Raw genomic sequence first — 144,179 nt, forward strand, 5'->3', positions numbered from 1 at the left:
TTCAACTGCTATCTGTTGTAGCTGAAAAGTGTGATTCCCGACTAAGAATTACAGAAACAGCGTAGCTCATTGAGCTATGCTGTTTCCGTAACTCCCATAGTAGTGAGTGGCAGTTACGGAAGCAGTGTAGCATGCGAGCTACGCTGTTTCCGTAACTACCATTCAGTTCTATGGGACTTACGGAAACAGCGTAGCTCAGCGAATTCATAGTCGTAATTCATGGTCGGAAATCACACTTTTCAGCTACAACACAGATCTGTAGAACAGGTTTTAGGGAGCCCCCTTCAAGAGATAGGAGCGGGTCCCAGAGGTGGGACACGCATCTATCTGACATTTATGACATATCCTCTGGATATGTCATAAATGTCTCTGATAGGAAAACCCTTTAAAATACAGACTAAGGGCGGATTTACACGAACGTGTAATACGTCCGTGCAACGCGTGTGCTTTTCACGCGCGTCGTACGGACCTATGTTAGTCTATGGGGCCATGCAGACAGTCCGTTATTTTTGCGCAGCATGAGTCCGCTGCGTAAAACTCACGACATGTCCTATATTTGTGCGTTTTTCGCGCATCACGCACCCATTGAACTCAATGGGTGCATGAAAATCACGCGCAGCACACGGAAGCACTTCCGTGTGACGCGCATGATTCGCGTAACAGCAGTCAAAACTATGATTGAAAACAGAAAAGCACCACGTGCTTTTCTGTTTACAAATATACAAACAGAGTGTCATAATGAAGGTGGCTGCGCGAAAATCACGCAGCCGCACATCCTATGTGATGACAACGGAGCTGTTAAGTGCCTTTTGCGCACACAAAACGACGCATTTTTTGCGCGCGCAAAACGCACACGCTCGTGTAAATCCGGCCTCAGGCCCCATGCACACAGCCATAGTTTTCATCCATAATTACAGATCCATAATTACAGATGAAATTGCGGACCCATTCATTTCTATAGGCCACAGACACCTTTCTGTATATTTACGGATGTGTGTCCGGGACATAGAAATGATCCGCAAAATATAGAAGATGTCCTATTCTTGTACGCAATTGCCCACAGAAGGTTATAAGTGCTTCCAAAATTGCGGACGGCTACGGATGTGTATCCATAGCCGCCGGATCCGTATTTGCGGACAGTAAAACCCCTTACGGTCGTGTGCATGAGGCCTGAAGGGTAATGTTGGAAAAAGTTATTTATTTATTTTTTAACCCCTTAACAACATCCAACGTACTGGTACGGTGTTGTCGTTAAATACATAACGCAACACAACGTATAGGTAAGTTGTGTTGCTGGTGCCGGCTCAGAAGCTGAGCCCGCACCATCGCCAGTGGGTGTCAGCTGTATATAACAGCTGACACCCTGCTGCATAGCCAGGACCGGAGCTAGTCGCCGATCCATCCAATTAACCCCTTAGATGCAGCGCGCAAAAGCGAGCGGTTAGGAAGCGCCTGTTCTCTTATGATCACCATGACTATGGTTCTGGCTTCTGTGCGTGTCTGTTTCACCTTGAACCTATCTCTTTTGTCTGTCCTTCTGCCTGTCAGGTGTGCATTAGTATTTAATCCCACCTTCTTCCACCTCTCCCTTGCTTGTGATTCTCCTATCTTCTGGTGTTCTGATCAAGCTCCTGACATTTCCTGCCCTTCTGACTTTACTTTACCCTCTGCTTACCGATTCTGATTATCTGCTCCCGGCTGGTGATGATCTTTGCTTTGCCTGATTACCCCTTGCTCTAGTTTTGGACTTTCAGTTAGCCCCATGGCTGTCTGGTTTCCAGCTCAGGTTTGCCTGCATAGCACCTCTAATCCAACACAGTACTCTGCTAAGACAACCTGGGTTCTAAGCAGCAAAGACCTTCCCACCTTGCGGTGGGCTCTGGCAAACACCATAGAGTAGCCTTAGACTCTGTCTATGAGAGTGGTTACAGATTTGAGGTTGCGGTTTTACGTGCAAATCACTCAAACTTGCATTTCCATAACACGAGCGCTGCATCTATGGGGTTTACTAGCAGATCGGAACCACGCGATGCAATCGCGGCGTTCCGATGACTGCTTTGGCAGACCAAAGGCCTAACAATGGCCTCCTGTCATCCAAGTACGGAAGCCTGTTAGGTGGTCCCACCCGCCGGAGTCTAAAAGGCTTCTGGCCACAAAAACAAGTAGGAGCAGGCTCAGAAGCTGAGCCTGTCACATCAGTCGCGGGTGTCAGCTGTATTTTACAGCAGACACCCTGCTGTAACGGCAGGGAATGGAGCTAGCTCCGATACCTGCCATTAACCCCTTAGATGCTTTGATCAACTGCGATCGTGGCATCTTAGTGGTTTGTAGTCGATCAACATAACCGCAATGTAATCGCAGGGGTGCCGTTCATTGCTATGGCAACCAGATGCCTAACAATGGCCTCTTGGTCTGCCTCGTATGGAAGCCCATTAGGCCATGCTCAGAGGCGGGACCTAATAGGCTTGTTGTCAGTGAATAACTGACAGCTGTAATGCATTGCACTACGTGGGAAGTGCAATATATTATAGTAAAGATCAGAGGTAAAGGCCTTCAATTCCCCTAGTGGGACAAAAAACAAGAAGTGTAAAAATAAAAGTTTCAAGTTAATAAAAACAATAATAAGTCTTTTATTATAGGGAAAAAATGAAAACGTTAAAAAAGTACACATATTTGATATCACCGTGTCCGTAACCACCCAAACTATAAAATTATAATGTTACTTATCCTGCACGTAAAACGCAGCAAAAAAAATAAAATAATAGATAATGCCAGAATCGCTATTTTTGGTCACCACCCCTCCAAAATATAGAATTAAAAAGTGATCAAAAATTTGCATGTACCCCAAAATAGTACAAACAAAAACTACAACTGTCCTGCAAAAAACAAGCCCTTAGACAACTATTTTGACTGAAAACTAAAAAAGCTATGGCTCTCAGAATATAGTGACACAAAAAATAAATAATTTTAAAAAAAAAATGATTTCATTGTGCAAACGCCGCAAAACGTAGAACAACTATATACATATGTTATCGCCATAATCGTATCGACCCGCAGAATAAAATAAACATTTCATTTATAGCCCACAGTGAACGCTGTAAAATAATAAATAAAAAAAATGGAATAAAAAGTGATACAAAAATCAAGTGTACCCCAAAACTGTATCAATGAAAACTACAGATTTTCCTGCAACAAATAAGCCCTCACACAGATCCGGTGGAGAAAAAAACAAAACGTTCTGGCTCTCAGAATATGGCAACGCAAAATGTGCAGAGTGTTCCAAAAGCGGATAAGATTCTGCACCATTTATCAGTGCGACACCGGCCTCACTTCTGCGGATTATTATTTATTTACCGCATTATCATACCCTATTATTATGTCCCGATGTACTCTGCACAGATTATATAATGTGGGGGGCATATATAAACTGAATACCAGTAAAATTCCAAACAGAACAACTGCCAAGCAAAATCTTCACTCAAAAAGCCAAATGGCGCTCCCTCCCTTCTGAGCCCTACAGCAAGCCCAAACAGCAGTTTACGTCCACATATATGGCATTGCCTACCCGGGGAGAAACCGCCCAACACTTTATGAGGTATTTGTCTTCAGTGGCACAAAATCAGCACAATATATTGGGCACTAAAATGGCATCAGTGGAAAATTGCAATTTTCACTTTGCACCATCCTCTGCGCATTAATTTCTAATGAAAAAACACCTGTGGGGTCAAAATGCTCAGTACACCCCTTAAAATGCCCCAAGGCGTGTAGTTTCCAAACTAGGGGTCATTACTTGGGGGTGGTCCAATGCTGTGAAAATCACCAAAATAGGCTTCACATGCGTATGTTGCTCTTCACTTCTGAGCACTGTCATACGTCCAGGCAAATGATAAATGCCTTGAGGGGTGTCGTTTCTAAAATGGGGTCACTTCTTGGAGGCTTCCACTGTACTCTGGTACCTCAGAGTTTTGCAAATGCAACATGGCGCCCAAAAACCAATCCAGCAAAATCTGCATGCCAAATAGCGCTCCTGCCTTTCTGAGCCCTTTGTCCAAACAGCAGTTTATGACCACATGTGCGATATTGCCGTAAACGGGAGAAATAGCTTTCAATTTTTTTTCTTTTTCTCCTTTATTCCTTGTAAAAATTGAAAAGGTACACTTTTTTTGGGAAGTTTCCACTGATTTGGTCCCGCAGGGGTTTTGCAAATGTGACATGGCGCCCAAAAATCTTTCCAGCAAAATCTGCATGCCAAGTAGCACTTCTGCCATTCTGAGCCCTGCCGTGTGTCCAAACAGTGGTTTATGAAGACACATGGGGTATTGCCGTACTCGGGAGAGATTGCTTTACAAATGTTGGGCAGCTTTTTCTGCTCTAACCCTTGTAGAGATTTAAAAATGCAGCATTTTAGTGGAAAAAATGTTGCTATTAATTTTCACGGCCTAATTCCACTAAATTCAGCAAAAAAAAATGCTCACCATGCCCCTCGTTAAATTCCTTGAGGGCTAGAGTTTCCCAAATGGGGTCACTTTTGTGGCGTTTCCACGATTTTGGTCCCTCAGGGGCTTAGCAAATGCGACATGGCACCCGAAAACCATTCCAGAAAAACTTGAGCTCCAAAAGCCAAATGGCACTCCTTCCCTTCTGCGCCCTGCGTGTGTCCAAACAGCAGTTTATTACCACATATGCGGTATTGCCGAAATCGTGAGAAATTGCTTTTCAAATGTCGTGGTGCTTTTTCTCCTTTATGCCTTGTAAAAATTTGACATTTCTATGTTTTATTGGAAAAAAAATTGATTTTTATGGCCTAATTCCACTAAATTCAGCAAAAATCCTGTGGGGTTAAGATGCTCACTATACCCCTTGATAAATTCCTTGAGGGGTGTAATTTGCCAAATGGTGTCTTTTTGGGAGTGTTTCCACTTTTTGGCCCCACAAGACCTCTTCAAACCTGACATGGTGCCTAAAATATATTCTAATAAAAAGAAGGGCCAAAAAATTCACAAGGTGCTCCTTTGCTTCTGAGGACTGTGCTTCAGTGCAATAGCACACTAGGGCTACATGTGGGATATTTCTAAAAACTGCAGAATCCGGGCAATAAATATTGAGTTGCATTTCTCTGGTAAAACCTTCTGTCTTACAGGAAAAAAAGAAAACTAAACAGATTTTCTGCAAAAAAAACATTTAATTTGTAAATTTCACCTCTACTTTGCTTTAATTTCTGTGAAACACCTAAAGGGTTAAGAAGCTTTCTAAATGCTGTTTTGAGTACTTTGATGGGTGCAGTTTTTAAAATGGGGTGATTTATAGGGGTTTCTAATATATAAGGCCCTCAAAGTCACTTCAGAACTGAACTGGTCCATTAAAAAAAGAGTTTTGAAATTTTCTTGAAGATGTGAGAAATTACTGCTAAAGTTCTAAGCCTTGTAACGTCCTGGAAAAATAAAAGAATGTTCAAAAAACGATTCCAACATATGGAATATGTGAACTAGTAAATATTTTGTGTGGTATTACTATCTGTTTTACAAGCAGATACATTTAAATTTATAAAAATGCACATTTTTTCACATTTTCTCAAAATGTTGCTGTTTTTCACAAATAAACACTGAATGTATCAACCAAATTTTATCACAAACTTAAAGTACAATGTGTCAAGAGAAAACAATCTCAGAATCGCTTGAAAAAATAAAAGCATTCCCAAGTTATTAACACATAAATTGACACGTCAGATTTGAAAAAAATGGCCTGGTCCATTAGGCGAAAACAGGCTGTCAAAAAAGACTCTGTCACCACATTATAAGTGCCCTATCTTCTACATAATGTGATCGGCGCTGTAATGTAGATTACAGCAGTGTTTTTTATTTAGAAAAACAATAAATTTTGACGGTTATGACCTATTTTAGCTTTATGCTAATGACTTTCTTAATAGACAACTGGGCGTGTTTTTACTTTTTGACCAAGTGGGTGTTGTGGAGAGAAGTGTATGACGCTGACCAATCAGTGACCAATCAGCACCATACACTTCTCTCCATTCATTTACTCAGCACATAGTGATCTTTCTAGATCATAATGTGCAGTCACATACACACACATTAACGTTACTGAAGTGTCTTGAGAGTTAATATACATCGCTTCTAGCCAGGACGCGATGTCTATTCACAATCCCGACACTTCGGTAACGTTTGTGTGGGACTTACAGCACAGCTAGCGTAATCTCGCGAGATCACGCTGTAAATGACAGTTTACAGCATGATCTCGCGAGATTACGCTTGCTGTGCTGTAAGTCCTACACAAACGTTAGCGAAGTGTCGGGATTGTTAATAGACATCACGTCCTGGTTGGTAGTGATGTCTGAGTATGTGGCTGAGTATGTGGTTGCACATTATGATCTAGAAAGATCACTATGTGCTGAGTAAATGAATGGAGAGAAGTGTATGACGCTGATTGGTCACTGATTGGTCAGCGTCATACGCTTCTCTCCACAACGCCCACTTGGTCAAAAAGTAAAAACACGCCCAGTTGTCTATTAAGAAATTCATTAGCATAAACCTAAAATAGGTCATAACTGTCAAAATAGATTTTCTAAATAAAAAACACTGCTGTAATCTACATTACAGCACCGATCACATTATGTAGAATATAGGGCACTTATAATGTGGTGACAGAGCCTAAGGCGTTAAAAAAGATTCACAAAAATACTACATATAGCCAAAATCAACACAGTAAAATCCTAAACTTGGCAACATTAGAAACAAATCTGCATAGACATTAGACACCCACTTCATCTCATAACCCCTATAGCAGGTGTAGTCATTTCCGATTTCTATTTCCTAAATACAGCCCACGTCAGAGCTTGTACATCTGCTATCAAAGGAAAGCTAAGTCAGCGCATGGAAATAGGGTCAGAGGTCCAAAAATTTTTGACAATTCAGAATTTAGCCTTGGAACAAGATTCTGATTGCCAGAAATGCTGCCAGTATGTAACAACCTAACAGCCCCACAGCCGGGTTTACACAGGGACTTTTTGAGGGGGTATGCCCCTGCTGTATTTAACATCATCACCAAATAAGTAATATTAGTAATTGCCATTCATGAATTCCCGTTTGGACATTACATTAGTAACTTAAAGCAATTTTCCTACCATATTAATTTTAGTTTCATTAACCCGTTTGCGCACATAGGCATACCATTACATCCTAGTTATGGCCTATTGACCACAATAGGGCATAATTGTACACCCACTGGATGGCACGGCACTGGAGCTGTGCCTGTGCCATCAGCAGCGGGTGTTGACTGTACATTACATCCCGCTGCGACGCAGCTCTCCTCTCTACAGCTCTTGCTGTGACACAGTCCGTAGCTGATTGGACAGTGTCACAGCAATGTTACACGCCCCCTTGCCAATTACACGCAATAAAGTTAGCATGTTACTTTTACCGCAAAGCGAACGCCGTAAAAATGAAACCCAAAAAACAACGGCACCATTTTTTTCCAAAGCCTCCCCCCCAAAAAGCTAATAAAAGTTTGTTAATAGATTATATGTACTCTTTACATTATATGTACAATTCTGTAGCATATTTTCTTAGAACTCTGCATTGTGCCATTCCTCTGTTATTCCTCCTGGAAACATATGAAGACGTTGACAACTAGGCGTTACCATTCCCCTGGTCCATAGGCTGTGTCCTATTACAGTCTGACATTGTCAGCACTGACTGGAGTGTGTAGGGACGTCACCCATTTGCAAAGTAACACCCTGTTGACATTTTCATTATACATTTCAAGGAGGAATAACACAGGAATGGCATCAGAGTCAGAATGGACTAACTTGATCCCACCAGGAGAGATGAGACTGAGGGCCCGCCAACTAGCTATAAAGAACAATAACATTTTACCTTTAATTGCATTGTAATCTCCACTGGGCCTGCGTCTGTTATCATATAAGGATCCTCCTACGGTCCTGCAGGCCAGTCTGACCCTACATGGCACAATGCAGTTCTAAGAATAGATGCTCCTGAATTATTATTTTATGGGGAAAGCAAGTATTTAATAAATAGACATGTCAGAAGGGGTGAAAGGTCCTCCTTAAAGGTAGTGTGTCGATAGAAAAAAATTTTTTTTTTTGTTAAACAGTTAGTGTATAAATGATTAAACATTGTTCTAATTTTTTTAATTTTTTCACTAGTCAGGAAATATTATAAATTAGATTCTAATTTATAACATTTCCCAGTGCTGGTCACTAGATGGAGCAATTCCCAAAATTGCAGCATTGGCATGTGGTAAAGCAACCACATTGCTTTATGCTGCAAAATTTGAGAAAACACACTCGCTAGGGTGAGCTCACAGAATCCCCGCTCCCTTATTCTGGCTAGTGCAAGGAGAAAGGAGGGGATTGAACGGTCAAACCTCCTACACTGTGTGTCGCCATTTTTTTAGCTAACACACAGTGTAGTAGGTTTACATACAGTAGTAATCACACACTAAAACACGTACATACACAGAAATAACTTTCCTGCCGCCGCCGCTCCCTCCGTTCCATCCGCTCCGTCTGCTCCCTCCGCTCCAAGTGCTTGCATTAGAACACAAGTCCGGAAGCTGCGACCGGAAGTAGTAATCTTACTGTCCGGCCGCGGCTTCCGGTCCACAAGAAAATGGCGCCGGACGTCGCTCGGCCGAAGACCTTCCATTTGGACCTTCCATGCGCCGTTCTCACACAGACGGCGTACAGCATAGTGAATGGAATGGGTCCCGTTCGCATTCACTATGGGGCTGTATGTGCCGTATTCCACGTCTGTATGTGTCGTTAATCAACACATACAGAGATGAAAAAAAAAATGGCAGCCCCATAGACAAGAAAAAGATAAAAAAAAAGTAAAACACAAACACACAAATAAATAAAACATTTTTTAATAAAACACTAAAAGCAAATTGATATAAAAATTTATTTTTTGCGACACCCTTCCTTTAAGGGTAGCATATGCACGTTACGAAAAATATTCTGCCATTTGTCTAGTCTTAAACTGGCCATGTACTAGAGATTTCAGATGGATGAAAATGCCAATTCAGACCATCTTGTGCTGACGGTCAGCGACAAAAGGAAGATATCTGTGGAAAAGCCATTCTGCTGTCATTTTACCAGATGTTGTCGGGTGTAGTCATTGGCAATACTTGGATAGTCATTCATGCCAAACGATGTGTGTGCACCCCATAATAGAAGCCCAGACCAGGTCACCGTTCAGGGCAGAAGCTCAGCTCAAGTCATACATCAAGTCAGAGATCGATCAGCGATTTATCGTTTTAATTTATGGCATTGTCGTCCAGAGTGACAACCTTCGCTGATCAACCATGAATGAAAAGTCTCTCCAAAAGAGCCATCTCAAATAAAACAAATTGCAATATAGTTACTTTATTAATTGGGTGTTGGTCCATGGCCGCTAGTCCCAACCCATCCTTTTTGTTTACCGGCTGTAAGCGGTAAAGTGATCATGTGATGTCAAGCGATTACAGCAGCCAATCGTGGCCAGCCACTGAGATTTTCTACCCATGCTAGCGTCATGTCATGTGGTGTTGAGTGCCCGCCATGACCACATGACACGACTTCACATGGACATGACGTTACATCAAACAGATGAAAAACAAGCGAGAAGGGGCGGCAGCAGGGATCGGCCATATTGCATATTGTTTTGTTTTTCCATTTTGGGTCGGAAAAAAAGTAATTACATGAACTAGAAAATCCTTTCTCTAAAGCTAGGTACAGCTGCTTAACCCATCGTCGATCATCTGTTGTGGTTATTATTGCCATTCAAATTAATGAATGACTATGTAATAAATGGCCGTGCCGAAGCTACCGAAGCAACATATGGACAGGGGTTGTCCAGCTGGGGCAACCCCTTCAAGCAGCGCATGGCCCAGAGCTCAGTTTTAGTCAGCTATGTATCTGCACATTGAGAGGAATTGGAAGCCAAGGTTTGAGTCACAGTGATTGGTTGCCAGGGAGCATGAACAAGAAGAGAGGAGAAGCCAAGAACGACTACATTCGGGAACAGACTTTGAGCCTGTCAGGTAAACTGGGATATTCATAGGAGCTAATATGGCTGACAGGAACGATCTTCTTGTTTCAGTAACTGAAGGATGGAGAAGATTTGAGCACAAATATTACGCTTACAAGAGGCATGCTGCCGACTCCACATAAGGATTCCTGAGCACTAGCAAGGTTTTTTTTCGTATTCTAAAAATGATTAAAAAGGATAGTGTCCCATTTCTTTCTCATCTGGGTACAAAGTGTCCGTGAACTAGTTTCTATCCCTAGTTGATGAAACCAAGTATAAAATCTAGTTCATATTGGTGTCAATAGACATAGAATACATTTTCTGCAGTTTTATTTGAATTTTACCCCTTTAGGTGCTGCTGAGTCAATGCCGGAAAGATTACTTAATTATAATTTGACAATGCAGGTGTTAATGAAAATAAACTTTAAGGCTACATGCACACGTTGCGTATTTTGCTGCGGAAAATGCACGGCACACACGAAGGAAACTGCAAGAAATTCGCAGGAAAAAACGCACTTGAAGGTGCGTTTTTTAATGCGTTTTTTAAGCTTTCCTGTGTAAATCGCGGCATTTTCATGCTTCGGGTTTTGCTGCGTATTTCTCCAGAACTAGGGAGACAGAATTCGCAAGCGGAATTGCGCGATAAATTGACATGCTGCGGTTCCGAAATTACACACGGAAATGGAATGGTAGAATTAGGGCTCATGCATACGTCAGGGACATGTATGGAACCTGAATGAAGGCACGTGAAATACTTATAGGTTAGTACTGCAGAAACTATAGAAACTATGAGTCACCACATGGCGCCTCATTGTCTTTGTAAAAAATTGGAGGCACGTAGAGGTGCAAACTATGGGATCAATTAAATATCCGTACAACACGTATCCATAATAAGGCCATGCAGAGGGTTAACTTGAAATTCCTTGGCCCATTGCAAAATCTGTAACAGAGCCTATCACCTACCATATGTTTATAATACCAGTGTTTCCTCATGTGGCATAGGGGCCTTTGGGCCCATTCATGGTCCAAGGCCAAGCTGTACCTGCTACCTTTGCACCCCATGTACAGGCTCCATTGACTATGGGGAGTATACGCCTGTCATACAGAATCTGATGGAGCATACTGGGTATTAGCTCTATATAAAAAATAAGATGTGAACATTGCCCCATTGACAAGCATTTGCTCTATATTATGGGACAAAACAATACAAAGTATATGTAAACTATAGAAATTGTCATGTACATGAGGCCTCAGAGGTATCAAGGGAAGGGACTGTGGCGTTTTGTATCTCTACTGGATTGGCACTGGCTCTGATAAGCAAATAGGAATTCAAAGTTAAGGCACAGGTGGTGGTGAGGCCATGAAGGTCATCACAAAGGCTAAGGCCAGGGCTGGTATAGTTTGGTCATATCAGTACACAGCAAGAGATAAACAAAACGGTCGGAAACAAGGTCAGTCAGCACCAGACAAACCAAAAAAGAGCAAAAATTTAACACCTTCCAAGGACCCAAAAGAATACTATTACTCACATACTAGAGGAGGTATTTAAAGACTGGTTTGATGATGCCATTGGAACATTCACGTTCTGGTCCCAACATGTGTTGGAGACTCCAATGATCTTATGGATATGCCATAAATGTTTGTAACTGGAATAATAATAATAAAGGTTCTCAAAATAAATCTTACAGGGCTGCAACTAAAATATTTAATAGTCAAAATGCACATTTTCAAAACCTGTCACTGACAGTTCATAGTTGCCAACTGTCCAGAATTTCAGACAGTCCTGGCAAACTACTGTGCCAGACGTGTCCCGGCAACGGCCATCTTTAATTGTATCTGTGTCCTCATATATGGACAGTGACTTCAGAGGCTCCTCCTGGAGCGGAATCCCCGGCCAGAGAGTTGAAGACTCTTTGGCAAGGGTATTCCGCTCCTAGATGGAGCACTTGACGTTCCTGTCTATATATAGACAGTGACGTCAGGAGCTCCTCCTGGAACTGAATCCCCGGCCAGAGTGTTGCCGATGTTCTGGCTGGGGGTTCCGCTCCTAGGGGAGCCTCTGCTTCACTATCGACACATGGACAGTGACATCAGGGGCTCCTCCAGGAGCGGAATCCCCAGCCAGAGAGTTGCCGATGCTGATGTCACTATCCAGGAGCGGTGTGTGTGGCGCTATCTACAAGGGGGGGTGTGGCGCTATCTACAAGGGGGTGTGTGTGGCGCTATTTACAAGGGGGTTTGTGGAACTATTTACAAGGGGGTTTGTGGAACTATTTACAAGGGGGTGTATGTGGCACTATATACAAGGGTGTGTGTGTGTGGCACTATCTACAAGGGAGTACGTGTGGCACTATCTACAAGGGGGTGTGTGTGTGGCACCATCTACAAGGGGGTGTGTGTGGCACCATCTACAGAGGGCACTGTGGAACTATCTACAGAGGGCACTGTGGCATTATCTACAGGGAGGTGTGGCATTATCTACACAGGGCACTGTGACACTATATACAGAGGGCTCTGTGTCTTCATCTACAGGGGGTGGATGGCACTATTTATAGAGAGCGGTGTGGCATTATCTACAGGTGGGTGGTGTGGCATTATCTACAGGGGGTCCGTGTGGCACTACCTACAGGGGACACTGTGGCAATATCTACAAGGAGCAGTGTGTGGCACTATCTACTGGGGGGCAGTGTGGAGCACCATCTACAAGGGGCACTGATTGTGGGACTATCTACACTGGTTTTTACGCTACCAGTAGTGGTCAGCATATATCACTTAGCCCTAATGATACAATGAGACATCACCTGCCTGTAAACAACTGGACACCCAGAGAGAGATACCGGCCACCATACTAGTTATCAGCCAAACCAGTGCAGACATTTCTGTTAATTTATTTGTATGCAGAAATTCTGGGAAGAAAGCCATGCGCCATTAGCCACACCTACCAGATAAGCTACGCCCTATAAGACACACCCACCAAGTGACACTTAAGTGTCCCTGGAAAATAATTAATCATATTTTGGCAACTATGACAGTTTTGTTAGGGTTATTATGGAGTAGAAAATGGTGAAAATAGCATCTGGCCGTTATTTTGCATGAATCCTCAGTTTGGGAGGTTACGTCTTTCCAAAAATGCCAAATTTATAAAGACTGATGTGTCCTACGTCAAACTGTCAGCCAACGAAAACCATGTCACGCCAGGCGTACATGGTAGAAAGGTTATGTAAAGAGCAGCACTTGCACCAAATTCACATACACCCATGCAATATTTTGTGAGTTTGACACATATAAATTGCACTATTATTTTCAGTAAAAATGTGTCAGCAAAAAGTTTTTGTTTTTTTTTAAACGTGTCCCCTATATTACATATATTTTTTCGCTGGCATTAAACTTTATTGAGCTGTAATAACCTCCAGAAAGCAGTAGGAGGTGCTGATATAATTTACAAATTGGTTTTGCCTGCAGTCTAGTGTGCACTCCATGTTGTTGTAAGCTGATGTTGCTAAAGTGATAAAAAAGGAAGCAGTATGTACATGTTATTCACTGTTTTTGTCTCAGGAAGGAAATAAAATCACTGGCAACCGCCTCTTCTCCTTCATGTCATAGGCAGGAACAGGGACAGCTAAAGCAATATGAGGACCCTACCAAATAAATCTGATCTTCCTGGACCCCTGTAAGGCAAGCACAGTGATTAGTTTGGGTTATTTACCATTGACAGAGCTAATTCCTCTGCAGAAATTGTTTGCTAAAAGTTAGATTAAGTGGGGGATATATATTTTTAACATCTATAGGTTGTGCCAATAATGTCTAAATAGTGGGGTCTGTCCACCAATAGGCGGAACTGGGGTTCAGTATCCCCCATTGTTGCCATGAAAGTCACAAGAGACCACCAGCATTTCTGCTGCTAGGATATGCCACCAATGTCTGACTGATCCTAGTGATATGCTTCCTATGTCTGTGATGAGACAATCCCGTGATATTTCTTGTATTCATCCTGACGGGTACTTTCCAAAGATCTTGTTTTGTTGTTTGGAGCCTTCTTTTATTTCATTTCATTTTATACTGCTCTATTTCTTTTTAATGTTTTTGTGCTATATTCTTACCATACATTACAATCATGCCCCAAAACTTTCTTTGGTTTCTGCAGTTTCACTTTGACAATTCCATATTTTCTTCTGGCCATAATAAGACCGTTTTTGTTGCTATTCTGCACATATGATATTTAGTCTTCTTGCTTCTTTGCAGCTATCATCTTTGGCCTCTAAAGTCGACTGGGTCAACTTTTCGAAAATAGCAGAAGCAGTGATCAGTCTCATTGAGCAAAATATTCATAGGTCTGAGATCAAGTCTCAGGGACCTTATTTTGAAGTAAAATATATCAGAAAGTCTGGGCCCTATTTATACATTCCTGGCAAACCGCTTTATTAATCTGAACATGATTCATAAGTTTGTCATTAAACAGTTTTCCATCCATGATGACTACTCCAGTGACTAAATGGTAGTCCAGGATTTTGCCCAGTACTTTATGGACAAAGTTTGTAGTCCGGCTGCTAAATGACCTTTTCATGGCAAGAGACGGGTGAACGTTAAATACATATGTTGATTCATAGTAACATGTGCCGTGCACCAGGGCAGAAAGAGAAAATTCTAGGTATCAATATAAGTTCACTGCAACATGACCAAAGAAAGTGGACATGACCTTGAAAAAAAAGTGGCATTTTTTTCAGATCTTTTACCTTGAATGAATCAATACCATCAACTTCTCCTCAGAATCACTGCTCCATCAGAACCTAGACAGTTGAGGGCTCAGGAAGGCCTCATTAACACACCTTTTTTTTTCCAGAATTTAAAACGCATGTAAAAGACAACATGAGTTTCAAGCGTTTTTAATGGCGTTATTTTTGGTGGCTTTTATTTATTTACTGTGATTTTGTACAAGTGTTATTCCCGGCGTTTTTTAAGTCCTATAGAGAAGACCATGTAAAAAATGCCCTACCTAGAGCATGCCGTGGTTTAAAAAAAAACTTCACTGACCCCAAAAAGTAGACTTTCTCATATTTTACTATAGACTTTAAAGTAACATCTGGCCACAGTATTCTTGCGGTGCGTGAATGTTGAGTGTGAATCCAGCCTTAATAACCCAACCGATGACTATGGGAAAGTGTAGTAGACTGCTGCCTCGCCATGCCCGTGACTCATCGCCCCCAGCATAGAATACACCTCTGTGGTATTCAACACCAGTGCTGCAAGCGCCTGCACTGTAACACTAACCATGTCATCACCAGTAGGAACTGAGAATGATGGCAACGTGTCTATTGACCTCAGAACCAGAACTGGACTCTGGAGGTGTTGACTTGAAGAGGAACAGTCATTCCTTGCATTAAACAAACATTTTTTGTGCTGAACTTCCCTACACCTCCGATTCTGCTTCTTCTTTCCAGGCCTCAATTCCTAAGTCTTGTCCAGCGCTTCATCATCATCTTCCATGTTGAAACCCATCTTTATAGTAGAGGGCCCCTCTCTTTGTTCTGCAAGTTGGACCATCAACTTTCCACTCCAGATTTGATCTGAATTGTTTGACTCTTCTACTGCCTCGCTCCCTTCTGTACCGCATAACCAGCTCTGCTTGAACACTGTTACGGAATGCTTGCCTCCTCTGACTATCCTCCTGAATTACGCATTACAATACTGCCTACAAGATTCTGCTTGACTACTGTTACCAGACTATGTATATGTTTCACCCCTGGTACTGCACCTTTACATGCCTGGCTCGTTGCATACTTCTGGAATCCCTGACCACACTTCTGTTCCCATTCCCTTGTTATGCCCTGGGTACGCTTAAAGAGACTTATATATTTATCAGTGTATTGCAGTTTTATGGTATTTTTTACCGGCTCTTATTAAGCCCTGCCTTAATAGGAGCACAAAAGATGGCAGACCTGGGGTCCTTCAGTAGACCCCAGACTGCCATGACAATCATCGGCACCATGCGATCACGTTGTGTGGAAGGCGATGGGATGACAGCAGGGGCCGCCGCATCTAACGGCTTAGATGCCGCGGTCGCTATTGAACGCAAGTGGTTGAACGGCCGGCATCCTCCATACTCCCCCTATCGTCTGTGACATAAGTGCGTTAAATGTCAGGAAGGGGTTAAAAGCTATGTCAATTACCCAAACTAGATTTTTTTTTATTGTCCAAATGGATCTAAAAAAGTAGCAAAAAATTCTTAGGATTTTGTGTCTACAGTTCTATTCAGACCTACACTACCGTTCAAAAGTTTGGGGTCACCCAGACAATTTTGTGTTTTCCATGAAAACTCACACTTATATTTATCAAATGAGTTTCAAAATAACTAGAAAATATAGTCAAGACATTGACAAGGTTAGAAATAATGATTTTTATTTGAAATAATAATTTTCTCCTTCAAACTTTGCTTTCGTCAAAGAATGCTCCATTTGCAGCAATTACAGCATTGCAGACCTTTGGCATTCTAGCTGTGAATTTGCTGAGGTAATCGGGAGAAATTTCACCCCATGCTTCCAGAAGCCCCTCCCACAAGTTGGATTGGCTTGATGGGCACTTCTTGCGTACCATACGGTCAAGCTGCTCCCACAACAGCTCTATGGGGTTGAGATCTGGTGACCGCGCTGGCCACTCCATTACAGATAGAATACTAGCTGCCTGCTTCTTCCCTAAATAGTTCTTGCATAATTTGGAGGTGTGCTTTGGGTCATTGTCCTGTTGTAGGATGAAATTGGCTCCAATCAAGCGCTGTCCACAGGGTACGGCATGGCGTTGCAAAATGGAGTGATAGCCTTCCTTATTCAAAATCCCTTTTACCTTGTACAATTCTCCCACTTTACCAGCACCAAAGCAACCCCAGACCATCACATTACCTCCACCATGCTTGACAGATGGCGTCAGGCACTCTTCCAGCATCTTTTCAGTTGTTCTGCGTCTCACAAATGTTCTTCTGTTTGATCCAAACACCTCAAACTTCGATTCATCTGTCCATAACACTTTTTTCCAATCTTCCTCTGTCCAATGTCTGTGTGCTTTTGCCCATATTAATCTTTCCTTTTATTAGCCAGTCTCAGATATGGCTTTTTCTTTGCCACTCTGCCCTGAAAGCCAGCATCCCGGAGTTGCCTCTTCACTGTAGACGTTGACACTGGCGTTTTGCGAGTACTATTTAATGAAGCTGCCAGTTGAGGACCTGTGAGGCGTCTATTTCTCAAACTAGAGACTCTAATGTACTGGTCTTGTTGCTCAGTTGTGCAGCGGGGCCTCCCACTTCTCTTTCTACTCTGGTTAGAGCCTGTGTGTGCTGTCCTCTGAAGGGAGTAGTACACACCGTTGTAGGAAATCTTCAGTTTCTTGGCAATTTCTCGCATGGAATAGCCTTCATTTCTAAGAACAAGAATAGACTGTCGAGTTTCACATGAAAGCTCTCTTTTTCTAGCCATTTGGAGAGTTTAATCGAACCCACAAATGTAATGCTCCAGATTCTCAACTAGCTCTAAGGAAGGTCCGTTTTATAGCTCCTCTAAACAGCAAAACTGTTTACAGCGGTGCTAACATAATTGCACAAGGGTTTTCAAGTGTTTTCTAATCATCCATTAGCCTTCTAACACAGTTAGCAAACACAATGTACCATTAGAACACTGGAGTGATGGTTGTTGGAAATGGGCCTCTATACACCTATGTAGATATTGCATTAAAAACCAGACGTTTGCAGCTAGAATAGTCATTTAGCACATTAACAATGTATAGAGTGTATTTCTGATTAATTTAATGTTATCTTCATTGAAAAAAACTGTGCTTTTCTTTCAAAAATAAGGACATTTCTAAGTAACCCTAAACTTTTGAACGGTAGTGTATGTGTTTCCATGGTAGCAGACAACAAACAAACCCTGTTTAGTTTGATCCTGCAACTCTTTTTTTGGGGAGGGGAGCAGGGGGAAAACACTGTATCACATAGCACTGCATGAGGGCCTGGCATTTTTGGTGCATTTCATGCTGATTATTGCCTTTGTTTTCTGAACACTAGCAGCAGTATAAAAATCCATTATTTTGGGGGTGGGATCTTCTTTTTTTTGCCAAGTTTCTTTATAGTATTTTGATACCACTGGGGAAAGGGAACGATGTGGGTCCATACATTCTATTCTCAAAACAGCAGAAATCCATAGGAATTCTTACAACTTGGCAGGCAGAATAAATGTATATTCAAAGTGCATACATGGGATTATACTGCATCAACACATGTGGAAATTTTTAGGACAAGGCAGCCATGTAATTAGGAGGGAACACTTAATTAAAAGCAGAAATTGCTGAATGAAGTTGTCCTGCTATTGTTTATACAATGTACTTTGACTTTATAAATAGTCTGTTTCCTTGTGCCAAGTATATGGGAAATGTGTATGATAGATATAGATTTTCTTCACTGCTCTAAGGCTGTTTTCACACAGAGTTTTTTGACGCGGAAAACCGGCGCGGTTTCCGCATCAAAAAACTCTGTGTGAACATAGGGCTCATGCACATGGCTATATTATGGCACCAAACAAGCGCCGTTCCGTACAACAGCCATAATACAGCACCCATAGCAGTCTATGGGGCCATGCTATACCTCTGTATGACTTCTACTTGGGAGGTATTTTCCCCTGGAAGAATAGCTCTGCAGGGGCTTCTAACTTTGCTGCGTCTATTGGCAGGATCTTGCCCTCGTCTTAGTAAGTTGTACTAGTGTAGGTAGAACTCTAAAGGTAAAGCAACACATAAAATGCGCCATGGATGTCGGCGCTTTTGCATCGGATCTCATTCTATGCGCTGCATGAAAACCCCACCCACAAGTATTGTACTGTAAAATGTTGTGGTTTTTCGGTGCAGAATCCACAATGGAACAGATGTAGTGTTTTAAAAACCGCATCCACATATAGCAGGAAAAATAAGCACAGGATTAAGGGCATATTGCAGATTTTTAAGTCCACAGCACGTCAATTCTATTGCGGAAATGCCGCAGATTTCCCCCTTTGTAATGCAAAGAGTAATATCTGCTGCAAATTCGGCATGTAGCACATCCACAGCGGAAAATCTTTGCTACTTCTGGTCTTTTTCAAAGAACATGTTTCAAATAGAAAAAGGCTGTAGCTCCTCCTTATATGTCCAATGCAGACCACTGGAACAGAGCAATTCAATACTCTGATTGGTTAAAACACACCACAAATCAAGGAGGAACAAGCTGTATGGACCCTACCTGTGTCCACCACTAAGGGGAGCTCACTGTATATGAATCTATACAGCTCCTATTGAACTGAATCTGTATGCAGTAAGCACCTAAGCTCGCCCTAGTGGTGGCTGCAGGCAACTAGAATTCTATAATTTAATGCTATGGCTGGGCGAAGGGAAGCAGTTGATATAGAGATCCGAAAGAAAAATTAGGCTTCAACCACCATAAATATATAAATTGTGAAATTAATTTTGGACCTAAAAACAAAATGATGTTTCTAGTAGGGGGTACACTTTAAACATACATTTTTTTTATAGTTGTGTGCGATCTCTGGACCAATCATTGCTCTGTGTAATAGGGCAATGTCTTGAAGTCTGCGAGTGGATTGCATTTTCGTAGGCCCTGCATTTAAAGGAACACTGCAGTAAAAACTGATACACTGTGTTAAGGCTAGTGAAGGGCCTGTACCCCTTCTCTCCCCTCTTTCCCCCGGTTCTGTACCCCCGATCTCCCCCAGCCCTGCTCCCCCTTCTCCCAGGTCTGTACCCCTGCTCTCCCCTCTTCCTCCAGGCCTGTACCCCTGCTCTTTTTCCTGACCCTGTACAGCTACTCCCCCCTTTACGACGGCCCTGCTCTCCCCAGATCCTAATCCCCTGCTCTCCCCTCTTTCCCCCAGATCTGTTCCCTTGCACTCCCCTCTCTTTCCCCCAGCTCTGTTCCTTTGCTCCCCCCCCTCTTCTCTTGCCCTGTTTCCTTGCTCTCTCCTTTCTCCCGGCTCTGTTCCCATGCACTCCCCCCCCTGCTCTCTCCGGGCCTTGTTCCCTTGCTCTCCCTCTTCTCTGCCCCTTATTTCCCTGCGCTCCTCTGGACCTGTTCCTTTGCTATTCCCTCTTTCCCACCCCTCTGTTCCCCTGCTCTCCCCTCCTTCCCCTGCTATGTCTTTTTACTTTCCCCCGGCTCAGTTCCCTTGATCTCCCCTCTCTTTCCCCCGGCCCTTTTCCCTTGCTCTCCCCGGCTCTGTTCCCTTGCTCTCCCCTCCCCTGTTCTCTTGCTTCCATCTCTTTCCCCCGGCTCTGCTCCCCACCCATTCCCCGGCCCTCTTCCTTGCTCTCCCCTCTTTCCCCCGGCCCTGTTCCCTTGTTCTCCCCTCTCTTTCCCCCCGGCCCTGTTCCCTTGTTCTCCCCTCTCTTTCCCCCCGGCCCTGTTCCCTTGCTCTCCCCTCTCTTTCCCCCGGCCCTGTTCCCTTGTTCTCCCCTCTCTTTCCCCCCGGCCCTGTTCCCTTGTTCTCCCCTCTCTTTCCCCCTGGCCATGTTCCCTTGCTCTCCCCTCTCTTTCCCCCGGCCTTGTTCCCTTGCTCTCCCATCTCTTTCCCCCGGCCCTGTTCCCTTGCTCTCCCTTCTCTTTCCCCGGCCCTGTTCCCTTGCTCTCTCCTCTCTTTCCCCCGGCCCTGTTCCCTTGCTCTCCCCTTGCCCTGTTCCCTTGTTCTCCCCTCTTTCCCCCGGCCCTGTTCCCTTGCTCTCCCCTCTCTTTCCTCCGGCCCTGTTCCCTTGCTCTCGCCTCTTTCCCCCGGCCCAGTTCCCTTGCTCTCCCCTCTTTCCCCTGGCCCAGTTCCCTTGCTCTCGCCTCTTTCCCCCGGCCCAGTTCCTTTGCTCTCCCCTCTTTCCCCCGGCCCTGTTCCCTTGCTCTCCCCTCTTTCCCCCAGCCCTGTTCCCTTGCTCTCCTCTTTCCCCCGGCCCTGTTCCCTTGCTCTCCCCTCTTTCCCCCGGCCCTGTTCCCTTGCTCTCATCTTTCCCCCGGCCCTGTTCCCTTGCTCTCCCCTCTTTCCCCCGGCCCTGTTCCCTTGCTCTCCTCTTTCCCCCGGCCCTGTTGACTTGCTCTCCCCTCTTTCCCCCGGCCCTGTTCCCTTGCTCTCATCTTTCCCCCGGCCCTGTTCCCTTGCTCTCCCCTCTTTCCCCCGGCCCTGTTCCCTTGCTCTCATCTTTCCCCCGGCCCTGTTCCCTTGCTCTCCCCTCTTTCCCCCGGCCCTGTTCCCTTGCTCTCCCCCGGCCCTGTTCCCTTGCTCTCCCCCGGCCCTGTTCCCTTGCTCTCCCCCGACCCTGTTCTCTTGCTTTCCCCTGGCCCTGTTCTCTTGCTCTCCCCCGGCCCTGTTCTCTTGCTCTCCCCTCTCTTTCCTCCGGCCCTGTTCCCATGCTCTCCTCTCTTTCCCCCAGCCCTGTTCCCTTGCTCTCCCCCGGCTCTGTTCCCTTGCTCTCCCCTCTTTCCCCCGGCCCTGCTCCCTTGCTCTCCCCTGGCCCTGTTCCCTTGCTCTCCCCTCTTTCCCCCAGCCCTGTTCACCCCTCTTTCCCCCGGCCCTGTTCCCTTGCTCTCCCCTCTTTCCCCCGGCCCTGTTCCCTTGCTCTCCCCTCTTTCCCTGCTCCCTTGCTCTCCCCTCTTTCCCCCGGCCCTGTTCCCTTGCTCTCCCCTCTTTCCCCCGGCCCTGTTCCCTTGCTCTCCCCTCTTTCCCTGCTCCCTTGCTCTCCCCTCTTTCCCCCGGCCCTGTTCCCTTGCTCTCCCCTCTTTCCCCCGGCCCTGTTCCCTTGCTCTCCCCTCTTTCCCTGCTCCCTTGCTCTCCCCTCTTTCCCCCGGCCCTGTTCCCTTGCTCTCCCCTCTTTCCCCTGGCCCTGTTCCCTTGCTCTCCCCTCTTTCCCCCGGCCCTGTTCCCTTGTTCTCCCCTCTTTCCCCCGGCCCTGTTCCCTTGCTCTCCCCTTGCCCTGTTCTCCCCTCTTTCCCCCTTGCCCTGTTCTCCCCTCTTTCCCCCGGCCCTGCTCTCCCCTCTTTCCCCCGGCCCTGCTCTCCCCTCTTTCCCCCGGCCCTGCTCTCCCCTCTTTCCCCCGGCCCTGCTCTCCTCCCTCCCCCGTCCGTGTGGCGTCTGCGCTCTTCCCTCCTCCCCGTGTCCTCGCAGCTGCTTGTTGCTGGGGAGGGTGACGTCATCGCTTCCGCCCCACTTCCTCTCCGTCTCCCTCTCTCCTCCTCGTCCCTGCGGCGGGTGAGAGGCGCACACACATATACTGTACACACAGTAGTGACTGCCAGACCCGGAGCCAACATGGAGTAATAGAAGATGGGGCTCGGACGGGGCCACCACCAGCAGCCACACGGGCGGGGCGCAGCAGCCGCCTGCTTATAATAAGCCAGTCCCCGGGAGGTACACGCCGCCGCCGCTCGTACACGGGAGGAGGGAGCAGGACTGAACAAGCCGGGGGATAGCTAGTCATACACCGCCTGGGAAAGATGAGCAGCTCGGAGCCCCCCGAGGCGGGTACAAGACGACGGTGATCGGGACAAGATGAGCGAGGAAGCCCCCCTTGAGGAGTAAGTGACTGACCCCCTCCTTCTCGGGGTCCGCTGCTGGATGCATGGGGTGGGCTGGCAGCAGCAGGCTCCCCTGTCTGCATGGCTGGGTTACAGTGCATTGCTGCAGATGTGGGGCTCCTACGTGCTCATAATGCATGCAGCATGGCACAGTGTGCAGCCCTGAGTGTTCATGCATCGGCCTGCAGAGCTGTTGCCATGCTACAAATGCCAGGTACTTCATTAATAAACTGAATAATAATCATAGCACGGCGTGGGCATCAGATGGCAACCTGTGGCAGCTCCCTTCTCTTCAGGAGTTTCTGTAGAAGTAATGGAAGTGCTGGAGACAAAGATTGTGCCCGTGTAATAAAGGAACGCAGCATGGCACATGTATCAATGTGTAGAATAGTGCGGCGGGCACAGCGCTGCTGCCATTTACCTGCTCATTGTCTCGTTCTACTCAGTGCTACAAAGGTGTCGGCGACAGGTGAGACCTGTCATAGTCACCCCCCCCCCCCCCCCCCCCCCATGTGTAACATGGCAAGCACCATATTCTGCAAATACCCCGTCACGTATATATACGGCACAGACTAATACATAATTGTGGCCAGAACACCTACACTTGTCGAGACGGTTTATATGGCGCTGTGTATTTTGTAATTGTCGCTTTACATACGGCGCAGAGTAGTGTCACACCGTATACAATTCATATCTCCTTTGTGTTCTCCAGTTCAATACCTGTATAAGTGGCTCTTTGCTGCTGCAGATCGTCTTATAAGATTTTCTTGAACCCCAGTGTTCTGTTTTTAATAAGATGGAGGCAGAACTTTGTGTGGTGGCTGGAGATGTCTCCCCTGTCTGTTGGGCATTTGATACTCTTATTGCATATTGAAACAATGTGGTTATATGTTGGCACGCGTTTGTCTCACTATCAGATGTTCTAATATTCTGAAAACAGATCTAATAAAAGTCCACTACTGTGAACCTCCTTATGTAATATGTATGTGGTGTACTTGGCTGCGATGCTCTGCAGAATTCCTTTACACTGTATTGATATGTAGTTCATGTAATATATAATGACTGATCTACCTGGGACTTTGAGATATTGGTGAGCTGACCTGTGGGCTTATGATTGCCACATGTCCCTTGTTAGTAAGATTCAGTAGACCTGTCTGTGTACTGTACTATTTTTGTCTCAATATTCCTCACATATCCTATATACTTCTGTAGAAAATAATTTACTTCCATAATTGTTATAACAGGGCCCTCCATGCACTTGGTGATATTCACTCCCAAAGTGTGAAACTGGGGGTCGCTATGTTTATGTTCATTGTATTTGTATCCATTCCATATAAGCTGATTGCGTCTATGTGGACGGATGTAAGTAAATAATGACTGCCCCCTGTGGCCCCCAAGATTCATCTAACTTTTGGACTTCAGAAAACATTCGCCCTAAAATAAGCGCTACATTTGTTCTTTTGTTGTCGGAAAATAGATTTGAATTATTCTTATTCACAGGAGCGTGTCTGATTTGCGTCCGTAAATAACGGCCCATTTTTCATGCATATGACTTGTCCGTGTGGTTTCTGTGTCATCTGTTTTTCGCATGTTCGTGTTTTTCACGCACCCATAGAATTCAGTGGCTGAGTCTGATCCGCAAAAACAGACCAGAATAGGATATGCGGTGAGTTTCACGCAACGGAGACACACTCCATAAAAACACGGATGTGTGCAAAGCCCCATTGAATTGGTCAGTGCGCTGTCCGTTATTTAAACAGACAGCACAGGGATGTGAAATAAGTTTGTGTGAATGAGGCCTTAGACAGTAAATGGCCACCATTACATTAACCATAAGGATTGTTCAGCTTTCTCACTAAGCAATGTCAAATCCCAAGCTCGCATATCACTGCATGATAATACAGCTCTGACGTTCAGGGTTCTAGAAAAGCTGGGTAACAAGTCCTGGGGAAGCTGTAATGTTGGCCGTATCGGCTTTCCCAGAATCGGGTATAGAATTTTTAAGCACTTGACAGGAGGGGACAACTCGGTGTTCCAGATTATGTTTTTGAGTTTGTGTGAATTTTTTATTTATTTTTTAAAGCACTTTTAGTGTAAATCAGGTGTGGTACAGGCGACTTTACCTCAGGAAGTGAACTTAGACTAAACACAGAGATGCCACCGCCATTCACAAAAAGATGTCTGATTAGACCTGAGCTGCTGGGTATTTTGCACCCTCATGGCCCGTGTACAGAACTCTGCTATTACGTTGTTTCTGACTTCCGCCAATCGTTGGCATCCCTATACTGCATGCCATTGTATTCTGTCCTGCTCGTACAGGACCTTGTGTTTGGGTTACCTGTAGGACTTCCATTCATCGCAGGCATTTGGTTACCGTGTAATTATGAACCATTCATCAGGTTCAATGCATCGAGAGCCCCTGAGGGGAGATATTGTGCGACTTGTCATTAATAAAATGTCCGTCCTTCTCTCTGATTGTTATCGTGTGAAGTTCTTATGGACTTTTGTAATAATAATTATTATTATTCCATGCGCTTAGTCTATAATGAGGGTCATTCAGGGCTGGACAAATCCCTGGAGTCAGGTGGCCTATAAACTTGGCCTCCGGTGCATACATTGTTAGTGTTTGGTCTCTGCAGATGTCTATAATAACGGGTACTATTACATGGCCCGATATGGGCTGTGAAAACGAGCGCCAATCAACGAGACCGTTGATCGGCGCTCGGGAGCAATTATTGCTTATGTATGGAGACGAGAGCTCGTTACTAGCGGTTTTATACTGCATCAAAAAACGCTAGCGATCATAAAATGTAACATACGTATTAGTGGCGGTTTTGATTTAGTGTCTTTTTGTAAACACCAGAACTAGTGCCTGCCGTGTTTGAAGGAAAAGCCGCGCTGAGCACAAGTGCAACAAAAACGCAGTGTATGTAGTAGTTTTATACTTTATTATAGATTTTAATGTAACATCTGGCTGCATAAAAACGCCAGAAAAAAAACTACGCGAAACGTTGTGTGTGAAATCTGCCTTACGGAATTTTGGCTCTGTTAATTGAGGTTTTATTTCAGCAGCGTTTTATCATCCTGGGCTTCAAGACAAGTGCAGACAAAAAGTGAAGGGGTTGCCCATCGCTACCAATCGGATCACTTGAATTTGTTAGTGGTTTTGCTGTTGTCTAAATAGTCCGCACGTCTTATGCGGTTAAACTGCGGTGTGCTTCCAAAGAGTGCACAGACGTTAAAAGTTTGTTAAACACTGCGCCATTTTGCATTAAAAAAAACGCGTCTGCTTGGTTTATTGGTCACATCGCAGTAGCCGGACTGTATCCCAACATCTGCTGTTCGGTTGTAACGTGTGTGACCATCTTGTGGTCTATCGATCGTGATATGTCCATCGTTGACCGTATTGTTTTAAAAAGATTTAACCAGAGAGACAGATTTCTATGAATTGGGGCATAATCAGAATCTCCAATGATAGTGGGTGCAGACATCACCTACTGGAGGGCCCTCTGAACTCTCAATTTAGGGGGGGGTCACGAGGAAGCATGTTCTGTATAGAAAATGCATACTGCTCTTACCTGATCACCTGGCCGTCAGAAGAATGGCACCATGAGTCGTGAATCCAATCCGATGATCTCTAGGCCACAGTTTTACATAAAAAACCTGCTTCTTATAGATAAACAAATTTTAAGGGACTGTCTCATTAGTACAACCCCTGTTCATTTACCGTTTTAGGGCATTTGAGCTTCATAGGGGCAGGGTCTGCTGCCTTGGGCCCACTCTGAGCCAACCCAGAGAGACGCTAACAAGCAGGGTCTCGTAATACATGGATAGTGGGAGTAAGCCGTTACATGGACGGCCATTTATCCAAATTATCTGGCTGCCGTGGCTACCCCGCATCTCAGCTGATCACTATAGCGGCTCCTGGTTTTTATAGGGGTTGTCTGTGATGAGACACAACCCCTTTAAAGCAGTCTAACTCCAAGACCAGTTTTACTATGAAAATAACCCAGTGTTTTGTGTTAAAAGTGGCCATACACAGTAAATGTATGTTGGCCGAACCTGCTGATTTTTCTGTGGGACCGGCCAACCATCCTACAATCTAATGCGTATGGCGGCGTACCGAGAGAAGGATCGGACTGATTAATTTCAACTTCCCAATGTTTGTTCGTAAGGAGCGAAGCCGATGCCGTAGGAGTCTGGCAACAGCGCTCTCTCTTCTCCCTATTGAAAACACACGTATACTCGGCTGAGCAGAGTCTGTGTATGGGGGAATCGGGAGGAATAGCTGTTGACCATAGGATTGTTTCTGCTGACACCTGTCAAGTATATGGGCAGCTTTACTGCTCTGGAGCACTGATTTTGGGGACGGCGTCTGCATGGGATGATGCATCAGATACTGGCATTCATATAGGCTGCTATATAGAAGCAATATGTACAATGATCTTTGTGTAGACGAGGCCGCAGATATCAGCGCTCCGATTGTGTCTGGAATCACAATACAAAAGTAAAATTAGAGAGGAAACACTTAGGCCGGGTCCACACGTGTCATATTTTTCGGCCACGAATCAGGCAACAAAATCCACGTGTAGATTGGATTTCAAATCCGGCTACATAAACGGGTAAAAATCGGCAACAGTATGCAGCACGTTGGCATTTAGGCAGGTTTACTATACTTGAGAAAGTTTGACCACTCATGTTGGAGCTGTAATGGCGGCCGTCTGAGTTGTCTCCCACTTTTTCTAGAAAAGGAAAAAGAAGGCACTAACATCTTGACAGAAGAGGACACCTCAAGGACTTCTCTGGATTATTTTTATTTTAGGTGGAAATGTTAATTTCGTGAAGTATATTGGAGAATGTGATTGAGTGTAGGACGCGGGTATGTGATGTGCTGGTGTCGTGCACAGCTATAGGATTGCCTGGGAGGCCTTAAATGAACATCTGGCAATAAAGTTATTGTAGAAACATCCCCCTCCACTTCCAGCTCTTTATATGGAAATGAAGTATGCTAAACTTTCTAGGAAGTCAAAACTCCAACCTCGTCCTCGGTTAAAGTCACGCTGGCACAGACACAACGACGTAGCCACGACCACCGGAACACCCCATATGTATTCAGAACTTTTTTGGTTACTTTTTACTGAATTCTATTGCTGAGTTACAAAAAATATGTCAAACTGGCTCCTATGGTTCATCATATTCTGTCCAGCCGTAAAAGTTTAATTCTTCATATTTTGTCTTGAGGACCTGTCACTTCCCCTGACCTCTCTATTTTAGTAAATACTTGTATACTCCATGAAATAACAATTCTCAACCATATTTTGTAGCATTGTTGTTCCTTTGTTATTCCTCCTAGACGTTTTTTTTTTTATAAATTGACAACTGGGTGTTACCGTTCCCCTTGTCAATGGGGCGGGTCCCTACACAGGCTGATACTGTCACCACTGATTGGACATTGTCTGTGTGAAGACACCCCCCCCCCCCCCAACTGGTAACACCCAGTTGTCGATTTTTATTTTATAACTTCTAGGAGGAACAACCGAGGAATGGCACAACGCTGGGTTTTAAAAGAAAAATAAATTCTCTAGAAATACAATTATTTACTAAAACAGGCATGTCCGGAGAGGTGACCGGGCACGCATGCATCAGCGATGGCTAATGATAGTCAGAGTTGCAAACCTGATCCGTTAATGACGGATTAGTGATACACAGACCGCGCACGGATGCTGCCGCGTGCAGTCCATTGTTTCACAGACCAAATTAATGAAAAGGCCGAGACCGTTGCGTCAAAAACGGACGGGTAGAACCTGTCCTATTTTTGTCGAACGGCCACACGGTTCCGTTAAAACAACGGACGTGTGCATGGGACCCATTGAAGTGAATGCACCAGGGTGCGATCAGTTGCAAACAATGGATAGCACCATGAGGGAAAAAACTGAAGCGGGCACGAGGCCTAAAAGGAAAAAAGCGGCATGCGTGAAGCTGGTTGTAGTCTGGGGCTACACGGCGACACTGTTTGCGCTGACAAAGATCTCTGTGTGCCCCTGCATGCATTGCACGTTATTAAAGTCAATACGATAGTGTTGCAAATCGCAGTTTGCCGCGGCCCGAAAGTCGCAAGAAATTCAAATCGTCTAGATTCAGTGCGACTGTTGGATTGTGGCAATCTGTTGTTCGCAACACGGTCATATGTGTCGTGGCTGAAGTCGCCGTGTAGCCCTAGCTTCATTAATATGTAACATCTTGGGCTCGTTCACGTTTAGGGGGTGCACATTAGAAGAATTCATCCCCCACGTATGTGGCTATATATGCCTGTGCCACTTCATACATCTGCCCTTGACCCGTTGTAAAAAAGAAAAAGTTTTTTGTTTTTTTGTTGTACATTTCAATGCAGTTTTAAAAAAAAAAAAATGACTATACTGGCCAAGTGTGTGATGCTAGTGTATATATACACGTGTAGAATAATAACCCTATGGATATACATTCATGATGAAGCCGCTCACCCGCCGTACATTGCACCCGCAGCTGTGACACACGTTTGTTTATAAGCAGTGCTGCACGAGACACCCCTCCCCCTGCGGCCGCCATCTTTTCTCTATTGACCCGTCTACATTTGCATGCTGCACTTCTCATTCAAAAAAAAAAAAGTGAAAAACATGGCAGCTGCAAACAACGAGGACGGAGCCCCCTTCTCCACCTGCCTTTGTCACGGTGCACATATCCGATTTGCAGCTGTTTCTCCTGTGCAGTGTGTGGCTGGGTGGGGTCGGATGTCGTGTCCTGGGTGCGGGAGGCCGGGCTCGGGGACGGATCTTGTGTCCTGTATTTGTGAATAGAGCGGAGTCTTCTGATCACGTGACCGCGGCCATTCATAAATCCTGCGGCCTCTTCTCAGGCTCCTGTCACGTCCGCTCCTACACACTGATATGCGCACAATACTGTGTATATTCCCTCCCTGCTAGTATATTATGTCACCTGATACTTCACTGGAAATAAAAAGATTAATGTTTTCGTTTTTGACCGTGATTCGCGCGGACGTGTGAACGCAGCCTGACTAGGCTGGAGCGTGCCGTTTTGGTGCGTCTACATGAGATGTTTTTGTCCATTCATAAAAAATAAAAATAAAGACACGCGGTTTTACCTTGAATTGTTGTGATTTGTGATGCAGTTTTCACCTGTGCGTTTTTTTTTCAGGCTAAGGCTGTGTTCGCACAGTGCAGATTTTGCATGTGTTTTTTGTTTGTTTTTTAGCCAAAACCAGCACTGCATCTAGGAGAGCAGACCTATAAGTCCTTTCTCTATATATTCTTTCTGTTTTAGGTTCCGTTCCTGGTCTTGGCTAAAAAAAAATCACATGCAAAATCTGTACTGTAGGAACCCAGCCTTAGGCTAGGTTCCCACGTATCGTAAACGCTACTGGAATTCCGCAACGGAATTATGTGCGGAAGTTCTGCAGCGTTTACAATAGCAGCAAAGTGGATGAAATTTTGAAAGTCTCATGCCTGCGCTGCGGGAAAAAACCCACAACGTTTTCGCTAAGTAAATTGACCTGCAGTGCAGAATTTAATTCCGCAGAATGTCAATTTATGCTGCGTTTTCTGTTGCGGGTTTTTCCCATTGAATTCAATGAGGTTGCAAAACCTGCAACAGTAAGCCAAGTGTTGCGACTTTTGCGGTGGAATCGCAGCGACTCTGCCGCAAAAATCACAATTCAAACAAACAAAAAATTCGCTTATGCAGAACTCCCTGCTTATTCCTCCAGTATGGCCTAATGGGATGACATTTCCCCCATGTGACTGCTGCAGCCAATCATTAGCTGCAGCGTGGCCAGACCATACGGCAAAGGAAGGACGGGTCACCATGACAACGGCCAGGGTAAGTATGAACGTTTTTTTTTGTTTGTTTTTTATACGCTGCTTACCGCAGCGGAAATTCCGGCTGAAAAGCTGCACCACAATGTGGTGTGGCTTTTCAGATGGAATGTGTTGTGGGTTCTAGGTTGGATGCGCTGCACAGTTTTTTTATGCGGCGTATCCGACCCATGGGAACACGGGCTAAATATGTAAAGTACGGCTAGGGCTACACGCCGAATCTGTCCGCGATACAGGTCGCGTGACCGGAGTTCGCTGTGTCTCCCTGCATCGCAGGTAGTTAAAGAGGCTCTGTCACCACATTATAAGTGTCCCATCTCCTACATAAGGAGATCGGCGCTATAATGTAGGTGACAGTAATGCTTTTTATTTAGAAAAACTATCTCTTTTCACCACGTTAGGAGCGATTTTAGCTTTATGCTAATGAGTTTCTTAATGGACAACTGGGCGTGTTTAGTGTTTTTACTTTAGACTAAGTGGGCGTTGTACAGAGGAGTGTATGACGCTGACCAATCAGTGACCAATCAGCGTCATACACTTCTCTCCATTCATTTAGTCAGTGCATAGTGATCCTGCGTTGTTCGCTATGTGCTGTCTTATACTGACACATTAACGTTACTGAAGTGTTTAGACAGTGAGTAGACATTCCTTCCAGCCAGGACGCGGTGTCTATTCACAATCCCGACACTTCTGTAATGTTTCTGTGGTACTTACAGCAGAGCAAGCGTAATCTCGTGAGATCACTCTGTAAATGACAGGTTACAGCGAGATTACGCTTGCTCTGCTGTAAGTACCACAGAAACTTTACCGAAGTGTCGGGATTGTGAATAGACACCGCGTCCTGGCTGGAAGGAATGTCTAGTCACGGTTTAAACACTTCAGTAACTTAATATGTCAGTATAAGGCTATGTCCACACGGGGTATTTTGCCGAGTTTTTTGACGCGGAAACCGCGTCGCAAAACTCGGCAAAAACGGCCCGAAAATGCCTCCCATTGATTTCAATGGGAGGCGTTGGCGTCTTTTTCCCGCGAGCAGTAAAACTGCCTCGCGGGAAAAAGAAGCGACATGCCCTATCTTCGGGCGCTTCAATGGGAGGCAGAGAAAGCGTATTTCGCGCTGTTTTATGCCCGCGGCGCTCAATGGCCGCGGGCGAAAAACGGCGGGAAAATCTGCCTCAAAGTTCCAAACGGAATTTTGAGGCAGATATTCCTCCCCCAAAATACTCCGTGTGAACATAGCCTAAGACAGCACATAGCGAACAACGCAGGATCCCTATGCGCTGACTAAATGGAGAGAAGTGTATGACGCTGATTGGTCACTGATTGGTCAGCGTCATACACTCCTCTGTACAACGCCCACTTGGTCTAAAGTAAAAACACGCCCAGTTGGGCATTAAGAAACTCATTAGTATAAGTCTAAAAATCGCTCAAAGTGGTAAAAATAGATCGTTTTTCTAAATAAAAAGCATTACTGTCATCTACATGTAGGAGATACGGCACTTATAATGTGGTGACAGAGCCTCTTTAACGTGTGGTAAAAACTGAACCTGTTGGATCTTATGCGACTGTCGTGTCACAGTAGGTCTGGGCGATTTATGACCTAAATCAAAATCACGATTACTGAACGATTTAGGCCACACCCCTTTTTACATGCCACGCCCCATATTTGCATTTATAAAAAATAATCGAAGAACCCGATATACGCAAGATGACGGTTAATTGCGCTGAATTTCGGTTTGGTTTTGTGTTTTTTTTTTTTTCCAATTTCTATTTGCCCAGCCCTATGTCAGTCACAGAAACCTGTGGGTTACAACACGGCCACATTGATTTTTCATTACCTAGCCTAAAAATTGTACAGGCGAAAATTGTAGTAAAACAGTGTGTATGTTTTTTAATGCTACGATTTTTTTTAATGAGTTTGCCGCTATTTTTTGTGTGTTTTGATGCAGCCCAAATGTCTAAAGTGAATGTAGAAAATCACCACTACTTCTTATATGAACATAGCTGAAATTGGCCATGAACGCTATAGCCGACCATCATCCGGTTTTCTGCTTTACTTTTGTACAGTATTTATTTTTCCTCATCCTGTCGAGCTCTCAGCAGAATACAGGCTGTTGCGGTCATAAAACAACCTTTGTCTGCTGATGGGCAGTTGTGCAGAGATTTCCCAGTCTGTATTACCCCACAAGCAGTAGGACTGCATAGAATTATACTAAAACATTTGCAGATTTATGCAGTTTGTTTATCTTGTGTAAAAAGTTCTTCATGTAAATTTACACTTGCCCCCTGAAATGATGTGGGCTGAGGCTCTACGCCATCGCCCTCGAGTCACGGTAAAATTGGGATGACCACCACATGATCTCAGTCCTTTTCCCAATGGACGCGGTCCGTTTTATTTTGCAATGTGGTAAGGTTGCCTGTAATGTATTTATTAATTTTTTCCCCTGCTATTATACTGCAGCTTTCTTTTGTAGTTAAGGTGCCCATATACAACCATTCAAGTGAATAGGGATGGGCTGCGGTACCAGACACCGCCTGTGGACAGGAGTAGCACTGGTTTTTGTTAAAAAAACAAACAAAAGACCGTTTTAATCCAACTCCCTTTAGAAGCCTCCACTTGACTCAAATTGCATCAACTCCCTTTTGCAGTAAATTGCAGCATTGGTTGTACATTCCACCCTGTCCATTGTAATGGGTAAAATCCATTGTAAAAAAACATAATTGTTGCATGCCCAATTTCCACGCATATTTTTTTTTTTGCATCATGGAAATAAGGTTTTATAAAACATTATTCACCTGTCGTGTACTGCACTTTGGTGCAGATCTTTCGCATGTGAATGCGGCCTAAGGCCTCATTCACATCTGCGTCTGGTTTCGTTCATGGGTTCCATTAGACCTTTTCGTCAGGGGAACCCATGAACGGAAAGCCAAACGGAAACCATAGCTTCCGTTTGCATTACCATTGATTTCAATGGTAATGCTTCCATTGCAAATGGTTTCCATTTGTCTCCTTTCTGTAAGGTTTCAGTTTTATTATTTTAGCGGAAACAGCACAGTCGCCTGCTTGTTTCCACTAAAAAACCCTGAAACCTGACGGAACGAAAACAATTAGCAACAGAGGCATTACCATTGAAATCCATGGTAATGCAAACAGAAGCTATAGTTTACGTTCATGGGTTCTCCTGACTGAAAGGTCTAACGGAACCCCGAAGCAGATGTGAACGAGGCTTAAACCGCTGAAGTCAATGGTTTGTCTAATTCACAGCTATCTCAGAGACTCCAAGTTGCAGTTTTGATGCATTAAAAGGGTTGTCCACTACTGGACAACGGATGACCTATCCACCGGATAGGTCATCAGTACATGATCTGTGGGGGTCTGACACCCGGACCCCGCACCGTTAAGCGGCTGCCTCTGAGCACTGGACGTACATGCCGGAAGCAGTTGACTCCGGCCACTGAATAGCGGCCGAACTGCAGCTCTGCTGCTATTCAAATGAATAGGAGCAGAGCTGCAGTTCGGCAGAACGGCCACTATGCTATGTACAGAGCTGATTGCTTCCGGCTCCATACATCGCATAATGGGCCATAACATCTGGTGCCCAGAGGCAGCCAGAGCGACCTAACGGTGCGTGATCCGGGAGTCGGACCCGCACCGATGATGTACTGATGACCTATCCGGGGAATAGGTCATCAGTTGTTCACTAGTGGACAACCCCTTTAAGTGAGAGCTGTGGGCTCCATTGTCTTGTCGTGGACTTTCATTAGTAATTTCTCACTTATTTTTTTTAAGTTGGAAAAGCCTACTTTTATTAGGCTAGGTTCACACATCGCTTCAAAATGATTGTTGTGGAACCGGCCTAGTATTTAATTGATTTTGGTGCGTTCGTTAGCCGCAGGTTTTCATTCCTTGCATTGCAATGAATGAAATTCGCTGTGAAAATCGACAACATCTCTGCAACAGATATAATCTGTTGCGGATTGTAGGCATGCTGCAGATTTTCTGATTCGCAGCATGCCTACAATCCGCAACAGATTATTTTTTTAAGCTGTGAGTGAATGGAGTCCGTTAAACCCCTCTTTACTAACATTGTTGCAGAATTTCGGTGTGGATTCCGTAACCGAAATTCCACAACAATTACGCAATCATACCTCCCAACTTTTGAATTTGGAAAAGAGGGACATTTTTAAACCACGCCCCTAACCACGCCCAATATCCCTCATAAACACATTAAATCACGGACAGATCCTTCTGCAAATAACGCGTGCACATTCTCACTGCGGATCTTTAGACTGTCTGGATATCACAGATATTATGGATCCGGTTATATCGTCTTTATGATACTTTTCCTAACATTTGCTCATCACGGCGGCAGCTGCAGGACAAACCAAAAGGCTGAGAACAATGAAAGTCAAGAGGGAGACCCTGTGGTTGATGACTTTTCAATTGACAGGTAGCAGAGTTACATGATGGGGATTTTTTTTTCCAGTTGTGCAACTGCTACCGGTCAATGGAAAAATCATCCACCAGAGCCCCCCTGTAGATTGCTCCACATACAGCCCCCCTGTACATAGCGCCAGACACAGCCCCCCTGTACATAGCTCCACACACAGCCCCCCTGTACATAGCGCCACACACAGCCCCCCTGTACATAGCGCCAGACACAGCACCCCTGTACATAGCTCCACACACAGCCCCCCCTGTACATAGCGCCACACACGGCTCCCTCCTGTACATAGCGCCACACACGGCTCCCTCCTGTACATAGCGCCACACACGGCTCCCTCCTGTAGATAGTGCCACACACGGCTCCCCCTGTAGATAGCGCCACACACGGCTCCCTCCTGTAGATAGCGCCACACACGGCTCCCTCCTGTAGATAGCGCCACACACGGCTCCCCCTGTAGATAGCGCCACACAACCCCCTTATACTTTGTGCAACAATGCCGCCAGAGCAGAGAGCGGTAGAGGTAGTCTACTGCTGCCACTCTCCGCTCTGCTTTGACGTCACTCACCGTCAGAAAAAGGCAGGAGTCTTGCGGCGGCGTTCTCACTGGTGTCGATGCCGGCCCGGGAGTGGACCAGTCCAATCACCTGACCTGTCATCTGACCGGTCCGGTGACTGGACTGGTCCACTCCCCTGCCGGCATCGATCCCAGTGAAAACCCCGCCGCAGGACTCCTGCCTTCTGATCTCTGCTGCAGTCGTCTGTCTGCAGCGCCCAGTGGGACATTTTGCAGACCGCCCAGGACAACGGGACCCCGGTGAGAAACCGGGATTGTCCCGCCGGATCCGGGACGGTTGGGAGGTATGCGCAATGTGTGGATCCTCCCCAAGTCCTTGTTCACACAGTGCAGATTCCAAGAGCGGAACCTAAACAGAAGAAATATATTAAGGAATCACAGCCGAATGTGCAAATAGCTGAGCCATTCTGTACCTTCGTTTTAGCAACGGTGGGTGTCTCAGCACACGGACCCCCACCAATCCAAAACGTTTTATAAGTCTCTATGACTTTAAAAGTTTGAAAGTGTAGTTACTCTTTAAAGTGCCTCCTCCTGAATCCAATTCTAGTTTTGGGTTAAAAAATGCATGCAAAATCGTAATTACCTAGAATGCCCTGCTTCTTCCTGCAGTCCGGCCTCCTGGGATGATGTTGCATCCCGTGTGATCGCTGCAGCCAATCGCAGGCTGCAGTGTCACATGGCCCGCAACGTCATCGTAGGAGGCCGGAGCGGACGTCAGAGGAGAGAAGGGCTAATTATGAACGGCTTTCTTCCGCAGCGGAGTTTCCGTCCGAAAAGATCGCACCACAATGGTGTGATTTTTCGGATGGAGAGTCCTGCGGATTCCAGGTCGGACACGCTACGTGATTTATTTATATATATATATATATATAGTTTTTTTTTTTACACAGTGTATCCGTCCCGTGGGAACCTGGCCTAATGGTTGTGAAAAAGAAGTTCTAGGCTTCTCCATATGACCAGTGCAGTCCTTTCTACCCTCCCTCCTCCACTGAGCTGTATAAGATTGCTAAAAACTATTGCTGGGCTTCCCCTATTTATAGAGAAATCCTGGTAGCAGCAGCAGCCCCTGTCCCCACCACGCTATTTATACGAACAGTCTAGATGTTTCATAATTACAGGTTGGATATATACAGAAGCTTTGCTTTCTGATGTGTTTGTACAGTTTATTTCCCCTCAGGCCTCTTTTTCACTGTTTTCCACACCTACTATCACCTTCTGACAAGTTTCTTCAAGTTGTAGCACAGAGGAAAAACGGTCTCCCGCGGTTCTGTACAACTCTGTATGACCGTGGAAGCGTGTAATTGTACAATGACGGTCAGGGAAGACTCGATGCTGCGGTGTGATACTCGCTGTGTAAACCTCGGGGCACAGTGATTAAGGCATGGCCGCTATTTGCTGCCAGTAGGCTTAGGCTCTGTTCACATGTCGTGTTGTGCGCACTTTTGTAGTATATGCTGACATATATGTTTAAAAAGCTACAAAAACGTATGCATTTGCAACATACGCTTAAGATTTTTATGGTATAGGTCGTATACGTCTTTGTTTGTTCGTTCTCACTTCTAAAACCGTATACGCTTTTGTGTTGAGCTAAATCATAAAAAATTAGTAAAGTCAAAATATCAAGGAAGAAGTTTGGAGTGGCTGCAGTGTCTTCTGTGACCGTTCTGAGGGGCTTGGCAGGGGGAGGCACGGTTTTGTGTCATAATCTGGGTGAACTCCCACATGGATATAAAAACGTAGTTTTCAGATTGCATACATCATCCATATGTCGCCATTGACTTCAATACAAATAAAAATGTATATGTGTGGCATATGTTTTGGCAGAGTGCTGAAAGGCGTAGTAGACTACACTATTAGGGCGTCCGTCATGTCCATAGAAATCCATGTACACGCTGTGGCGCCCATTTTCACACACTTTTTTTTTCATGTCAAAACGTGCACATTGGGTGTACAGTGAAAATCAGTTGTGAACTGAGCCCTATTTATATTTCATCACCGCAACCAGTCTCACTGTATAATAAGGGTGAGGGGGCTATGCATGGGTTGAGCAGGGTTTTTAAGACTCACATTATCAATACCAATATACATTACAACTCCTATCCGGCATCTCATAATCCTGAACTTGTTTCCAGCACAAAACTGTTATATATTGTAGAAACCGTAGACTGAACAGACCTCATGCACACGACCGTATTGGTTTTGGAGTCCGCAAAACCACGGGTCCGTCGGCCGCAAAAAAAACCTTGTACATCCGTGTGTCATCCGGACTCGTGGATCCACAACAATTCACTAGTACTGCTGAGTCTGAAAACCCAGATTGTATAATGACTTGTCCTAAAGTTTTTGCGCCCGCCCCCCACCGATCTGTATAAATCACAGACGTGTGTATGGGGCCATAGAAAAGAATGGGTCTGCAATTTACCTGCAAAAATGCGGCCACATGGTCATGTGCCTGAGGTCGAACAACTAGAAAAACCCACTGATTGAAAAACTAAGGGGGTATGTTCACACTGCTTATTTTCAGCCGTTTCTCGGGCGGTAAACGCCCTGAAAAGCTGCTGAAATTATTGGGAATGAATGCCTCCAAACATCTGTCCATTGATTTCAATGGGAAAAACGGCGGTTCGTTCCAATGGGGCGTTTTTTTTTATGCAGCCGTTTAGAAAAGAAAAAAAAACGGCCCGTAAAAGAAGTGCATGTCACTTCTTTAGCCGTTTTTCATTGGGTCAATAGAAAAACCGCTCCAAAAACGGCCGTAAAAAACACTTGATGCATAAAAAAAAAACGGCTGAAAATCAGTGGGTGTTTTTTAAACCTTGAAAACTGCTCCATATTTTACGGCCGTTTTTAGTTTGCCGTGTGAACATACCCTAAAGTTTACAACAGCACTTTTCAGTTCTGAATGGTAGTCCGGTATTGATGTATTGACACATGGCATTGGAAACAAAAGCCAATCTTTCTAATGCAATTGCATTATTGAGTAGAGACCTTTCAGAAGTTTTTACCTGTAGGGGGCTGAGCGCTCAAACCTTCATTGTTCGCTTGAATAAAGGGACACAAGCACTTCGAACGCATTCACTTTTCGGCTCCTTTTTCAGTATTTATTAGAATGCTTCGGCTAGCTGGAGACGGCCTAAGAGGCTGCCTGTTGGCCATCTTGCTCTTACAAAATGCTGACCGGAGTGAAAGGAGCACAGTGCTCAGCTAAGGTGTTATGTCCTAGCGGTATCGACACCACCCCTATGACAGGTCAGAAGGCTAATGAAGTGAATGACCCCATAATCTGCCCCCTCTTTATGTCTAGGTTTGGTGAATTTATATAAGAGATCATTTTGCTAAGCCACTGAGTGCTTGAAGATTATTAATAAATCAGTTTGTCCTGCCGGGACTAAGATATTTATATGTGGGTTCTCTAAGAATAAGTATTCTGCTTGGGCTTTGTGACATTGGCTTTAAGGCCCCATGCACATGACCGTGCCCGTAATCACGGGACGTAATTACAGTCCGCATTTGCGGGCCGTGCTCCCATTATAAAGTATGGGAGCACAGTCTGTAAAAAGCAAAAGATAGGACATGTCCTATCTTTTACGGAAGGTTTCTACTGCATGGTCATCTTACTGTAAATATACAGGAAGGTGTACATCATCCAAAGGAATGAATTGGTCTGTAATTACGGACAAAATTATGGTTGTGTGCGTGGGGTCTTACTTTCTGTGGGAGAAGTGAAAACGCAACCCTTCTAAGGGACCATGCACATGGTAAAGATGTGTCTATTAAGGGCTTGTCCACACGTAGCCGAATTGCTGCATATTTCCTGTCTGGAATAGCGGACGGAAAAAACGCAGCGGAGTGGGTAAGATTTAACAAATCTCATCCACGCTGCGTAAAAATTCCGAGCAGAACTTCACCTTTCTGACCACAGCATGTCCATTCCTGCTGCGGAAAGTGGACTGAATTGCTGCGTTTTTCAGAGGAGATATCACCATCTCCCAACATTGAGAAAGACGCTGCAAAATACGCACCATTTTCTGCTGCTAAAAACGCAGTTTCGTTACTTGTGGACAAGCCCTAAGCCTTTACATACATCCATATTCTTAACCTAAAAGCAATATCTTGGTGATGCAGCATACGATAGAACATGACACACACTTTTTATTCCTCACAGATTCTCCATAACTCTGCGAGAAAAAACGTCTATGTAAAATAAACGGTGGGGCCATAGCAGGCCTGTAATACGGCTGTGTATGGGGCCTTACAGTACTAAAACATGGAGCGACTTCAGCATAAATAGTTGTCAGACTGTGTATATGAGGCTCCTATGATATTTGATATTATTCTGAGGAGACCAACGTTGCGTTGTCTGATGAAATAAAGCCCCATACGATCTAAATGCTTGACAGATGTTGGGAAAGTTGTCTTTTTTTTCGCAGCCAGTTCAGGCTCTCACATGGCGTGGATACCAGCGAGCACCATGACTACGTATTTAATTGTCATCAGATGTTAGGCCCAAATGTCCACGGTGAATATGTCTGACGCTTTGTATCCGGCCAGTGGTTCTGGGCACTGTGTTCCTTTGTTATTCTTGTATCTTCAAAGCTGCTAATGGCTAAAATTATGTGAATGGCCACAGGATGGAAAGCTTCATCCTTGATGATATACAATCAGGTCAACGCATGGATGGGAACAGAAAAGGGGCGTAAAGAAGCCGCCTGCGGCATTTTGGGATTGCTTACAGTCCTCACCACACTATACAGTCCTTCTGAAAGCAGTAGACCCTTTATCACCAACCGTAGGTAATCCTTGCTAGACAGATTTTCATCAGTTTCTTCCGGAGTTGTGTTTTTTTTTTGTTTTTGTTTTGTTTTTTAATTACTTTTTAGTAAACAAACAAATGAGTTTCCTCATGGACTTGATTATTTATTTATTTTTTCCTGGGGGATAACAGTGGTCAGCCAGACATTTCAAATGTTGTATTACACGGCGGCAGTCGTCCATGTATTAGGCCTCATGCACTCGACCGTATTTTTTCCCACCCGTAAATACTGGCGTAAATACGGGTCCGGTGTCACACGTATTCCACCCGTTTTGCACCAGTATTTACGAACCCGTGCTCGTAAATATGGGTCCGGTGTCACACGTATTCCACCCGTATTTACGAGCACGTTTTTGGCGGCAAAATAGCACTGCACTAATCGGCAGCCCCTTCTCTCTATCAGTGCAGGATAGAGAGAAGGGACAGCCTTTTCTGTAATAAAAGTTAAAGAAATTCATACTTACCCGGCCGTTGTCTTGGTGACGCGTCCCTCTCTTCACATCCAGCCCGACATCCCTGGATGACGCGGCAGTCCATGATTGACCTGTGATTGGCTGCAGCGATCACATGGCCTGAAACGTCATCCAGGACGTCGGGCCGGATGTCGAGAGGGACGCGTCACCAAGGCAACGGGCGGGAGACCGGACTGGAGGAAGCAGGAAGTTGCCGGTAAGTATGAACGTCTTTTATTTTTATTTTTTACAGGTTTATACTGATCGGTAGTCACTGTCCAGGGTGCTGAAAGAGTTACTGCCGATCAGTTAACTCTTTCAGCTCCCTGGACAGTGACTATTTACTGACGTCGCTTAGCAACGCTGCCGTAATGACGGGTGCACACATGTAGCCACCTGTTATTACGAGAGCTCCATAGACTTCTATGGACTGTCCGTGCCGTTATTACGGCCAGAAATAGGACATGTTCTATCTTTTTTAACGGAACGGGCACCTTCCCGTGAGAAAACGGGAAGGCACCCGTCGCCAATAGAAGTCTATGAGCCCGTTATTACGGGTCGTGATTACGACCCGTAATAACGGGAGTTTTTACGGTCGTGTGCATGAGGCCTTACAGGAATGGCTTCAGTTGTGCAAAACAGGAGCCGCTCTGTCCTAAAAGGAGGACTCCCCTCTATAATGCGCTTCTATACCCTAATGGGGCATAGGGATTGTTGTGATGAGACCACCCATTTGAACGTAGTAATATAAATAGATTTAACAAGATATATATCAATTTTAAATTAATTTAATATTGATGATCAATCCTTTTACGGTTTAAATTGAAAAAGGTGGCCATGCACATACAATAGTTTTTCTCGACCGCACGCACGCACGTACGCTTGGTTCATGTGAGCGTGCATATATTTTCAATGGGGAGAGGGCAATAGGCATCTGCCCTACCCCTCAGGCGGCAACTTATCATCTTCGGGAACATAGGATCCAACATGCCCAATACTTCATTCCGCCGACATCTGCTGTCGGGTGAGGGTCGGGACAGCCCCATCGAAGTTGGTGGGTCCAGCCTAATTTCATCTAATGGATATGGGCAATCAAAGACCAATTCATACGGTTTTTCAACAGAACCACGGGAGTCCTGATGGCGTAATATGGACACTATAAAATGCGGTCTTGTTTCTGCCATGTCAAGCCGGCGTTAATCTGAGATTTGGACTATTCGGTCAACTAACGACGCAGTCATTATAAATAATACAATTTACTTTTTCCTCATAAACAAATGTTTGTTTTTTGTACACTGATGACATCTGTGCAGAATTACATCTACTTAAAGAGGCTCTGTCACCAGATTTTGCAACCCCTATCTGCTATTGCAGCAGATAGGCGCTGCAATGTAGATTACAGTAACGTTTTTATTTTTAAAAAACGAGCATTTTTGGCCAAGTTATGACCATTTTTGTAGTTATGCAAATGAGGCTTGCAAAAGTCCAAGTGGGCGTGTATTATGTGCGTACATCGGGGCGTGTTTACTACTTTTACTAGCTGGGCTTTCTGACGAGAAGTATCATCCACTTCTCTTCAGAACGCCCAGCTTCTGGCAGTGCAGACACACAGCGTGTTCTCGAGAGATCACGCTGTGTCGTCACTCACAGGTCCTGCATTGTGTCAGACGAGCGAGGACACATCGGCACCAGAGGCTACAGTTGATTCTGCAGCAGCATCGGCGTTTGCAGGTAAGTAGCTACATCGACTTACCTGCAAACGCCGATGCTGCTGCAGAATCAACTGTAGCCTCTGGTGCCGATGTGTCCTCGCTCGTCTGACACGATGCAGGACCTGTGAGTGACGACACAGCGTGATCTCTGGAGAACACGCTGTGTGTCTGCACTGCCAGAAGCTGGGCGTTCTGAAGAGAAGTGGATGATACTTCTATACACAACGCCCAGCTAGTAAAAGTAGTAAACACGCCCCGATGTACGCACATAATACACGCCCAGTTGTACTTTTACTTTAAACACACCCACTTGGACTTTTGCAAGCCTCATTTGCATAAATACAAAAATGGTCATAACTTGGCCAAAAATGCTCGTTTTTTAAAAATAAAAACGTTACTGTAATCTACATTGCAGCGCCGATCTGCTGCAATAGCATATATGGGGTTGCAAAATCTGGTGACAGAACCTCTTTAAATACTCTGAAAAATGATGGCATTTTCTTTCATTTCTGCCAGAGGATCTAATCTCGGAGACACCATAATTAAAGTGGTACAAGAAAAACACAGGAAATAAAATCACTTAAAATACCCAGCAATTTTTTTTTTTTTTCCCCTCCCCTCAGGGATTACGTATAATTATCTTGTGATCGATAGATAAGCCTTATTGCTTCCTGACCGACTTTGTTCTGCTGAAATCCAGGATGCTATGTTAAGCATGGGGACAATGGCCAGAGGAATTTGCTCTGGTTGAGTTTAGTTGCTTTGCTAGGTCTGGATTCACACTAGCATTTTTGTTTTTGGAGGGTTTTTGTTTCTATGTAAATTGCAGCTGATCTAAATTAGTACATTGATACATTTTGGGCAACGTATTATTATTATCTATTTATGTTAATCCCGCCATCAATATTCTATAGCTGGGGTTCGAATCTTGGGGCCCATGCCGGTCAACAGAATGACGAGGCCGCGCGGCTCTAGTGTTCAGCATTCTTTTCAAACTCATTCAAGTGAAACCTTTTTAATCTGTGTAAATTTACATTTTTGGTTCTCATTAGGGGTAGACAGACTTTGGGCCAGTTTTGAAATTTTTTAGTAGCAAAACATTAAGAATTCTTCTAAATTTTTATTCCTTTATTCTTTTCCGGGGTGTCCAACCCTAAATGTTTTAGGCTTTGTTCACACAATGTGTACATGTTTTCAGTGGGCAAAAATTCCCCCATGTCTCACATTCAAGTAAATCCAATTTACAGTTGGGAGGGGGGATTGCAGATTTGAAATTTTTTTGGGTTTTCGTATTTCCGTTGAATTGAGAAATTCACCTTTTAAATTTGCATCTAAAAAATACTTCCAGACTTACAATATGGAAATGTCAGGGAACATTCAGATGGACGTGACTGCGCCAGTCTAAAAAAAACAAGCTAGATTAAGGTGCGTCAAATTTATTAAGAGGCACAGGCTTCTTAAAAAAAATTTGTAACCTCTTCCGATTAGGGTTGCACGATTCATCTAAAATTTCGATACCGTGCACCTTCAAACGGTTCAATACCGCTAATTCATGTATTTAGATACAGACCCGCTCTAACAGCAGAGATAAGCAAAATCTCTCATCTCAACTGCTATTTTCCTGAATGCTGCGATCAAAGTTGACCGCAGCATTCAAGGGGAAAATGAGAAGGGGGGATGTTCTTTGGATCGCGTCATAGGGATTCCCTGTGACGTGATCGAGGTACTTACCATATATGGGCAGACAGCCCAGGGTCCAGTGAAGGACCCCCAGGGCTGTCTGAACATATTTTCTGTTAGGGCATACTGAGGTACACTACCGTTCAAAAGTTTAGGGTCACTTAGAAATTTCCTTATTTTTCAAAGAAAAGCGCAGTTTTTTTCAATGAAGATAATATTAAATTAATCAGAAATACACTCTATACATTGTTAATGTGCTAAATGACTATTCTAGTTGCAAACGTCTGGTTTTTAATGCGATATCTACATAGGTGTATAGAGGCCCATTTCCAGCAACCATCACTCCAGTGTTCTAATGGTACATTGTGTTTGCTAACTGTGTTAGAAGGCTAATGGATGATTAGAAAACACTTGAAAACCCTTGTGCAATTATGTTAGCACCGCTGTAAACAGTTTTGCTGTTTAGAGGAGCTATAAAACTGACCTTCCTTTGAGCTAGTTGAGAATCTGTAGCATTACATTTGTGGGTTCGATGAAACTCTCAAAATGGCTAGAAAAAGAGAGCTTTAATGTGAAAGTCGACAGTCTATTCTTGTTCTTAGAAATTAAGGCTATTCCATGCGAGAAATTGGCAAGAAACTGAAGATTTCCTACAACGGTGTGTACTACTCCCTTCAGAGGACAGCACACACAGGCTCTAACCAGAGTAGAAAGAGAAGTGGGAGGCCCCGCTGCACAACTGAGCAGCAAGACAAGTACATTAGAGTCTCTAGTTTGAGAAATAGACGCCTCACAGGTCCTCAACTGTCAGCTTCATTAAATAGTACCCGCAAAACGCCAGTGTCAACGTCTACAGTGAAGAGGCGACTCCGGGATTCTGGCCTTCAGGGCAGAGTGGCAAAGAAAAAGCCATATCTGAGACTGGCTAATAAAAGGAAAAGATTAATATGGGCAAAAGCACACAGACTTTGGACAGAGGAAGATTGGAAAAAAGTGTTCTGGACATACAAATCGAAGTTTGAGGTGTTTGGATCACACAGAAGAACATTTGTGAGACGCAGAACAACTGAAAAGATGCTGGAAGAGTGCCTGACGCCATCTGTCAAGCATGGTGGAGGTAATGTGATGGTCTGGGGTTGCTTTGGTGCTGGTAAAGTGGGAGATTTGTACAAGGTAAAAGGGATTTTGAATAAGGAAGGCTATCACTCCATTTTGCAACGCCATGCCATACTCTGTGGACAGCGCTTGATTGGAGCCAATTTCATCCCACAACAGGACAATGACCCAAAGCACACCTCCAAATTATGCAAGAACTATTTAGGGAAGAAGCAGGCAGCTGGTATTCTATCTGTAATGGAGTGACCAGCGCAGTCACCAGATCTCAACCCCATAGAGCTGTTGTGGGAGCAGCTTGACCGTATGGTACGCAAGAAGTGCCCATCAAGCCAATCCAACTTGTGGGAGGGGCTTCTGAAAGCATGGGGTGAAATTTCTCCCGATTACCTCAGCAAATTAACAGCTAGAATGCCAAAGGTCTGCAATGCTGGAATTGCTGCAAATGGAGCATTCTTTGACGAAAGCAAAGTTTGAAGGAGAAAATTATTATTTCAAATAAAAATCATTATTTCTAACCTTGTCAATGTCTTGACTATATTTTCTAGTCATTTTGCAACTCATTTGATAAATATAAGTGTGAGTCTTCATGGAAAACACAAAATTGTCTGGGTGACCCCAAACTTTTGAACGGTAGTGTATATCCTAACAACTGCCTGTGTGCTATCCGTGTGTGTGTGTGTGTGTGTGTGTGTGTATATATATATATGTGTGTGTGTGTGTGTGTGTGTGTGTGTGTGTGTATGTATATATGCGCCAGTATATTAAAGTTTAAAAAAAAAAAAAAATAATGTTCAATTTAAAAAATGCACACATTTTTTACAATAAACATTAAAATAAGTCCATACATAAAATATACACATTCGATATCGTCGCGACCATAATAAATTAATAGCGTCATTTATGATGTTTACGCTGTTATAAAATAAAAACTGCTTCCTTTCACTTAATAATGTGAGGCACGAGGTATTATGAATTTTGAACCTCTATGTGCCTCGCATTAATAGTAATTAACCTCATCATGTACCTCACACATTAACCCAATGTTGTTCATTATGACTGAGGAACATGATGGGTTCAATTACTATTAATGTGAGGCGCATGGGGGTTCAAAATTCATCACACCACGTGCCTCATATCCGAAAACTGAAGAACTTTTTTTTTATTGTTGGCAAAGTATCGTTTTGGTATAGAGTATCGCAATATTACACGAAGTATCCGTATTGAAGTCCAAATTTTGGTATCGTGTCAACCCTACTTCTCATATCCATGCGATACTGAATGAAATCTACACCAGCCAGGAGCAAGCGTAGATTTCCGTTATAATTTACCCGAGTTCCTGGTGTAAATTATAGTAAATGCGTTGGGTTGTGGATGGCCATGCAATCATTTTGCGAAACTCTGCCTACTTTTTTTTTTTTTTTTAAATGCGGAGTGCGGAACAAACGTAGACCCAAAAGTAGGGCTGGGCAATTAAATGAAAAATCTTAATCGAAATTCAATGCAATAAATCGTTGTCAACTTGCGAATTTTGGTTTTATAAATAATTTTTTCCCATTTTAAACTATATCTGAATCTTCAGGACGCAGATACAGTTAAATCCAATGGTAGAGCAGGGGACCGTAAGGTCTCTGCTCAACCATCCAGCATGTATCGCCGAACGCGAGGAGGTAACTTCATCGCGCCTGTCTGCGCCGTGCAGACCAGAGGGATCTTCTCTACGTGTCGTTGGAACAGGTTAGGTGAGTATGTATGTTATTTTTATTAGGCACTATTGGGGGCAGCTATGGTGGTGTTATACAGCATGGGGCAGCTATGGGGGACTTTATACTGTGTAGTGGCAGCTATAGGGGCATTATAATGTGGGGAGCACTATGGGGGCAATATACTGTGGGGACAGTGTCAGGGGGTATATTATACAACAGGCTCACGGAATGTTAATTCAATGGCGTAGCGTGCCGATAGGGGCGTGGCATGCAAAAAGGGGTGTAGCCTAAATAATCGTTCATTAATTGTAGTCGAGGTCACATGTTCAATTAATTGTGATTTTGAATTCGGTCCTAATCGCCTAGCCCTACCCAAAAGTAGCAATTTTTAGGCTGTTTGTGTCATTTCTACGTTCTTTCCCCCTTTTGAATGAGGCAACCTTAATCTGTCCCAGAATGCATCAGTCACAGGATGTCTTTTATAGTATGTCAGTATTAATTTATCAGGTGAAAAACAAACTCGACACAATTGAGATTGATTGTTGAGACTCATTTTTTTAGAGGAGTTTATTTTCATTTGAAGGACATTTTCTCCAGCCCGACCAGACATGATGTATAGGACCAGTATTATGTGAGGTCTTCTGAGGGCAGATGCAGATCTTCCCAGTATGGCGCAGTTATATGATGAGACTGAATTAGATACTTCATAAGCTTGACATTGCAAGAATTCCCAGCGCTCTCAGACAGAAGCATGTACATTATATGCTCCTAATAATATATATACACACACACACACACACACACACACACACACACACACACACACACACACACACACACACACACACACACTTTTTTGTTTTTTTTAATTTATTTTTTATTTCCACCAATTGCAAGAGTTCAAATAGAAGTTGAGCTCGCAATACGACTGTTCACTGAAGTATAGAAATTTTCCCAAGTTTTGGGGTTTTAATGTAATCTATGAAAGATTTCTTATGTTTCTACCAATTTACGATGTGTTCATGATGGATACCACCGGTGGCCAATGGACCCATTGAATTATAATGGGATCTGTCTGGTTCTGTCGGTTTGGCTGAAAAAAATAGCGTTGCATGCAGAGTTACTTTTGGGCGTCCAGTACTCGGGCACTAATATACGTTCCTGTCACGTAAAATGTATCTTACCCTAAAATTACAATAATTAACCCTGGCCATCAATTTCTCTGTTTTACCCCGACCATAGCTGCTTTTGTTCCTTCACTAAAACTTTCTGTACTAGGAGGATTATCCCCATGTACTGAGGCTGCATCTAAAGTTAGGCTGGATTCTCACATCGCGGATTTGGTTCAGATTTTTGAGCCAAAGCTAGAGGTGTATCCAGGAGGATTCCTGGTGAACGGCTGCGCTGACTCTGGACTTGATATAACACACTGGACCAAAACCAGCAGATGACATGGCCCCCGAACCATCACTAACTGTGGAAACTTCACACTAGACCACAATTTTTTAATCTGAAAACAGGACTTTGGACTACTGAGCAACATTTCGGCATTAAAAATCATTTTTGAAATTTGGCCTATTTAAAAATCTAATTTTCTGAGATGCTAAATTAACGGTTACCATAATATCAACGTTAAAAGGAAAAAATGCTGGAAATAGATCACTCTGTGTAATGAATCTATATAATATGAGTTTCACTGTTTGAATTAAATTACTGAAATTCACTTTTTGATGATATTCTAATTCATTGAGAAGGACTAGTATGTCTTTAAGTGAGGAAATGTAAAGGGCAGTATGATTATTATTGCATATAATATCCAACATGGAGAGCATATGAAGCTCCACTTCCCCAAAACAAAATACTTTCTTTCCAATCAAAAAACGGTAACAGAAGTCGAGGGAAAAATACTTTTTAGCTTGAAAATCCATATATTAACAGTGGAGAAGAATGCTCTACTTGCCTGAGGGTTGTTTTATGCAACTACTGGCACATCTATTCGGTAAAATAGAGTTTACGGGTTTTCCAGGATTTTATATCCATGGCCTATTCTTGGGATAGACCATCAATAAGTGATCGTATGAACGTTTGTTCCCGATCAGTGCCCTGTGTAAATACAGCTGATCGCATCTTTTATGCGAACAAAAAGATGGTCGCTAGTCCGCAGCACATCTCCCTGTGTAATCAGCGTTCGTTTTCTCGGACCTTAGTGGACCGCCTAAAAGACCGTTGCTCCTTAAATTGTTAGGACCATAACATGGATGTTTACATCTTCTTTACTGTTGTACGTACTGTATACCTTCTATATTTGATTGCAGTATTAACCCCTTAACGACCGCCTACCATCTTTTGACAGCAGGCGGTGCAGGTGCTTAGACTACGGCAACGTCTTTTGGCGTCGCTGTAGAAGAGGCTGATGGGCGCTCGTCCTCTAAGCAGGAGCTGGAACTAACCGCTCCTGGTGTTAGAGAAGCCTGCTGAATACAGCTGGGGTCGGAAAACATTCGGACCCCAGCTGCTATTTAACCCTTTGATCGCCGCGAGAACTCCCCTCTTTGATCGCGTCACTGGAAACCCAGTGACGTGATCAGAGCATGTAATCCCTCTTCTAGAAAGGACCGCACGGCTGTCTGTTCAGTTTGCCTGCTGTTAGGGCTCACTATGTGCTGCCCGATCAGCAGCCTGTGTCATAGTGACACAGTGTAATGTATTAGCATACAGGCGTATGCTAATACATTACAAGTAAAAAATAAAGTTATAAGTAGTTATCCCTTAATGTGATTTAAAAAAAAAAAAAAAGTAAACATTTTAAAAAAAAGACTTTATTCTGCATAAAATATATTTGATTGCCCCTACACTAAATAAAAACCAAAAAAACTACACCTATTCGGTATCTAAACGACCGTAATAACCTGAAGAATTAATCTAACATTTAGCGTCAAACGTGAACCAGATAACAAATAAACAAGAAAAACTGCAGAGAATCGCTTTTTCCTATATTCATGCCGTAATTTATTTTTTTTCTACCGCCACGTCAATGAAAAAATAAAGTTATGGCTGCTGAAATGCAGAGGTAAAAACTGAAACGTGTAGCTGGTCATTAGGACCTTTTCAGGCCCGGTCATTAAGGGGTTAAAGCCAATTTACATATAATGATTATATGGGGACCAAAAATTATTAGCCATGTACACTCGCTAATATACATTCCGGTCTTCTTCACGCTGATTGTGAGACTTTCATATATATATTTATTTTCAGTGCCGCTGGGGAACCGAAAGTTTAGTTGTACATCCTCCTTTGATGACCATATGAATCTTCGTCGCGTGACCGGTCCCGCTGCACTCTGTTACCGATTACTGCTTGTACGTAGAGTACCGCTGGGCCGGTCACATGACTAAAAGACATATTGTCCTCAAAGAAAGCTGGGCAAGTCCCGGTCCCCCCGCAGCACTATGAAAATCAAAGAATCCGCGTGATGGGGGGACCGGTAAGGTATACGTATTAGCGAGTGTTCTCACGTACTGCGGGGAGTACACTGCTAATAATTTTTTGTCCCCACATAACCCCTATAAGTAAATTGCTATATACGTTTTACATTACATTAGTTAATAAAATGTATTTTTACTCATGTAGTCTGTTCTGTGATGAACTTTTTGCTTAGATTTAATTTCTAACCCACCCAAAAATGATAAAAATAATCTTCCAGCTCTTCCTGTTTTTATAGCTTGCCGATTTCCTCCACATTACGTATTTTTGTCCGTATTGCTGCTTTTCGAAGACAATAAGGACATGAGAATGTTTCCGGCCAATGTTGTTCTTTAAATATCGCCTCTTGAACCTGAAACATTCCATGGTCCTATGTCGCCCGGATAACACCGCACATCAGAGAATAGCTAGAAATATTACCGCTGTTTTTGTTCTCCTCGATGACGGCTTTGTTGTATTGTGTTGAGGTAAACAAGCTTGTCGCCGGATATGCACCACCGCCATCAAATACTTGACAGAGGAAAGGTGATTTTCTTCTGTAATTATGAGATGTAAGCCTGGATTTTATTCGTTGGATTTGGAAAGTGCTATAGCGTGTCCTTCCAGGACTGTTGAACATAGGCTCCATGTACATGGCATTGCTGAATGCGCAAACTAAGTGTTGGACCTTCAAAATACATATAGGTAGACCATAGACCCCGTTTCAGCAGAACGCTCTGTTCTGCATTAGAGCCTTCAGTCGGTGGTATGCGTCACGACGATTTCTCACCTTGTACCCCCGGCAGAAGGCTGCGACGTATGTTTAGGCATACAGTGATATACGGTACCAATAGGCTTCCATTATAAATAAAACGGATCGCTCGGTAGAAGTTCATTTTGTGTTTTTCTTTAGTTTTTTTACTTTATCCTTCTGCATAGAGAAGTGCTGTCGACCACGCTATTCTATACAGCAAAAATAAACGTATGTTGGCGCAGCTTTTTGGCATACACCAAGTGAATGGGGTCCTATGGAAAAGTTCAGTGTATCTGCTGGGAGCTTTCCTAGCACACATGCTGAAAGTAGTTCACAAACCGTATGTGAACTGAGCCTTACAGAATTGTTAATGGACTAGGCGTCAACCGTTTTGGGCTTCATTGCCATACAGTATTCGTTACCAAAAATAGAATGGAAAAGGCCAATTTTATACTTTTGAGGTGCGAACAGGTTCTGTTCACACAGCGTGTATTTGATGCGTATTTTGGTGAGTTTTATTCGCCGACATGTGCGTTAAAAAATGCTTGATTAAGCGTCCCGTTGACATCGATGGGAAATTACGCCATTAGCACATACACTTTTTTTAAGCGAGCATTTTTAAATTACGTGTAGCGTAAAAAAAAGTCTGGTCAATTCTTGTTGCGCAAAGCGTGCCAAAAGCTTGGCAAATGTTCCTATAGTCAATGGCAGTCCTACGCACCAAAAATCATTGAAAAGGCTGCGCAAAACATATAAAAAAAAACCTCTGTATTTTACACTTTTACGTGTTGGTGATTTGTTGTTTTTTGAACATGTCCTAAAGGTGGCCATACATCTCCAACAGCTGTTAAAAGGAAACCATGCCGCTGTACCAAACCAGTTGTTTGACGGATCGAAATAACACCCGACCGCTCCCACTGACTTACGATGGAGTCCATCAAGCTTCTGTTAAGGTTTCCGTAGTTTTGATGGCAGGAATAGAGCGCTTAATGCAATGCTATTCCTGCTGATAAAAGTAATAGAAACCTTGATGTAAGCCTGCCGGAAAGCCCCCAAAGCAGATGTGAACAGAGGCTGAGGGCCTGTACACGCCTGCGTCATTGTTTCCGCTGTTCTGCACCGGAAGCAATCGTTCCGTTACATGACGGACTCCATCGGCGCCCAACGTAAATACTATTGAGTTCAATGGGTTCCATCAGGTTTCCGTCATAGTGTCCGTGGTTTTACCGGAAACAATAGCGCTATTGTTTTTAGTATTTTCGGCCAGATCTGTGAGGGAGTCCCATAACGGAGCCTCCAATGCAGCTGTGGACAGGCCCTTGGATTGGGTGTCCACAGGGCTTTTTTCTGCCTCCCTTTTTTTTTTTTTTTTCCTGCATTTCTGAACCATAGCATAAAGGCGCAAAAGAAAACTCGCAATTAAGGTATGATTGCCTGACATTGTGTGAAAACACCCCAAAAAAATAACACTTCAGTATGTTCCCACACACAGGATACGCTGGAAAATCTGCAGCAGAATCTCTAGCAAAATGCTGGTAAATCTGTCACAGAAATCCGCACCAAATAGTGCGTTTTTCCTGCTTATATTGCTGCGGAAACGGTTTTACCTGCGGATTTAGTGTTAAACGCTGGTAACAGCAAAGTATATGTGCACCTGCGGATTTCCAGTGGTTTTACAGCGTTTCCACTGTAAAAAAGCGCAACAACATAAATCCGGTGCAGATTTTCTGCTTTCCATTGAAGTTTATTGGCCATACACGCAGCTTCTCCGCACAGAACACACAGCGTAAATTGACATGCTGCGGAATTGAAAAATGTACCGCAGAACACTTTCCGCACAACTTTTGTGCATTTTTTCCTAGAGTGAGCATGAGATTTTCTAATTTTCATTCGCTTAGCTGCTACTGTAAATGCTGCGTATACGCTACGTGGGAACCCAAATGTGGTTTTTGTTTTTTCCGCAAAATAACTTTGCAGTGAAAACAACATAGGCCAACGTTACGCTGCGGCGACTCATAAACATACAAACACCGGTAAAAAAACGCCCTATGAAATTACAGCCTTAGGCCCTATTTATCAGGCCCTATTCACATCACGTTGGGGGCTTCCGTCGGAGGTATACGTCAGGAAAACCCCCGACATATACCTCCAACAAAAGGCCCAAACGTATAACCACTGTATGGCATACAGTGGGATACGTTGCCCATCGACTGTCCCTGGCAAAACTACTGAAGTCACTGTGCATTTATGGACCGTAACTTCAGGAGTTCCCTATTGCTGGATTCGCCGAGCAGAGTATCAACTGATGCTCTGCTCGGGGACTCCAGCACTCCTCCTGACGTCACTGTCCATATATGGACAGTGACTTTAGGATGTTTCAGGGGGCCGGAGTCCCGGGAAAGATACATCTAAGGCCTTATTCACACGAACGTGTTAAACGTCCTATTTTGTCACACGTCACACATCAATTCATAGACTCTAGTCTATGGGGGATGAGTGATATCTCATCCCACAGCGCAGAGCACGGATGCACCTCGGACGTGAAAAATTGCAGTTTTTCACGTCGGAGATGCGCTACGCCCATGTGAATCCAGCCTAATAGCGCTTTGCCCAGGGACCGGGAATCCAACACTGTGGAAGCTCCTGACTTCACTATCGCTATATGGACTGTGATGTCAGGAGCTCCCCGAGATATACGTTTAATGTATACCTGTGGCGGATGCCATACAGTGGCATCCGTCACCCATAGGCGCCCATGTTAAAAAAACGTATACGGTGTGGTATATGTTATTTTTTTCCTGCGGAATCCCTCAGTAGTCTACTATGCTACTCCATCCTTCAAAAAAAACGTACAAGATAAACGTGGGGCCTTAGTGTCAATGCCCAAGATTTGCGTGCGGCAAACCACAGCATAATACAGTACCAGCATAGACCATGAGATTCCAGGGAATCATGTCCACGCTGCAGTATTTTTCGAGGTGTAAACTGACCTGTGGTGCGTATACATGTCACTTTATCCCGCGATTCCGCTTGCAAATTCTATCCCTGTAGTTTTACAGAAATATGCATCAAAACCCGCAGAATGAAAACGCCGCGATTCACACAGCAAAACGTAACAAACGCACCAAGAAACGCATTAAAAAACGCACCTTCAGGTGCGTTTTTTGCTGCGAATTTCTTGCGGTTTTGCTGCGTATTTTCTGCATCAAAATACGCAATGTATGCATGTATCCTTGGGGTACTTTTACACAGGACCATTTTGGCCGTCACAACGAGAGCCGATCAACGAGACAGCTCGTTGATCGGCGCTGATTTGCTCCTTTCACAAAGAGCTATTATCTGTAATGTATGGGGACGAGCGCTCGCTACTACGATCACTTGTCCCCATACATTTAGATCATGTCGGCATTACGTCTCCCTGTTTACACAGGAATATGTGCTGCCGACAACGATAATAATTTCTGCTGCAGAAACCATACGATCACCTGATGTTTGTTCATCGGCTGATTGTTGCCCTGTTCAGTGAGTGTTCTGTGAATGCTCGTTTGCCCAATTATTGGCCTATGTAAAAGGGCCCTTATACTTTTTTGTTTGGAGTTCGTGATATAAAAAAATGACACTTGGGGTATGTTCACACGCAAACTACGTCTGAAATTACGGAGCTGTTTTCAGGCGAAAACAGCTCCTGAATTTCAGACGTTTTTGCAAGTACTCGCGTTTTTCGCGGCATCTTTTACGAACGTAATTGGAGCTGTTTTTCATTGGAGTCAATGAAAAACGCTTCAAAAACGTCCCAAGAAGTGTCCTGCACTTCTTTGACGCGGGTGTAATTTTACGTGCCGTCTTTTGACAGCGACGCGTAAAATTACACCTCGTCCGAACAGAACGTCGTAAGACCCATTGCAAGCAATGGGCAGATGTTTGCCGACGTATTGGAGCCGTCTTTTCAGGCGTAAAACGCCTGAATTACGTCTGAAAATAGGTCGTGTGCACATACCCTGCGCGTGTTACTTACGGCAATACAGAGTTGAAAGATAACTCATGCCGGATTCTTCAATGTCCTTTTTTTATTAAATGGACGCAACAGTTTTCTGTTCCTTCCTTTGTGGTCATTCTTAGGCGAAATTCACACGAACGTGTGCGTTTTGCGCGCGTTGCAGTTCCGTGTGGCATCAGTGTTTGGTGCGTGGCTGCGTGTTTTTTGTGCGTATGGCCTCGTTATGACATGTGGTTTTAATGTTTAGAAACATAAATGAAGGAGGTAGTTTTATTATTTCCTGCATTTCGTCAACAACGGTAGCGCGAATTACGCGCGGCAAACGGAAGTGTACCGTGCGTTATTTTCAAGCACTCATTTACTTCAATGGGTGCGCGATGCGCGAAAAACGCTCAAGTATAGGACATGTCGTGAGTCTTGCGCACACGCTGCGTGAAAAACACAATGTCTGAACGGCCCCATTGACTTATATAGGTCCGTGCGACGTGCGTATCACGGCCGTAAAATACGCTCGTGTAAATAAGGCCTAACATGTAGTGCCATTGACAGGCAGCCCATGGCCAAGTCTATCTGCATAACCTCTTAATGAATTACAGAAGGAGCGCATAGTCCAGGCTGGTGATGAATCATCCACATGGCACGCGTTGTTTCTTGAGGATGTAGAATTGCGCTGAGGAAGGAAGCTATATTCTGAAAGACATGTTTTATGATGGCTGTTACAATACGGCTTAAGTCTTGTTCAAGTCTCCTACGGTGTTTCACTGTGAAAACCCGTATAATTACACTACTTCTCACTAGATACGATTTCTCATGTACTATAACTCTCTGTCTCTGAAGATATTAAGAGTTGTTCATCGGTTACTGTTCAAGTTTATGGAATGTTATGTATATCAAAAATCCCTCCCCCGTCACCAATATTGTTTTTGTTTTGTTTTTTGTTTTTTTTTATGGCTTTTTGGTCTTTTGTATTCACTTTTCAAAACACTATTATCTCCATAATCCCTTTAATCCTCTGGATTTCTTAGTATATCTCTATAGCAAGCTACGTCGTGCATCCTGACATGCAAGAACCTGAACACTGTTCAAGCGATCAGACCACTTCTTGCAGCTTTTGTAGACCTGTATGCTTCCATGAATGTTACCTCTCCTATGCGTTGGAATTTTCATAATACACCTGCAAACATTGGTTGCAAAAGTGAATAGAGTACATGGCTCAGCCTGCAGGGAAAAATGTGATCCGATACCGTTGAGGTATACAGCGTGTTCTGGGTCATAGGGATGCAGCTGTATGTATGCTTACTTAAGATGCATTTACCTTTTATTGAGGGGGGGGGGGGAACCAGTATCCAGACATGAACCTATGAAATGTATGCCCAAACAATACACGGAGACTGAGTTAATTTGAGAAGGCACCAAGATTCACTATGGGAAGAAGACAAGTCGGGGGAGGCAGTGTGATGCTCTGGATAGTGTTCTGCTGGGAAACCTTAGGTCCTGACATTTATGTGGATGTTAAAGTGTAGTTAAACGTTTGACAAACTTCTGACATGTCATAGTTACATGTCAGAAGTTTGGATTGGTGGGGGTCCGAGCACTGAGACCCCCACCAATCGCAAGAGCGAAGCGGCTGAAGTGCTCGTGTGAGCGCTCAGCCGCTTCGTGTCTGTTCGGCTATATAAATATAATGTCACATGTAATACTCGTTCCCGATCATTGCTCTGTTTATGCAGCAAGAAATATTATCGTTGTCGGCAGCCCATCTCCCTGTATAAACAGACGTGCTGCTGACATGATAGACATGTATGGGGAGGAGCGATCGTAGTAACTATCACTCGTCCCCAAACATAGCTCCGTGTGAAAGCAGCAAACCAGCGCCCCCTTCAGGCCGTGTAAGAGGACCCTTACTTTGACACGTACTATCTACCTAAACGTTGTTGCGGACCAAGTACACCCCTTTATGACAACCGTATTCCCTAATGGCAGTGGCGTCTTTCAGCAGGATAATGCCCCTGCCACACTGCAAAAAATTATTCAGGTATTCAGGAATGGTTTGAGGAACGGAGTTCATGATGTTGACTTGGTCTCCAAATTCCTGAGATCTCAATCCGATCAAGTATCTGTGAGATGTGCTGGAGAAATGATTCCGATCCATGGAGACTCCATCTCTCAACTTACAAGACTTAAGGGATCTGCTGCTCACATCTTGGAACCAGGTACAGGAGGCCTTCAGAGGTCTTGTAAGAGTCCATGCATTGATCGTTCGGAGCTGTTTTGGCAGCTCGAGGTGGGCCTACAAAATAGTAGGCAAGTGGTTTTAAGGTTATGGCTGATTAGTGTATATATTATATTATTTCTCCTAAAACCAAGCTAGTTATGTGATTTTTTTTTTTATTTTTTTTTATATTTTTTTTTTCTATCATTATGAAGTTTGTGTGTCCATCTGCCGTCAGCGCACCTGACCTGGATGCGCTGACTATTGCAAATGTTTCGAAACTTTTTTTTTTTTTTTATTCAATCCTTCTCATTATATTGTGAGACATGATAAAAGAGGAGGCGATCATGGCGGTGGTGCTAGTTTTTATCTTGCCGCACACCAGGTGCTTTGACTGCTGTCCTGAGAAGTGTCAGTCTATGGGCTATAGAGCGGGCTAGTACAATAAGCCCGGCACTAGGGTATGCGATCCTTGTGCTTCAATGAACCCCTTCCTGACCTTTCTTTCCCAGCTGTAAACATTGCGCCTACAGATGTCTCTCCTTCTAATGTCTAAACACGTCTGTCCTTTCAGCTCTGACAGGTAGCTTTTTTTTTTATTTGGCTAATCCTTCTAGACAGGTTATTTTAACTCCTGCCCTGCTAGATATCTTCCTATAGAGTGTTCTGCTTCTCTTGCCTAATGTAGAAACTTTCTTGGATCAAATAAGAATATCCTTTATAGTTAAATCACAAATTCAACCACTTCAATCCACTGAATTACTATACCTGTATGATATTTATTTCTAGTTTCTTATATAGCACCAACATATTTTGCTTTACAGAGATTCTCACTCACATCAGTCCCTCTCCTAAATTCCCAGTCCCTGTCCTAAATTCCCTATCTTTCACGTACATACGATATAAAAAGCATAACACTAAGGCCTCATGCACACGACCGTAAAAACTCCCGTTATTACGGGTCGTAATTACGACCCGTAATAACGGGCTCATAGACTTCTATTGGCGACGGGTGCCTTCCCGTTTTCTCACGGGAAGGTGCCCGTGCCGTTGAAAAAGATAGAACATGTCCTATTTCAGGCCGTAATAACGGCACGGACAGTCCATAGAAGTCTATGGAGCTCTCGTAATGACGGGTGGCTACATGTGTGCACCCGTCATTACGGCAGCGTTGCTAAGCGACGTCAGTAAATAGTCACTGTCCAGGGAGCTGAAAGAGTTAACTGATCGGCAGTAACTCTTTCAGCACCCTGGACAGTGACTACCGATCAGTATAAACCTGTAAAAAATAAAAATAAAAGACTTTCATACTTACCGACAACTTCCTGCTTCCTCCAGTCCGGTCTCCCGTCCGTTGCCTTGGTGACGCGTCCCTCTCGACATCCGGCCCGACGTCCTGGATGACGTTTCAGGCCATGTGACCGCTGCAGCCAATCACAGGCTGCAGCGGTCACATGGACTGCCTGCTGCGTCATCCAGGGATGTCGGGCTGGATGTGAAGAGAGGGACGCGTCACCAAGACAACGGCCGGGTAAGTATGAATTTCTTTAACTTTTATTACAGAAAAGGCTGTCCCTTCTCTCTATCCTGCACTGATAGAGAGAAGGGGCTGCCGATTAGTGCAGTTCTATTTTGCCGCCAAAAACGTGCCCGTAAATACGGGTGGAATACGGGTGACACCGGACCCATATTTACGGGCACGGGTTCGTAAATACTGGTGCAAAACGGGTGGAATACGTGTGACACCGGACCCGTATTTACGGGTGGGAAAAAATACGGTCGTGTGCATGAGGCCTAAGGCTACATTCACACGACTTTGTTTTGGGGTTTTTTAACGGCCTCACAGCTCCCATAGAAGTCAATGGATCAGGTTTTAACGGCTGTTTTTTATGAATTCTTGTAACAGCCGGTAAAAACTGATCCTCGCCGAGGATTCCCAGCACACAGCGCTACTCTGAGCGCCAAGCCCGGGGAAGCCCTTGACATTGCTATCCATATATGGACAGTGATGTCGGCCGTTCAATTGTGGAGTCTCTGGCCAGAGCATCGTGAGAACTCTGGCCGGGGACTCCTGTCTCCCTCTGACCCCCCCCCCCCCTGTAAATAGCGGCACCCCCCTCCAGATAGCACCGCTGTAGCTCCTTGAAGGAGTGTGATCTCTGGCCGACGCTCTGACCACGGGATTTCGCTACTGGAGAAGCCCCTGGTGTTACTGTCCATATATGGACAGTGATGTCAGTGGCTACCTCTGGAAACCCCGGCCGACGCTCAGGCCAAGGGATACCGCTACGGGAGAAGCCCCTGGCGTTACTATTCATATATGGACAGTGACGTCAGTGGCTACCTCTGGAATTTCCTGCCAGAGCGGGGAGGGGGTCCTTTCTACAAAAGGCGTCTTGGTGCTTACTACAAAAGGGGTGTTGGTGCTATCTACAAAAGGGGTGTTGGTGCTATCTACATGGGCACTGTGGCACTATATGGGGATGTGACTATCTGCATGGCACGCTGTAGTTCTATCTACATGGGCAATGTGGCACTGAGAGCACTGGCACTTTATATGTCTGCACTGCGGCATATGTGGGCTCTATCTACAGTGGGCACTGTGGCACTATCTACAATGTCATTGCAGCACGATCTACATGGGTACTGCTTTTTTTCAGGGGGTTTGGACAATAAAACCAACAAATTAAATCCATCAGTTTTTTTAACGGCCATAAAAACTGATGACAAACGGCCATTAGAGATGGACAGACGGACTGGAAATGGATGAAAATTTGGCGACACTGATGCAAAATGGCCATGATAAACTGACAGTTGATCAGTTTTTAATGGCCATTTTTTTTTTCACTGTCGTGTGAATGTAGCCTTAGGCTAGATTCACACGACAGTGAAAAAAAATTAAGCAAGAGCTGGAGTGAGGAGAGCGTGTGTTTATGCGCTCGGAGCTATGCACACGCACACTCTCACTCTTCAGCTCTCGGCAGACCAGGACAAGACTGTGATCTCTTGTGCGAGATCACTCAGTTTTGTTCTTGTCTCCCGAGAGCTGAAGAGTGACTGAGTGTGTGCGCACCCACATCTCCGAGCTGCACGCGCACATGCTCTAATCTTCTCCATCTCTTGCTGTGGTACTGTCTGTAGCTGATTGGACAATGTCGCAGCGATGTTACACGCCCCATTGGCAGTTCAGGGGGTTGTTTAAATATTGGGCGCCAAATAGAACAGCACCGATATCTAAATAGCCGAGGAGGGTAGGAGAAAAATGTGAAGTGCCCCAGGGTTTGTGCAGCCCCGCTATTACATGCTGCACTAAGTTGCACATGTATGGGCAGGTGAAAAGTTCACTTTAAGCAAGTTTAGATGCTATAGTATTCTCACGTTTTGACCTGGGTATTATGGCTGCAAGACCTGGACCTCCAACATTTCTACTGAACCGAAATTAAATTTCCAAAGAATTCTATAGTAATCTAAGTTTGGTTCAGCCGCGTTTATAGCCGTATGAAGCAGGCTTTATAGAAACTGCTTTGAAAAACGGCCGTGAAAAGGAAGTGCAGCTCACTTCTTGGGACGTTTTTGGAGAAGTTTTTCATTCTCTATAGAAAACCGCTCGAAAGAACGGCCTCAAAAAAAATGTCAGACATTTTTGGTTAAGCGTGTGAACATACCCTTATTGTTTCCGTGAAATAAACTTTTCGGAACGGAAACCAACTGCAAAGGAAGCATTACCGTTGAAATCAATGGTAATGAAAACGGAAGCTATAGTTTCTGTTCGGCTTTTGGTACATCGGTTCCACCGACCGAAAGGTTGAACAGAAACCAAACGCTGATGTCCTTAGTAAATTTTGTATTTCTGGTTTAGAGGCTGTTCACATCTGTGTTGGAGACTGTTAGGGGCCTCCGTCACAAATTCCGTTGTTTTGGCTGGACACAATGACAGAAACTATGAGAGCCGACTGAACCCATTAAAGTCCATTTCTTTCCGTCGGGCACCAATGGCTTCGGTCATGCAACGGATCCCGAGCTTCGAAATATTTTCGTTCTTCTAATCCTATGATGGAAACCCGAACGATGTGGTCCCGGCCTAAATAGCAATACTGAGGTTTCTTTAAATTTACCATGTCAAAAACGTGTGTCTGTGTATCAAGGGTGTGAAATCATTCTCTTTCTTCATATTGGACCGTACGGTCGTGCCCTTTTGAGTCTAGCCTATTTTGGACTTTACACTTCAATGTTTCATTGTTTATATTATACTCGTGTTTAAGGTTCTTCGTGCGAACTGCGCCGCGACATTATTCTACTCTATTTGAACATGCGGATTCCATTACTGACTCAATGTTTTGGTTTGTAATATTTATTGGATGTTACAATATTGTAATACGTTTTTGCTTTCGTTATTTCTTAAATTAATAAAAATTAATAATACATAAGTACGTCGCGTTGTGCTGTTCGTCTGTTATTCCTCCTGGAAATGTATGAATAAATTGATAGCTGTGTTAATATTCCACTCGTCAAAGGAATGTGTCGCTACACACTTGTTAGCACTTATTGGTCCGTGTCGAAGCGTTGACAAGGGGATTGAAAGCACTCATCAGATTTTTAGATTTCCAGGAGGAATAACACAATGTCGAGTCCATGGAAAAGCTTCTCTGTCATTGTTTCATGGGAATGCAATTATTTAATGCATTTCCCCAATATTTTCTGAAAAGTCCCACTGATGTGAATTTACCCTTATCCGGATCGGTGGCTTGTATATTTTACAGTATTGGCCATTTATGACCTGATTTGATCCCAATCTACCAGACAATGATGTAGAGACCTTCCTAGATCTTCACTGAATCGTACTTGGATAGTTAGTTTATCTTGTGGTATATAGTGCAGCCCCATTATGTGAGAAAAACACAGACCCGCTCTTTGTAGATGTCTGCACGTTTAGCTGGGGAAGTAGTTTTCCTCGGTCAGGCTGGGTGTTCACTATTGAATAGGTTACAGAATGTGGTATAGAGCCGCTTATTGAATCGTGGGCAACCGGAGCATTTTGTATGCTTGTGAAGCAGTCCTCTTCCGTGAGGGGAGGCCTGATCGTCAGCGCGCACATTATAGAGTCTGTTCCTTGCAGCTCCTCACCGCTCTCAGGCAGGGTGACATTTCTAAGCACGCCTTCGGCAACGTTGTTGAGCAGCTGCTTTTACAAAACACTTTTGGTTTCTGTAATCCTTAATTTCCTGTCGTTCTCAATGGGGGAGATCGTCCCCGTTGTGTACAAAGAAAAAGCGATTCATATGTACAGGGTAGAGAAATATGGTGGCCGACACCGCGACGGCTGACTGGGCCATAATAGTATTCATGGTGGCTTCTTTGACTAGACATCCTCTCTCTCTCTTTCAGGTTTTTTATTTGGGTCACGGTTCACTGAGAACCTCAAATACTTTTCTATGTGAATATTATATTCGTGTGCTTTTGATGTGTATTTTTGTGGCAACATCTGCACCAAATGCATGACATCTGAGCGAAACCTGGAGGGGGTCCTATAGAAAGGAGAAGTATAAGGCCTCATCCACGCAGCAGAGCCCTGTGCACGGAGTCTCTACAGCCCCTGAAATGCCTAAAGAAAAGCCTTATACTTTTCCTGGTTAACGCAAAAAATATATACATGCAGCACCGGCATCAAAACCGCACTGTGTAAGCCCAACCTAAGTAGACACATCTGATATTCAGGACTGTGTGAGATATATATCGATACGGAAAGGTGTCCGTGGCCAATAGAACTGAATGGATACGTAATTGCGGACCGTATTATGGTCCACAATTACGGAGAGTTTTTACGGTCATGTACATGGGGCCTAAGGCTTTGAATGGAGTGGCGACGCGCATGCTCCCGTTCTTGTGATCCGTGGGGGTCCCAGCGGTGGATAGGTGATAAATGTCAATCTTGGGTAACATTCTTCAAACATAAGTTTAATATTTTTAAATCGTTTAAATACTTTGGTCAGAGTCATACACTCCTCTGTACAACGCCTACTTGGTCTAAAGTAAAAACACGCCCACTTGGGTATTACGAAACTAATTAGCATAAATCTAAAATCGCTACTAACGTGGTGAAAATAGATCTCTTTTCTAATTAAAAAGCACTGCTGTCATCTACATTATAGCGCTGATCTCCTTATGTAGGAGATAGGGCACTTATAATGTGGTGACAGAGCCTCTTTAACAACTACTGAAAATACGGAGCTGTTTTCAAGAGAGAAAAGCCTCTGATTTTCAGCAGTTTTTAAGCAACTAGCGTTTTTTGCTGTCTTTTTTACGGCCGTTTTTGGAGCTGTGTTTCTATTGTCAATGAAAAACGGCTCAAGAAGTGACATGCACTTCTTTTGACGGCGCCTTTTTATGTGCCGTTATTTGAAAATGAGGCGGAAAATAGCGCCCCATCGGAATAGAACGCCGTATTTCCCATTGAAATCAATGGGCAGATGTTTGTAGGCGTTCTGCTTCTGATTTTTCAGGGCGTCTACGGGCCGAAAAACGTCTGAAAGTAGCCTGTGAGAACATACCCTAATAATCAACAGACAATCAAGATCTGAATTCTTAAGGCTCCATGCACACGACCGTAGTTTTCATCCGTAATTACGGCTTAAATTTCGGACCCAGTCATTTCTATTGGCCACGGACATCTTTCCGCATATTTACAGATGGGTGTTCGTTCCAAAGAAATTATCCATAACATATAGAATGTCCTATTCTTGTCTGTAATTATGGCACGGACTCCCCATCCGTGTCTATGGGCGCTTCCATAATTACGGACGGCTACGGATGTGCATCCGTAGCCGTCTGTAATTTGCAGAAGAGCTGCTATGCGACGCCAGGGGATTTGTCCATTTTATTGTGGTGTTAACAAATGGTATGTAGCCGTAAATTTTCCGATCTGTGTGTTTCTTATTAACATTTTGTTTTTTCCTCTTTTTATTAGTGACAACTACATAGTGCGTGTGAAGGCTGTGGTTATGAGCAGAGATGACTCCAGCGGGGGTTGGTTACCACATGAAGGCGGCGGAATCAGTCGGGTTGGAGTCTCAAAAGTGTACCCAGAGGGCACCGGAAGAAGTGACTTTCTTATTCATGGAGAACGAATAAAAGATAAACTGGTAATGGAAACTTTTTTTTTTGAGTGGTGTCATCCCATTAAGATTTCTTGTATATATGACTGCTGCTTTCACGAAGTATTGTGGTGGGGCTTTTTTTGTGCTTTTTGTTCCTCCTTCCATAGTTTCTTACGGTGTCCAAATCAAACATAGTTATAGATTTTTGGCACAAAGCTGCTCTCTGGCTTCAGTTGTATCCTGTTCGGGGAGCATAGCCGAGCTCTTTCATAACACTATTGTGAATGATAAAAGAAATGAGGTTAAAATAAAACGCTGTATTAGGTAACATCTAGGAGGACATAAGCCGTTTCATTACAACAATCTGCTTTTGAGTTGGCGAAGATTCCAAGATAAAACTAGGGGGCACTTTTCTTCTTCCCTGGTATGGGCATGCGCTGCGTTGTTTCTAAGGTAAACGTAAGTATAGTGCTACACAGCAGACTTTGTTGGAGCACCGATTCCATTCCATACTATTGGTATGAGCTAGATGGACAATTTGCAGGGTGACTATGAGCTTCACAGGTCCATCTAATTCAACTATTATTAATCTTACTGTGTTACACGCTCTCTCTACCACGATAATGTCAACTCCGTAGAACCTAGCCTAATTTACCTGTACTAAATTATACACATACCATCTTGGCTGCGTGCTAAGAAACTGGGAAAACGCCATCTACATTAAAAATGACATTTTAGGCTATGTTCACATAGAGTGAATCTGCTGCGTAGAAATCTATAGCAAATTGACATCATTTTTTTTACTCTGGATATAACCCTTTGTAATGGCAAGAGTGAAAAAAATAAAATATGGGTAGAGCATGCTGCAGCAAGTCCTGACACCGGTGTGGATTTTAGCGAGTGCGACGTGAGTTTATTTTGCACTGTTTGCAGCAGATTTTCCGCAGCAAATCCAGCCCCTGTGAACATGCCTTTGTTGAGTGGTTCCACAATAGATCATCTCGCGAATACAAGGTCTGCTAAGCAAGAACTGCAGCTCTGCCCCTATCTAAGTGAATAGGAGCAGAGCCGCAGCTGAGAAGTACAGCCACTGTGCAGTTGTTGGAGCCATCTCCTTCCCGGGTCCAACTACTGCATACCGTTCAAAACATCCGGCGCCCGGAGGCAGCCGGTGCAGCTGATGTGTGCGGGGTCAGGGTGTCGGACGCGCACCGATCATATACTGATTACCTATCCTGTGGATGGGTCATTCGTTGTCCGGTCGTGGACAACCCCTTTAAAATATGTTAATCCTCTAACAAAACAATTGCTATTGGTCATTTTGTCATGCATATGGGAAGTAGATGCCTTATGAGCAAGATCATACATAGAGGGAGATAAGTAGAACTGTGCTTGGAAGACGCGTCACTTATTGACGCCTATATCAAGTCTGCGTCGGTAGCGCATCATCAAAAAGCAACATGGTTTCCCATTATAAGCTATGGGAAGCGGATTGTGGGGGCATTTTTGTTGAAAATCTGTGTGAAATCGTGTGAACAAGGCCTTACACATCTAAGAATATAACCCGATGGGTCCATTGTATATAATAATGTTATCTATGTATAAATATAGCCTTAGGAATAATTTAAAAAAAAAAAAAATTGCTCCTAAACTTTCTAATATTTTAATGCTTAGCTAAGAACTCTGCTTCACTTCCAGTTGACTCATCCATTAGGGCAGTGAACTGGCAAATTCTTTGGACTCTTTAAATTTCTAGGATTGCTGCATTTCATCCTGCAGGTCCATTACCTTGGTGGAGATATGATCTTCTGTGCAACACCCGTTGTGGGTCAAACCATCTGCTTGTGTTTGCAGTGCTGATCATGTGGCCTTTAGGCCAGGATCACACCCGCAGTTTTGATGCAGATTTTGCTAAACTTTTTGAGCCAAACGCCGAAGTGGACACAAAAGAAAAGAGATGCATCAATATTTTCTTTATACATTTCCATCCTACTTTTTGGATTTACTTCTAGCTTTAGCTAAAGAAATTAGCCAAAAACCGCATCAAAAGTATGTGTGTGGTTTGATCCTGACCTTGAAGGGGTTGTCCCGGGTTAGATAAACATGGCTGCCTAATTTCAAAAAAGCCCTCACCTGTCTACAGGTTGTGAGTGGTATTGCAGCTCAGCCCCATATACTTCAATAGAGCTGAGCTCCAATACCAAACCCAACCAATGAACAGGCGAGGCGCTGATCCTGTTAGAAAGCAGCCATGTTTTTCTATTCCTGTTCCACCTCTTTAAGAGCAATGCCAGGTGGAACTGTTTTTTTGACATTTCAGTTTTTTTTAATGTTTCAAGGAAAACAAAGTTATCGCAAAATCAATACATTCTACACAACCAGTATGTACGCTGATTTTCACATCTGCTTTAATTATAGGAAATTATTAATCTGCCTTAGGTGGCATTCAGATGCCCATAATGGAGACGCATCTTAGCGACTGTATTGCGGCCGCACATACCGGCTCATCTTTGCATCTAATAATCTGAATTAACAGCACCATAGATCATAAAACTCTGCCACATTACAAATGATCCTTAGTGAGATAATAAAGTAATAGTTTGTTAACCTGATTGAATGTTCCTTGCCTTGTTTTTTGTGCATAAATCTCCCTCCATCTCTGCAGACTTTATTTTAAAAAAAATGACCCCTTCTCTCTGCTCTTCACTCTTGGATCGCGCGTCGCATGACGCGGAGGACCACTAGAGCCGTCACAAGAGCAGAAGGGAGGGGTTATGGCGAAGAAGCCGGACACATAATATTCGGCGTGTGATAATTAAAAGTTAATTACCCAGGTGGGACTTGCCGGATGATTGCCAACATAGGTGTACAGAAATCATCATACCTATCTAGTGGGGTTCACGGTGTGGGGTAGGGTGCTAAAAGTGTTGACAGTCTCCCTAAAAGTGTCAATGGATGTTTCCAATGTATGCAGCTGTATTCGATACATTTTTATACGACAATCATAGTAAAAAAAATGCATAGCACGCAGTATCTTTGAGGTACCGGACTGTCTAGAAACAGATTGCTGCAGGCCTGGCGTTCCTATACAGCAGAAAAATAAGATGTATCGACCTAAATCAGCCCGTCGGATGCCAAAAGGACACTCTTCTTGCATCGGTCAGGCACATAGGGGTCTCTAAACATGTTGGGGTATGAGCTGGGAAGATTTTCCAGATGCGTATGTTGAACGTACACACACTGAACGGGTTTCTTTACGTAGCCTTGAAGTGGTTGTTTTTTGTTTTTGTTTTTTTTTTCGTTTTATATCCAGTTAAAATGCAGGAAAATATTAATTCTGTGGCTTCCAGTCCAATGTTGAATTGATGTTCTGGAGATTGAGGCCGCCTAGCCAGGCGTTATTAGAGGTGAACAGTAAACCGCACTGTATAATAAGGAAAAAATGACTCCTCGCTACTAAAATGTTACAGAACAGGTTAAGAAGTGATCACTTTATTGTGCTTTTTTTCTCCTATACATTCATTCTGTCCTCCAGTTTATACAGTTTTAATGTGTTACATAATTTGCTGTACAACGCGTGCACAAACGGCTTTATTAGATCAGTGTGACCAAATCGTGGATACTTCTGGTGTGTGTGTTTTGCAATAGAATAGAAAAAGAACTAGAGTATAATTCTGCCAGCAGGATTATCAGAATATTATACACACCCTAGGTGTGGGCTCCTGTTCAACCCTAAGGGCGAGTGATTTGGGCTTGACACACCCCACCTATAAAATCCTTTATTTAGTAACCTAACCTATAGCTTCAGCAGGTATTTTTCTTGCCTATAGCTATTCCTTGCTGCTGTATGTGTTTGTTTCTCTCTTTCTTTCACTTGCATGCTCGGACATTTACTATATGAATTACAATGCCGCTCTGCAGTGCTAGACATGTGGGGTGGTTCTTGCCAGGGCGCAGTTATCATATTGTGGATGTTCTTCGTAGACTTGCAGGAGTTTCTTCCTTTCATCACCCAGTGGAGAAGAAATCCCCCAAAAATACTTTTTAGTCTGACAATTGACCCATAAATATGATGTCTACGGAAACACATGGGAAAAAAATGGGAAGGAGATGATGCAGCGCATGTGCACAACGAGGTCAAAGTCCTACCCAGACTATCGAATTAAGAATGACTGTGAGAATTCAACTTTGCCCATCTAGATGTAGGATGTCGAGCTTGGCAAAGCAATTTCCAACCGAAACAATAAAATTGCCCATTATGATTTACTTATCTCTTATATGTTTAAAGTGAAGGCTCATACATACGGCCGTGCCCGTAATCACGGTCCGCGAGACTTTCTATGGCCCGGACACCGTTCCGCAAATATACGGGAAAGTGTCCGTGGTCCATAGAAATGAATGGGTTTGTAATTGCGGGTCCGTGTCCACCTTTTAACACCATGTTGTTTTTAGGGGATTTTAACTTTTCTTTTACTTTTGGGTACATAAAAACAGTAACTTATTTTTTTTTTTTTTTTAATTAGTCCCTGCTAGGGGACTTGAACCAGCGATCATTGGATCGCTTGCATGATCTACTGCAATACTAATGTATTGCAGTATATCGCTATACTGACATGCTGGGTTCAAAATTCTGTGGTGATTAACTTATTACTATATCTTTATAGTGGTCAGAGCTCTGTTTTTCGAATACAGAGCTCCAAATCTCTTCCATAGACATCAATTTAACCCCTGACTGCCTGCAGCCACCACTAGCGGTAGTCTAGGAGCTTATGCAGAACATTTCTTGGGTCCCACAAGTGGCGGCTGTAAGTAGCCAGGAGTTAATCATTTAAAGGACTATTCCTAGCTTAGATATTTATGGCATATCCACAGGATATACCATAAATGTCTGAAAGATACGGATCTTACCTCTCAGACCCGCACCTATCTACTGAATGGGGATCCCCTAAGGGTATGTTCACACGGAGTATTTCAGGGGCGTTTACGCCTCGAAAAACACCTGAAAAGACGGAAACAGAACGCCTCCAAACATCTGCCCATTGATTTCAATGGGAAATATGGTGTTCTGTTCCGACGGGGCGTTTTTATACGCCTTGTTTTCAAAAAACGGTGCGTAAAAAGATGCCTGCGAAAAAGTGCATATCACTTCTTGGGATGTTTTTGGAGCCGTTTTTCATTGACTCTATAGAAAAATAGCTCCAAAGGAGGACGTAGAAAACGCAGCGAAAAACGCAAGGGGCTTAAAAAAAAGTCTGAAAATCAGGAGCGGTTTACCCATTGAAAATACGGAGCTGTTTTAGACGTTTTCGATTTTGTGTGCGCACATACCCTAACCCTGTCCCGCCTGGTGAGGCCGGCTATGGCCACCGCATCCGAATGAGGAAGTTGGCAGGATTAGGGAAATGGCTAAACTTGCTGTTCTAGTGTTTTTCGTAATCCCCATTCACAGCGAGCTTGATTGTATCCGTAATCCCAGCCACCTCTTCTTTAGCTCTTAACCTAAGTGTGGCAACCAGCAGCTGCCTCACCAGCCGGGGCGAGGGAGTTGGGTCCCTAAATTCTAGATATAGGTGGGACCCAAAACGATCAAACATTTATGGCATATCCCGTAGATACCGGTGGTTTGGAGCTCTGTGTTAGAAAAACCACTAAAAAGATAAATTCTATGAATTGGCACCCACAGACTTGCTTTGGTTCTTACTAGTGTAAATTCTGTTATCTGTGGTTTTCTCTGAACTTTAAAAATGTTTATTTGGAATGGAGGTCACCTAGATAATACCACACAGCGTGCTTTTATACGAGGCTGGGAGCGGCTTTAGAGGATAAAATGTTCCCATTATGGCAAAATAGTCATTCTTTATTTTGGGGTTTCCATTATGATCAGTTTATGCCATAACTGACAATTAGAAAATGTTCTGATCCAATGGATTCTATACATTCTACCATGTAGTGGCTGTCGATACGACTGGTCATTTTTGTTTGTAAATTGCTATATGGAAGCCTGCCGTACCTTGTTGGTTAACCTTTGCAAATGGAAATGCAATTCCCCAAAATACTATTATTGGTAGAAAAACACAGCCACAGGGACATTAGATATAGTGTCCTGGTAAGGGCAGCCGAATACAGGTGCCATTTATAGTTGCACATTGCAACAGCTCTTCTACTCTCTCCATTCACAGAGTACTGTTGTATAAATGATGCTGTAATCTGCGGGTTGCATTAATTCCTCACCTGTAAATCGCCTGTTTGTAAAAATGGAACTAGTTGCGTTAATGGGTGTTGAGCCATCCTACTTGTTAGTCGTGATATTGATTTCTTTGATAACCATGCTATCCCTAGCACCTATAAAAACAATCCTTACAAGAAAGGGAAAGGACTTATGGGTAATGTCATATAGATGGAAGTTTTTTTGAGGCACCCACATGATCTGCCATAAAATTTTGCTTGCATAATTTACCTAATGAAATTTAAGTAAAATAAAAATCTTGATGTTTGGAAACTCATTATGTCAAAAGTATGAAAAAAATAACTTGTGTTCCAGGCGTAATGGTGAACAATATGATTGGGGGATGCTTAGCATGTATGGTCTCTGAGACCCCTATCCTAATTGCTCTGTCCCCTATTTTCTCTGTCCGATCTCTACAAGACCATTTCAAGATCTTGCTGATTGACAAGTGTTTTCTTCAGCTCACTCCTCTCTAGGTTTTGGTCCCTTTAAAGTATATGGCCATTTTTCTCCATTTCTTAGTACAACCTATAGGGGTCTAAGGCTCTGTACACACAGCCCAATGTAATCTGGTCCTCTAAGATCACATCCGATCTCATCCTTGGCACTAAATATACAGCTACTGTACTTAATATGATCATGTGCACAGGAAGTGTTCCATAAATATTTTTAATTTTGCATTTTATGGGGTCTTCCCCAGTAAATTGTCACTTGTTCATTGTGTCTAGCTTTTGTTACTAGGCAATTTAGGCATAGTTTTAACCTGCTGTTGCCTGTAGACTATTAAATTCTCCACTAGGTTCACCTTACTAAGGCTTATTCTTCAAATTTTTACAATATCCGCAACGTTATCCGTCTAATGGCATCAACACTGTGCATGGACCAAAAGCCGATGATATTAACCTTTTAAGTGAACACTGGCTTTTTATACTTTTGTATAGACTTTTCGAAAGAAAGAAAACTATACTTCCGATTTAAAGAGGTTGTCCAGGATTAGAAAAATGGGACTGCTTTTTTTTTTTCAATTTGAAACTTCACCACTCTTTTTCATTGACTGTCTGGTATTGCAGTTTATCCCCATTAAAATCAATTGGGCTGAGCTGCAAAACCGGACACGAGTTGTGCGGTTTCTGGGGGGAAATAAAACAGACCCATTTTTCTAATCCTTGACAACCCCTCTAGTAAAACTGGCCATAGTTAAAGAGGCTCTGTCACCACATTATAAGTGCTCTATCTCCTACATAAGGAGATAGGCGCTATAATGTAGGTGACAGTAATGCTTTTTATTTGTAAAAAAACGGTCTATTTTCACCACTTTATTAGCGATTTCAATTTATGCTAATGAGTTGCTTAATGCCCAAGTGGGCGTGTTTTTACTTTAGACCAAGTGGGCGTTGTACAGAGGAGTGTATGACGCTGACCAAGCAGTGACCAATCAGCGTCATGCACTTCTCTCCATTCATTTAGTCAGCGCATAGGGATCCTTTTAGATCGCTATGTGCTGTCTTATACTGACACATTAACGATACTGAAGTGTTTAGACAGTGAATAGACATTCCACGGGATGTCGATTCACAATCTCTGCACTCCGTTACTGTTTCTATGGTACTTACAGCAGAGCAAGCGTAATCTCGTGAGATTACGCTGTAGATGACCGGTTACAACGAGATTACGCTTGATCTGCTGTAACTACCACAGAAACCGTAATGCAGTGCAGAGATTGTGCATAGACATCCCGTGGAATGTCTATTCACTGTCTAAACACTTCAGTATTGTTAATGTGTCAGTATAAGACAGCACATAGTGATCTAACAGGATCCCTATGCGCTGTGTAAATGAATGGAGAGGAGTGCATGATGCGGATTGGTCAGCGTCATACACTCCCCTGTACAACGCCCACTTGGTCTAAAGTAAAAACACGCCCACTTGGGCATTAAACAACTCATTAGAATAAATCTAAAAGCGCTAATAAAGTGGTGAAAATAGATCCTTTTTTTAAAAAATAAAAAGCACTGCTGTCACCTACATTACAGCGCCGATCTCCTTATGTAGGAGTTAGGGCATTTATAATGTGGTGACAGAGCCTCTTTAAAGGGAACAGGTTACCAGCATTTCACCTATTGAACGCTGCTCCCCCCCCCCCCCCTCGCTGGCTGCTGCGGTCAAAAGTTCATTGTCGTTATTCCTTCTCCTAAACTCCTCTGACAGTAAATAACGGTCTGCAAACATTTTGTGCCTTTTATAGTAATAATCCGGCAGTCTCGTTCGTTCCTCTTATGCCTGCCCACCACCAAAAACGGGCCCGCCCTGAATGCCGTAATCTCATCTGAGAGCGTCAGTACGCCTGTCGTGTATGGTCTGATACCCTTCCCTGTTCTGTCTGGGCCTCAAATCCAGTTATTGCGCATGCACCGCTACGGTGTCCCGTTGTGCACACGCACCAGAACAGGACATCGATGTGCAAGCGCAGGATATCGTGTGTGCTGGGGGGAGGTGAGGAGCTTTCAATCAAAGTATGGAGGCAGGGTTAACTCGGAAAGGCTTGAGGAATTAATATGACTCTTATGCTCATTCGCATACAACACGGGAACACTAAAGAAGGGAATACTAAAGGTACAGAGACTACTTAGAAGATAATTATAAGTTGCATAAAAATGAGTTTTCACCCACTTCCACCAGGTATTGCTGGTTTAATATGTGAAATGCTGGTGACAAGTTCCCTTTTAAGGTCCAGAATGTTTCTTTGGAGGGGACAGATAAGAGGCTGACTGACACCTCTCGAAATATTTATCTCCGGTAGCTATAGGATCTGACAGATTGACAATCCACTCGTTCTGTGCTTTTTCTGTTGGGTTATTAAGTACGTTTTATTGTCTCTGTCCGTTCTTTCTCATTGATATGCCTCTTTTTAATAATCTGCTAGGTGTTGCTGGAATGCTACTTGAAGAAGGACTTAGTGTATCAGAAGGCAACTCCAACTTTCCACCACTGGTCTGTTGACGACAGGAGGTTTGGTCTCACCTTCCAGAGTCCTGCTGATGCACGAGCCTTTGACAGAGGAGTACGCAAGGCAATTGAAGACCTCACAGAAGGTAATGTAACTTAAGACCTGCATTCCTGCTATTCTATGCCTTGGGGTGTGTAGCTTGCGCGATCCGTCACATTCCACAGTTCCTTTTTCATGCTAGTGATACCAGGAAAACCCTGAAGCTGGATGGATATTGGCAGGCAAAGAAAGGAAGACTTTTTTTTTTTTTTTTTTTACTATTTTTGTTTTCCCCAGGTTGTCCTATGTGTATGCATGACGAAAGGATAAAGTAAACCCAAATCCCTCCACGATGGGGGACGAGCCGTGAATTCCATTGCCAATCTCTTCTGTTGCCAGTGCTTGGTATTAAGACTGTTGTACTGAATACCTCCGTTATGGAAGTTTGCGCACTTATATATTTAGTATTATATGAAGTACCCTGATTTACTTTACCTCAATAGCTCATGCTACAAGCAAGTGCTATCTACAGATAGAGAAGGGTATGTCCATCCTCTGCTGTGTCAACCAATATCTGTTTGGAACAAGGGATGAACACCGTCATAAAACAGTCTTCATCCTGTTGATGGGCTACAGCGAAACTGAGGAATTTGACTTGCCGAAGGCTTACCTGAGTTCGTAGGGATAGGTGATAAATGAGAGATCAGTGGTGCCCAACCACTGAACTCCCACCGATGGTGGAAAGGGAGACTGGGTCCCACATTTAAGCTATCATGTCTGTGCTGGGGAAGAATTGTATCTAGCAACGGTCAGGCATGTACTCTGCAGTTCCATGCAACGTACAGAAACATCCGAATGAGAACGATTGGACCCCATGCTGTGTGGGCTATAAAGGCATTAACTATACTCCTACTTTTTTGTCAAATCCTATATAAACAACGCGACCAAGGTATAATTACATTAATGGCATATCGACATTTTTATTAAATCGTACATACATGATATTAATATATTAAAGACCTATTAATACATAATGAATAAACCAAAACCTTCACAATTAAGGAATAAAAGATATGGTGGGTAACCTGAATATATAGACTGTCATCGCCTCACAGAATAGCGTAAATCAATCAGAGATAAGTACTACAGGGAAGAAGCGAATGTGCAATCTAGTATTCGTAATAAATAGTATATATAAATGAAGTAAAATGTAATATAATACAATAGTGTTAACCCCCTATATAAAAATATATAGGCAACATCCCCAGACTACATTGATGCATACACGATATAACACAGAGATATCCAAGCCAAAGGGAAACCCGACGCGCGTTTCACCAATGCTTCATCAGCATTGGTGAAACGTACGTCGGGTTTGTGGTGGTGTACCCTGGAACTGGTCCTCTTTGGCTTGGATATCTCTTATATCATTATAGTACTTATCTCTTTGATGTACACCATTTTGTGAGGCCATGACAGTCTATTTATCCAGGTTACCCACCATATGTCTTTTTTTTATTCCTTCTTTGTGAAGGTTTTTGGTTTATTCATTATGTATTAATATGTCTAATCTATTAATATGTTGTGTATGTACGATTAAAAAAAAAAAATTGTAATTATACCTTGGTCGCGCTGTTTATATAGGATTTGATTTAGGTACTGCGCTAGGACCTATTTACTATATGGGTTTTTGTTCGGCTTTATCCTACTTTTTGGTCTAATAACTTAATGCAGAATAGTGCAATAAACGCTTTGGCTCCATGACATATTAATGCCATAACTATTGATTTTGCAAATATTACTGGTGCTTCCACTTTGTTTAGCTAAATAAAAGTTCTGCAGTCTTCACCACAGAGCATGCGGACGCACATCCAAATAGTCCGTCTGTAAATTTCGATTTGATTTATTGTTTTGAGCTACATATAAATAAATACTCAAACCTCCATGCCATCCCTGAATTAAGGCCTTAAACATTAACCATTTCAGCACACTTTGTACAGGAAGAAATTGGATTTATTTACTGCCAACCCCTTTAAAAATACTTTTCCCTTTTAAAATCAAAGGTGGTGACGTCACCCAACTTCAGATAACGTGACAAATGTGCCTAGGTATAATGTGATATAGCTCGTCAATCTGCATTACTGCGCAATTTACCAGATTTACATAAAATCTGTGGAAACTAGAAAAATGTTTGTTAATAATATCTAATAATTATAATATATAGTGTGTGTGTGTGTGTGTGTGTGTGTGTGTGTGTATGTATGTATATATATATATATATATATATATATATATATTTATTAGAGTGTGTATACATACATACATACATACATACATACATACATACATACATACATACATACACCAATAACGGAGGATTACCTAGAACTGATACAATTGTATTCACGTCTCATCTGTGAGTTGGACTAGGTCTGTATGGATTTTCACCATCAATGTAAACAAGTGATTCACTGACAGCAAGCGGGGATCTTAAAATGGTGAGGAATGTAGACTCAAAGTATATTAGTTGCATAACTTTTCATAATGCAACTTTTTTTTTATATTTTTTTTTTTTTATGCACATCTAAAAAACCCTTTAATATCTTGGGTTCTTTTTCTACCCCTGTTTACACCAATATTGTTTTTCTTGCTATAGCAACATCTTTCCCATGATGAAGTAGAACTTCACAACTGTTACTGTTCATGGTTACAAGGAGATTGTTTTACTAAATGTCGAAATGCATTCATCAACTTTTGATTTATTTTTTTGGAGTCCGTTAGCTTAGTGGTTTTTGAACTGTTTAGAAATAGACCCATGGACTTGTGAACTTGAATGCCTTTCCTTCCTATTTAACAATCTTGTGCATCAAACCTAGTGTTACATCACAGCGGGACTCTTGATTGTCTTCTTCCCGTTGCATCCATGGGCAGTCTACCATGTGCTGTAGTGTTACGGCTCTAGATCATTAATGGCGCACAATGACGCTCATGTAGCGCATGTTCCAGTCCAATCCGTTTTTTTGTACTTTTCTTTAGTTTACAGTAAAATAATTTAGATGGTTTAATACATTCAGAGCGAGTGTATTATTTATGGGGGTTGTAAGACAACCCTTTGGAACTATTCTTATACAGCAAGGCTTCCAGGATTTCTGACTTCCACTGAAATAAATAAACATCTGATACTTAAAGGGGGTTTCCCATCTTGAACATTTTATAACCTATCCAGAGGATATGCCATAAATGTCCAATAGATGCGGGTCCCACCTCTGGGATCCGCACCGATCTCTAGAACGGGCACCTAATCAGGCCACTTCCTTATTAGGTGGCCGGGAAGCAGCGGGAGCCGAGCAAGGGGGCCCTGTTGTAGAGAGAGAGGTGGGACCCGCATCAATCGGATATTTATGGCATATCCTGTGGATATGTCAAATGTCCAAGATGGGATACCCCCTTAAACTATGAGCAGAAAATTAACATTGACATTGCAGTTCTCCACCCTTTACTGCTAATTGTTAGGACTTCCAGTGGCGTAGCTGCCTATGATCAGCTTGACAGTGGAACCACATTAGGAACCAGTGATCCGATCTGTGTTGTGGATTCAGTCCTAGGAGGAAAAAAAACTGAATTCAAGCTGTGGCGGATCAGTGTCACGACTGACACCAATGGCACGCTACGGACCCCATTTACTAGTAATAAGGATCCGTCGGGTTCCGTTAGTCATTTTTCCGGGGCAAATAGCTCTGCATGCGGCACTATTTTTCTATCAAATGTGATGTCATTTGCAATGGAGGCTCCGAACACAGCCTCTCAACACAGATGTGAACACAGCCTAAACTGGACAACTCCTTTATTTGTCAGCTGAATGTAACCTCACAATCTTCACAACGCTCTATTTGGAGCTCATAAATGTTTTTTCAGTAATTTGTAAGTTGATGCTTTTTAGTGTGGGGTGTAGAGGATGGGATTTATTTTGCTAATGGAATCTTCAGATTAATGGGGTGCTCTTTTATATTTCTCCTTTTTTAGTTACTACTTAGAATTAAAGTTGTTTTTTTTAACCCAGCTGCAACAATGTAAAACTGCAGAGCTCTGTGGGCTTGACAGCTGACATAATGAATGTAGTAAGACTGGGAAATTAGGCAAAATTTTGATAAACTAAGTTCTGTACTAAACTTGAGCACAAGTAGTGAGACTGGGCAAAGTGACTTTCCTTGTGGATGTTTTGTTCTTGTTCACACAGTTTCCTTTTATGTATTTTAGGTTAGTTGTGTATACTAGGCAATATGCCATTGCTTGCCCTGAAGGTATCAAATTGTTGAAAAATACTATTCGTAGTTCTATATCAAGAAAGATTGCCACACCCAGGTCTATTAAGGAAAAGGCTCGTTTCTTCTGTACCTTTTGCATATTAAGGTGTAAGGGAAATACTGTGAAAAGTGGATATGGATATGGTTTAGTGTGTGTGTTTTATCCACATTGAGATTATATATTTAATCTAAAATTAATAATCTATTTTTTTTTTATTTTTTTTTAAGGATCCACCACATCCTCTTCCACAATCCACAACGAGGCTGAACTTGGGGACGATGACGTTTTTGCAGTAAGTAATGTATTGTAAAAATGGTTTTAAATACTGAACGCTAAACCTAAAGGCTATAAAATGCTATGGTTTTCAGTCACACGTGTAAACTGGAGATATGGGATTATGGGAGCAGACATCTTGGTGGACTGCCTGTCCAAAAGCCAATGGAAGAACAGAACAGTCCGCCTCTGCCCAGCCTTGAATGTCTCCGTAGATTGCCACCGAATATATTCACCAAATTATGACGTTTAGTGTCCCTTTTAATTAACATTTTTTATGAATTCAGGCTCAACCAACCCAACTTGATTGATGTATGGTAATGCATTATATTACATTCATAGCCCAGTGAAGTCTCCAGCATTTTAGGATTCTCACAAGTTTTGGACGTGCTATTTAGATCAAACAGGTAGAGGCTTTTACCATCTTGTGTATTCTGATCAAAGAGTAAATATGTCCATTCTTCGTTTTATGGGTTTCTTAATTTATCTAATTCAGTTGATTATATTGTTTCCGCACTTTTCTGCCAATAGGGATACGGCTGTGTCTAGATTTGTCCTTCTGAGAAATAGAAGGGTCTTTTTTTGGATGGTTGATTTATGTTGCTGCTTGGTCAAAAATGTAGTATTCATATTGTGAGAGAACATGTCTGTTTGAGGCCGATGTAGTAAGTATTGCGGGTGGGTGGTGCTCCATACATACTCAAGGCTGCTGATCCGGAGATCATGCACTACTTATTAAACTCTTGGACAGGCTCACTTGACCTACTCTTGGTTTAATGTTTGGTGGTCTTCATGTGGCGGTTACTGTTGTCCCAGTTTTATACCAACGGAGTTCTACGTTTCTTAACTAAATAACCCTGTTACTGTAGCTCAGTGGTGCCACTTTCAACTACTCTCGTGACCCCTTCATAAACATGCACACATTACTCAGCCAAGCATGTATGTTTATTTCTATGGTAAAAGTGGAATAAGCCACTGCCAGATACCACAGTTGCTTATCTCAAGGAACACCTTAAATTGTGAGGTCAGAAATGTATGGTCGTGCTGCTAGATGATGACTTGACCGTCTCGGTTGTAGGCCAGTCTCGCAACCAGACGACTTTCGGCTCTCAATCTTCAATATAACTGCATTGAAAAAGTTACGCAATAATTGCATGATTGCCTAAGTTGCCGTACATTTTACTTTGGCACAGCTTAATGTTGCAGTTGATTTAAATAGTACAAGTTCACTCCTATGGATTTCACAAGTGATGCAACAATGCTCTTTACCTACAAGTCTTTACCTACTTCGGGCTTAATGCAGAACCTGGAAGTTGGGGACTGAATCTGGTTAATAGTTCCATCTGGACAGCCTTCTTTCTAAATGCGTCTGCCCTGGCAACCAGCTGGTTGCCCCCCAAAGAACTGTAGCAACTGTAGTGGAAATGTGGGATAACCCGTCACGTCGGCACTTCTTCAAATGAATTTGCAGGTCATGTAAATATTTGGTTGCAGTGATTCCTTTTTGAGTTGAACTGATCTGTGCAGCGGATCTCTCCGCACTCCGATAGAGGATAGAAAGACGTGGAGCTGTTTCGCAAAGGCCTTACCTTGAAGGACTGATTCAGCTGCCCCTGTGCTGCATCACTTCCATAGTAGGAAGACTGATCTGCAATGCATTTCTTTCATGTACTAGATAATGATTGGCTTTGCAAGGTAAATTCTTAATTTTGATTTGCCCCTTTGACCCTGCGGAGTCATTACTTTGTTAACGGGAGATTGTGTTTAACTGAATCCTCGGGAATTGAGTGGCAGTAGGTTTTGGAGTCAGACTGGAATCCTTTGCACATTTAGTAGCTCAACAAAAGATAAAAATGCTTCTCCCTGTAGTAGATGAATCATTGAAAAGCTGAAGTGAACATGATCTTAATGGTCAGATCAACCAAGGTCAAGGCAATACAAGGGAGGAGTGTACTATCTGTATTGTTGAATCGGTGAGTCATCTGCTTCCTTTTTTTTTTTTTTTTCTACCCTTCTAAATGTAACACCCTCTCTTTCTCAGCAGGCATATCAAGTGCACTTGAAAGAATAGAGCGGGACTACCGCATAGCTAAGCAATAATTCATGAGCTGCTTATATTCGCTGTGCATTGCACGGCAGCCGTCTTCTCGGTTTAGTGCTGCTGAGAGGTGCGTGTTAGAGGGTCTTTTCAGGTTTGTAGCCTTTGCTGACCAGATTCTTTCAACAGTTGGCATTCTCTTCCCATCTGTTCTTTTGTCCCAGTTTTAAAAGACAAACAACAGCAGGCTGGGTTAAAAGGTGACTTCCTCTGCTCCAGAGTTAAGCGATCATTAGCAGCTGCTTCCCAGCTACCTGCCAGATTGATTTATGGCGCACTAGAGGGGAAGGAGCGCTAGGCTTCTATGAACGAAAATGTCTCCACAGTTCCCAACTTATCTGAATTCTGCCACTCCCAGCTCGAGGGCCGGACCTGCAAACTATGTGTCCTAGTCAGCCAGTATATATCTATTTTATAGTGAGGGAGTTTGCGTTTTTATTTTGTCCTGGCACAAGTAGGTGAAAATGTTTTACTATTTTTCTTAACCAATAATTTTTTACTTCCAAACACCCCACCCCTCCACATGTAAATAAAAAAACTGTCACTTTGAGATTTATCTTCCTAAAAGGATGTTTAACATTTTTCACTAGGTTTATGGAAGGCCATTTGCACGCTGATTTTGTTTTCTAGACTGTAGGGGGGACGACGACTTGAATACCCCATAGAGATAGACTGCTTATACGTTTTTTTTCCCGCCAGCTTTAAGGTCCTTTTGCACCGGCCAATATGGGCTGTGAAAATTAGTGCCGATCAACCAGATCGCTCGTGTATCGGCGCTTGTTTGCTCCTTTCGCAAGGAGCAATGATCGTTTATGTATGGGGACGAGGGCTCGTTACTACGATCATTCATCCTCATACTTTCCATCATGTCGTCAGCACATTTTCCTGCTTACACGGAGATGTGCTGCGGACGACGATAATAGTTATTCCTGCCGACGAACGAGAGTTTGCTCGTTCGTCACCTGATCCTTGCCCTGTTTACATGTGATCATCTGAACGCTCGTTTGCCTGATCATTGCCCAGTGTAAAAGGGCCTTTACACCCTACAGTGTTTTAGGCACTGATGGCATTTGCATTGGAGGCTTTGTTCAGAGCCCCCATTGCAAATTCTATCAGATTTAAAGAGGCTCTGTCACCAGATTTTGCAACCCCTATCTGCTATTGCAGCAGATCGGCGCTGCAATGGAGATAAGAGTAACGTGTTTGTTTTTTTTAAAACGAGCCTTTTTGGCCAAGTTATGACCATTTTTGTATTTATGCAAATGAGGCTTGCAAAAGTCCAACTGGGCGTGTATTATGTGTGTTACATCTGGGCGTGTTTACTTCTTTTACTAGCTGGGCGTTCTGACGAGAAGTATCATCCACTTCTCTTCAGAACGCCCAGCTTCTGGCAGTGCAAACACACAGCGTGTCCTCGCAAGATCACGCTGTGACGTCACTCACTTCCTGCCCCAGGTCCTGCATCGTGTCGGCACCAGAGGCTACAGTTGATTCTGCAGCAGCATCAGCGTTTGTAGGTAAGTAGCTACATCGACTTACCTGCAAACGCTGATGCTGCTGCAGAATCAACTGTAGCCTCTGGTGCCGATGTGTCCTCGCTGGTCCGACACGATGCAGGACCTGGGGCAGGAAGTGAGTGACGTCACAGCGTGATCTCTCGAGAACACGCTGTGTCTTTGCACTGCCAGAAGCTGGGCGTTCTGAAGAGAAGTGGATGATACTTCTCATCAGAAAGCCCAGCTAGTAAAAGAAGTAAACACGCCCCGATGTAACGAACACAATACACGCCCAGTTGTACTTTTACTTTAAACACGCCCAGTTGGACTTTAGCAAGCCTCATTTGCATAAATACAAAAATGGTCATAACTTGGCCAAAAATGCTCGTTTTTTTTAAAATAAAAACGTTACTGTAATCTACATTGCAGCGCCTATCTGCTGCAATAGCAGATAGGGGTTACAAAATCTGGTGACAGAGCCTCTTTAATAGGATGTAGATATCGGCATTGCTATTATTATAATGATGATGATATTACTCCTCCTTGTGAACTAGAAACTGGAGACCATTTGGAATCGCAAAAACATCACTGCAAGATATTTGGGAAAAGGATTAAGTAAATGTGAGCACTGCATTTTAAGGGGCTAGCTTTTGTCTAGCATGCTGGCCTCGTGGTTATCACTCTTGCCCTGTAGGATTGGGATTCTGGGTTTAAAGAGGCCCTATCTCCTATATAAGAAGAAGGGCAATATAATGTAGGTGACAGCAGTGCTTTTTATTTAGAAAAACGATCTCTTTTATACCACTTTATGAGCGATTTTTTTAGCTTTATGCTAATGAGTTTCTTAATGCTTAAGTGGGCGGGTTTTTACTTTAGACCAAGTGGGCGTTGTACAGAGGAGTGTATGAGGCTGACCAATCAGATATCAATCAGCGTCATACACTTCTCTCCATTCATTTACACTGCACTAGCGATATAGTTATATCACTATGTGCAGCCACATACACAAACACTAACATTACTGCATAATAAATATACATTACCTCCAGCCAGGACGTGATGTGTATTCAGAATCCTGACACGTCTGTAGCGTCTGTGAGATTTACAGCAAGGCAAACGTAATCTCGCGAGATTACGATGTAACCTGTCATTTCAAACGACATTACGTTTGCCTTGCTGAAATCTCACAGAAAAGATTCAGAAGTGGTCAGGATTCTGAATAGACATCACGTCCAGGCTGGTAGTGATGTATATTCATTATCAGGACACTGCAGTAATGTTATAGTGTGTGTATGTAGCTGCACATAATGATATAGCTATATCGCTAGTGCAGTGTAAATGAATGGAGAGGAGTGCATGACGCTGATTGGTCACTGATTGGTCAGCGTCATAAACTCCTCTGTACAACGCCCACTTGGTCTAAAGTAAAAACACGCCCATTTGGGCATTAAGAAACTCATTAGCATAAATCTAAAAATCACTCATAAAGTGGTTTAAAATAGATAGTTTTTCTAAATAAAAAGCACTGCTGTCACCTACATTATAGCGCCGATCTCCTTATATAGGAGACAGGGCACTTATAATGTGGTGACAGAGCCTCTTTAAGTTTGCTCTTATGGTGCTGGTAGTGTTAGTTCTTCAAGTTCATGCCTCATTGACCAGGTTCTGGCTGTGGAATCTTCACTACCACCACATTCAAAGTCCTTCACATCTCCAGCCTTTCTCCTGGATTTGTGAAATTTCAGCCCTATTGTCTTTCTTTGCTAAAGCTGATTAAGCAACTCTCTGTGCTGTGTCTCCGGAGTCTTTGAAGCACAAGGCTGGATGAATAGGGCAGTGTTCCCTTATGCAAACAGTATAAAAGTAAACTTGCAGTGGGGCAGAGCTGGCCTTTTTGTGTCTCAGACCAGGATTTTGTTCAAGTCACGCACAATATCTTAAGAAATGTCACCCTAAAATTTTATGGAATATTCATATATATATTAACTTTACAGCACCACAGAAGTGTTAGAATTTGCAGAAGATATTGATTTTGCTTGTTTGGGACGTGCACACAGTTTTTCTTTCTTGTTTCTTTGGCCCTTATAAAAAAAAACAATGTGCCAATGATCGGAAACAAGGGTTCATACGAACGTTCATTTGCCCGATCATTGCTCTGGCGATCAGCCAATGAACGTGCATGTCGGCTGATTAGATCTCTTATGCGGCCAAAAAAATGGCCGCTAGTTGGCATCACATCTCCCATGTGTAAACGGGGACATGTGCTAGCGAAATTATGCAAATGTATGGAGGCAAATGATCATAGCAACAATCGTTCGTCCCCTTAAATTACCAATCCTTGCTCTTTGTGCTTTATCGTCAATCGATCTATATCAAGGTCTATTGTAACCTCAGGACTCCTAGAGTTCCAAATAGTGTTCAAGTTTCCAACTGAGGTGTGTCTCGTTTCTAGTAACCCGTCTGTATGATCATTCAGGTCGGTTAGCCCTTAAAATAGTTTCCGCCATTATTTCGTTTACCACCCTCGTGTCTCTCTTAACATGGCATAACCCAGAACGTCCCTTCTTTCTTATGGCTTATATCGCATCGTCTAGTGTATATGAATAATTGTCTAAGTCTAAACACAGGTTATTTGTAGTCTGTGCAGAAGGATTTCCTGAAGGTGCAGGAAATTATACAGGATCAACAGTCATGTGAAGCAGGAAAGGGTGTCCTCCAGTCGTATTTTGCAGCTAGAGCCGGTTAGGTTGGTGGATTCCGGGAAGAGACAATGCAATCTGCTGTCAGGATTATGTTTTCCATAAGACTGTTATTTACTCAGTGCTAAATGCACACGGCTCTTTACGGAGTTAAAATAAAATTGTAATCTAATACAGCAAAGAAAACACAGGTGGGACCGCAAGGCTAGGACATAATAAAGAGCTACTTGTAGCTGCTCCTAAAATGCAACTTTACACCTGTCCAGGAGGGTGCAATGCTTAGCGTTATCCATTCTGTCAATACACCGCTACAGCATCAACTGTAATATGGCTTATTCGCCATAGTAAAGCTGTCGGGTTAGGCTATTTGCTCTCGCACAGGACTAAAAGAAAAAGGCCTACCGTAATCTACCTGGTATTTCATAGCATTCATTCAAAACTTTGCAACCATATTCTTGTTCCAATCTATCTAAAATAATAAAAAAAATATATATGAAAGCTACTTTGGAAACCGTCTTGATTAAAAAAAATACACTAGTTTTGTGTCTACAGCGCCTATGTGTTTCCATGGTTACAGACTACAAAGAAACCCTGAGTACACTGATTCTGCAGTCCTACTTGGTTACCTCTGTTCCCTGCTTATTCTTTTCCCATGACTGCAGGATTAGACTGCACAGGATTTGTTTGTCGTCTGTTACCATGGAAACGCCACATCTGCATAGGAACTGTAGAAATCACAATTTCTACAAAACAATAGTATATTTTTAATAAAGACTATTTGCAACGTTGCTTATTTTTTTCCGTTGTAGATTCATTAGGGCATAACAAACACTTGTTGTGAAAGTGGACTATACTGTTTAAAGGGTTCATTTCACAGTGGGCATGTTGGGCTGGAAGGGGACCCTCATTTCTTTAACGATAATGAGTAACTGTGGACATTTTTATTTTAATGTACTACATTGTGATTTCTTCGCTTGTGTTGTGAAGACATCTGATAAGCAAACAACTTATCAATTTTGATGATCATATTATTTCTTAAAGGGTGCATTAAAATCCTGTTTTGCTCTCACCCAGTGATGTAGCACCATGTGCATGTCATTATAGCAAAGGTTTAGTAGGCAAGATAATATTTGATCAAAGTAAACGTCTATTGAAGTAGTATGTCAGGGATGAAAATACACAAATTAAAACCACCACAGTAATAAAATGTATTAATGGGGGAGTCACATTCACAATCCTGTCCAAGTGACTCTTCAGATGAAATCTACATCATCCACTGCTCCAGCAGGCGACACTTGTTATGTTTTTGTCTTTGGTAACAGAGTTAATATAATCTATATATCTCAAGTCCAGAGTCAACGTAGACGTCTACCAGGAAATTTTCGAGCACTTCATGCTTCCCTCTGCTAACAAGCTTTATGGAGATGCTGATTTGGTTTTCCAGCAGGACTTGGCACCTGCCCACACTGCCAAAAGTACCAATACCTGGTTTAATAACCACAGTATCGCTGCGCTATGTATGTATGTATGTATGTATGTATGTATGTATGTATGTATGTGTTTCTTTTGTCTGATACGACCAATAAAAGAAAATCCTGAAAGATTTATTGGATTTAAAGAGTCTCTGTCACCACATTATCCCTATCTCCTATATAAGGAGATCGGCGCTATAATGTAGTTGACAGCAGTGCTTTTTATTTAGAAAAACGATCTATTTTAAACCACTTTATGAGCGATTTTTAGCATTAATATTACTGAAGTGTCTTGAGAGTGAATAGACATCACCTCCAGCCAGGACGCGATGACTGGTCAGCGTCATACACTTCTCTCCACAACGCCCACTTGGTCAAAAAGTAAACACACGCCCAGTTGTCTCTGAAGAAAGTCATTACCATAAATCTAAAATAGGTCATAACTTTTTCTAAATAAAAACCACTGCTGTAATCTACATTACAGCGCCGATCACATTATGTAGAAGATAGGGCACTTATAATGTGGTGACAGAGCCTCTTTAAGTCAAGATAAAGATGGCTACATCTGTAATTGCTGGACTATAGAAATTTACACCAAGGTTTTCTGGTGCGGGCAATGGGACGAGATCCATAGTTGATCTGTAGTATCCCATGAGTGTCGCTGCCTATGATACTGTACATGTCTCATAGATCTCTATATACAGTATAAATGTTGAGGTACACATTAAATTTGGTGAACACACTGTCCAAGGCATAAGTTCACAACAACTATGAATACAGATGTGTCTGATGCCTTCAGTGAGGAATCTGGACAATCTTCAGTCAAGGTCACAGTTGATTTTTTTCTTTCTTTTGTGTAGACAGATTTGATTGTGTAGTTGTGAAGGTGACACTCTGCGCAGACTGTACATACAATTGCTGTGGCTGCTGGCGCTGTGACAATGGGATGATTGACGACTTCCTGCCAGCAGATTAGCAGAGTTCTTCAGTGCGCAGAGCAGCGGCGGCCGGAGAGGGAGTAGCAGAGCTATAGGAATGCTGGAATCCTTCTTCTATGTACATATTGCATCATTGTTTCAAGCAGCACTATGCACTTTAGCCCACAAAACTAAACTGCACTCCCTAGTTGTGTGAAATGGCTCTCCGACATCTGGACCTTGGAAAACAATCTTCCGAGTGAAGATTTCTCTCAAGACTGAACGTTCCTTTTCTCCATTTAAGCTCCAGCAGCCATTGGTTCTGAACGTGTTTTTCTGTAGAAAAGTTTTATACACCTCTGTAGTTAGTGCAAATAAAAATGTGATTGGGTGATGGATATATTGCAATATAGCGAATACCTACCCACGCCTCTTTGCAGTTGCATCCAGGCCCAAGAGCCGGAGAGGGTCCAAAAAGACCCTTTAGACGTTTGACGTGACCAGTACTATAAATGTGTGACTGGGGGAGGTTGTGTTTTTGTTTTTTGTTTTTTTCCAGATTTCATATTCGAGCCCAACAGAAACACTTCTGCCTTAAGAAAACTGTTGGGTATGATCTTAATAATAACACTGGGCATTTGGGTTCCTAAATTAAGTCCCATGACCAGCAATTCTTATATTAATACTATAAAACACAAAGCAGTCCGAGGAAAGATGCCCATGGCTCGCTGACCGTAGCTGGCGTGTAGCTTTTTAAGTAGAGATGAACGTAGTGCAAGCTATTAAATCCCAGAACACATTGACTTCTATGTTTTTGTTTGTTGTGTTTTTGCATGTTCTACATGTGGCTGATGGTGTTCAGTCTGTGGTTGTGGTTGCAGACGTGCACCGGATTTCTAAATCGCATGGTTGCTAAGAATACTTCTTGTTAAAAGCGAACCTTCAAAAGCACCTTGGGCCTGAGGATATCCTATGTTAAAGATCCAGGGTATAAATCCTCACTCCCTACTTTATCTTGATAATAAATTTGGTTCTAAACTCCCATGGTCAGCAGTGTCTCAACATCAAAATCTGTGTGAATTTGCACATCATAACTGCTGTTCTTAATGCGGTAGGGTCAAATATGATGTAGGCATTGATGTCAATTTTGGTTCACGTGATTGACAAAAATGACATGACCTGGAGACTGTAAGCATTCTAATGGGAAGCAAGAAGGGACTGTTCACACAGGGCCCCCAACGTAGCACTTTTTAGTTTTTAACATAAGAGTTGGCAGATCAAAAAAAAAAAAGGCTTTTATGTAATACAGCCATCAAAATTGTTATGTAACGGTCAGTGTACATAGAGGAGAGGGGACCTCATTAACCCCTTAGTGACCAGCCTATTTTAGGCCCTAATGACAAAGCTATATTTTTATTTATTTTTTCGTTTTTCTATAGTCTCATTCAAAGAGCTATAACTTTTTTATTCTTCCATCGTCATAGCTGTATGAGGACTTGTTCTTTGCGGGATTAGTTGTACTTTGTAATGGCACCATTTTGGGGTAGAGATCATTTTTTTTTATTAACTTACATTAACTTTTTTTATGGGTGAGAATAGAAAAAAACTTTTGGGGGGCAATGGAAAAAAATAGCAATTTCGCCATTGTTTTTTGCATTTATTTTTACGGTATTCACCTTGCGGTTTAAATTACATATTAACTTTGGGTCATTATGGTCGAAGCGATACCATATATGTGTAGTTTTTTATTTTTTTGTACACTTTTTTTTTTTTTTTTTTTGTTTTTTTTTTTTTACAAAATAAAAAATTTCACATTTATTATTTTATTAGGCCTCATGCACACGACAGTGTTCGGTCCGCATGTCTGCCGCATGTCCCAGACCGAACACCGTGCAGGGAGCCGGGCTCCTAGCATCATACTTAACTATGACGCTAGGTGTCACTGCCTGTCCGCGGAACTACTGTCCCGTACTGTAATCATGATTACAGTACGGGACAGTAGTTCCGCGGACAGGCAGTGACCCCTAGGGTAATTGATAAGTATGATGCTAAGAGCCCGGCTCCCTGCACTGTGTTCGGTCCGGTACATGCGGACCGAACACGGTCGTGTGCATGGGGCCTTAGTCCCACTAGGGGACTAATGTGATCTTTAGTTCGCTGCTATAAAGTTTTGGTATACTTAGTATACCAAAGCATTATGGCCTGTCCATGTAAATCTGATGGGCAATCTATTCCGAGGAGCTTCCGGCACGTCCTAATAGGCATATGCCCTGGGCAGACCTGGGGGCCTTTATCAGGCTGCCATGGCACCCCATCGGAGGCCCGCGATTGCATTTGCGGGCCGCCGATGGGTGAGAGGGAGCTCCCTTCCTCTGTAAATTATTTAAATGCCGCGGTCGCTATTGACCGTGGCATTTAACGGGTTAAGCGACCGCGGTCTAAGTAAACTTCTATCGCAGCCGTTGGTGCAGGAGCCTGGCTGTCGTCATACAGCCGAGCCCAGGGTCCAACCTGTGCGGGACACCCAGACTTAAACTGGGCCGCCATGAAAAAGCCTAAGGCCCCTTAGTAACTGCCGTAAAAAGGCGTATTGGTCACTAAGGGGTTAAAAGAAAACCAATTGAGCCCTCGCTCCTGGCACTAAGTCATGCCATCACATTCCATCCTCCTAAAACTGGAGAGATTATGCCTTTCTGGCTGGTATCCCTCTCCGTAAAGAGGTAGTCTTGTGTAAAAAAACAAAAAAAAACTTTTTCATACAGTATATCCTACTAGGAGTCCTCTGTTTAGCAGCCTCGTATCTTGGTCAGAGTGGAGAGTGGTTACAAAGAGCATCTTTCCTGTCCTGCATTACACAGACAACCCATTGATATGAATGTGTACCCTGTAATTCTTAATTTCTTCTGTGGTGGCGCTGCAGGGGTATTGAACACTTACCTCCAGTTTCCTCACAGATCAAAGCTGATCACAGGGGGGACAGTTTTTGTGAAAAGCTTATTGGCAAGGTACCCTTTTAACAAGTACAGATTGTCCAAAGTGGAGAACCTATATAATTATGTGGGAAATTCAGAGAGGTTGAGACCCTGGGCAGGTTCATACCAAACATGGGGGAAATAAAGGGGTAAAGAGCTTCCTGTCTGGGCCCTGTCGTAGTAGGTAGAGGGCCTCTGTGGAACACCCTTGGTTTTAGTTAGCTAAAAGTCCACATGGGAAGTATAATAGATATCTATAGGTTCTGCAGTAAACCTTGCATCACCTGCACAGGCATGACCTGCAGAGTGCCAAATACAGTATGAAGTAAGAGCAGTAAGGGGTATCGTGTTCCAGCGAGAGACCGTTTAGTGGTAAGTAATGCAATTCCCATTGGGCCAGTGAGCTGGCAGTCTGGTTCACATCACCGTGAATATTAAAATATCTTGTGTTCTACTTGGCATTGTTCAGTAAAACTATTTCCTCTGGTTTAAAATTGTAGTACAAGTGTATATTTTAAGCATTTCGGTTGCATCAGCTGTTGCGTTCTATTTTAAGGTCTGCCTCAAGTGAAACTACAGGGTGGTGATCTCAACCATCTATAAGTGACCACTGGTAGACCTTAAACTTAAAATACCACCTCTGCTTGCAGTGTGGGAAATGCCTGTGTCGAGTAGCTTTTAGAAGTCGCCACAGATTTGTTTTTATATCGTTCTGAAGGACATTCAGTCCTTTAGTTGTGTGACGGTACTGGAAACCAATAATTTGCAGCTCGACTCTTTAAAGCCATCCCTTTACGATGAGGGGAAAAATGTTTTGAAACTTTCTTTCCCTTAAAGACTTTAATTACTATAGGATTAAATAGATTTTTATTTATTCGTACAGTGTCATTAAGTATATTTTTACTCTGGGGAAGCCATAGGGAAATAATATACCCCGTATGGGCAGCACGGCGGCTCAATGGTTGGCCTTGCAGAATAACATTTGCATGGATTTTTTATGTCCTTCTCCTGTTTGTGTGGGTCCCCCCCCCCCCCCACACACACCTAAAAAAAAAACTTTTGATAGGTAAACTGGTTTCCTAAGAAATTGGCCCCCAGTATATGACTGTCTGGTTTAGAGAACCCATCTGGTATAGGGACTGATGATATTCCTGATTTACATGTGAACCCAGCCTAAGGCTAGAAGTTAGAAAGTTATCATTGAAACCTCTTCAAAGTGGATCACCTTTACTTTGGGGTACCAATTTGGTTGGTATTAGACCCTGTTTTCTTCAGTATAATTATTGTCTTTGTAGAAGGCGTTTATAGTGAAACTTCTGTATTTGCAGATTGCAAACTGTAGAATAATTTCCACTGAAGGAAAATTGTATAATACAAAGGGGTTGAGAAAAATGTAAGGGTTTACAGAGAGGGAAATAAGATGTGTAAGGACTATATACTTAGGATGTGATACCCTAATTGCGTATTAAACAGGTTTATTTGGGTTGAATCGGAAATCGCACATAAAAATTGCGGGATATTTTAAGCTCCGTTAGCCTGTGAATATCTCCATAATTGCCCAGATCATCCCTTTTTCATGTAAATGAATATAAACACCCTCACCCGGTTTTCGTTCACATTCGCGGGACAGTCCCATGAGAATCTGACTGTAGCTAAGTATGCAACTGGGCACTCGCAAGTCTAGAGGCAAGCAGATCCTACCCTCAACATCGAAAGTTAGTGGATCTGGAAATTCATTGTATGTCCTAGCCTTACATGAGGGTAATTGACTGTTGTAACTGTGACCGTATTCACGTGCAGTATAAGTTTCGGTTCACACACAATTTAGACGGTTTTGCTAGGATTTTATGCTGTAATTGAAACATTATAAAAATGGCATCAAAAGCGGCACGTGCGAACCTTGCCGAATCATACGCATATAATTTGTAATGGAAAATATTTAACCCAAAAATATTTTCAACCTGATCCGACCTATAGGCTCAGAACTGGCATCATTCATGCAGCTTCCAACTCGAAATGTTTCTGTTACCATAATGCGGAACAAACTGAAATTAAGATAAATGGCGTAGACGTTTTCTGAAGTTGTACGCCTCTTCTATATTTGTTCTGATTTAGGAGATCATCCAGTGGGAACTGTGTGTTGGCTCATCCAGGTTATTTTCGATAATAGCATTCCTTGTTTACCGGGACCGCAGCTATCATTATGGGAGGGGGTGGATGCTTCCTGGTCTCTGCTGGTGGCCCGGCCTCAGATGTTATGATAAATGATAGCGTTTCTGGAAATGCAGGCTGTGATTCATAGTGTGCAAGCTGCAAATGTCTACCCAACTTCTGTTCTCTTTGATAAATGCTGGAATGTGACTGCGTTCTCAATGACTGGTATCTTGAAACTCATTATCGCTAATTTTAAAATTGCAGAAATGCCTGCCTGCTTGAAATGGGGGTTAAGTATGTGGGGAATTACTGATCTTAGATGGGCCATTTTGCTGTTCAAAATACGGGTCATATAACGAGAGACTGAAGATTACTTAATCACTGCTTCAAAGCATATGGGACTCCACAGTAAATGTCTTACCCCCTGGTCTATCTATCATAGGCAGTCAGTCCACTCTTTTACATTGACCGATTCTACATTTTCCAGGAATATATTCTCCCAAAGTCACACCTTTTCTTCATTCATGTAAACCGTCCCATTACCGGAAATGTAAACTATACAATAAATACGGTAAGCTTGATGAAGCCATGAAAGATTTTTTTGTAAAAGCAAAAACAAAAATTCCCGTTCCTTTCCACCACTCCTTAAATTCTCAGCTACGTTTGCATGTCTTCATGATCTCCTGCTACGTCACACTTACCATCAGACTTTACAATGTACTTAGAAGTAGGCATGCACTTATCCTGTGTAGTTGGAGGGTTCGCCTTCAGAATCCTTTTACCTGCTAAGCCCAAAGCACCCAAGTTTCACACGAGAGGTTAAGACTTCATGCAACATTTCCACCAAAAGGAGATCCTGGAATAACCTAAATGGTCAGATACCTGATTAGCATGTAACTCTACTCTTATAATGTGGTTATCATTTTTTTTTTTTTTTTATGCTTTTTCGTATTTTCTTATGGTTTGTTACGTTCTTCGATGCCTGCCTTTTTGGAGTACCGCCCATTTTTGAGTAACATGAACTCGAATTCTCTACTACAGTCTATATAAATCTATCTGACTATATTATTAAAGAGACCAGACCATTTCCAGCAATTAATTTGGCTACGAACTCAAAGCTCTATAAAATGTTTCCAGCTCCACAATGTGGACCTTCATTTGATGCATTTTTTTTTTTGCTTTTTGCAGACTGGTACAGATAGCTCCTCGAACTCGTCACAGAAGAGAGAAGCACCAGTGAGAACCATCTCCTCCCCTCTTATGGGCGGAGGTTGTCGTTACAGCACCTTGAGTCACATTGATTTCTACAGCATGGAACACTATCCTCCTGAACAAGTAAGCAGTCTCCTATTGGGATTTCGAAAAAAAATAAATCCATGATCACAAACTCTGTCAGTCTGACCCTTTTGGCTATACAGCTATGAAGACAGTACAGCTTTGCCATAGGCAAATCCACGTGGATTTTCTTTTGAAAAGTAGAGGAAGGAAGCCACAGCTGTCACGCAGATTTCTGCCGCAGATTGGCCACCAGATCCTTTTCATCACAGAATAAGCGGCAATAATAAACATGCTGCAGATTTTAAAATCCACCGTGTGTTTATTAATCCACGCAGATATTTTCATCCGGTATAAAATACCCCATTTACATGCATTGCCAGGCAGTAAGTCAGCGGATTCTGTCTTTATTTAGGCGCGGAATGCATGCATAACGTGTGAACATGGCCTTACTAACATGATTGGTAGTTTAGCAAGAAGAAGCGACTGATCTATGGCTACAGTATCAGACTATAGCGTTTGATTGTAGTCTGTTACCATAGAGACCTTTTTAGGACTGCATAGGTTATATTCTTAATCAAGGCGATTTGCAAAGTTTCTTTTTTTTTTTTTTTTTTTTAATTTTAGGTGCAGTGGATGAATAGAAAAAAAAAATAGGTTTTGAAGGTGGACATAGCCTATAACTGATGAGTGCAAATATGGCAGTCCCACTATGTACTTACAAGGCAGTGACAGCAGGATTATGTTAACAGTTAGCTATACTACAATGATGTTTTTTTATAGTAATTATCGGCATCACTGAGCTTCCTTTAGCCACATTTAACATCCAAGCGTTGCATGTTTTCTCTTGTTACTTTAAATCTCTGCATGGGTCGAGGAGTGTGCTGACCATGGTCTGTCTCTTTCAGTCATTACCTAGGCCACCCCGACATGTCAGCTTTCCAGATGACGATGATGAGATTGTGCGCATCAACCCAAGGGAAAGAAACTGGCTCACCGGTTATGAGGATTACCGCCAGGCACCGGTCCAACGCAAATACTTGGATACCGATAATACAGACTCATACGTTCGGTTTGCCAAAAATGAATCCTCTAAACACGACTACAACTATCCCTACGTAGACCACACAGACTTTGGCACGTGCAAGGACCTTAAGGGGCCCGTTATAAATACACAGCCCAGCCGATGTAAGTCTAGGAGAAAAGAGGGCGAAAGGTCCAGATGTGTATATTGCAGAGACATGTTTAACCATGATGAGAATGGCCGGGGCAAATGTCAGGATGCTCCAGACTCCGTCCGATCCTGCATTCGCCGGGTCAGCTGCATGGGATTTGCAGACTGTGTCCTTTACCACTGCATGTCTGACTCAGAAGGAGACTACACAGATGCTTGCTCATGTGATACCAGTGATGAAAAGTTTTGCCTCCGGTGGATGCTGCTCATCCCTTTGTCAATCATTGCTCCTGGCATGTGCTGTTACCTCCCACTGCGAGCTTGCTATACCTGTGGTGTCCTGTGCGGGTGCTGTGGTGGCAAACACAAAGCAGTGGGGTGACCGGGTGCAAGGCCAGGACATTCTACCAGGTGTTTCTGTTAACTGTTTGCTAGGAAGCGTTTTTGACATAAAACACTCCCAACAATTTGGGTGCCAGGGGCCCAAGCTTCAAAGCCAACTGCACCGAGCCACAAGTATTTCAGTGGAGGTGCCTAGCAAACACGCTTTCAGCTTGGAAAGATATATTACTAAACACGTAGCAAGGCATTTAAGCAGAGTTAAGCTGTGTGAATGGAATGTGGACACGTTGATTCTGTCGAGCCGTTTTGGCAGTTTATTGTCACCTGTAAATAGTCCTGGCACTTCCAGAGATGTGGTGTGCAAAACGCCATATGAGAGAGGGGAGGTTTGTATAGCCCTGGAAGGAAAATGGTTAATGTTAAACTAATGAGTATTTTAATCTGCAGCCGGGTATTCTGTGCTTATAACCTAGGGTAACGAGTACCGTAATGCAGTATTGCTATTTCTTTATTATGCCAAAATCTGTTTATTTATGCATTTGTAGTATTTGATGTCCATTACCATTTCCTTTTCTGTCTTTTTTTTTTTCTCATTTTAGTTTCATATCCCTAATTTATATGGGCTGCATTTGTTGAATCTATACACTCCTAATTTGCACATACCCTTTAATGATAGGGATTTGGGATATTGTTTGTCATTATATATAGAATATGGCATTCATTCCCTATTACTGTTGCAGTAATGAAATACCCCCTCCTTATAATCTTCTTATAATTTTTTACTTTGGAAAGGGAATTGAATATCTTAATACTTTTGTAACGTTATCCATTTTTTTGTTGTTTTTTTTTAAATTGATTTGATTGTCATTGTTTTGTCCATTTTTTCCATTGTGTTGAGTGTTTTTGTTTTTCTCCTACCAAACACTACAATTTCAATACAGTAGTAGAAGTTGTGTCACGGAAAGTTAAAATGGCAGCTGCATTTAAAAAAACAAAAAAAAAGAAGCTATTGTAGATAAAACATGTATTCTGCTGTTTGTATAATAGATTATTATCTAACCTTCCCAAAATACTCGTGAGGTGGACCAGAATTAAGGAATAACTTCTGCTGGTGTAGCCAAATGACTTGTTCTTATATTAAGAGAATGTGTTACTGTTCACAGTTCTATATGTAAAAAATGTACTTATATTGACCGCCTGTAAGACTTTAGACCTTTTTTTTCTTTCCGCTTTTCTACATAGACTTTTCCTTTTTATACCGCTTCCTTTTGCAATTGTTTTGGATGAAAATGACCCTCACCCTAAACACTATGGGGTAAGATTTATAAAAAGTAGCGCAATGAGCAACCGGAGTGTAGCAGCCAATCGTGTCACTGCTTTTTTTTTTTTTATTCATCCTTGAATAAATTAAAGGTGGCGTCTCATTGGTTGCTATGGACATCGGCTTCAGTTTCCTTTTTGTGCCATTTTTATATATCTTACCTTCTGCCATATAATAACACACCCCAAAGAGGTGTAGACGGCACAAGGTGCCTTTTTGTACTAGGCAGTCTATTTTATCGGCGGTTTCTGCTATTTAGTTCACACTTTCTATTCTAGACAAGCTTATTGTAGTTTAAGACACTAACTTCTAAATAATTGCCTTACGATAGTGGTCCAGCATACATTGATACCGCGGATTTGCTTTTGCACTGCTCCTGGGTCTTTGCTGAAAAATTTTATATTAAGGATTTTTCATAGCTTTCAAGGGTTCCCTGTGGCCCTCGGCCACCACATTAGAGCGCTTTTATAATCTGCCTTGGGTTGCGTGGCGGCTAGACTGATGATCGAGGTTTACTAGTGAAAATTCTGTACACCCGTGACCTCACTCTGTCTGCTGTATCACCATAATGTCTTCTCCTAAAATACTCCGGTCTAGATACTGGAGAGTTTATGGACATGGATGAAAGACGTTTTGTGTCCTCATGTTGAATGTTCCCACCAAAGTGTACAGCCTACAAAAATATTAAGTGCTAAGGTGATTTAAATTGTACCTTTTATTGTAACTTTTAATCTTCGGGCATCTGAGGCATGACTGGTAAGAAGTTGACCACTGAACTGCCATTGGCATAGATTAGAGATACAGAAATCTCCAACCTATGAGCCAAGTAGAGCACCGCAGACCACCTCTCTAGTGCTTGATGGCGGTACCAGCTCAGGGACCCCAAACAATAGCATTTTAATGTGTCTTAAGGATAATTAAAAATGGGGGTACACCTTAAAGGCAAACACCAGACTGGAGACCATGTTTTTACAGAGGCCCCCTTTTAACCTGCTCCAATTTGATTGCATTTTTCCTGTGCGTTTGGCCAAAACCTGTTGGTGCGAGATGACCTTATAACCGCAGCCTTCATCTTGATACTCTTAGCAATTTCAGTAAAACAGATTAGGGCTCGATTTATTCTATCGCATCAGGTTCGTTATTGACAGCAGTGTATTCACAAATGACCTTGTCACCCACACCTAAGACTTTAAAATGCAGGTCCTTTTCTAGTCCAAATACAATTTTGGATAAAGCCTCAATTCCTTAAATATAACACTGAATTTTGTATGTAGTCATTATGCAAGACAAGTTACTTCAATTCCACAAGCAAAGTGCCTGATGTGGTATAAAATAAAATGCCGCCATGCTGCTGCAGCTCCGTCAGATGGCCGCATGCTTGTTTCAGCCACTCCACTATCTTATAGGCTAGCAGAATGCCTGCCGTGGCCATTATGATAATAGTCTGCGATTTAGGTCACACCTCGAACTCTTGCCTTGCTGGGAATGGGAAGTCTGAGCAGGCCTGGTATATTTGGCCTACAGAAAAATAGGTAAAGTAAAAGCCATCTCCGCTTTCCATTCTCTGCAGGGTTTTGTTAGGGTCCCAACATACACCATTGCAGCCACGAGAACTTGTATTTTACTACCCACCCGTACAATACCCGAACGGTTAAATATCTGGCATCAATATCTCTTTATACTTGCCTTTGCACATTACAATAATTGAGCGTTCCCAGTGTGCAGTAAATGCAACACAACAATACATTACTATTACTAGAATGGGATTTACACCCATATACAATGTGGCTTGAGCTGAAAGCTAATCATTGGCACCAAATAAAGAATTTCTAGTCGAGATTTGGGAAAACATTAAAGAAGTTATATCCGATTAGATGCGCTTTTTTTTTTGTCCCCAGACACAGTGCTAATCTTATCCGTAGGCCGTGTGTGGTATTGCAGCTCGGGATCGTTCAAGTCATTCAAATGAATGGGGCTGAGCTGCTATTCCGGATACAACCCATAGACAAGTGGCGCGGTTTCTGAAAATCAAGCAAGCGTTTTTGATCTTTTCTTTGCAAGACAGGATAACTAGCCATGAACGCACGCAGATATCATTTTTACATTATGATCTGGGTCTGGTTAGGTGCACAGAATAGCTCACACAGTGCAGTTTTTTAATATGATTTCATTTGCCAAAACTGGCAATGGATGGAAAAAAAAAAAAAAAGAGGAAAGGAACAAGTCTAAACTTTACAATTATTTTTGCTGCAGACACCACTCTGTTTTTGACTAAAGAAAACGCATTCTAAAGCTGTACTGTGTGAATAAGGCCTTTACACTTCACAAATATTCCAACCGCTAACATTGTTGCAGCCAGTAGGCCTGGGACAATGTACTACGTTTGAAGTGTACCGCCGATGTTTCTGGCGATCTCCGATCTCGACAGACGGTTGACTTTGTAGGCGTAGGAGCTGCCGGTGCCGTACCTTTCAATCTGTAAGCTGCCATGAGAACGCCAGCAATATTGGGGGTACCTTTTAAAGCATTCTCATATATAAAGGGACACTAAACCTAGTCTGTCTTATCGTTGTACAGTTAAATACAATCTAAGAATAAGGTAAAGAAAAAGCAGACTATAGTGTCCTTTTAATATATTTAGAAAAATTCCGGCCCCGTGATCACTACTTTTTCACATCTCTCCAGTTCTGAGAACTTTAAGAAATATTTACATACAATCATATGAAAGATATTAGCAGCTCTTTCTCTTCGGCTTGATTCACATCTGCATTGGAGGCTCCATTAGGGGCCTCCATCTCGGATCCGGCAGGATATACCGCAGATAATAGTGCAGCATGGTAAAATCACGGACACCCCGACGAAACCCATTAAAGTCAATGTGTTCCGTCAGCAACCGGCGGTGTCCGTTGTGCAACGGAACTGTTGGTTCTGTTCCCTCGTTCTACTCCTCTGATGGAGCAGAACAGAATTGCACAACGCAGATGTGAACCCAGCCTTAGGTGCACTTTTTTATGGTCTGCTGCTCCTTTTAAATGTGGTGTGAACAAAACAAATGCACTGTGAGATTTCTATGGTGCAGCAAAGTCACTATGTACAAAATAAGACCATCTAGGCGAACCGCGGATCTCCAGCTATTGATGAACTACATTTACCAGCAAGTCTGGCCAGGCTGTTTGGAACCTGTAGTGATGGCCAACTGTGTACAATGTATTTGCCAGTACTACTGTCATGGGGCTGCACTTTTAGGATGAGAACAATGACGCTTGTAGCCTTGGCACATATAGACTAATCTTGTACTGATTTAATACGTCCGTCTGTTTTCTTTGAGGCCTGTATATAATGCAGATAGAGAAAAAAGGTGAAAAAGTAACTTTTTTTATTAAACAAAATTATATTGCAAGATTAGCCAAATAATTTTTGTATCTTGAAAATAAAAATATACCTATAAATAAATATATATATATATATAAATGGCGATCTTGAGACCGCTCTAGCTTACTAGCATAGTACAATCTGAATATTACGAGACAGCTGGGGACTGGCTTCCTAAAGTTGGCATTTCTGTTCCTGCCATAAACTTCTCTTTGCAGTAAATTGCCAGCGGGTGCATGCCTTTCCCCATCCTCTGATTGCATATTGACATTAGTCTTATAGAGATATTTGTTTATGCCAAGTAGATCTGATTTCCATTATGATTTCCCATTAGAAAGGTCCATTTAACCCATGCATTACAAACTGCAGTTCATAGCTTTGTTTATTACACAACCTTTTATTAGGAAATGTTTCTTTTTTTTGTTTTGGCAAATCTGGAATGTGATTGGTGTGCAAACAAATAACCGAAGTTCAAGTAACGTGCGTCTCCAACTGTTGAACTCCATTACACAACATGATGTACGTGTTGCCACCTTGGAGCTTAAAGCGGACCTCTCCGCTCTCCTGACAGGTAGGCATGTTTTAGTAAATATCTGCATTTCCCATAAAATAATAATTCTAAAGTATCTTTTACTCTACAGTATGCTGTTCCTCTGTTATTCCTCCTTGAAGTGAATAAGTAAATCGACTACTGGGAGTTACCAATCCCTTTGTGAATACGATGAGTCTCCTCACACGCTGACATTGTCAGCACTGATTGGACAATGTCGGTGTTTAGGGACATCCTCCTTTCACAATGGGAACACCCATTCGGCAATTTATTCATATACTTCCAGGAGGAATAACAGAGGAATGACATAAAACAGAATTCTTAAAAAAAGATGTTTGAGAATTGTTATTTTATAATGAATGCATGCTTTTACTTAAACAGACGTGTCAGGAGAACGGACACGTCCCCTTAAACACTTTCACTGCCAAAATGATCAGCCTTGCAATTCCATCTGGAGATGCCATTGTCGTACTTGCTTTCTCCTGGTGTATGTAAGGTAATTCCTGCTTATATTTGTCAGTGGAAAAGATCCCTTAAGTTATGCATCTTCTGCTTAATCTACACTTGAGCATTAAATATACTATATGTGAGGAGTTCCTGAACTAAGCAAAGCTTTTCTATACTACCTGGAACTGGGGTTGTATGAGATTAGAATAAAGTGTCAGATTTTTTTTTTTTTCAGAGACAGCGCCACTATTGTCCGTGGACTGGTACTGCAGCTTGGCTCCATTCACTTGACTACCAGATACCACTGATTTACAGAAGTAGGAGGGGAAAAAGGAGATTGAAAAAAATAAAAAATCTCCTACAACCCTTCTAAATGAGGGGGGACAACACTAGGCAGGCTGGTGTTTATACACTTTTTTTTCTCCTCATATTTCAGTATAATTTAGAAGATTTGGTCAGCCTGGTGGTATGTCCTCTTTTCTGTACGCTGTAAGGAAATCTATTGGATCATATGGCAGTGAAGGTTTCACAAGGCTTACCAGAGGGGTAGGCTGCTTTTTGCACTACAGTTATTGTCATATTATGTTCTGCTAGTAGGCCAGCCAGTCACCGGTTGCTTAAAAATACCACTCTTTGTAATACTTGAATAGCAAATCTCTATCCCTCATCATGGAAAGTAATGGATGAGTGAAGATGCTCCTACTTTTCAAGTTACACACCCCAGTGCCTCAGTAAAAGTATTTTGGTTTTTTTAATGCCTTGTTGCAACAGCTATTTGGCCAACTGTTCTGACCATCCAAGTAGATGACAATCATCTAAATTATATTCAAATTTAAGTTTCACCCTAAAAATAATTTTACTGTTTACAGCTATATATAGTGTACACCAGTGGCGGACACACAGCTGAGTGCCCCTGTGCAAGAACCGTATATGGGCCCTTTGATCTCCAATATCTCATCACCGATCATCCCCTAACGTCTCTCTAACAATCCATCAGTAATTGTTAGCCATAAAATTCATCATCTCCGGCATTTTCATGCAAACTAACAGACAGAAGAAGGTGACAGTGGGTCCCTTACCTTCTGGGCCCCTGTGCAGCTGCACCAATGGTATGTCCCCCCCTGGTGTACATGAAAAGCAACCTGATAAATAAATTTTATTAGCTCTCGAACAGTTAGGGTATGTTCACACGCTAGCTGGCTTTTACGGCTGAAATGACAGCCTGTTTTCAGAAGAAGACAGCTGCGTCGTTTCAGCCGTAAATGCTCCTCGTAATATACGAGGCGTCTGTGACGCTCGTAAATCTTGAGCTGCTCTTCATTGAGTTCAATGAAGAACGGCTCAAATTAAGTTGCAAAGAAGTGCCCTGCACTTCTTTGCCGAGGCAGTCCATTTACGCGTCGTCGTTTGACAGCTGTCAAACGACGACGCGTAAATGACAGGTCGTCTGCACAGTACGTCGGCAAACCCATTCAAATGAATGGGCAGATGTTTGCCGATGTATTGTAGCCCTATTTTCAGACGTAAAACGAGGCATAATACGCCTGAAAATAGGTCGTGTGAACCCAGCCTAAGGCTTCATCCACACGTCCGTGTTGTGGTCGGTTTTTTGCTTCAGTATTTGGAAGCCAAAACCAGTAGTGGAACATAAACAGAGAAAACCTATAATGGAAAGATTTGCACCTCTCCCGTGTTTTGGACACATTTCTGATTTTGGCTTCCAAATACTGACCATAATACTGACGTGTGCATGAGGCCTAACACAGCCTTTGTTATATCCAGGAGTTGAATTCATAATGCTGCTGGTTGCTACTAGAATCTGTCAACATGCTGACAGACACGCCCCTAACCACAATGCTTAATGCTGCACTGCACACTGAGAGGTTTGTTTTTTCCTACTGCAGTTTTACAATATACTGCTCCCCGTGCAGACACTGAACAAGCAGGTAATGTTGTGGGATTGGAGCTCAAACTCCTGCAGACTGTGAATGTTGCAGGGAATTAGAATGGGCTGCAATTCAGAATCAGAACAGGGTTAGTAAAGTGAAGTATTTACACAGTTACTTGCCATCATATGTAGATGTAAACTGTAAAACGCCATTCAAGGGTGAACTGTAATACAACATCTAAGACAAATGTATTTTCTTTATTGAACTGCAAAGGTTTCAGACATCGGAGCCCCGGTGCTGTGAAGGAGGATGGAGGTTGTTGTTACTATATTACAATGAGTTGTGTTCTACAACATTTAATGTGGGATTTCATTTGTCATTTGCTTTTTGTTCCGCAGAAAGAACAGTGATTCATAATATCCTTTTAATACATTTCATCTTCTCTCCCACGCTGTTCTGAAGCGTTTGATTTCTTTGTATCTGTGGTAAGGGATTAACCAGTTTTATTCAGTTAGTGTCTTGAACATACATTTTTGGGGGGGGGGGTTATGTTTTAGCTTTTTCTCCTCCAGCTATTGCTTACATTAACAAATGAAAGTGCCTAAAGTATATTCACTATGTATCTGTATATTAAAAATTTAAAACCTGTTGTAGTAATTTTTATATGCCTTTTTTACTTCTGTGTAAAAAAAAAAAAACAACCTGAAAAAAAAAGCAAAAACACAAAAAACTATACATAAAAGTGTAATGATGTACATTTTTAGTTAACATTTTTTTTAATTGTTTCTAATATGTATGATCAACATAGTTACTGCTTGACCATGTAAATATAAATACATAATATGAAAAATGTTTGTCTTAAGTTACTTTTTATTGACAAATCTCAAGTTTGGTGACTATTAAGTTTTATGTACAAATGTATAGTAATTTTAGGTGCCTCTTCCATTGGCAACGTGTATTAAAGTTGCAATAAAGTGTAAGCACTCCCAACTGAAACTACGTTTCTGTGATTTACAATGCATCCATAAAGCCATTACAGCAGGGTATGTATTTGTATGTGTGATAGAGAATTACAAATGCGGATTACCTATTTTGCCATCACCTGCCTTACCACACCCTATGGCATTAGCTTTAAATCTGTCATTACTATATACAGATATAAGGGAGATACTGTGTGTATGAAATTGTTAGAACTCTTTTAGCTCTATAATGTGCTCTCCCAGCCAGGGGTGTAACTAAAGGGGGTGCAGAAGTAGCAGTCTTGCCTCCGCCCAAGTGCCTAAGGCCTCATTCCCACGACAGGGTTTCCCGGCCGTTCATAAATCGGCCGGCACCCGGCTGCATTAGGAATAATAGACCCCTAATGGGGCTATTCACACGACCGATTTTTTGACGGCCTGGAAAACCGGCCGTCAAAAAATAGGACATGCTCTATCTTCGGCCGGGTACCCGGCCGCCCGGCTCCCATAGAAGCCTATGGGGCCGGGTAATACACAGCCATCACCGGGATGTGTCCCGAGTGATGGCCGGGTTTTCCGGCGCTTGCGCTCCATCTCACAGCGCAGAGTGCATGTGAGGAGGAGGAGTTGATGCCATTCTGACGAATGGCTGTGCGCTGTACACTGTGTGGCAGGGCCGGGGTGTACAGCAGGTGGAAGGGAGCGCTGCGCTGGCTCCCTTCCCCTGCTTGTTTTAAAAGCGCCCTGGCCCGGCGAAACCTTCGATGGCGCAGCTGCTGCTGCTACTACTGTAGCGATGCCACTATAGCAGAGCGGGGAGGTATCTCCCCGCTCTATGTGCTAGCCGCACTTTAGCTCCTTGAAGGAGCAGAATCCCCGTGTTTTCGGGGATTCCGCTCCTGGACAGAGCGCTTGATGTCTCTGTCCATATCTGGGCAGTGACATCAGGGGAAACTCCTGAAGCGGAATCCCCGAACACATGGGGATTCCCCTTCAGGAGTTGCCGCTGATGTCACTGTCCAGATCTGCCCGGCACGGATGCAAAACTTTATGCAAACTGGCCGGGCAAAATGGCCGATTTTACCGGCCGGCACTCGGGCTCGGGCGGGACCCGGTCGTGTGAATCCGGCCTAATGGGGCTATTCACAAGACCGATTTTTTTTGATGGCCTGGAAAACCGGCCGTCAAAAAAATAGGACATGCTCTATCTTCGGCCGGGTGCCTGGCTCCCATAGATGTGTCCCGAGTGATGGCCGGGTTTTCCGGCGTTTGCGCTCTATCTCCTCCTCCTCACCACAGTGCAGAGTGCATGTGAGGAGGAGGAGTTGATGCCATTCTGACGAATGGCTGTGCGCTGTACACTGTGTGGCAGGGCCGGGGTGTACAGCAGGTGGAAGGGAGCGCTGCGCTGGCTCCCTTCCCCTGCTTGTTTTAAAAGCGCCCTGGCCCGGCGACACCTTCGATGGCGCCGCTAGCTGCTGCGGCTGCTACTACTGCAGCGACGCTACTATAGCAGAGCAGGGAGGTACAATGGAGGAAATAAGTATTTGATCCCTTGCTGATTTTGTAAGTTTGCCCACTTTCAAAGACATGAACAGTCTAGAATTTTTAGGCTAGGTTAATTTTACCAGTGAGAGGTAGATTATATAAAAAATAAAATCACATTGTCAAAATTATATATATTTATTTGCATTGTGCACAGAGAAATAAGTATTTGATCCCCTACCAACCATTAAGAGTTCAGCCTCCTCCAGACCAGTTATACTCTCCAAATCAACTTGGTGCCTGCATTAAAGACAGCTGTCTTAAATGGTCACCTGGATAAAAGACTCCTGTCCACAGACTCAATTAATCAGTCTGACTCTAACCTCTACAACATGGGCAAGACCAAAGAGCTTTCTAAGGATGTCAGGGACAAGATCATAGACCTGCACAAGGCTGGAATGGGCTACAAAACCATAAGTAAGACGCTGGGTGAGAAGGAGACAACTGTTGGTGCAATAGTAAGAAAATGGAAGACATACAAAATGACTGTCAATCGACATCGATCTGGGGCTCCATGCAAAATCTCACCTCGTGGGGTATCCTTGATCCTGAGGAAGGTGAGAGCTCAGCCGAAAACTACGCGGGGGGAACTTGTTTATGATCTCAAGGCAGCTGGGACCACAGTCACCAAGAAAACCATTGGTAACACATTACGCCGTAATGGATTAAAATCCTGCAGTGCCCGCAAGGTCCCCCTGCTCAAGAAGGCACATGTACAGGCTTGTCTGAAGTCTTCAAATGAACATCTGGATGATTGGGAGAAGGTGCTGTCGTCAGATGAGACTAAAATTGAGCTCTTTGGCATTAACTCAACTCGCCGTGTTTGGAGGAAGAGAAATGCTGCCTATGACCCAAAGAACACTGTCCCCACTGTCAAGCATGGAGGTGGAAACATTATGTTTTGGGGGTGTTTCTCTGCTAAGGGCACAGGACTACTTCACCGCATCAATGGGAGAATGGATGGAGCCATGTACCGTCAAATCCTGAGTGACAACCTCCTTCCCTCCACCAGGACATTAAAAATGGCTCGTGGCTGGGTCTTCCAGCACGACAATGACCCGAAACATACAGCCAAGGCAACAAAGGAGTGGCTCAAAAAGAAGCACATTAAGGTCATGGAGTGGCCTAGCCAGTCTCCAGACCTTAATCCCATCGAAAACTTATGGAGGGAGCTGAAGATCCGAGTTGCCAAGCGACAGCCTTGAAATCTTAATGATTTACAGATGATCTGCAAAGAGGAGTGGCCCAAAATTCCATCTAACATGTGTGCAAACCTCATCATCAACTACAATTAACGTCTGACTGCTGTTCTTGCCAACAAGGGTTTTGCCACCAAGTATTAAGTCTTGTTTGCCAAAGGGATCAAATACTTATTTCTTTGTGCACAATGCAAAAAAATATATAGAATTTTGACTGTGATTTTCTTTTTTTTTTTTTATTTAATCTGTCTCTCACTGGTAAAATTAACCTAGCCTAAAAATTCTAGACTGTTCATGTCTTTGACAGTGGGCAAACTTACAAAATCAGCAAGGGATCAAATACTTATTTCCTTCACTGTATCTCCCCGCTCTGCTATGTGCTAGCCGCACTTTAGCTCCTTGAAGGAGCGGAATCCCTGTGTTTTCGGGGATTCCGCTCCTGGACAGAGCGCTTGATGTCTCTGTCCATATCTGGGCAGTGACATCAGGGGAAACTCCTGAAGCGGAATCCCCGAACACATGGGGATTCCCCTTCAGGAGTTGCCGCTGATGTCACTGTCCAGATCTGCCCGGCCCGGCACGGATGCAAAACTTATGCAAACCGGCCGGGCAGAATGGCCGATTTTACCGGCCGGCACTCGGGCTCGGGTGCGACCCGGTCGTGTGAATCCCGCCTAAGTGGCCCAAAGGCCTCTATGTGACATAAGAAAATAATGGTATTGTAAATGGCACGTGGGGGGGCTGTTACAGATTTTGCATGTGCCCAGGAGCTTGAATTTACGCCTCTGCTCCCAGCACAGGATTTTGCAGCAGTATCTTAGACTATTTCTTTTAGGCCTTATTTACACGAACGCGTTTCACATCCGTGATACGCGTGTGAAAATTACGCGTGTCGCACGGACCTATGTAACTCAATAGGGACGTTCAGACAGTCCAACAGTCAGACAGTCTGATTTTCACGCAGCGTTTGTCTGCGTAAAACTCACGACATGTCCTATACTTGAGTGGTTTTCGCGCATCATGCACCCATTGAAGTCAATGGGTGCGTGAAAATCACTTCCGTGTGCTGTGCATGATTCACCCAACAGTTCAAGAAAAAGAAATGAAGGCAAAAATAAAAGCACCTCCTTCATTTCTGTTTCTAAACATAAAAACAGTGTCATAACGATGCCATATGTGCGAAAATCACGCAGCCACGCACCAAACACTTGACACACGGAACTGCAACGTTCGTGTGAATTTCGCCTTAGTTACACTGCAACAAGTGCCATACAGGAAAATGTATCTAAACAAGTGCTTAAGAAAAAAAAATGCACAAAACAATTTTTTAAATGAAAATTGGTTTTATTTATTAGAAATCACATAAAATAAGCCCTACATATTTGATATTAACATTACCGTAACAACATGCACTCAAAATATACTACTTATACACTTATGGCGTTTAAAAAAAAAAATTGGTATTCACGGCGAAACAAATATGTGCAGTTTGAGAGTCCTTTTTTTATCACATTGTTTTCTTTTTTTGAGGTTATTAGGGGTAAAATGTCCAAATATTTTTCAAATATTTATGATTTTAATATTTATTTATTTTTTAAACTCGTTTTATTGAAGAAACGTGGTACAAATGCAATCTTTCCATACACATAATACAGTATACAATGCAGACATGGATGAGAATCTTTAACATTCCAACTTTACAGATAAGGAGAAGTGCATACATGCAATCAGACATTTAACATCTAGAATCCATCAGTATTACAAAGCAATGATTTTAATTTTTAAGTATAAAGTTGCATTAAAATTCTAATAGCTGATCTGAATGGTACACGATCTGAAAGCAGCATAGCATAGATCGGGATATTTCGTTTTCCATGATTTGATTCCGTATTTTCCAATAAAAAGCTGTTTATAATGTGCCGGGACTCCTATAGGAAAGCTTGCCCACAGTCATTTTATTATCATGACAGGGCAGAATTAGGGTATGTTCACACGGCTTATTTTCAGCCTTTTTTCGGGCTGAAAAATGGCTAAAAATACGGAGGCTGAACGCCTCCAAACATCTACCCATTGATTTCAATGGGAAAAACAGCATTTAGTTCCCACGGGGTGTTTTTCACCTGGCCGTTTGTAAAAACGGAGGGTAAAAAAAGCCCCGTAAAAAAATGCATGTCACTACTTCAGCTGTTTTTGGAGCTGTTTTTCATTGTTTCAATAGAAAAACAGCTCCAAAAACGACCGTAAAAAAACACATCAAAAACACTTGATGCATAAAAAACGGCTGAAATCAGATGCAGTTTTCCCTTGAAAACAACTCAGCATTTTACAGCCGTTTTTTAGTTTGCCGTGTGAACATACCCTCACAATGAAAGGTAAGGGTATGTTCACACGCACTAATTACGGACGTAATTCGGGCGTTTTTGCCCCGAATTACGTCAGAAAATAGCGCCTCAATAGCGTTGACAAACATCTGCCCATTGAAAGCAATGGGCAGACGTTGGTCTGTTCACACGAGGCGTATATTTACGCGCCGCTGTAAAAATGACGGCGCGTAAATAGACGCCCGCGTCAAAGAAGTGTCCTGTCACTTCTTTGGGCGTAATTGGAGCCATTATTCACTGACTCCAATGAATAGCAGCGCCAATTACGTCCGTAATAGACGCGGCGTTCAAGCGCCTGCACATGCCGTTACGGCTGAAATTACGGGGATGTTTTCAGGCGGAAACATCCCCGTAATTTCAGCCGTTACGGACGCTGTCGTGTGAACATACCCTAACACCTATATTGTAAGATTGGAAAACACAGGATCAAACCATTGACAATAGGCCATGGAAACCGCTTACCCCATCCTTGCACAGGGACCACTGCAAATGTTACAGAGCATGCCCACAACACACTCCCATATAAGTCAATGAGTTGTTTTTTTTTTCGTGAAGTGCCTGCTTTAAAGAAAATATCAAACTACTGTTGTAACTTATGGCTGCCATTCAACCATGTCAAATTTAGAAAGCCGAATAAAAAAATATACAATCAAAAAATAAAAATAGTTTTGGAAAAAAAGTTGATGTTTTTAATTAGAAAAAAAACAAGGTGATCTATTCCATTGAAGACACTACAAATCTAGAGTATTTTACAGAGGTTAAATATTTTATGAACTCCAGAGTTATTGGAATAAAACCTGATCAAAGCCTGCACGTGTGAATATAATCTTATGTTAAGGGCTGATTCAGACGTGCGTCGCGTTTTTGCGCACGCAAAACACGCAGCGTTTTGCCTGCGCAAAAGCCACTTGCCTGCTCCGTGAGGTAGCAGCATATGATGCACGGCTGCGTGTGTTTCGCGCAGCCGCCATCATTATGATACGCCATTTGGATGTTTGTAAACATTCATCCTTTTGACAGCTAGTGCGCGAAACAGGCAGTTCGCACGGAAGTGCTTCCGTGCGACCTGAGTGGTTTTCACGCAACCATTGACTTCAATGGGTGCGTGATGCGCGAAATACGTGGAGATATTGACCATGTCGCGCTTTTTGCACAGCGGACAAACGCTGCGCAAAAAGCACGGACTGTCTGTACCGCCCCATAGACTTGTATTGGTCTGTGCGTGGCGCGTGAAAACCACGCGGCGCGCACGGACGCAATACACGTTCGTGTGAATCCACCCTAAGACTGTAAACCATAGCACCGAGTTGAGCGGCTTTCTGTAGTAAAAAACAAAACAAAAAAAAAAACCTTGCTGCTTCCTTACAGAAAGCGCACCAAACCTGTTCATAGGTTGTCTGGTATTGCAGCTAGGCTTCATTGAAATGAATGGCGGTTAGCTGGACTTGCACACACATCCTGTGGGCAGGTGTGGCACGGTTTGGATATGTTCAGCAAGAGTTTTTTGCAGTCAGATTTTGACATGCCTGCACTTTCTTTGCAGCGTTTTTCGTGGTGTCTTTCGTCCCACGGCCGTTAAGCACCCACCGCAGTCATAAAAGGCAGCTAAAAACGCTTTTCTCTGAAATCAATGGGCGGCGATTTTGGCCGTCTTTTGGCGCAGTTTCCGCATCAAAAACGGCGACAAAAAACTGAACTAGCCCTTTTTGTAAAAAGGCACCAGGTTCTTCTAATCCTGTACTACCCCTTTAAGTAATGATGATAGATGTATTCCAAGCTTTCGGTAGGTTCAGCTTTTAGAGCCTATAAGGGTATGTGCACACACACTAATTACGTCCGTAATTGACGGACGTATTTCGGCCGCAAGTCCCGGACCGAACACAGTGCAGGGAGCCGGGCTCCTAGCATCATACTTATGTACGATGCTAGGAGTCTCTGCCTCGCTGCAGGACAACTGTCCCGTATTGTAATCATGTTTTCAGTACGTGACAGTGGTCCTGCAGCGAGGCAGGGACTCCTAGCATCGTACATAAGTATGATGCTAGGAGCCCGGCTCCCTGCACTGTGTTCGGTCCGGGACTTGCGTCAATTACGGACGTAATTAGTGTGTGTGCACATACCCTTAGTGTAACGGCTGCCATAAACCTCCCAACTAACACTGTATAATACAACCGCCACCGCGCTTCAAGTATGTTGTTTACATGGCAGTAAACACTATTCCTGTTGATGTCTTGTACTTGCATGTTCCTATAACCATCATCCTGATCCAAACTTATCTGGCAGCGGCTGGACTGCTTACATAATTAGGCTTTCTATTTCTTTTCGGATGGTCAAGTGTGAGTGCCAGCTGTCTGAACAATCGTATATATAGATTGGGGCTGTTTTTAGGTTTCATTGGACACATGACTAATATGTATTCTTATCAAGTGAAATCTTTGAGACATCTAAGATTAAAAAGACTTTCTAAATTTACATTTGAAAAGCGAACACCAACATGGAATTCAATCGTATCCGCCCTGTGCGCCGCAGGGAATTCCGGGAAAAAAAATGCACTGGTGCAGTTTTTCACCCAGCATGTCCTCTGCGGAAAACTGCAGCATTTAACCAGCCTCCTGGGATGACGTTTCATCCCAGGAGACCGCTGCAGCCTGATTGGCTACAGAGGCGGTCACATATGATGAAGCATCATCTCAGGAGGCCGGCCCTCTCACATCAACCAGGCAGTCCTGTTGGGATGACGTTTCATCCCACGTGACCGCCGCTACAGCCTGTGATTGGCTGCAGCCACATGGGACGCAACATCATCCCAGGAGGCCGGCCTGGAGGAAGAATCACAGACTCCTGGGTAAGTAAGATTTTGTATTTTTTTTCTGAGTTCAATGGGGAAAACCTGCAACAAATAAGCAGCGATTTCGCAAATACAATTGACATGCTGCGGAATAAAATTCTGCACCGCAGGTCAATTTCTAAGCATTTTTTCCGCTCAGTAGTTACGCAGCGTGTGGATGAGTTTTGTTTGATCTCATCCACTTTGCTGCTTCTATATTTGCAGCGCATTTTCCGCAACAAATTCCATTGCGGAAAATCCGCAGTATTTACGCAATGTGTGTACTAACCCTTGCTGCTTAATGTGAAAAGACAGGACAAAGAGAGTCATATCATCTTTTACCCAAATTCACAGCAACGGTTTTGGCAAACACATCCATGCAAACTGTTTTTTTAATTTATTTAATACATTTTTCAATTTCACCCTTAAATGTGTAACCAGTCACAGTGTTAAAATATTTTCTATTTTTGATTATACATTTTAAAGGGAATTTCCTATGTTCACGCGGCTTATTTTCGGCCGTTTAATGGGGCAAAAACGGCCGAAAAATCAGAAGCAGAACGCCTCCAAACATCTGCCCATTGATTTCAATGGGAAAAACGGCATTCTGTTCCGACGGGCCGTTTTTTTACGCGGCTGTATTTAAAAACAGCCGAGTAAGAAAACACCCGCGAAAAAGAAGTGCATGTCACTTCTTGAGCCGTTTTTGGAGCCATTTTCATTGACTCGATAGAAAATCAGCTCCAAAAACGGCAGTAAAAACCGCGAGTTGCTAAAAAAAGGCTGAAAATCAGGCGCGGTTTTCCCTTGAAAACTGCTCCATATTTTCAGACGGTTTTGATTTTGTGTGTGCACATACCCTAAAAGTGAAGCTCCAATATTCCAAATGCCATGAACCAACCTTTCTTTTTTTTTTTTTTTTTTAAGTAAAACTACTTAGATAATGATGGCACTATCCTATTTTGGACAGTAATATGATATCCCCCCACCATTAAAAACATTATGTTCCCCTTTGAAAATGGGAGAGAAGGTCCGATATATGTGTTATGCTGCATATACATAGCAACTTTATCATTCTCTTTAGATGCCAAGTGCCACCATAACAATAGTTGGTATGTTATAGTTCTCACATGATATCATATATATACTCCCTCCACACTCCCACTCTTGTCTTCTCCCCAACAGGCTGTTACCTACGAGTGGCCTTAGAGAAGTGGTTGCAGACAGTCTGAGATCCCTGGGAGGCAAAAACAGAGATATATCAGTTTTGCAAGGTTCGTCAAAGGACCTATTACACCGGCCGATAATCGGCCGGTGCTTCGAGCACCGGTCAATGAGACATCATTGATCGGCGCTCGTTTGCTCTTGCCACAAGGAGCTATGGATGGGGATGAGCGGTCGTTACTCCGATCACTTGTCCCCGTACATTATTATCATGGTGGCAGCGCATATCTCTGTTTACACGGGGAGATCTGCTGCTGACAACGATAATATTTTAATATTTTAAAACGATACGACCAGCAGATGATCGAGCATTTGTTCGTTCATCTGCTGATCGTTCCCCTGTTTACACAGGGCAATTCTCATCAACGCTCGTCTACCCGATAGTCGCCCAGTGTAAAACCCTCTTAAGGCTTGTTGCCACAATTTAAAATAGAATGTTTTAACACCAACAAACTGTGTACAAATATTTAAAGAATAAACTAAGAAAGTAAATGGAAAAATGTGTATTTTTGGTGGAATTCCCTTTTCCTCAACCAAAACTAAACAGGTGACTCCACCAGTGACCTATAATTCCCTCAATTTTTTTTCTTGGATTTCCTATGCAGCTGTTTTATATCTTGACCAGGTGTTGATGAGATTTACACCCCTTATACTACAGTAACAGCTTTCCCATGGCTAACTGGTGTCAAACCGGTTCTTCTGTATACAAATAAAGCTAACCACATACCTTACCCTGACCTATAAGAAGGCCTCATTGAAGATGGACCCATCAGAACAAACTGCAAATCTACATTCATCCAGTTCATCACTTAACGTATCTAAGGAGAAATAATTTCCCTCACTTCCGAAGCTTCTCTTTGTCGATTTTACTCCTTCCTCAACACAAAACCGTCTCCACAAATATAGCTTTAAAGAGGCTCTGTCACCACATTATAAGTGCCGTATCTCCTACATAAGGAGATCGGCGCTATAATGTAGGTGACAGTAATGCTTTTTATTTAATAAAATGATCTATTTTCACCACTTTATTAGCGATTTTAGATTTATGCTAATGAGTTGCTTAATGCCCAATAACAACTTTTTCTTCACAGGTTTTCTTACCGTCAAGGAGTCGGCCTTTGGGCCTCTTTTCTGTCTATTTTTTCTACCTCCCCCTGTCTTTCGCTTGTCTTCTTCCTTGTGTTCCCTGTTCCCCCCCCCCTCTTCCCGCCGTGGACATGGCACGTCACTCCCAGACAGACCTGCGGATAGGTTCGCTGAATGTCAAGGGTCTCTACGGACCTGGGAAGCGATCCATTCTTTTGAACATGTTGAAAGGTAGACACTTGCATGTTGCTTTTCTTCAGGAAACACATTTAAGTGAGCAGAAACCCTTTAAGCTGTCTAACCCGTGGTTCCCTCACGCTTATCATAGTTTCTCGCCTGACCGGAAATCCACAGGGACGAGTATTCTCCTCTCTCAATCTCTTCCGTGGGAGTTCTTGGACTCTCGCCGTGATGATATGGGGCGAATGCTTTTAGTCAAGGGCTGTATAGATTCTCAGATCTATACCTTTGCCTCCTCCTATCTGCCCAATGTGGGACAGGGTACGGACCTGATTGGCTTTCTGGATGTTCTGGAGGAGTTTGAAGAGGGTACCATTGTTCTAGGGGGTGATTTCAATGTTGCATTGTAGCCCACCAACGATGTTTCTACCGGATCGTCGTCTATCCCATTCTCTCAACTGCGCCGTATTAAACGTGCGTTACATGAGCATCATCTCGTGTATACTTGGCGTTTACTACATCCGGCAGAGAAAGACTTCTCCTTTTACTCTCCTGTTCATGACACCTACTCCAGACTTGACTTATTCTTTGTCAAACATGCTTCTCTATATGATACAGATTCCACCAATCCAGCCACGCTATCTAGAGATTTCCGTTCAAATATTAAGACCTACATTGAGGACTCGGGCCTTCCCTCCCTATCGGAGGAGGTCCTTACTACTCTGGAAACTCCAATTACTGTGCAAGAATTAAGCTACGCTCTCAAGAACTCATCCTCTGGCAAGGCCCCTGGACCTGATGGATTTACGCTTCCTTACTACAAAAAATTCCTCGACATCCTGAGCCCGCATTTTATATCTTCCTTGAATTCATTTTTCTCCTCCGCTCCCGTCCCGCCTGATGCGCTTAGGGCCCACATTGCCGTGATTCTTAAGCCAGGGAAAGATCCTTCCCAGTGCGCGAGTTATAGGCCAATTTCTCTTCTTAATGCGGACATCAAATTATTTGCAAACATTTTGGCGGTACGTATGCTATGAGATGTCATACATGCTGATCAGGCGGGTTTCATGCTGGGTAGAGAAGCCCGTGACAACACCACAAACGCGATTAATCTAATCAATTAGGCTAAGCTGTCCCATACACCACTCATGCTCTTGTTCTCTGACGCTGAAAAAGCTTTTGACAGAGTCAATTGGACGTATTTGGAGGAAACTCTTCTCCGACTTGGTCTTGGACCTCAAATGATGGGGTGGATAATGTCCTTATACTCTTGCCCCTCTGCCAGGGTCCGTGTGAATGGAATCCTCTCGGACGAATTCACCATCCACAACGGGAACCGTCAGGGCTGCCCCCCCTGATTTTCATCCTGACACTGGAACCATTTCTTCGCCATGTCCGAGCAAACTCTGATATTAAGGGTTTGGGTGTGGGATCTAGGGTCGACAAGGTTGCAGCATACGCGGATAACTTGTTGTTTTTCTTGTCCAATCCGATCATCTCCCTCCCAAATCTTATGCAGGAGTTTAGACGCTTTTCCATCTTATCTAACTTCAAAATAAACTTTTCCAAATCGGAAGCCATGAATGTCTCCCTTCCCTCCCCGCTCCCCTCTACTACTCACATTGGAACAATCCTTTAGCTTTAAATGGAATTCGGTGGCCCTCAAGTACCTTGGAGTGCGCATCCCGTTGGATCTGAAGGAACTCTTCAATCTGAACTTCCCATCGTTTCTTGCAGACGTCAAAGCGGATTGTGCTAGGTGGTCGGGGGGCACATTCACTTGGATGGGTCGCTGTACTATCTTTAAAATGAACATTCTTCCTGACATCCGTTCGTACTACATAGCATCTCATTTGTCGCACGTTGTTGATTGGTGTAGGCGCGCCCCTTTCAAGTCATGGGTGGGTCCTAAGCAAAGCTTCTCCGTGGTCCCCCTTTCGGTGGTTCCGTGGCTGGATCGTAGCCATCTCAAACCCATTCGTCAACACCACACTATTGGACACACACTGAGGTGTTGTGCCCTTCATACGGTAAGATCAAGTCTACTTCCTCTCTGCTCCCCCATGTTTCCAATCCTGGGGAATCCCTCTTTTACTTCTGGATTGATAGATCCAGTTTTCCGTTCCTGGTTCACGTCGGGTATGTTTAGGGCAGCTCAATTCCTGAAGGACTCGGAGTGGCTCTCCCTTTCTGAGCTGGCACGGATACCTGACCTTCAATCTTTGGGTCATTGGAGAATATTACAACTTCGCCATTTCTGTTCATCACTATCGCCCCCTGCCTTATACCAAGCTCCTAGATCTCCATTTGAAGATATGTGTGTTGGCAAAGATCTAGCACGTCACACGATGTCCACGATCTACTCCGTCCTTCTGAACCCGCCGGACGTACCCCCCCTGACTACATTGCTAAATGGGATTTGGACCTGGGTATTTCCTTTACCGCCAGTCAATGCACCCGTATCCTCACTTTAGCCCATAGAACAACGATTAGCTCGCATTACCAGGAAGCAAGTTTTAAATTGCTCTCTCGTTGGTATAGGACACCGGTTCGCTTGCACCGTATTTTCCCGACAGTGTCCCCCCTTTGTTGGAGGTGCGGATTGGATAATGGTACCCTTCTCCACACCTTTTGGTCCTGTCCACTACTCACAGAGTTCTGGGGAGGGGTTAAGAGGGTGATTTGCGAGGTAACAGATACCGGATTGATATGGATACGGCCTTCTTTCTCCTTCATCACTGCGACATTCCAGCAAATATATACAAACGCTCCTTGCTTCACTTTTTGGTGATGGCCGCTCCACACTGCATTCCATTGAGATGGAAGAGTTCCTCTCCTCCTACTTTGTCCCTCTGGGTTTCTAGGGTTAATGACCTCATGCATATGGAGGATCTGACCTCTTTTTCTGCCTAACGTGGTCTCCATGGATTGTTTCCCAGGACTCTGATTCCTACAAAGACATTCTTCGAGAGATGGACACTGTTCAGTAGCCCGTTGAGGGCTCTCTCTGGAGATTGAGGAATTTCCTCGGTGGGAAGTTCTGTCTTTCCCACTCCCTTCCTTATACTTTTTTTCTCTTTCATTTCTTGCTCTTCTTCCTCTGTGTCTTACATTTTGGGGTGTGTTTACCAGTTAGCATGGATTTGAACAACAATGTCCTATCTATGGATATGTTTACAGTGCACTGTTCAGTGAAATCTGTCTGCATTTCTGTCTATGTTTTTCAATTTCCCTTATGTACAAGCTGTATTCTTAGGCCTCATGCACACGACCGTAGCCGTGTGCACGGCCGTGGTTTTCGGGTCGGCCGGCTGCGGACTGTCAGCCGCGGGCCGCCCGCAAATCGTACGACATGCACATGGCCGCCGTCATTGTTTTCAATGAGCCCGGACCGCAGAAGATGTCCGTAATAGGACATGCCCGTTCTTTCTGCGGTGCGGGTTCCCGGGCCGTGCAAAGACCGCAAAAACTACGGTCGTGTGCATGGCCCATAGAAATGAATGGGGCCGCAATTCTCCCGTGGATTTTCGGGGGAACTGCGGCCGCAAAAACACGTTCATGTGAATGTAGCCTTTGTGTTTGGAAAATGTGGCTGTTGGTCACAAAAATAAAGAATTAAAAAAAACAAAAAAACAAGGCACAATCCCCAAGAAAACACTCCTCATTATCACCTTCTATCCTCTCAGACATGAAACAAGCAAAAATAAAAAAAAACTATATACACATATGACTTCATGCAGCGCTGGTGGCTAGCCGTCATATTTCTCCACAAAATACATGGCGTGGTGCTGGTGGGACATCAGTGATATGCTTCACCAGCATGTTTGTAGTATAGTTGTGACCTCTATGTTCCTCATAAGACCTTAGAGATTCAACATGGTCACCTTGGGGGCTTGACCACCAAGCTGCCCAGCAAGCTCAGCACTTTCATAAGTTAATAATTAAAAAGTCTGAAAGACTCCTGAGTGGATAGCTACTATAGGAAACTCTGGTTTCATGGATGTTTCTCTTTGATAACATGAACACATTTCTGAATATGGAATATATGGGAAACCTGAAGGTGGAGAAGCCATAGTCCTTCTGCTATGCAAAGCACAGATGTACACGATCTCAGACATCTGTGGGCCAAGACATCAGATCAGTTCTGCAGATAATCTATCATTTCAAAAGCCTTTAGGCTATGTTCACACAGAGTTTCTCAAAATTCCTCCTGCAAAAACTGCTCCAGTAGGTTTTTGCACAGTGGTTTGACAAAAACTCGTCAAAACACTCGTCGAGGTTTTTTTTCCTCTTTCTGACTGATTGAAATGGGGGTTTGGAGGCGGAAACCGCCTCAAGATGGGTCATGACGCTTCTTTTTACCGCGACGCATTTTTTTTACTCGCGGTAAAAAAACTCGTCCAACTCCCATTGAAATCAATGGGAGGCATTCTCGGGCGGTTTTTGAGGAGTTTTTTGGCACAGTTTCCACGTCAAAAAACTCGTCAAAAAACTCAGTGTGAACAGGGGTTTTCCAGCCACTAAAAATTGATGGCCTGTCCTCAGGATAGGCCATCAATAGCTGATGGGTCGGGGTCGGAATTTCGGGACCCCCGCCAATTAGCTGTTTTCACTATCCACTTTTTTATCCAGGATTTTGCAATGATTTATGGATCAATACACTCACCCCTCTTGAGTATCCTGTATGGGTTGATTGGATCTCAGTCCCAAGCCATTTGCGTGTAAGGGAAGATCGTCTCTCCTGATTTAGATGGGTGTTCAATAAACATACAATCCCTGGCATATGATTTCTCATTACCTTTCTCCCAGACCTCTAACATTTCACACTAACACCTATACGTTCATTACTTATACTTTGCAATAATTTCTCCTCCTGAAAGGAAAGAGTACACACATTTATACATACATCTTGAAGAGAAAACAAACTTAATATATTAATACCCCTATTGTGCTCCTGGGGTCTCCCCCCCTCCTCCCTAGCCCCTCCCACCCCTTCCCCCAGCGGCCCATCACATAATCCCGCTCCTGCGAGATATTGATAAGTCCTCTTCACATTGCGCTCCTCCGCTCCGTCTACATCACCACCTCTCTTTTTATTATAGATTAATTTGATACATTTTTGGAGTCCATCCAATGTATTACCTCCTTAGGGCTCTGAAAGAACAATGTCTTATCTTCAAAAACGACACATAGCGGGTAAAAGCAAGGAATACTTTATTTCCTTTGTTCTCAGCCTTTTCTTAACCTCCATGAATTTGCTTCTGGCTTTTTGAGTATCTCTTCAGTAATCTGAGAACAACAATATCCTATTTCCATTGCATTCCATTGGGGGGGGGGGGATAATCTGGATTTCCGCAAAATTTGATCATTATCTCTAGAGGAAATTATTTTAATCAGGATTGACCGTAGATTACTGCCTGGTGGGAGAGCTTTCCATGGAACTCTATGAGCTCTTTCCACTCCAAAGATACTTGACGGATCAGCATCTACAAAGGATTTTCTTAACCATTCCGATATAAACTTAACACAATCATCACCTTCCACCTTCTCAGAAAATCCAACCGCCCTGATAGTACACCTCCTCAACCTGTCCTCTAGGTCAACGATCTTACAGTTTAGCGCTTTATTTGAAGTGGTTAATTGACTAACTTCTTTAGTCATGCCACTCATCTGGTCTTCCAGCTCTCCCACCCTTTTTTCCACTTCTGTTGTTCTATCATTAATTTTACTCATATCCCTCCTAAGATGCAAAATATCTTCTCTCACTGCTCCGATTTGAGTTTTCAATTGCTCTATTGATTGACTATTCTTCAATACAGTGCCCAATATTTGCTGTAGAACTGGATTTTCCAGTTCCTCCTTTTCACTTTCTCCAGGGATGGTAACCTCTTCCATACCCCCTTGTTCTTCCTGTCCCCCTATTTCATCAGCAATACGAGGAGACTGTAAGAACATCTCTATTTTCCCCAATCCTGTGACTTTTTCTTTTCCTTGTTTTACTGGGGTTTTCTCCATGAGTTGTTGAGCCCCGGAGGGGGTACCTGCTCCTGACCGCGTATTTTTTACTACTACTACTACTCCTCCTTATTTGGGGCATTCCTTCTTACCATCATGTCCTTCTCTTTATCTTTTTGCCACTTAAACTGTTATAGTTTTTCCCCAGAAACAGAGGACCGAGAGAGGAGAGTTTCAAGTCACTTTTACGGCTTATTATAAGAGTGAGAACAAGATTATCCACTCCTTATAATGCCCAGAAAGAGATGCTTCACCTTTTATTCAATGTTCCAGCTTATTTAGCCCAAGGATAGGGAGTATAATCCCCCTTAATGTTACCACTAATTTAGGTTAGTCAGAGGATAATCTCTTTTTATAGAGAGTCGTATGTCTTACCGCATGCGATAAAATCAAGCCTTTTATTTTGACTTCAAGCCTTTTATCGAAGCTCCTTAGTCCTTAGAGCTCATATGTTATAACATCGCACCTGTACTGCAACATATATATATATATATATATATTTTCTTTTAAGAAATAGCTTAGTCCTTAGACCTCATATGAAAGTATAACATAGTATCCAGAAAAAAGGAAACGAGTTGCATTTCATATCATCCTCAAACAACATGAAAATCCTCCTTTCTAATGCTGTCTGCAATTATAACCTTGAAAGGGGGATAGTCCACTCTGTACTAATACCTGTGGTATCTCTCGCCTTCCCCTGCTCCGTTACTTAGCCACTGTATCTCTACTCTCTGTACCTGAGTCCTCTGGCCTGCTGAAGGAACAATTTAGCTCCCGGCAATCTCCCTAGGATGTCTGCCTTTCTGAGCCATTCAGACGCTCCCAGGATCCAGTTAATTGCGTCGCATCAGCTTTCCTCTTAATGCACGACTCCCGACCAGCACTAATCCGAGCAGCCTCTCCTCCCATCACAAACCGTCCACAGGCTGGTACAGATACGTGGATTCTATGAACAGGTCCCCTGAACACGCTGGAACATTTCCTCCTCCTGTTGGGACTCCACACTTCCAGAGGTGGGCGGAGCTAGGAGCGGCGTGCGTCCACTACGCACTACCCATTCCGGTGAAATAATTGGGAAAATCGTATCGACCCTCATTATGGGCAGAAATCTACCTGGGTAAACCAGCCTTTAGACATACTTTATTTTATAGCCAAAAGTCTTTAAGTTGACAATTAATTCCCTCATCAATACAGAGGATGGTCAAACTTTTGAGAAAGAACAGCCAATGGTGTCTGCCTGCTTTCATAGAATACATAAAAAATACATACTCCCCAAGAATTGTTACTATTTGTCAAGACCAATGTAATGACTAAGAGTAGATTTATCAGTTGCAAAATAAAATTTCTTGCCCGAAAGCTTTTATAATGGACGTCTGCCACAATTAGAAAAGCATCTTCATTCCCTCAGGTCAATGCCAGAAAGGAGCAGCTATAGTCTATTGTAAAACTGAATTCTAATCCATGGTAAAGAGATAATTTTTCTAATTATTTTAGTAGCTTTGAAGTAAGGTTGCTTCAGGGAGCAATTCAATGAAAATGAAATGGAGAGCAGGACAGCTACAGCTATAGATGCACATAGAAAAGGAATAGTATTGTGTTATAGAATATGTTTTGGGCTTGTGCGGTCTTAGTTGGTCAGTATAAATGATAGCCACACTACTACTACTAATACTACTACATTACATGCATTCAGGGTTTGCCACAATGAGTTGTGTCAGTTTTCTTTACTATTAAATCATAAAGAGAGAAGTATGTGCATTTTTTCACACTAAATTAACAAAAAAAACAACCATCAGGCCAGAGAAACTGTGAGTGACCAACATTGCTTACCCTAATCTAAAATTTAATTCTAGTGTTCCAATAACTTGCTGGAACATACAAATACTTTGTGAAGACTTTCCTTTCAAAGCTCAGCTATTTGTGCTGCAAACCTCTCTTTCTTACTAATTCACTAGTTAGTTGCTATCATTGTCTGCTATGTTACAGATACAGTGGAGATTCAGCTCGGTCATGGTCACTGTTTCTATAAACCTGCTATGTCACATTGACACTCCTCCATTCTCCCCTCTCTACTGTCAGTATAATCCTAATCACTGCTTGAATCAGTGCCGAGGCTGCTGTAATGACAGGACTTTATTATCTAGCCATCACACAGACAGACATTTAAGCTATTTTAGATATATCTACCTCTCTGTCTGCTGACATCAGCTCGAAATTGAAATGGAGTGTGCAGCATGCTAGTGAATGAAGCTAAGAAACAACATGAAGCACTCATCTTTAATTTTTTATATTTTTTTTTTCCAATTTACTTAAAGAGGCTCTGTCACCAGATTTTGCAACCCCATATATGCTATTGCAGCAGATCGGCGCTGCAATGTAGATTACAGTAACGTTTTTATTTTTAAAAAACGAGCATTTTTGGCCAAGTTATGACCATTTTTGTATTTATGCAAATGAGGCTTGCTAAAGTCCAACTGGGCGTGTTTAAAGTAAAAGTCCAACTGGGCGTGTATTATGTGCGTACATCGGGGCGTGTTTACTACTTTTACTAGCTGGGCGTTGTGTATAGAAGTATCATCCACTTCTCTTCAGAACGCCCAGCTTCTGGCAGTGCAGACACAGCGTGTTCTCGAGAGATCACGCTGTGTCGTCACTCACTTCCTGCCCCAGGTCCTGCATCGTGTCGGACGAGCGAGGACACATCGGCACCAGAGGCTACAGTTGATTCTGCAGCAGCATCGGCGTTTGCAGGTAAGTCGATGTAGCTACGTACCTGCAAACGCTGATGCTGCTGCAGAATCAACTGTAGCCTCTGGTGCCGATGTGGCCGACACGATGCAGGACCTGGGGCAGGAAGTGACGTCACAGCGTGATCTCTCGAGAACACGCTGTGTGTCTGCACTGCCAGAAGCTGGGTGTTAATGAACAGAAGTGGATGATGCTGATTCGTCAGCATCATACACTCCCATTCCTAACACCCAGCTAGTAAAAGAAGTAAAAACGCCCCGATGTACGCACATAATACACACACAGTTGTACTTTTACTGTAAACACGCCCAGTTGTACTTTTGCAAGCCTCATTTGCATAAATACAAAAATGGTCATAACTTGGCCAAAAATGCTCGTTTTTAAAAAATAAAAACGTTCCTGTAATCTACATTGCAGCGCCGATCTGCTGCAATAGCAGATAGGGGTTGCAAAATCTGGTGACAGAGCCTCTTTAACTTTCTTCATTTTTCGATTGCACTCATAGACCAAACAAGAAACAGTAAAAACACCTTGATCATATTTTGGGATGATATCCGATCATTTGATCATATCAAAAGGATGCGAGAGAAAAAAAAGAAATAGAAATACATAGTGGAGAGGAGGACTTGAAATTTGAAATAATCAGTCTTCTTTCTAGATATAAACCTTTCATTACCATTATTTTCCTGCTTGCCATGCCAATAATACCAATATCTGATCCAAGTCTACATATACTTAGATCTAATAGTAAATCTAAAATGATGGTGTTTTGTTTTTTTTCAATAACGGTTTAATTTTAGACAATGACAAAGAATACTAATTAAATTTAGAATTAGAAGACCTTCATCTGCAACATTTATAAATGCTTTTTAGTCCAGATCCATGTAGCCTCTTATATAATAAGCCATATGAAAAAACTTTCATTGTTAAACGCAGTTTTCTTGCTTTTTACCAATTCTTGGCACTTTAGCAATCGCTTTTCTCTATTTTACTTCTGCATTCTGTATGGGGCTAGACTATCTTTTAAAGCTTGCCACTGCTATTTTCTAAAGGGACTTTTAAATCCTGTCTAGAACCTAAACATTTATATAAATTATTCAATCATAATTTTTTTTATTATCTGCAGCTGAAAAATATAGTATGTCCCAGAATTAATTTAGGTTATATTTTGATGAACCCCCCTTACACATTTCCTGGGATCCGAACCCAAAAAAAAGGGAGAAACGTCAAAAATCTCTAAAATGTTAACAAACGTTAAATATAAAGAATACTCCAATTTGATAAACATGACTTTAGACACTGCATTGCATATCATAAGAGGTTTTTAGGTTAAGGTATGCTTTATTGTTAAGGCCCTATTACACAGGCCGACGAGGGCCGTGTAATCGAGCGCCAATCGACGAGACATACAACATACAACATACATTATCAGTAATGTATGGGGACGAGCACTCGTTACTATGATCACTTGTCCCCATACATTTCTATCATGTTGGCAGTGGATAAATGTAGAAAAAGAGGGGATCTATATTGGCGCTGCTGAGTGGACCAGGTACAATGGAGAAACGAGTAGTCTCTTCTTTAGTTAAATAGGTGCTTTATTGCAACGCGTTTCGACGCCGAACTGGCGTCTTCATCAGGCATAAAATTTTAGTTTAAAACATGCTGGTATATATATACAACACTGGATACTGATTGGCCCAGTTCAGATGGAACAGAATTGGCAAGAAAAACCGCCAAAACATGGTGGGTCAAAGTTCAAACAAATATCAGGCAAAATAACAGAAATAGTCATTTGCAATAAAGCACCTATTTAACTAAGGAAGAGACTACTCGTTTCTCCATTGTACCTGGTCCACTCAGCAGCGCCAATATAGATCCCCTCTTTTTCTACATTTATCCACTATACACCAGCGGTACCTCTGGTCACCGGTCCGGATCTGGCAGCAGCACCTGTGGACTCTGTTTCCTCGCGCATTACCTATGGCTTTCTGGTGAGCATGGTATCTTCTTTCCTCCATTAGCCTTTCCTAACCTACTTCACTATGTGGCGCCGTGGCTTTTTCTCTATTTGTTGTATCATGTTGGCAGGGAGATGTGCTTCCGACAACAATAATATCACAGAGCATTTATTGGGAACGAGCGTTTTGTGAACACTCGTTTGCCCAATAATTGGCCGGTGTAAAAGGGCCCTTACCATATTTTCTCGAAACTAAAGGCAGTATCACCACAAAGAAGACAAAGGAGTACAGATATGATAAGAGTTGCAATGTAGAATTTAGAATTTTATGTTATTATCTATATTATTATCTATTTTAAATAAATCATACATACATAAACTGATGTTTTTTATTAATATTAACCTGAAAAATCCTGTGGAAAATATTGGTAACTCTTGAATCCAACCGACACAGAGCCAAATGTGATTCAGTCAATACCAAGAAAACAGGGATGTTTTGGAGGATGATTTTGAGTTAAAAACCTTCAATACCTGTTAACCTCCTTGGGTAGTTTATTGAACAGCTGACAACTGTGATACAGGAGGTTCATTTTTTTACCGACTACCACTACATTTTACAAGCAGCTGGCAATCCTAGCTCTTATTCTGGCACCATGCAAGCAATAGAAGGTCAATGATCTGATGATAATTCCACAGTCAGGGAGTTTCCAGCAGGTTGCATTCTACATAAGACTTCTGAGATATAGAAGTGAATAGCACATGTCGATGTTAACTTCTGACTGTCTGGACTAGTCAAATCAAGTTTACATGTATCTCATGAGTGCCTGTTGTTTCTTCCTGGCTGCAGGGTTTACGCGGCATCCTTCCTGCCTGTGTCATACACGTCCTGTCTCCTGCACCTGTCATATGTCCTGTCCGCAGGGCTTTTTGTCTTCTTTTGGACATGATGTTTTTTTGCAGATGCATTTTTTTTTTATATTTTCCACTAAATTGTTTTCAATACCTTTCTTCCTCTATTTCCTTCTTCTTTCAGTAGGCCATATGCCCCTACTACTCACTCTTGCATGCTTTTATCTCACTGAAAGGGCCTAGCAGCTGTCTCTCGTAGGTGTATTTGGCTGAGGTTAGCTCTGTCTGTAGGATCTCTGTGGGCTGACTGTGTTTCATGCGAACATGTTTTCCATGAAATGCAGAGGTGGAGTGTCATATGCTTTAATTGGTGTCCTTAACTCATTGTGCTCCATGTAATGCAGTGCCATGAATGTGACCGAATGCAAAAAATTTAAGTAATATCGAATTTTGCCATTCTGTGATCTATTATATATATATATATATGTTCTATAGTGGTAATATATCCTACAGCACCATACAGATAATGTATGTATTTACATCAGTTTCCAGTAGAGTTCACAAGGTAATTTTCCTATATCAGACACACACACTAGGCCCACGGTGAAAGAATTCAATCTACCAGAGGAAACCTTTTTAAACACAGGTAGGAGATACACAACTTTGTGTAAGGTAGCCTTGAGCATTTAACCAATAGTCTTCGCCCGACAAGGCAGCATTGCTAACCATGGTTTTACCGTACATTTCCATTTCAATTGTTAAGTGTCCCTTAATATAGTTAATTAAACCAAATCTGCCTTTAACTGTAATTTGTTAGGGGAAAGGAACCCCAATGAGTACCATGGAGCAGCGGAAGAAGATGGCCAGGTATGATGAATCATGGTTTCTTTTACATCATGTGGACGGCCAGGTGCATCGGAAAAGATGGCACCAGGATGCACTATGGGAAGAAGACAAGTCGGCGGAAGCAGTGTGATGCTCTGGACAATGTTCTGCTGGGAAAACTTGGGTCCTGACATTCATGTGGATGTTACTTTGACGTGTACCACCTACCTAAGAATTGTTATAGACCAAGTACACCCCTCTTAATGGCAACGGTATTCATTAATAGCAGTGGCCTGCCACACTGCAAAAATTACTCCGGAATGGTTTGAGGAACATGACAAAGAGTTTAAGGTGTTGACTTGGCCTCCAAATTTCCCAGATCTTAATCCGATCAAGCATCTGTGGAATGTCCAATCCGTGGAGGCCCCCAATTTACAGGACTCAAAGGATCTGCTGCTAACGTCTTAATGCCAGACACCACAGAACACCCTTCAGAGGTCTTGTGGAAAACATGCCTCGAGTGGGTCAGAGGTGTTTTGGTGACATAAGGTGAAGCTACACTATATTTTAATGTTATGGCTTATCGGTCTACACTGTCCATGCCAGGAAAAGTGCAATTCCTCTATCTCCTCCATAGATCACCAAGGACTCCAGACTGTATTTTAGACAGCTGTGTGTGTTCAGGTGTGTAATGAGTGGCCTGGGTGATGTAAGACAGATGTGCAGGGTTGTCGTGGAAAGATGAAACATAGACCAGGAGTTGATGGCAAAAATGAAGACACTTTACTTTCGAAGGTGTTGCTCTCCCACATGGTCACCAGCAGACAGCAACTTAACTCTTCCCAAGATACAGAATAAGGGTATGTTCACACACAGTTTTTGGGCGCTGTTTTTTTACGCGGCAACTGCGCCAAAAAACGGGCGCAAACGCATCCCATTGATTTCAATGGGAGATGGGAACGTCATGCCCTTTCTTCAGGCGTTTCCATCCATGACTTCCCATTGAAGTCAATGGGAGGCAGAGAAAGCGGTTTTCGCCGTTTTTTTGCCTGCGGTGCAGAATGTCCGTGGTCGAAAAACGCAGCAAAAACCACAGCAAATTATGAGGGTCACTCCACATTCTTACAGGTTCTCAAGCTTGGTATGTCTGCACTATGATTCAGGACTCAGAAAATAAAGACAAGTAGGAAAGACTAGTATGTTTCAGATTGGTACTTTTTTAACTGGATTTCCTTTAGGCTGGGTTCACACGACCTATTTTCAGACGTATACGAGGCGTTTTTTGCCTCGTTTTACGTCTGAAAATACGTCTCAAATACGTTGTCAAACATCTGCCCATTACTTTCTATGGGTATAACGCTGTATTGTTCCCACGACGCGTAATTTTACGCGTCGTACGGCAATTACGACGCGTAAAATTACGCCTCGTAAAAAGAAGTGCAGGACACTTCTTTGGACGTTTTTGGAGCTGTTTTCTCATAGACTCCAATGAAAACAGCTCCAAAAACGGACGTAAAAAACGGCGTGAAAACGCCGCGAAAAATGCAACGAAAAATGCGAGTTGCTCAAAAAACGTCTGAAAAGCAGGGGCTGTTTTCCCTTGAAAACAGCTCTGGATTTTCAGACGTTTTTGGTCACTACGTGTGCACATACCCTTATGTGATTATAGGGGCAGTCATCTTTTCTTAGCTTCTGCAACATTAGACATGTGCTTTAGGGCTGATTCAGACGAACGTGCCGTTTTTTCGCATGCAAAAACCGCTGCGTTTTGCGTACGCAAAAGGCACTTGACAGCTCCGTGTGCCCTGTTCATATGGATGCGCGGCTGCGTGCTTTTCGCGCAGCCGCCATATTTATGACACTCCGTTTGGATGTTTGTAAACAGAAAAGCACGTGGTTCTTTTCTGTTTACATTCATTCTTTTACTGTTATTGCGCGAATAACGCTTGTCCCACGGAGGTTTCTTCCGTGGGGCATGCGTGATTTTCACGCACCCATTGACTTCAATGGGTGCGTGATGCGTGAAAAACGCCAACACATAGAACATGTCGCAAGTTTTATGCAGCGCACTAACGCTGCGCAAAACTCACGGACTGTCTGCACTGCCCCATAGACTTCTCTAGGTCCGCGCGAGCCGCGTGAAAACCACGCGGCCGGCACGGACGCAAAACACGTTTGTCTGAATCCGCCCTTACAGTAGGCACCTGGACACAAGAATACTCAGTCAGAAAATGACTCATTGACTTATAAGGGAGAGTGTTGTGGGCATGCTCTGTGACCTGTGCAGGGAGGGAGAGGAAGTGAGCTGTGTCAATAGTGGAATCCTATGTAATCTGACTCCAGCTTTATAATACAAGTGTCACCTTTCATTGTAATCCTGCCCTACCACAATTTATGCCAAAATCAGTCCATCCCTGTTTCAGGCAATGTAACTTCCACTGCTTAGGAGACGGCGTATGATTAGATGCAGCCAGTATTTTGCTATCATCCATAAATGTTTGATGGTTTTTATTCACTGAGGCACAGTGCCCTGCTCTGCAAGCTGACTCTGGCACCATGGTTGGTCGTACCACCGCGGCTGCTATTAACTGTTGTTAGAAGATGGTACGGCTTTCAGACAAATTTTTGTTTGCAAAGTTTGAGAACCACTGAAGAAAAGCAGATGAAGTGTTCCATTCATTGGAAAACCAATATTTCATACGTGGAAATTAATATTTGAATAACAACCAGGCCTATGCCAGGTATTTGCTCCCAGAAATGTTCATTTTATGGCGCATTTGACATCTTTCTATTGTAGAACAATTGATATATGAGCCCTAGAGTACAGATTTTTCAAATGAAGGCATATTGTCAACTCCAAATATGCCCCAACCTGCTTACTCTGTGATATACCTACTGTATATGCATGTAACAAAGACCTATACAGCTTGCCACGTAAGACCAGCACATGACTGTAATAACCATCTTCCCAGCTGGTACCGCCACCTCATCAGACAGCACCTGGAGTAGCCAGAAGATAAATATCCCCCCTACACCAGAAAGGAAATCTCTTGTACTTTGTAGCTACACCTGGCACCATAAATATACATTTTCAGATTATATTATATCTAAAAGGATTTTCCATTATATCATGGTTGGAGCTTGTTCCAGAATGATTTACTTTTATATTCTTTCTCTGGTTTCCATTTCACTTTTTTCTTCCTTTTGGGTAAAGAATTATTGGCCATTATTGATCGGCCATATTGGCAGCTACTCCCTCTTCCACCTTCCATAGGGATTAATGGCAGAAACGGGAATGACAACTACAGGTTAAAACGGCTCCATGAAATTATTAGGTATGGCCAGCTAAAATTACAGCCATTTGGACGTAAATCAGTCCAGTTGAGTCCATCATTTTTCAGGTTCATCTATGGCAAAGACCCCGTTTTGACTGAAGTAATACCAAAGTCGACTGCGCTATTCATTTCGTCACAATGACGGAACCCTTGCACAACAGTGACAAACGGAAACCCTTTGCACCGGATCCGTCACCATTGAAGTCAAAGGTGATGCAAACGGAAACCTATCATTTTCGCTTGTTTCATTCTGGGTTCCGTTCTAACTGAAAGTTCAGACAGAACGTCAGAACGGAGCGCTGACGCAGATGTGAACGATGCCTAATACAAAAATGTATGACAATTATGTTAATGAGGGGAATAAAATAATTCCTATACTGTGAATATACTAATATTCTGTAATAAACTAAGCAGCAAGCAATAAAGAAATAAATAAGAAACAGTTGCAGACCTAATACTTCTCACAGCTGAGGGCTTGCTACAATATCCAGTCTCTAGTAGCCTTTGTGAGCTATATACAGCAGCACAAATCTCCCTCCCGTCCTGTTTGTTATAATGTATCTGCGTAGATAAAATGTATCTTTCAGCTGTGAGAAATATTATACTTTATATAGTGTTACATATCATATAATGTCCTTTTTACAACATTCACAGTGTAAATGCGCTTAAAAAGTTGAATACTTTGCTTTATTGTTTTTGTACTAACTAGACTTGCTAAGCAAAATGTGCTAGCATTCTGGTACACATTGCACCAGAAAGTGGAGTAAATTGCGTGCGCCAAATTTATTATGTGTTTTAGATTTTTTTTTTTACACCTTGCTTTGACAGGTTTTAAGAATTTCTACAAAGAGGGGAGTCATAAAATGCACCAGATTTGTGCACCTTTTTTTTTTTTACGCTAAATATTGCTGTATTCACAACACCAGCTAAGACAGCATGCACCAATGTCTGTCTAGTATAGTTATATCCTGTCTAACTTTAGGACAGTTCTACAGTCCTGAATATCGCTGAGTCCGTAGTCTCCAGCCTATAATTTGTAGGACGTTACAGTCCACCTACCCTACAATTCTACTAAATAATAGTCATTGTATAGTGGGTTATGTGAAAGGAATGACAAGAACAATTGACCTCTCAGGTGACAGTCATCCTCTTGTTGGCCTCTCAAGTAGACTAGGGAGTAGTGATGAAATTCCAGCCCTCTCACATAATGACATCTGCATCTCTTGGATGAGAGAAAAGCATCTGGATCTGTCGTGTGCAGTATCTTCTGGTTTTAAGACGAAACAATCATTTCAATGTGTTTTGCCAGACGTGTCAGGACAGCACAAGGAAACAGCTTGGGGAGTTCTTACTCCCTTTTCAGATGTTTGCAGGAACTTGCATAGAGAACACCCTCCAGACGAAACTTTTTTTTTTAACTTTCTACATCCTTAATTGTTTTATCAGATGTATTGCAGCATGGGGCCAAGTGTTAGAGAATCAGGGGCCAAAAGACAACTTTCTGGAACTGGAAAATCAAAATGTTAATATTATTTGCAATACATACATTGAATTGCCTTTATTGCATCTACTTACCAAAAAGTCTGAAAGCGGTTTGGTCAGCTCTCCTGGCTGTCAGTTTTAATATATATTTGTCTTCTTGATGACGTAACAATGCTGGAGCATCTTTTCTTAGAACTATGCATTGTGTCGTTCCTCCTGGAAACAAATGCATAAATTGGCAACTAAGTGTTAGGGTATGTGCACACGACCTCTTTTCAGATGTAATGGAGGCGTTTCACGCCTCGAATTACGCCTGAAAAGACGGCTCCAATACGTCAGCAAACATCTGTCCATTGCTTGCAACGGGTCTCACGATGTTCTGTGCAGACGAGCTGTCATTTTACGCGTCGCTGTCAAAAAACGGTGCGTAAAATTACGCCCACGTCAAAGAAGTGCAGGACACTTCTTGGGACATAATAGGAGCCGTTTTTCATTGACTCCAATGAAAACCAGCTCCAATTACGTCCGTAAAAGACGCCGCGAAAAACGCGTGCACTTGTAAAAACGTCTGAAATTCAGGAGCTTTTTCTCCTGAAAACAGCTCCGTAATTTCAGACGTATTTGGCGTTGTCGTGTGCACATACCCTTATCATTCACCTGGTCAATAGGATGTGTCCCTTCACAGACTGATACTGTCTGCACTGATTGGACAGTGTGAGTAAGGACACACCTCTACGACAAGAAGAATGGTAATACCCAGCTGTCCATTTATTCATACATTTCCAGGAGCAACAACAGAGGAACTGCAAAAACCAGAGTTGTTATTTTTTATGGGGAATGCAAGTATTTACTAAAACAGACATTTCTGGAAAGCTTTTTAAAAGGGTTTTCTAAGAATGAAAGGTCTAGGTATTTTTCTAGAAACAGTGCCACTCTTGTCCATAGGCTATGTTTAACATTGCAATACCAGACACAGCCCATGGACAGAAGTGGCACTGTTTCTTGAAAATAAAAAAAAACCCTATAATGCCAGGTCAATGATCTGAATCTATTTATATGAGAAAGCTTAAAGGGGTTTTCCCACAAGTGACAATTATGACATATCCAGAGGATATGTCACAAATGTCAAATAGATGCGGGTCCCACCTCTGGGACCTGCACCTATCTCTAGACCGGGGCCCCCTAAACCCCATTCTAGCTTTGTCTGCTATCACTGACTCCCGGCCACTTCCTGACATTATGGTAGAGAGTTGCGGAAACAGCGTAGCCCGCTGAACTACGCTGTTTCCGTAACTCCCATAGTAGCGAATAGCAGTTACGGAGGCAGCGTAGCATGCGAGCTACGCTGTTTCAAGAACATCCATTCAGTTCTATGGGGCTTACGAAAACAGCGTAGCTCAGCGAGTTACGCTGTTTTCACCTTCATGGTCAGAAATCATCCGACACACAGAGGTAGAATGGGTTTAGGGGCCCCGTTCTAGAGATAGGTGCAGTTGCCAGAGGTGGGACCCGCATCTATCTGACATTTATGGTATATCCTGTGGATGTGTCATAAATGTCCCTGGTAGGAAAACCCCTTTAAGCTCGCCAGTGTAGGCCAATTTTAGTCTTTAATCCAATCAGAAGAATTGGCAATTTTTAGTCCTAAAACGAGCCTGATTTAACCTTGTAAATAAGTTGTGCTTGGTATCGTTACATTTCAGAAGCCGTTCCCACAATGCACTTTGTCCTTGACATTGTTGTGTATTATTAGCCATGTTTTGCCTTAAGAAGTAACAACTCCGGCGTGACCTCCAAAATAGCTTAGCATTGAATGCCACCAGGAACCAGAGAATGTCTAGCTCTGCTGTCCTAGACATTTTATATTTGCCATAGACGCATCCAAGAAGGTTAAATAGATACTACACTGTTGTGTATTTCATCTGGGAATAGCTGGACATCCAAAATGCTGTGGTGAAATTGATACAGAGCAGCTGCAGCTTACTTAATAAGCAGTTAATGTAGCTCGCAGAATTCAGGGATGTTTCCCAGATCAGCCAAACAATGAGGAGCTCTGTTGTTTAGCATGACCAGTGCTGCTCACATCTTGGTGAGCGTGGAATCAGAGGGGGAAGCTTTTATCTGTCCTTCTCCTGCAGGACTATATGATTTGTGGCTAGTGTATCATAAGAAAAAACCCCAACCCTCCAGGGACTAGAGGGGACCGAAGTCAGAGAAAGGAAGGAAATACTTTGGGAAGGATAAACAGAGCCTCAGGAAAGCACTGCAGATGGGCAAGGATCGGTAAATGCAGACCCATGGGACCTTCGCTTCCCTGGAATCCCTATAAATAGGACTTTTGCTAATTGTGGCACCACTTACTAATTCTTAACACGGCATTACCGCAAGACGTGAATACAGTGGGGTACTTAACCTCTAATAACCTGTTTGTTTTGGTTGCAGGATAAACTCTGGACTGATGCTACGTCCTGTCTGTCCACTGTTTTCCGCCGTACATGACTGATGTTACCAAAGAGCACCGGATATGTCACGTAACCTCTGAACAAAATGTTATTCATTCGCTGTCTCATTGCACGAAATCTCTGCTTTTTCTATACATTTTTTAACCCAAAAGAATCGTATTCCTGAAGTATCCCATAGTTTAAATGTACAAAAGAAAAAGAAGTGGACTCTTTAAAAAATGTATACTTTTTTGTTGGCAAGCATACTTTATATGATGCATACTTTTTTTGTTGCATACATTTTGCAAGTGGACATACAGTTCAGGCTCTGTTCACATTATGTTTGCGGACTGTATTCGGCATTCGCTTGAGATAAACATCTGCCCATGACTTCCATTAATAACAGAAAAGTATCCGTTTTCTGTGACTTTAGATATAATGTCAGGCTCTGAATAGCTATATTCAGCTCTGACATCATTTTCTCAATAGGATTACACTCGTGGCTATAAGCTGCTAACGCAATCCCAATGGTAGTCATGGTGGCCAGTGTCACCATGACTTTCAGACTGCCACTTACCTCCAGTAGACACCTGTAATAGACATCAGCACCAGCCCAAATAACGCAACCATACAGTGTAAGAATAACATTGCCGTGAAGTGTCCAAATGACCTTTGCCTAGCTGCTTATCATGGAGCCATCAGCGAAACTGATCCTGAGGGTCCAAACTAAATCTGTAGAGAACATGCGCTCATCTACTTTTAATAGCATCATATTCCTTGTTATTGTCATTGCACACACAGGACATATCATCACATATCATCAATAAGGTTGTAAGAGGTGGTGGAGGGTTTCCCTTCAAAGTAGACAATTGCAAAACAGGTTGGAAAGCAAATGACTTTCCTCTACATCGCAGTACTACAACAGGCTTGATGGTTACAAATCACAAGGCTAATAGTCTTTCATACGAATCCACTTTATCTTCAATAGGTCACTGTTACTTCACAAAGACCACAGGCCAATGTTATCTCCACACCGACCACTACGACATTGCCCAACTCTAATTTACAATGCTCCAGACTCTCCAGAGTCTACTCCCCTTCAGTCCACTAGTGTCAAAGGACTGGACTTTATAGGCCACGTTACAGGTCATGGGGCAGCGAACCTATCTCTATAAACTGGTCACCAATTTCTACCAGGTTAAGGTCTCTCACAAATCAACCAACTTTGTCTCCCCAAAGGGCAGACATCCTTCACAGCCCACACAGACTTCCCAGAAGTGACCTCTTACTGGGCTGACAATCCTCTCAGTCGCCATGGCCTCAGTGGCTCCTAAATCACCCAGCAGCTCAGCGTCCCACACGGATCCTCCTTCAGAGCAAACTCCACCCAGGCTAAAAGTACTCTCCCCCGTATGCCGCCACTGTCACTTATTCCCTTTTTCTGCTCAACGTCTGCCCTCTGGGGACAACACTTTGGTTTTGCTACACTGTATATATATATATATATATATATATATATATACACACACATTACAGTTTATACACAAAGCAACATCAAAGCAATGCAGTGAATCCGTTTCTTAAATTGATACATTGTTTGCCTTAACAAAAAAGTTTGCCTTAACATGGCAGGTGGGCTCACACAATTTGATAAAAATGCGCTAAAAATATTATATTTGTAAACGTAGTAAACATAGTAGTAATGCAAAGTAATGTAAATACAGTGCATTTGGTGGTCTTAGCACTCACTAATCGCTGTTGCAATATTTCAAACCATCACTCTTGCAATGTTTCTAGGTAGGTGGTACGTGTCAAAGTGACATCCATATGAATTCTGGGACCCAAGGTCTCCCAGCAGAACATTGTCCAGAGCATCACACTGCCTTCCTGTTTGTCTTCTTCCCATAGTGAATCCTGGTGCCATCACTTCTCCATGTAAGTGACACACACGCACCTTGCTGTCCACATGATGTAAAAGACAACGGAATTCTTCAGACTAGGCCACCTTCTTCCATTGCTCAATGGTCCAGTCATGATGCTCACATGTCCATTGTAGGCACTTTCAGTGGTGGACCACGGTGAGTACTGGCACTCTGACTGGTCTTTGGCTACGTCACCCAAAATGTAGCAAGCTGCGGTGCTCTGTGTATTCTGACAACTTTCTATCGTAACCAGCAGTAACTTTTTCATCAATTTGTGCTACAGTAGCCTTTTCTGTGGTATTGGACCAGACAGGTTAACCATGCTCCCCCACAGGCATCAATGAGCCTCTGGTGCAGGTGCCAGGGCCGGCTTCAGATTTATATGGGCCCTTGGGCGAGATAGACTTAGTGGGCCTCTTTGCAGGGGGAACTCACGGTTGCAGTAAAGGGCAGAAAACGGCAGTTTGTGCCCCCATATAGAAGTTAGGCCCTGTTTATGCCACCATGTATAAGTCAGGCCCCTGGTTTGTGCCCCCATATAAAAGTTAGGGCCCCTTTATGTCCCCATATATAGAAGTTAAGCTCCCAGTTTGTGCCCCCATATAAAGTGCCCTCTATAGATAATGCCACAGGGCCCTCTGTAGATAGTGCCACACACACACCCCCTTTAAATAGTGCTACCAGCCCCCTGTATATGTGTGTGTGTGTGTGTGTGTGTGTGTGTGTGTGTGTGTGTGTGTGTGTGTGTGTGTGTGTGTGTGTGTGTGTGTGTGTATATATATACATATACATATATATATATATATATGGACAGGGACTCCCTCTAAAAGCGGAATCTCCACTGGCCAGGGATTCTGCTACAGGAGGAGTCATGATGGCAGCGCAAAGCACCCGGCGGCTGAGTGGGCCCACCAAGTGCAGTGGCCCGGGTTTGCCGGGTGCTGACAGTAGCCTTGCCTATGACCCTGTTGCCGATTCAGCAGTTGTCCTTTTTTTTGGACCATATTTGGTTCTTACCATCCACTGCGTATCGGGAACACACCACAAGACCTGCCATACTGGAAGATGCTTTGAACTAACCGGTCAGACTTTTTTGATGGTAATCCGAAATTTGTAAGGCTGGTTATAATACGCCATACACTAGGAAATCATGGGATGATGAATTTAGCAATTGTTGTTTAATACGTCAAGGAATATCTAGTTCAGAAAGAGATGAGCAAAAATAGCTGCCCATCCCTGTTCCATCCTTTGTGGTTACTTGTCCTTAGACACAGCATTTGCATGACATTGATTTGTTATAATTGAAAAATTATATAACCGAATCCTGATATGAATGATTGCCAACAATTTATGAACTTAGTCAAATCAGCAAGAATGTGCTGCAATGTTCATCTTAACAAGGACTGTAATATCCCTCAAGTATTGCTCAGACAGTTCTGAAATGGGGAAAAATTTGACATTGTGAGAAAATGCCAATGCATGCACTTGTTTTTGAGACATTCTATAGCTTTAGTTCCAGGAATGTTTTTTCCATGCAGCGCATCCATACAGTCCATGTGGCTCAGTGGTGTAGTGGGGCTGGTGGACATATGCCGAGTGTGTGCAGGTGGAGCACCACTCGCATCAGCAGCAAGTGTTAATAATAAAGCTTTAATGGGGTTATATGGGGACCAAAAATTATTAGCAGTGTACTCACTGCAGTATGCAAGTACACTGGCTAATATAAATTCTGATCCCCCATCACGCTGATTCTGAGATTTTTCATAGCGCTGTCTGGGGACCGGAAGTCTAATTGCACCGCCTTCTTTGATGATGAGACGATTCTTCGCCATGTGACAGGCCCCGCTGTACTCTATGTACGACGAAGAGTCGTGCCGTCATGAAGGAAGACTGTGCAACTAAACTTCTGGTTCCCCGGTAGCGCTATAAAAATCTATGAAAATCTCAGAATCAGCGCGACGGGGGACCGGAATGTATATTAGCGAGTGTATTCACATACTGCAGTGAGTACACTGCTAATAATTTTTGGTACCCCTTTAATAAAAACAGGGATTCTCACTATTTTGGCAGCAGTCTCACTTTCCATGGGAGAGGACTGTGGGGCTACCTCCCAGCAACCTGCTGCATACATTTATCTCTATGCAGGGCCGTAACCATGGGGCCCCAAAGCAAAACTCAGAATTGGGTCCACTCAGTAATATCCATTATAAGCAGAAAGTGTGTTCAGTGCTGCTCCTATCCACTGTCATCACTCCATCTCCTTCTCCATCTATCAACTCTGAGGCTTAGGGTATGTTCACACGGCCTATTTACGGACGTAATTCAGGCGTTTTACGCCTGGAATTACGTCCGAAAATACGGCTCCAAAGCGTCAGCAAACATCTGCCCATTCATTTGAATGGGTTTTACGATGTACTGTGCAGACGGTCTTTTTTTTTTTACGCGCCACTGTCAAAAGACGGCGCGTAAAAAAGACTCCCGCGTCAAAGAAGTGCATGTCACTTCTTGGGACATAATTGGAGCCGTTTTCCATTGACTCCATAGAAAAACACCTCCAAGACGAAGGCTTCCGGGCCGAAACGCGCGTCGGGGTTGACACCAGAGACGGTGACCTGTCACAATGGGTATGAACTCCGCTTCCAGCATATGTCTGTGTTCCAGCAAAAGCTTTTTTCTACCACATTTAATCTAATGGGTGTTTGAGTGTCTGTAACTGGGGCTGACATTACAGCTATTGCCCTGCTCGTATTTCATGTGTCTGTTTTCACTTGTTTAAATTTGAGCCATGTATTTTACTTGTGCATGGTACTAGTATTTGTATTGTTTCTTTACTGATTTTTGCATCTGGCCTTATTCAGGGGTATTTATACTTTTGTACGTTACTCATTGATGCTTACTTAATTTATACTTTAAAAATGTGCAAGAGATACATACGGGGGAGTTTTTGCCCTATGTGCTGAATAGCCCATTTTGCTGGTGAATGTATCAGAATATGTATATGACGCTACACAATTGTAACCCACTGTGGATGTATTCCTGTATCTGAACAGTGTTGCCCTTTACCCATATATCTGGAATTATTATATACAATTAATCTGGTTGTCTTTCTGTACTGTGGATATCATCTCTGTTTTAACTTTTGTGGCATTTTTTAGATGTATTCAATAAATTTTCTATTTTTAAGTTATTTTTGGTGTGTCAGACTCCGATTTATAGGTTTTTGTAATTAATCAGCGGGTTCACCGTTATTACCATGCGTCTTTCCCCATGGGTTATTATGTGATGGGTCAGATTTTGTGACTGCGATAAATGTATCTGGGGAATTTCTTTCGTGGTGTTCTTCATGTAGGTATACTACCTCCAATTACGTCCGTTATGGACGCCGCGAAAAACGCCTGCACATGCAAAAACGTATGAAATTCAGGAGCTGTTTTCGCCTGAAAACAGCTCCGTAATTTCAGCCGTAACGGAAGTGCACGTGTGAACATACCCCAATAGTGGAGTTGGGTCCGTTAGCTGCTGTGCCGTATAGGGTACCCTAGCAGTTACGCGTATGTCTTAAAGAGGCTCTGTCACCAGATTTTGCAACCCCTATCTGCTATTGCAGCAGATAGGCGCTGCAATGTAGATTACAGTAACGTTTTTATTTTTTTAAAAACGAGCATTTTTGGCCAAGTTATGACCATTTTTGTATTTATGCAAATGAGGCTTGCAAAAGTCCAAGTGGGTGTGTTTAAAAGTAAAAGTCCAAGTGGGCGTGTATTATGTGCGTACATCGGGGCGTGTTTACTACTTTTACTAGCTGGGCGCTGTGAAGAGAAGTATCATCCACTTCTCTTCACAACGCCCAGCTTCTGGCAGTGCAGACACAGCCGTGTTCTCGAGAGATCACGCTGTGACATCACTTCCCCAGGTCCTGCATCGTGTCAGACGAGCGAGGACACATCGGCACCAGAGGCTACAGATGATTCTGCAGCAGCATCGGCAGGTAAGTAGCTACATCGACTTACCTGCTAACGCTGATGCAGAATCAACTGTAGCCTCTGGTGCCGATGTGTCCTCGCTCGTCTGACACGATGCAGGACCTGTGAGTGACGTCACAGCGTGATCTGGCAGAAGCTGGGTGTTCTGAAGAGAAGTGGATGATACTTCTCATCAGAGCGCACAGCTAGTAAAAGTAGTAAACACGCCCCGATGTACGCACATAATACACGCCCACTTGGACTTTTACTTTAAACACACCCACTTGGACTTTTGCAAGCCTCATTTGCATAACTACAAAAATGGTCATAACTTGGCCAAAAATGCTCGTTTTTTAAAAATAAAAACGTTACTGTAATCTACATTGCAGCACCTATCTGCTGCAATAGCAGATAGGGGCTGCAAAATCTGGTCTGGAGAAAAAAAGGTTCAACCTGCAGAGGCGACAAGCCTTCTTTACTGTGAGAACTGTGAATCTATGGAATAGCCACCGCAGGAGCGGTCACAGCAGGGACAGTAGATGGCTTTAAAAAAGGCTTAGATAATTTCCTAGAACAAAAAAATATTAACTGCTATGTGTAGAAATTTTTTACTTCCCCTTTCCCATCCCTTGGTTGAACTTGATGGACATGTGTCTTTTTTCAACCGTACAAACTATGTAACTATGTGCTCAATGGAACATTTAGACATATTTGCAGATGTGAAAAAGTTGTATAGAAATACACAAAGAACGAGAAAAAATTGGATTATAAGTATAATATTCACAACACACATATAAATACAGGATCAGGTAGGCAAGGAAGCAAATCCTGTGGCTGAGATAAGCTGTAATACGCATGATAACCTTTGACACCTGATTCTTAACCTATTACTCCCACCCTCTAGCAGACCCTAATAAAGAATATGAGGTCTATTCTGAAATGAATGCTCCTATGCAATGGAAAATAATAAAAATTAGAGACTTTTCTTTCTACTCCTATATACCGTAAAGAGCATATATAAACTGTCATGTGGTTCCCTTCACTATAAGGCCTGATTCACACGAGCGCATTTGACGTCCTTGTTACGGACATTAAAACAACATCCATCACACGGATCTACGTAATTCAATGGGGCTATTCAGACATGCGATGTTTTTCACGCAGTGTGTGTCCGCTGCGTGAAACTTACAGCAGGTCCTATTTTTATGCGTTTTTGCGCACCATGCAGCCCATTGAAGTCAATGGGTGCGTGAAAACAACGGACAGCACACGGACGTCATCCGTGTGCTGTCCGTGATTCACGCACTAGTTGCTAAAGAAATGATGAGGTAAAAAAAAAAACCACCTCCTTCAGTTTTTTTGCAGACGTAAAAAATGCATGACATACCTAAGACATACGCACATAAAAAACGCAGACGCGTTGCCATGCGGAACTGCAACGCAAGAAAAAAGCTGAATTTTTTTACGCACGCAAAACGGGCACGTTCATGTGAATTTAGACTAAGGCTGGTTGACTGGGCAAATTGTGCTTCATACATAACATCTGTATACATCGAGGTGTCACAATCGATTATAGCATCTGACTGGTTAACTTGAGCAAAATAACTTTTTTGTTAAATAGGTGTAAACATGAAGCTTTATTGGTAATATATTGCCGTGGGAGACTATAATAACCTACACAAGGGTATACTGGCATCTGAGGTTACATACAGACATGCTAGGTGTCTTCTGTCCATATGGCATGAAGTGTGGCGGTTGGGTCCTTTATCCATCATGGTGCATTCCAACCTTATTTTGACATCTATAGATTACACAACTATTTATTATTTTTCACGCACACTTTAAAGGATTGTGCCATTAGATGGTCTCCTCCCCCTCCCCCCTCTCAGTGGAGGACTCCGTTTGATGATGTTTCACATGGTTGCCTATTCATTCGAATAGGTGCCATGTAATTCCACATTGCGTCTGCAGTGGCCGCTGCAGGATAAATATGCAGCTGCCTGCATCTGCTCCCTGCTATAAGGCCTCCTATGCACACGGGCGTGCCTGTAAATCACGGCCCGCCGTTGATGGCCGCAGCCCGCGTTTTCGGCCCGTTCTCCCATAAAAAGTATGGGAGCACGGCCCGTAAAGTACAAAAAATAGGACATGCTCCATAATTCCCGGCACAGTTCTATGGCATGGTCACATATCCGTAGCGATACGGAAAGTTGTCCACGGCCAATAGAACTGAATGGGTCCATAATTGCGGAGAGTATTACGGTTTGCAATTACGGAGATTTTTTTACGGTCTGTGCATGGGTCCTAAGATCTGATATTTTCCAGCTGTCTGATTAGTGGCAATAAGCGAGTCCTCATTTAAAAAAAGGAGTTGTCCAGATGAGACAACCCCTTCCATTGTACTCCTGAAACCACAAACAGCTCCGTGAAAAAGATGGTCCACGCTTGAATCACCATTTTAGACACAGATATTGGAAGGGAATAAATGGGACTTTATATTACTTTGATGTCCCCTTCCAAGATATGTGGATATGTTAAGAGTTCTGTTCTCTTCGAAATATATCATCTAGAATGACGGTATTGAATATGTTCTAATCCTAAATCTAAATCCGAATACATTTTGCTAAAGAAGACATTTTATTATGTACTTCGAAAGTGCCGGCCCCCTGTCCTTTTTTTGCATTATAGCATTTCTGGACTGTAGTCCTCAACACAATTATGAATTTAACCTTAGGCCTCATTCACACTTGCGTATTTGGGTTAGTATTTTGCATCAGTATTTGTAAGCCAAATCTTTCCATTATACTTCTCTGTTTATGTTTCACTCTTGGTTTTAGCTTCCAAATACTTATTCAAAATACTGACCAAAATACACAAATGTGAACGAGGCCTTAGATGACGCACTGGTTGAAGAATCATTCTGCAGCACAGATGCGGATCTAAGATGTGACTCTTCATCTCCACTCTTTACTTCTTAGTAAATTTAAATTCATCTGTCAAAAACACATTTGCTAGTTTTTGGACAACTGACAATGATATCACTACAGAGGTGGCATTGATTGGTGAAGCAAGCTCATAGGTGCCTGCAGGAGTCTATGCCGCTGACGGAAAGTCTGCAAGAAGCTGTCATCACAACTTCTGCCACCTCCAAGCATTGTACATCCTCCTCAGCAGTTTAGTAAACAGGATGCGGCTGTTATATGCAATATTATCTTAAACTATTCCTCTCAGACTTTTCCCACACAGAACTAGAGTTTGCAGAAGGCAAAGCTCAGCAGACTACGAGATCCTCCAAAAGTCAGATTTAGAGTAAACCTATATACTTATTCCTTAGTCGATACCATCACTTTCGTTAACACTCACTGTCAGACATACATATGACTACTCTATATATACACTTTATATAGCTGCTCTACCACGATACACCAACCTCCACTTTGGGGTTGTTGGAACAAGACACAGCTTCTACAATGGTGCCCAGAAGCTTCAAGTTGCACTCATCACAAATCAATATGATTCTGCAATGGGTTAACTTGGTTTGAGTTAAAGGAACACTCCATGCAAAACCATGTGTTATGCACAGTGTAGGGCCGGAGGGGGCAGTGCATGACACAGGGATTCTATCTTTCATGTTCTATGAATCACAGTGTCATGCTCCGCCTCCTCAGGACCTGCACTAGGCATAACACAATGTATCAGTTTTGCATAGATTGTTCCTTTAAGAAGAAGGCAAGGAAGTACAGGCATCTAGGCATTTGCTCGGGCTTGGAGTGCACTGGCCTGAACCAGTAATGATGATTTTATTATGAACATGAAGCTCTTCATTGATATCTTCTGTGCAAAGATCATTATATACTAAAATTAGACCAGGTTATTCCAGCACTGTCTGCACAATAAATGCTGGGATGCCTCAATTCAATTTTATAGGCGTCTGTTCTCAGTTCCCATATAACTAACAAAGTATTTCCAATGTTGTTCTGTCACATCACTTTAGTTTTGATACGGACTATTCAAAACCTACTGTAATAGGGATCTGGTTCCAAAGGCAGCACTGCCCCATTTGAATATTAAAGGGGTCATCCAGTGCTTTTCTTTTCCAGAAACAGCACCACTCTTGTCCATGAGCTGTGTCTGGTATTGCATCTCATCCCCATTCATTTGAACAGTCTATTTAAAGGGGCTATCCAAGATTAGAAAAAGTAGCAGCGCTACTCTTGTCAATGGGTTGTGTTTGGTATTGCAGCTCATTTAAGTGTTTGGGGGGTGAGCAGCAATACCTGACACAGCCTATGGATAATAGTGGCTCTGTTTGGGTGACAAAAAAAAAGGCAGATGCTTTTCTTTCTAATCTTGAACGCCCACCCTAAAAACTTGCCTTTCCTTTTGTATAAACAGCAATCTGATCACAAATGGAAACCATTGTGATTACAATAGCCATTGTGCAGGTCAATAATCCACCCAAGCCAGCCGTGTACACCACGCCACTCATCATAAATTGATTACCATAACGAATGACATACCATCCATGGCTTCCATACTATATTTAGAATAACATCACTATATGCTCTCCTAATGTCTTTATCCATCTTATACCAAAATAGAATACTAGATCATTGCGACTATAATAACGCAAATACAATTCGACATGCCATTAGGAAATTAGATAAGAAGAAACAGAGAACCTTAGGAAAATAAAGGAAAGGCTGGATTGTCGCAAACACACATTAGCCATGTGTACTCCAGACAACCTGACCCTATTAAATGAGTGA

At 42.9% G+C, this 144,179-nt stretch overlaps 1 protein-coding gene across 1 annotated transcript; it reads left to right on the top strand.

Annotated features, from left to right (window-relative positions):
* The first annotated feature begins 22,243 nt into the window (after positions 1 to 22,243).
* Positions 22,244 to 103,460, top strand: SPRED2 (sprouty related EVH1 domain containing 2). Its single transcript, XM_075863121.1, has 6 exons — positions 22,244 to 22,617; positions 64,373 to 64,547; positions 73,652 to 73,820; positions 78,247 to 78,311; positions 93,289 to 93,435; positions 94,284 to 103,460. The coding sequence occupies exons 1-6, from the start codon at positions 22,592 to 22,594 to the stop codon at positions 94,929 to 94,931; spliced, it is 1,230 nt and encodes a 409-aa protein (XP_075719236.1). The 5' UTR covers positions 22,244 to 22,591; the 3' UTR covers positions 94,932 to 103,460.
* The last annotated feature ends 40,719 nt before the right edge of the window (positions 103,461 to 144,179 follow it).

The sequence above is a fragment of the Rhinoderma darwinii genome, chromosome 4, assembly GCF_050947455.1.
Source record: "Rhinoderma darwinii isolate aRhiDar2 chromosome 4, aRhiDar2.hap1, whole genome shotgun sequence".
NCBI lineage: Eukaryota > Metazoa > Chordata > Amphibia > Anura > Rhinodermatidae > Rhinoderma > Rhinoderma darwinii.

Bases quoted from the DNA above. Each gene is read 5' to 3' on its own strand.
- SPRED2 (XM_075863121.1), top strand. From the start codon at position 22,592: ATGAGCGAGGAAGCCCCCCTTGAGGA. The intron at 64,548-73,651 runs GTAATGGAAACT...ATAATCTGCTAG, and splicing joins AACGAATAAAAGATAAACTG to GTGTTGCTGGAATGCTACTT. The intron at 73,821-78,246 runs GTAATGTAACTT...TTTTTTTTTAAG, and splicing joins AATTGAAGACCTCACAGAAG to GATCCACCACATCCTCTTCC.